Source organism: Adiantum capillus-veneris, chromosome 7, assembly GCF_014529385.1.
Source record: "Adiantum capillus-veneris isolate H3 chromosome 7, ASM1452938v2, whole genome shotgun sequence".
Taxonomy (NCBI): Eukaryota; Viridiplantae; Streptophyta; class Polypodiopsida; order Polypodiales; family Pteridaceae; genus Adiantum; species Adiantum capillus-veneris.
Genome location: NC_140937.1, coordinates 43,531,106 through 43,675,284, shown reverse-complemented (window position 1 = coordinate 43,675,284; position 144,179 = coordinate 43,531,106). Strand labels below are relative to the sequence as shown.

The 144,179-nt window shown below is 42.5% G+C and overlaps 1 protein-coding gene across 2 annotated transcripts; it reads left to right on the top strand.

Moving 5' to 3' along the window:
• The first annotated feature begins 57,221 nt into the window (after positions 1 to 57,221).
• Positions 57,222 to 116,109, top strand: LOC147453754 (diphthamide biosynthesis protein 3-like). 2 transcript variants are annotated; one of them, XM_086517189.1, is made up of 2 exons: positions 57,222 to 57,562; positions 115,800 to 116,109. In XM_086517189.1, exon 1 carries the CDS (start codon positions 57,284 to 57,286, stop codon positions 57,518 to 57,520), a length of 237 nt encoding a protein of 78 aa, XP_086373315.1. In that variant the 5' UTR covers positions 57,222 to 57,283; the 3' UTR covers positions 57,521 to 57,562; positions 115,800 to 116,109. The 2 variants fall into 2 exon arrangements, with proteins under 2 accessions (XP_086373315.1, XP_086373314.1); XM_086517188.1 differs by having other exon boundaries at positions 57,223 to 57,562; positions 115,803 to 116,109.
• Positions 116,110 to 144,179: the final 28,070 nt, after the last annotated feature.

Here is a 144,179-nt window from a genome sequence, read left to right as displayed (position 1 = left end):
TATATGAACTCGCCCATTCACACTTGGGCACCCATGCTTAGTCAACTAGCCCTTGAATGTTCCAGTTAGAGTGCGCATCTCGTCCGCGCTCACACTTACCCTTATCCTATTGGACCGACAAGCCCAGCCCATGACTACTAGAAGTGGACGCCGGTGGTTAACATGCCCCCCTTCCTGATGTAGATCCCACCCTCGGAATATAACTGTGCAGCATCAGGATCCACGATAGGAGTACCTGTAGCAAAAGAAAAACAACATTGTGAAATCTCAAAGGCAACATGTGCAGGCATGCAATAAGTGAAATGCATACATGATATTCTAGGAAATGCAAAACAATCATGAATTGTAACATTGCCAACTAGAACAAGCGTAGTACCTGAATGAAATGCAATTGAGTTAAGGTCTATTAGGTTGACTCTAAGAGAAGTACACAAGAGCTAGGGCTAAAGTAAGTACCAGACTGACCAACATTAATTAAAAAATGTCAACTAAGAGTAGTTAACCCTAGGAATGCTCGTCGGGGTCTAAAGACTAGTGATCTTGTCACTTATACCACTTAAGGGTGATCAACATAGAATACAAGGAAGTTTGTGCTATTTGCTTTCTCTTTTCTCTTCTTTTTTTCTTGGTTGTTGTTGTCATAGTTGCTACAAATAGCTGGGGGACTCGAGGTCTCAAATACCAGCTTGAGCATAAACTAGCCGGGAGACTCAAGGTTTCAAATACCAGCTTAACACGTGGACTTCCACAACACAAGTCACACTTAGGTGGAATAAGCTAGAGAGAATTATATCCTCATAGCCTAAAACATTACTAAAGTTACTACAACTTATAGACTATTTAGGAATTAAAGTCAGCAATTAAGTGGCCTAGTTTAGCCTAAAGTCATGATACCTACTTAAAGCCAACTAATAGACCAAACTCAAAGAGAAGAAAAAGGTACTAGAAGTTTGAAAAAATTATACAATCTAAATTGGCAATGTGACAACTTCATAAATTTTATACATTGTAGAAACTCAAAGACAAGATGCAAACATGTAACGTGGAAAGCATAGATAAAAGGAAGTAGTACACATGATATAATGAAGAACATCCGTTGTAACATGTAAGCATCCATTGTTGTTGTCCTTCGAAGGCATCCTTATGTAGTCACAAACTTCACAATAGTCACCACCAAACATCCACCTTCCAAAGGCACATCAGTGGGAAAAAAGAACTTTGCTAATCACTAAACATTAAAACAGAAAAACTCCTATCGTACTAATCCCACCTACCCTCCATCACTCGAGTGATGAAGATCAAAGGTGTTTGATGACATAGGGTTTTGTTTCAATCTACCAGATGTGACATGTGTAGGTCTGAGTCAATGATTTTGATAGTATTGTGCATACTCGTTTGCTAATTGCTCTTGCTCTTTACTAAAAAAAAATTGTTTTGTTTTAAACTAAGGTGGTGAGTTACTATATATCTATATATATACAATCCCTAAAATCGGAAAGCTCAAGGGTCAGGGAAAGAAGAGTAAGAGGGAAATAATTCAATAGGCTGACGTGAATGAAGACTCTCCCCTTCCTTCGGTAGATCATACTTTAAAAGGTTGTCATCACCTTTTGGGACCAATTATTCCAATTGGTAATAGGTGAAGATTTTAGCCAATAATTCTCTATCACCTTGGGTGCCTCATCGAGTTGCAAGGGTGGTAAGGTACTCTCCCATGGACGAACTTGAAGTAGTGCATCCGGAAATAATTGAACAATGGGAGGTGTCAAATCCTTTGTAGCTTCATGGAGGCTGCCTATGGTAGGTGGAGGTTGTGTAGAAGCTTTTATCTCTATGGATGCATTACATGAGGAGCTAGAATATTCATGGAACTCCCCCTTTCCTGAGCTAAGTTGAATAAATTGGTTTTGCCTTGGAACCCAAACTAGCTCTGGAATAGGTGTGTAGCATTCTGTGATCTTTCCCTTCCCACGGTCTTCCATTGGTTTTTTAATCACAAGGTTTGACTCACTGGTTTCGTAGTGGATAGGGAAGGACACGATTTACGTTTAGGTACCAAATTCAATCATTTCCATCATAGTAGCCTTGGGCTTCTAACAATTGTTTGGGAATCCAACATGATTTGGTTTTCACCTTCTTAACCTGAGTGGACGCCTTCCTTCAAGGTTTCCTTTATCAATTAACTTGAACCATAGGGGGGTCCAATAACGATACCTTGGGGACCCATTGATATGTACCCTTGGTCAAATCGAGTGGAGCCTTTGATATAGCACTGTCTGTCGTAGCCATGGAAGTGGAAGCTTTAGACGGTTGTGCTACTGGCAAGGATGTTGTGACTTTTTGGATCGGCAATATTTTATTGTTTTTTGTATTATGAAGAGGTGAGATTTCAGCTGTTATTCCTTGATCCGTAGGACCATGAGTTGGTTTATGTGTTGTGATACTCCTGGTCTCCCAATCAATATTACATTTGTGCCCCAGGTATTACTCTCCATAGTACCAACATGCATGACCAAAAAGCTTTGAACCACGGTTCCATTTTCATAAATAACATGAGTGTGTAGGATTCCAAAAACAGTGGTCTTCTTCTTATTGACACCCTTGACTTGGATGGTGCCTGTGTATAGGGGTGGTTTTCCTAGCTGACACCAAAATCCATAGGATAACAAATTATGTTGAGCTCCTGTATCCAATAATGCGTTATATAGTACTATCCCATAGAGGCTATTTAGTTCAATTGCATATCGTAGAGGTGACTCAGACTCCAATGAATCATCATCTGTGTCTTTAAAAAACGCTTTCGTGATTCCCAGATTAGCCTCTCGTTGGCGCCTAAGACGTTGTTGTATTTCTCAAGCCTCAACTCTTGCTTGGATATTTTTAAGCTCTGCTTGTTCTTTGGCTGCACGCACATTTGCTCGATATCGTCGCCTCTTATATTTCTTACTCTTCTTGTCTAATTTTTTATTACGGCCGATCTCTAGTGAAGAGTCACTAGATGAATCGTTACTTGTGTCTTCTGTCATCTAGGGTACCACTGGGCCCTGAATGGTTCGTCCCCACATTTGCACTAAGATTTAACTCAGATTCTTCCTCCTCAGAGAGTCAATTTCAATTGATGATTCTGACCCCAAATCGTGTGGGCTATAGTCTTGTGAGATGCTACTAGTTCCAATGTCAGTCAAACCTTCATCTTGTAGGTCATCAGAAGCTATATGCATTGCTTCTAGCATATTTAAGGGTACAAGTGGTGGCATTTCATCCCCCTCAGGTGTTACCCAGGTCGTCCCCTTGTTTCCCCAAGTGTCTATGGTTGCTGTTAAGTGGACCCAATCCACATTGTCCGACTCAATCATCCCAGGTAGTACATCCATAATATAAGGAGAATCTTCCCCAACATCAATGTCCATTTTACATGTATAACAATACTGCAATGAGGCCGAGTGAATTGTGGTGTCATATCTATGATCAATTATAAACATGTTTCCTAGAGGATGTGCTTGACCAGTTACAAGATCCACTCAAATGACAGAATCTTGGAACTGCAAGTAGACATGGTTTTTAGGCCAGTCATGCACCATTTTTGCTTCCCTCATGAAAGGACATCCTAAGATCATCTCAGATGCCATAGTGTGCTTGGAGAAATCCATAACAATGAAGGTATTTCTTATTTTATGTCCAAAGACCTTGATCTTGAGATCTTCTAGCATCCCAATAGGTTTAACAATAGACCCATTAGCCATCTTTACTACAATGGTTGTGGTCCCAAGGTGAGGTATTCCCATAGTTTCCCATCAATTTTTAGTCACGATGCTAACCCGAGCGCCACTATCAAGGATTCCCTTTACAGTTAATCCCTTGGTAGTGATTGGTATGGTTGCATTGAATTCATCGCCCTCAAAGTATTTTCCCAACTTGCTAATAGGTATTTCTACAATAAGGTTCTCATCTAGGTTGGGTTGTGGATTTAAGTGTTCCTCCGCTATTGGCATCTCCCTAGCTCCATCCATCTGTGCAAATTGTGGTAGCCCAACCTTCAGTTTTCCATTGAGGAAAGCTTGAAGAGCTAAGAATAGCTCAGGGTCTCCATATAGTTTGGACATGATGGTGGTTCTAACTTCTGAAGCCATGAAATCCATCAATTTGGCAATATTTAACGGCTCCTTTTGGGCTTCAGTCCCTTGACATTGGGAAGATGGGATCTCCATTTCTTTGATAGGGTCAGGTAGTCCCTCTATAAACATTCTTTCCAACAAGAAGTGAGTACGCCCACTTTCCCATGACATTAAGTCACTTTCTTCTTGGAAGACACTAGGTATGGCTAGGGGTCTATGGACTTTGTGAGATTGTTGTTGCATGGGGAACACTGTGTCTGTAATCTGGATCTGCCTAGGTGCTGACTCTAGATCCCTTTGGGTATCTTCTACCAAACTCCTTAATTGCTTAACTCGCTTGATCTTCTCAGTAGGGTTTGGGTAAGTTCATATCTTCTTCTTGGGTCCTGGCCATTGTGGCTCATGATGATCTTCCTTGTTGGTTTCTTTCCTAGTGGTCGTTTTGGTCTCCATGGTTTCACTTGAATCAAAATCCTCTTCAGTGTCGTTCATATATACGGGGTCGTCACCAATCCCTATGTTGGTCTTTGAACTAGGGTCTGACTTCGCTGTTGTTTGCGATCTCTTTCTTCGTGTTTTCTTCTTCTTCTGAGATTGGGAAATTGATGCCGTGTATCTTTCTTCAAGAATATAATTTTGTTTTTGGAGCTTCAATCGTGTGAGTACGTTTACTAGTACCACGTGTGTACTTTATAAGGGCTCCTTGGTAACCTCAATCAAGTTAAATGACGTGATCTTTGACGCATTTGGATTATTTGGACACTGGGCAATCAAATGATCTATGCCACATCGATTACACATGAGTATCGGCATTGTAGACATGCTCCCTTGATTGGTTTGCATTAGTGTGGCCTTCTTTTGTAGCCTAATAGGACACTCGGCCACACGATGTCGACCTCCACATTCATAGATTGAAGAGGTGGTCTCTTGGCAGTGTAGTTGGTATTTTGGCCTCTTGCAGCTAGAGCAGCTACTTGATAGACAGGTTTGACTTTCCCCCAATAGTCCTCCATGTAGTATTGTGGACTTTCTTCGAGCGCATCAATCCCATAGGCAATGTTGGGGTCTATATCTTCCTCACAGCCTTCCAAACAAGCAATAGATGACTCATAACCCGCTTGATTCACAGAAGTGATTCTCGGATGTGGTGGTTGTGGTCTTAGCACTGGAGGTGGTAAGGGTGTTGGTTGAACAAGATTTTGGGCCCTAGGAGCCATGTGTTGTGATGTTTGTTCAAGAGGTGGGGCCAGCATCAATGCAGGCACTCGAGGTGTGTTTGTCCATGCTAAGGTTGATCTATTGGCCATCGCATGCTTAAATACTATGAAATCCTTAGCTTGATGACCATACCTCCCATAGGCATTGCAATTCCCATTGAATTTTACTCTAAAAGTAGGGCATTCACTGGTACTATGCGGACCATAAAATACTGAGCACCATTGTTGCTCCCTTCTTGGATACATATGATTGTTTTGCGGAGCACGATTGTCTCTAAGACTCTCTTGAATAGCCTTGGTGATGAGATATGCTAACGTCATCTCAGATATCTTTGGCTCCTTAGCAATAGGATTTAGGGTCATTGGTTGATGTCCCGATGCTTGCGAGCTAATAGATTTAAGCTCGATAGACACTCTTTCTCCGTGAATCATTAAATTATCCTCCAATTGGATCGCATTGGTGGTGATTGCTTCCCAAGTGGTGATACCTCTAATGACTAGGCCATTGTATATATCCTCATGTCGTAATCCCCTAATGAATCTATCAAGCAATTGATTTTTTATTGAAGCGATCATTTGGATTACAACGAGAATTCAAATGCTTCAAGGGACTAATAAAGTCTGTCTCACCGACTCTCCTTCCTCTCGTTGGGCTTTCTGGAGCTGAGAGGCTAAATCTTAAAACACTCCCTCTCGTATGTATTCTTTCAAGAACAGTCTCCTAAGCATTACTCTTATGCATGTCATTGTGTTCTCCTAGAGAATCGCATATTTGTTCAAACACTTTGATATGCTTTTTGACATCCCCGTCTCCACTAAATTTTTGTGTGAGCTTGGCTATTTGTACTACCTTACTTCTAGGCTCTCTATCAGGTATGTTACGCATATTCTCAGCAATAGATCGACCGATAGCTTGAGCAAACTTTGCCAAGTCACGTAAGTGAGCAGGCACCGTGGGTGAAGGCGCTCTAGAGACCACATGTATTGGCATTGGGCTTGGCGCATAGGAAGCCCTTGGGTTCCAAGTTTGGTACGGTGTTGTCCCATGTGGTAATGCTAATGCTAGCCGGTATGGTCCCATTGAAATAAGATCTTGGGTGTTGTGGTTGTGAAGCATAGGTTGTTGAAACAATGGGAGGAGTAGGGGCTACATGAGCACGAGGACCCATATGTGCTTACAATTGATACACACTTGTAGGTAATGTTGCAGGCATTGAGCTACCATGTAGCGGTGCTTTACTAACAAATGAGGTCCATGGCGTGTCTCTTGGCATGCCCATCATTGGGCTAGGCATGGTAGCCGTGGTGTCATCAAGGGAAAGATGAGGTAGACTTGGAAAGGTAAAGCTATCACTTGTGGGCTCAAATTGCACTGAGACCCCTGGCGAAACAACATATGGAGGATCCATCGGGCTTATCGAGGGAGTATCCATTTGCGATAAGGTTGGTTGTTTAGCCTTCCCTATATCCAAGAATCTCATGAGACCCGTTGAAGGCATATGGATCCCCTTGTTCTGTCTCTCTAGCTCAATAACCCTATGGATGACCTCACAAACTCTTTGTTGTTGATCCTCTACACTAGTAGCACCCGTTGTGGATTGTAGGACATCTAACCAACCCACGTGATAGGTGTGACCTATGTATAGGTCAGTTAGAGTTTTCGTTTGTAGTTCGTACTCCCAGTTCTCATTTAGGAACACTCCGTCTAGGATTGAGGTGCTAGGGGTGTCTTTAAAACTAAATGTAATGTGGCTCTCTATGGATTGACCCTTAGTGGGCGCTAATTCAGCAGCACTCAATTGCTCTCCTATCAAGGATATTGACATAGGGGCTTTCTCTTTTAACTCTCTTTGTTGCTCCGCCTTGCATAAGCTTTGGATTTCCTTTTTCCTAGCCGCAATGATATATCGCTCAACCTCTTGCACTTTGGCAAGGCTTCTACCATCAGATAATATAACCTCGGAGGGGAATAGCTCTGAAGAGTTAGGGGATGCAGTGAACGGAGGATTCACTTACACACTCTCCAAGAGCATGGAGTCTACGTTGGTCATGAATGGTAAATTTACTTCCCCATCCCCCTCATTTACATCGTTAGCTCCATGTTCGGAGCGAGTGGCTCTACTGAAGGTTTCCTTCAAGCGGCTAAGCACACTTGGCTCGGACCGTGGGCCCATGGCATGCATGTCTTGGCTTGAGCTATCGGGATTAGGCATTGGGTAAACCTCCATGACGTCATAGTCAGAGGAAGAGTCACTAGCACTATCTTTGGGTCTTGGGTTGTACTACCTTGGGTCCCCGCCGAGGGCACGGAACCTAAGGTAGGTGGGTATTGAGAACCCGCATAAGTCGAAGTTCTCACTAGTTTCTCGGCCTCTAGCACATGACCAGAGCGTAGATGCATATGCCTTTGGCACCCTACAAGCGTCGGCGAATACCCTCAAACGTTAACCGCTTGATCTTTTAGGCGTTTTGCACCTCGTTTTCACTCGTTTTTTGATGTTTTTTAATGTCTTTTTACGATCGATTTTGGGATTAGAGCGTGTGATAGCTCAAAACGAGCGTATCGCTCAGGGGGTCATGGTGTGCTTTACAGCACAGCGTTCGGTTACCCGAAGCTCCGTGGGTCCTCAAAAGGGTCGATTTTTACTTAGGTGTGACGCTAAAATAAGTAATTTTAAAGGGTGACTGAAGCCTGAGCCTGAGCGTGGGCTTGGGCTTGGACCTGGGGAATATTCTCGATCTCAATCCTATCCTTTTTTTTTCTGGGATAACGCGACGCGGCCGCGCACACATACCTAACCTACCTACTTGCAACTAACAAAGCTACTGTTACATACTAACACAGTACTACAACAACTAATTAACTAACAGATCTACTTATTGTACCTTATAGATCTAACATTATAGATCTAATACCTTAAAGCTAACACCTTATCAACAGAAAACATAGTACACTGCAACACCTTATTAACAAAAACAGTACACTGTAGCAAAAACAAAGGTCACAAATCCTTCTCAACTAGCGACACACCTTCTTTCTCTACCTTTCCTACATTTCATAATGCACCACAAAGCAGCATAGAGTGCTATTTGAGCTTAGTACAGGGAATTTCCCCGACAGCGGTGCCAAAAATGTGCACGTCAATCGCACGTGTCAATGCAAGGGACCTGCCGGTACACTGTGTGCGAGCCACAAATGGCTGCAAGTACACAACCAGACTAATCTAGAGAGGGTGTGTCACTCACCACCCTACGCTCGCCTTTGTGGAGGATTCCTTGCCGCAAAGAAGAGGGAGCGACCACCGTGCCGCGCTCAACTGCCTCGTTGCCGTCATGCCGTCGCAATGCTCGATCTCTCTCTCTCTCTCTCTCTCTCTCTCTCTCTCTCTCTCTCTCTCTCTCCCCCCCCCCCCCCCCCCCCCCCCTTTCTCTCTATCTCACGCATACACACACACACACACACAAGGAGATGAAGAAGAAGATGGAGATGGGGCAAGAGCACTCTTCAATTGCACAAATGAGAGAATATGAGTGATTTTTAGGTTTAGGTGACTTTCATATGAGCTCGCCCGTTCACACTTGGGCACCCATGCTTAGTCAACTTACCTTTTTCCTATTGGACCGACAAGCCCAGCCCATGACTAATAGAAGCGGCACCGGTGGTTAACACTTATGTACACTTGGTCTCTGATTGTTTTTTTCCTAGTAACATGAATAAGGATTCACAGAGCTCACAATTTGCTTGCCGTTAAGAATGAAGATTTCCGTCGCTATGTATGTGCGGATGTTGCCAATGTGGCCTACATGTGTTGATGATTTTTGCATGCTAATAGAAAGTAGAGATTAGGATGTGATTGAGGAAGGTTGTGAACATTGAGTTCGTAGTTGTGAGGCAGATAGAGCTAAGGTCAAGAGAGAATGCACAAAGAGCCACAAAAGTATTTTAGATGTCATACTCCCAAAAAAATGCAAGAAAAAGTATCATTGTCAAATGTTGACCGACTTATCATCGCGACTAGACACACACACATTATTACTTTGCATTTGTTAGAGAGGAGGTTTTATGCTTCACTCCTAGCCGCTCACCATACATGTCTTGCATGAGGGAGAGAAAGGGAAAGCGGGAGAGAGATGGGGAGTGAAGGGAGTATGTGTGGAATTGATATCTGGCTAGCAAAATTTCATATAAATAGGGGATGACATAAAGGTTTTTAAGAGTTGCAAGAGAAGGAAAAACAGGACTATTGCATATTAAGTACATCAATCTAGAATACACCCCCAGCTGCTGCTGAGCGCTAGCGCTTGGGATTGTTGGAGCACGGACTGATTCCAAGGTAAGTTTTCAAAAAAACCCTTTGAATTTACCCCATCTCCCTCCTTCTTTCACCTAGCTTATCCCTTTACTCCCTCTCTCTCTCCCGCTTTCCCTCTATCTCCCATGCAAGACACGTAATTGATCTTTGGCTAGCAAAATTTCCTATAACTAGGAGATGACCATAAGGTTTTTAAAAGTTGAAAGAGAAGGTAAAACAAGATTGTTGCATACTAAGGTAATGATAATTGAGGAGAAACAGGACTATTGCATATTAAGTACATCAATCTAGAATACACCCCCAGCTGCTGCTGAGCGCTAGCGCTTGGGATTGTTGGAGCACGGACTGATTCCAAGGTAAGTTTTCAAAAAAACCCTTTGAATTTACCCCATCTCCCTCCTTCTTTCACCTAGCTTATCCCTTTACTCCCTCTCTCTCTCCCGCTTTCCCTCTATCTCCCATGCAAGACACGTAATTGATCTTTGGCTAGCAAAATTTCCTATAAATAGGAGATGACCATAAGGTTTTTAAAAGTTGAAAGAGAAGGTAAAACAAAATTGTTGCATACTAAGGTAATGATAATTGCTTGCTTTTGAAAGTGTCCCTCCCTCCTTGTCTCACCAGGTTCTCTACGTTCTCTCTCTCTTTCTGTGTGTGTGTGTGTGTGTGTGTGTGTCTTATTTTCAGACTATCGCCATCAAGCTTGTTGTTAACAGCAAGCTAACACGGACACCATTTTTCGGAGTTCTCCTTGTAAAACAATTATTATTTTGATAAATCGGGAATATTTAACTCCTATTTTCTTGGTAAACTTTGTAATTAATGAGCCAGGGCTACAAGCTTCCATATTGTATCAGTCAGTCAATTCCCAGCTTTGGTAGAACTCCAGATTATTACTTTTGACCACTCAAAAACCTTGGCTAAGGTATAAAAGCCAATTTTTGTAAGTTTTTTACAAGTTTTTGGATAAGAAATACACAGCGTGAGCTAACAACGCTCACTTCTCTCCTTCTCGCGCTTCCTACTCCCTCCCCGGTTGTCACATTGCGATTGTGTTTGTTGCATTGCAACCACAGGTAAGAGCTCTACGAATAGACGTAAGCCATTCACAGTATTTCGTAGCTTTTGGCATTGCCGACACGCGGCCTAATTTCATCATAGCTAGGAATTTACACTTTTAAATCGAAAATTAAACATAGACGGGATATTAGGACATCATTGCTAAGCATTTAGATGCATTCTAGGTTGAAAACGACTAGGTCAAAAATCCATTGTTGTTAATAATCACGATTTTGGAACTTGACCTAAAGTGGGGTTTGAGGCCATAGTCATGTGTGCTTAGGTCTTATAAACTTGTCCTAGAAGTTTCGTTACGTTTGGATGTCATTTGATGTTGTAACGGATATGATTTGCTTGCCGATGAGCGATTCGCTTTTGGTGATTTCAGTCACTTGAGTGTAGCTTGAGTTAGATGCGAGTTGTTAGTTGTTTTCCGAGAGATTGACAACCTCTTGTAGCCTCTATGCACTAGTCGAGTCAGCTTCGTCCCATGGTTTGACAAATTAATCGTGGTTCTTGCTAATGCTGCAATAAGATAGAATGGTGAGGTTAGACATGCGTCTCACATTTGGCACCGCTGCCGGGGATCGAAGAGACCTAAACTAGGGAAAAACACGAGCGTCTTGTGTAATTGTCCTTTAACTTCCTCTAGGTTCGCCTAGAGTTCAATACTCTCTTTTAAAAACCGCATAGCTTAAGATTATCGTCTTTTGCTGTGTAGAGATAGCTTGGAAGTAATCGTACTTGCCGAGTGCCTTTAGGATTGTAGGATTGTAGATTGAGATTAGGATTTGCAGAATGATTGAAAGGCGAGACAACTCTTAAGATCAATGCTCAAGAAACCATAAAAAACACAAGAAAACGAGTGTTTGTGGACACTTTCCACAACCTTATTGCATGAGAAACTAGGAGTAGGGTAAGTAGGATCCGAGGTGGATTTGAGAATGTTGCTCTCTCTGAAAGAATCAAGTGTGAGTTGTTATGTAAAGTTGCAGAATTTCAGGTCTACGGCTAGAAATAGCTTGAAAAGACTCGAATTCACTCAATCCGACTGGAGAGTAAGCCTAAGAGTTGTCTGAACCAGCGGGTAGCTCAAAGACACTTCGAGGTAAAAATTTCAAGAAGTTGACCAAAACTCATATTATTTACTTTTTCTTAACATTTTAAGCCAAATTAAGTTTTGACTTGATTTATAGGCTTAAAAAACATCATAAACAGACTGTCTATGAGAAAATTTCAAAAAAGTGCTCATTTCAAGCCTCAAGTTAATAATCATGATTATTAACTTTTTGCTCTAAATTGGACAAGGTTCATACCATTGACTCGTTGCATGTGTACAAACAACTTTTGTAAAGGCCCAAAAGATTTCAATCACTAAACTGGCACAAAACTGGGTAAAAACTAAAGTTTGTACTGACTTTTTGAATCTTGAGTGTGAATTGAGGAAAAATTTATCCAAACTTGTTGAAACTTGATTCATAGGCTTATATTTATGTGATAAACATGTGTACATGCTTAGTTGACCAAAAACTTGCAAAATTTTGGCAAAAGTAAATAATCGCGATTATTTACTTCTGCCCTGTTTTTGAACTTTTTTGCCAAGTTGGCATACCACTAGCTTTACCATGTTGTATTAAGCCCACAAATCAAATTTGGTAAGATTTGAATCACTGGAGTGAGAATTGTGACTAAAATTGCAAAGTTAGTCTATTGACCGATAATTGATGACCATTTGACCCAAAATTGTCCAAACTTGATGAAAATTGGCTAGTGACCTTAACTTAAGGTGCTTAACACATCTGTGTCAAAGTTGGGCAAAAATCTACAAAAATTTGTCAGGAGAAAATAATCGCGATTATTTACTTTTGCTTCAAAATTGCGTGATTTTGTAAATTTGAGTAGACCACAAGGTCAAGCACAATAAGTAGACCCCACAAATCAATTTTGGTGAAATTTGGACCACAAAAGTGAGACTTAAGCCAGATTCTCGAAATCAGAGTCTGTAGACATAGAACAGTGGTTAAACTTGATCAAATTTTGTCTAAACTTGTTGAAACTTGCCCCGAGGGCTTTAACAAGTTGTATACTTGCCAAAACAATCCAAAAAGTTCAAAAACTTGACAAAAGTAAATAATCACGATTATTTACTTCTGTTATCCAGAGACTTCAATTTTAACTTTTGGACTTATACACTGTTAGACCAGCATAATATAAGGCCACAGGACAATTTTAAGTTCAATTGGATCAAAATTGGTACAGATACACTCAGTTTACAGGTTGCAGATTAGACCTTTGATTTTGCTAAAGCTGAATCTGAAAGTCAAAATTTTGACTTCCATAGCACGATTTGAAGTGATATACAGAGACCAATCACGAGGGTTCTCAAGAGCTCTACTGTCCTTATAGAAAAATAGCTAATTTGATTAATTTTGTATAAGAATCAGGTTGCAAACGAGGAATCAGTGGCTTGACAAAAAGTTGCAATTGAATCGAGTAGAAATTGACGACAAGTCAATCCAAGGTGAGTACTCTATCCAGGGCTTCATAAGTCTATATGAACCTTAGATCTAGTCGTGTACTAGGAAATCAAGGCCTATTTGGAGAAAACACCAGTAGAGTATCCACTGAAGAAAGTGTAAATCAAGGCAACTCCTTGCGCACAATTCCTGAAGAAGTCTCATACACTTTTTCATATTCAACATCCGAAATGTCTTCTTACTCGACTCACTCAAAAACCGGAACGACAATGTGCTATAAGCATATACTCTCTTTTTACAAGCCTAACCATCATGGAGCCCAGGTTTACTTGGATCCTAACGAAGAGTATGCTATTCGCATTGATGACCATGGTATTGAGTTCGAAGAAGAGGTTAGCGCAACAAACAAGGAAAAATGTAAATGGATCAAAACAGAACTCAATATGTACAAGTCAAAAATCCTGATGTGGTATACAAATGGGGATTAGAAGTAAGCACTATAATCCCAGATATGTCAGCAAAAGAAGGACCACCAACTTTGTAATTCGAGGGATACGATCAAGTAGACTTGAAGCCTTTGAAACGGCTTGGTACAGATAATCCTAGGATCGGAGTCTATTGTTGGCAAGATAGAAACATAAAAGATCTTTTATGGACTTCTCATGCTATACCAGGACAATTAACGGCCATGAAGATCATCTATATCTTCAAGATCAAAGATAAGGGATCTGTGGATCTACCAACTTACCTGTTTAGGGATTGTTATAACAACAACTTTGTTATGATGACTCCTGAGGAGGTAGAACAAACCAAATATCAGGGGTATTCCATACGGGATTGAATATTGGGTCAAGGACATGAAGATCATCTATATCTTCAAGATCAAAGATAAGGGATCTACGGATCTACCAACTTACCTGTTTAGGGATTGTTATAACAACAACTTTGTTATGATGACTCCTGAGGAGGTAGAACAAACCAAATATCAGGGGTATTCCATACGGGATTGAATATTGGGTCAAGGACCAGAAACCACTCCAAGAGACGAACATCGTGAGAGATCATTTGAGAGTAATGTGAAGAAACCAAAAACCACCTCATCACGTAGAAAACCGGGTGACACTAACGCCCAGTCCAGGGCTACATGAGTCATTATTTCCGACAGACTGGTTTGAAGGACTCGGAACAGGACTAACTCTCAGAAAACCTGGAGTTGAACCAAACAGACGTGTCAGACCAGTTGATTTTCAAAAATGGGTCAGAAAATACAATGGATCAGGGGATCCATATGACCACTTAGCAAGCTTTAAGCCAGTGCTAAGAGCAGAGCGTATATTCGATTTTCATACTCAATTCGAGGGGTTTGGAATGACATTAGAAGGAAAAGCTTTGACATGGTTCCAAAACATTCCACCAAGGTCGATCGTGGACTTGAACACATTAGCTCAAGGATTTATAGCTGCTTGTTCTAAAACGGGGATTAAACATAATACGGTAACTCAAATCTACAGCTTTAAACAGAAACATGGTGAGTCTATTAGGGATTGTGCAACTCGAATGAAACAATACATTGCCAGATGCCCAGAGATGGAGATACCTGCAGAAGAACGACTTGTATCATTGTTTCTGGAGGGACTCCTCAACAAAGAACTTCATGCTATACTCTATAGTAAAAATCATACAACCCTAGAGGCGTGTGTGTCTGATGCTATTGACCTAGGAGGCAATTGTGAGATCTTCAATGAAGAGGATGTCGCTAAGGATAACCAAAGCGAGAAGACAGCATCCACAAAACCAGCACAAGTGGGAATGGCTGTTGCGGCACCACTCTCATCCATCGAAGATATGCTAAAAAAAAAAAGAATGACATGATGAACAATATGCAAAAAGCACCTATGAGAGGACCAGGATAAGGGATACCTCCACAGGGACAACCAATTAGGCAACAAAAATGGTGTGCAATCGAGGTTAAATGGACCAACCATGAGACCACGGGTGCTACTTCATACCAAAGTATGATGGGAATGTTCAGTACGTGCCCATGAGGCCCTAGGGACAACCCATGTACAGATATCAGCCTAATATGGCCCAACCTCAAAGACCACCAATGGGTATGGAAAGACCTCAATCTGTGTTGGGACAACAACCTCCATATCCAGGAAATAATGCGGTGCCTGTAAAGTACATGCACTCAGAAGGAGTCATAGATGAACAAGCATTAGTGCCTGTTACACCCTATGCAGAGCCTAGTCCATCTACAGTAATGGTAGAGGGAGATTGGTATATTCCACATCCACCACCAATGGAAAAAACCATGACTTATGCTCCACCAGAGCTCGTACCGATGTATTATGTAGCTAATCAAGGTGTCAGACCTCCCATGGGAAGACCCATGATGAAGCCCAGAACAGGAAACTATCATAATTGTGGTGTTGATGACCATTGGAAGAACGAATGTCCAGAGCCTAATAAAAACCTCAAACCAATTGAAGCCTATTGCATACAATGTTGCAAAAAGGGAGGACACTTTCCGGAATATTGTCATAAGAATCCTTTGAATAAGGGGAAAACTGTAGTAAATGTAGTCCAAGTGATGCCTAGTAGCTCCTCAGAGAGCAAACCGATTGTTCCAATCAAGGTAATCACTAGAGTCCAGGCAAAGAAAAAGAAACACAATTCCTCTGATGATTCAGAGAACATGAAAGTTTCTTCTCAAAGAATCAAAAGGAGCAGAAGCAAAAGATATGAGATGAGAAAACAAAAACAACGGATTGAAAACGAAGAGAAAGCAAAAATGTTAGCCCAAGACAAGTTGAAAGAAATTGGTAGTGAATTCAAGGAAACAACCATGAAATCTGGAGGATCCATTTTGGTTGATAAAATTTTTGAGCCTATGAATGCTGCCTTGGAAGCCTACCAAGTAGGACTTAAAGCAGGCCAAAACATGGAAAACAAATGGCAAAACTATCCATCTCCAGACATGGAAGCAGCTAAGTTGGAAGCTTATCAAAACTTGGTAAGAATCACGCAAGAAATGCTAGATAAACAAAAACCCAAGCTTGAAAGTATTGCAAAACCGGAAGAGCTTGAGGTAGAAGAAACGAAAGCAAAATCTGATGTGGTGGCAGAACCCCACCTTGAAACAAATGAACCAGAGCTTATAGTGCCGGACAGTGAAGATGCCTTAGACGGAATTCCATTCGTAGAGGAAGACTGGCCTGGACACTTATGGAAAAAAGTAAGAGAGATCAATGATGGGAGCCTAACCTTAAGGTCAACTCCTATAGAGGAAGTGTGGTTAGATAATCTACCATCTGATATGAACATGGATTTACAATCCTTCTACGGGGATTGTGGATGGGAAGCTTCAGGAATATCTAAACCAATGACATTAAAGACATTACCTTCTTACTTGGGAGATAACGAAGATGAATCTATCATTTGCAATACCACTCAAGTAGAAAGAGCCAAACAGACCTTAGAAGTAGACAACATTCATTCAATCATGTCTACACCTATCCAGTGCACTCTTACTTTGGGAGAACTGTTGAAACTCAGGCCATACTTATGGAACGATTTACAGAAAACCCTAGAGAAGGTGAGGATAACGGGGTCTACTAAATCTGGGAAACTTGAAAATGGAAACGAAAAACAAAGAGATTCAATCAGTTCCTATGAACAAGGTCGGAGAATATTATGAAGGGGAAGAAGGAAACACCGCCCTCCTAGTGAAATATAATGACATTGAAACCATGGCACTACTGGATAGTGGGGCTGGCATAGCCATAGCCACTAAAGCAGTATGGGAATCTTGGGGACAGCCAACCATTAGACAAACGCGAATGAAATTGCAGTTGGCTGACGGACACATTGAGAGACCACTAGGGCTACTAGAAAAAGTGATAGTCAACTCCTGTGGAATTGAATATCAACACAATTGCTCCATAGTAGACTTTGGGGAAAAACTCAACTATGAAATCATATTGGAAAGACCTTTCATACGATAGGTACAACTTATCCAAGATTGGGGAAACGACTATCTGTACTTGAAGCAGGTGGGATCTATCACAAGAGTCAATCTAAAAGATCACACCTATAGAGATGTCTTGAAAACACCCATCCAAGAGTTTGATTCAGGTTCTTTAGCTGAAACTAAACTCCCATCTTGGTTAAACAAAGACACTCCTATTTGGATGTGCGGAGCTTCAGAAAATGGAAGCTTAAGACGCGAGGAATGTATCCTAGAAAGGGACTGTACAGACGAAGCCTACATACCTGAACCCTTTCCATAACATTTATTCGAACCATTCGAGTGGACTCAAATTTTAGCGACAATGGATGTATGTGTGAATACGTCTATGCCTACTCAATTTCGCAATGAGGATGGCTACGACATAATTCCCATCCAAATGATGTCAGTCCTTAACATTGAAAACAAATATGAGGAAACAAAGGACTTGATGAAAGCTCAACAAGTCTTTTCTGACCTCTATTACGATGCAACTAATGAGTTAAATGAACACTCAGCTACCTCAGAAGATTCGGGGTCAGAAAAAGAGCATACGAGAGCTCGGTTACTCTTAAAGGGAGGGGAGGAAAAAAAAAATTGACTTTCCAAACCAGAAATCAAGAAGACAAAAATGGTTTAGAAGAAAGAGAGACACCAAAATCATGAAAGCACGACCTATGCCATCAGTCTCCAGTAAAACACAATTCTTGATGCAGATAGATGCTAATGATTGTGTCAAGGACAAAATAACTGGCAAATATCCTTCAAACACAAACTCAAAAATGTCTCAGACATTGAGAAAAGCAAGGAAGGGTACTCACAAAGAACATCAGAATAAAAAACCACTCATGACCAGAGTCGAGCGGAAAAAAAAAATATCAAGAGTTGAAAAAAGCTCTAAAGGAGATATACACCACCAAAATGGAAACCACGGAAGAGGATGGTAAGGATGTAATGCATGTTCCATCCCATTACAAAAAGTATACTCTCCAAGATTGGAAAATCATAATCGAACAACCTGTTAGGGAACATCGGAAATAAAGCGAGTCCTACAAAGGACCTGAACACGCTAAAAGGGTAGACTTAGCTGAACCCGGAGAAGTAGAAGAAGAAGAAAAGCTTTTGTTGAGCTTGTTATAAGGAATACCGGGATATCTTTGCTTGGTCTTATAAGGATCTCAAGGGTGTCGATCTAGAAATCTGTCAACATACTATACCCATGAGAGACGATGCAAAACCAAGTAGACAGAGACCATACAATTATAACGAAACATTTGCCAGAAAGATCAAAGAAGAGATTGAAAAACTGAAGGAAGCTGAATTCATTTACGAAATTGAACACACAGATTGGGTGTCTCCAACTGTGGTAGTACCTAAGAAGAATGGGAAACTACGAGTGTGTGTTAATCTCAAAAAAGTGAATGCAGCTACCAGTAGAGACAACTTTCCTCTTCCGATAATTGAGCATGTTTTAGAACGAGTGGCAGGACAAGAAGCCTACAGATTCTTAGATGGTTTTTCGAGATACAATCAACTTTTGGTTGACCCAAAAGATTAGCATAAAACTGCTTTTGCAACAGAATGGGGTATATTTGCCTATCGGGTTATGCCGTTTGGGTTAACTAATGCTACAACCACATTTCAGAGATTGATGAGCCATGCTTTCAAAGAGTATCTTTGAAAATTCTTAAAATTATACATGGATGATCTATGCGTACATTCGTCAATCCGGGCTGATCATTTTGAACACCTCAAAAAGGTATTTGAGAAATGTAGGATTTACATGATTTGCTTAAACCCTGAAAAGTGCACATTCATGGGAAGACAAGGGAAAATTCTTGGACATATAGTGTCTAAAAAAGGCATAGCTACCGATATTGAAAGATTCATGTCATTGCTGATTTGCCGAGACCAACAATAGTCAAGGGGGTACAAGTCTTCATGGGACATTGTGGATATTACCGACGGTTCATCTACATGCACGCTATAATTGCAAACCCATGTATAGCTTGATTACTCACTTTGAATGGACCGAGGCATTTGAAGAATCCTTCATGAAGCTTAAGCAAGCTCTCACCTCAGCTCCAATACTGAAAGCACCTGATTGGGATAAGATATTCCACGTACATGTAGATGCTTCAAACTTTGCTATTGGTTATATACTAGCCCAACCAGGAGATGGAAAAATCGACTTTCCTAATCCTTATGCTAGCCGACAATTGAACATGGCAGAAAAGAATTACACCACCACTGAAAGACTAGGACTAGGAATGATCTATGCCGTTAAAAAGTATAGACATTACCTATTAGCCAACAAGTTTGTGTTCTTTGTGGACCACCAAGCCTTGTTATATTTGGTCAACAAGCCATGCAGCACAGGAAGAATAGTGAGATGGTTCATCATTCTTCTTGAATTTGATTTCACTGTGGTTGTGAAAAAGGGCACTACACATCAACGAGCAGATCATTTGTCAAGAATCGTTTTAGGGGAATCACCTAAAGGGGTAGACGATGATCTACCAGATGCCTATTTGTTCTCCGTGGAAATGATACCTAGATGGTCGGAAAACATTGTGTCATTAATGACAATAGCTCAAGTGGATTCACAAATATACCACTTCCTATCACAATTAATTTAATCGAGCAATCGGCTATGTATCAATTACTAGCTGGAAGACTATATAAGAGAAATCAAGAGGGGATATTGCTTTTATACATTAACCCTGAAGAAAAGGATCAATACCTAGGTCAAGCACATGTTACCATAGTAGGACTTCACTTTGCGGAAGACCAAACTATGCAACGAATCTTAAGACTTGGAGTATTTTGGCCGACTATGAGGAGAGATGTTAGATCTTTTGTAAAAGATTGCCCTCAATGTCAGAAACAACCACCCATTCCTCATGTAACATTGTTTCAAATGTCACATGTTCCTAAGTGGAGTAATTATCTGGTTACTTACTTATCGAGCAGAACATTTTCTAAGGATATGAGTAAACGCCGTCAAAGAGCAATTGAAATTGAAGCAAGAGAATGTGCTCTTATTGAGAACCAATTGTATCGGAGAGATAAAGATCAACATTTGCATCTTTGTGCAAATGAACAAGAGTATATTCCGATTATAGAGCAAGCACATGTTGGATTAGCTGGAGGTCACTTTTCTAGTGAGACCACCGCAAGAGAAATCTTGATGGCAGGCATATGGTGGCCAACACTTTTTGCAGATGCCAAAGAATATGTTTAAAGGTGTGATGCTTGTCAACGAGAAAAAATGCCAACATGAGTAGACAGCATGCCCTTAAGACCAATGATGGGGGCTAGAGCCTTCGCAAAATGGGGTATAGATTTTGTTGGACCGATATAGCCACCTGCTTATAGAACCCAAGCTCAATATATCATTGTAGCTACGGACTATTTGACCAAGTGGACAGAGGCGGAAGCGACTCAAAAGAATGATGCCAGAACCACTGCTGCATTCTTATGAGTATGTATTCACAAGGTACAGACTGCCAGTAGAGATTGTCAGTGATCGGGGAACTCATTTCCTCAACGAGGTAATAGAGTATTTGCTTAATGAGTTTATGGTTATCCATAACAAATCAGCTCCCTATCATCCACAAGCAAACGGACAAGTTGAGCATACGAATAAAATTCTTAGCTTGGTACTGACCAAAGTGGTTATTTCAGGAAGGATAGATTGGGAAATGAATCTCCATGCTGCTCTATGGTCTTATTGAGTTTCATTCAAAATAGCTCTAAATGCTACACCCTTTAACCTTGTTTATGGTCTTGATGCCATACTCCCAATAGAGTTTCTATTGCTGACATTAAGGGTAGCACAGACTCTTGAGTGGAATGGACATGAGTTGTCAGAAAGACTTGAAGATTTGGAAAAGCTAGATGAGCAAAGGCTAACTGCAGTAGCTCATATCTATGCACAAAAGCAGAAACAAAAACAGTTTTTTGATTCCCACTTAATCACCAAAATCTTCAAAAAAGGGGACTTAGTTTTAGTCTATTCCCTTAAGCAACACATTCCCAAATTTAAAAAAAAGGGAAATGGACCATTTATCATTGAAGATGTATCTCCAAGTAGAGCAGTAAAATTGTCCACCCTAGATGGTGAACCAATGGCTAATTGAATTAGTGGATGTCGTTTAAAGAAATACAATTTTCCACTAACCAATGAATTGCTAGAGAGAATGCATGCAGCCAAACAAAGGAAGATGAAGCAATAGCAAGTTATTGATGAAGCCCAAGAGGAAGCTAGACTTTGGGTACTCAAGCGTAAAGCTGCTCTCAAGAATCAACAGATACTGATCCCCATCAACACTTTGGAACTAGATGATCGACAATGGGAATTACCTAAAGACGCGGTTTCAATAGATGACGACTGGTTAGATGGAATGGATCTGCGCATCAAAATACAGCTCAACAATTATAGCACCAATGCTTTGGTAGACACAGGAGCTAGAGTGAATGCAGTCATTTATTCCACATACAGGAAGGCAAAAAGTCAAGCATTGACCGCAGGAATAACGACAATCAAAGGATGCAACAAGAATTCAACTCCAACATTGGGAGTAGTCAACTTGAATGTGATAGTACGTGGATGTTCATGTCCGCATCAGTTTGTATGCTTGCCAGATGAACACATGAATGAGACGATGATTCTTGGCATTCCTTGGATGCATACATACAAAGCAGTACCGGATTGGGATACGAATCAGCTAAAGCTATCACTTAAGGGAGGGCAACTCATTGTTCCTATTGCACCAAGCAAGGAGGAATGGAAAAGATGCAATCAGAAGACCATTCCACGAAGCAAATCTTCTCCATCTCCTCGACAATCAAATGCTATAAGTAGCATGCAAGGAGTCAAAAAAATTTGGGTACCAAAAGCACAACTTGTGGATAAACCAAATCAGATCTGGGTGCCTAAAACTTGACCAAAGAAACAGAAGACGGTTCCAAGGATTCGAGCACAAAATTGAGCATCTATGAACAAGGAACCTAACATGAAAAAGGTTTTGAAGAAAAAGGAGCACTTATCTTCTCCACACACCACAAAACCAAACAAACAATGGCGAGTTAAGTCTCAACAGGCTCTAAAACACTATACAGCACCAAGCCGAGCTACCAATGGCGAGAAAAAGCTCAACAATCGTCTAACGTGCTACCAACAGCTCAAGCAATCAGCGTGCTAAAACACCCTGATGGTACTATCAAAGAGAGAGCACATAAGCTACAAGATTTTCTCTTTGGAAGACATCAGCAGCAAACCTCGACATTGGAAACCCTTGAGTTATTTACTCAAGACCCAGCTCTTACACAGCATATTGAGTTAAATTGCATTGATCTTCATATCATGGTAGAGCCAATCACGGCTATGCATAGACACACTTGTTCAACCCATGCACGCAGTCGTCCCGGAGAACGCCATCTAGGAGGGGTAGAAGGGCAGGGCACTAAGTGAAGGGCACTAAGTACTAAGTAATTAAGGGCAATGTTTGAAGAGGGGGGAAAAAGTTCCATGTTAACGTGTGATATTTTCAAAATTACCTAATAATGCCCTTATAATTCATCAACAAGGGAAATTCACTGAAAATATCTTCCCGATGAGTGTAAATAGTGTATATACTATCAGAAAATCATCAAAAATAGTCCTTTTTTGGGTATTTCTTATCATTTTTGTTGATAAGGAGGCTTAAAAATGGAGAAATCCGATAAAAATCAATAAAGCTGTGTTTTTCAAGGGAGTTTATGGGATTTTCACTTTACTTTTTTAGAGCATTTTGTTATTTTCTTTGATTTTTTTGAATAAAAAGGTCAAAATTTAATAATAAATAACAGGGAAGCTCAAATGGAAAAACGAAAGACACAATGGTGATAAAAAAGACAAGGCGACAAGCACAAAAATTTTCAATGAAATCAGAAGATGGAAGCGGGAAGCCTAAATTAGGCGGCCATGCATACTTCTACAAAGTTCTTAAAGAATAAGCTACATGAATCCGATTTTGGAAATTTTTGAGCCTAGCATAGATTTCACGGCCTAATAGGACTAACGGGGAAATCTGGGAAAAATTAGTTCGAGAAGTCCGGGTATAGATATCCAGGGTAGGCTAAAACCACCTCATTTCCACTTGGAGCCTTTGCAGAAAGAGCATTTCGGTCTCTTTCACGCGACATTTCTGGAGCCCACAGTTGACCTTTTTCAGCGTCGTCTCACACAAGACATGAGGGGTAAGTTCTTTACTCATCAATGATCCATTTTGTACGGCTGGTAGCTAGTCTAAAGCCCTAGAAAAAACCCTAGAAGTCAAGCAGTGCACGAAGACCTACGACCTAAAACTGACCATAGCGGCCTGTCAGCCTGACCAAATCTGATGGGATTTGAACCATAGCATGCCCTAACATAATAGAACCTTTCCATACCATCAGATGACCATTCGGCTGGGGTCAAGGGGGTCCCCAGTACAGAAATTAGGGTTTTTGGAATATGCAAGAATTCTGACCTGACTCCACAGATGGCTTGCTAATGAGGTTCATATACAATGTATATGATTGGTTTGGTGAAATCCATCAAGCAAAGCCCTTGAAAAGCAGAAAATGGCTCGAAGGTTACAAAGCGTCAAATTTGACATACGAGGCCAAACTGACTCCAAATGAGACAAAATTGGACGGGTAGCTTCACAACTATGTTACGGACAAGTCCAAAGCCTCAAAGGTGACCGACCAATCCAACAGACGCAGTAATCACAAAAAACGGTGATTTCAGAGTCGACAGAGCACAAAGTGATGCCGGCATGACCAAAATTGACGAAATTCAATTTAGGACTTGTATTAGGTGTATGAAACATGTTTAGGTCAAAATTTGTGAGAATTGCAAAGTTTTTGTCATTATTGTAGATAATCGCGATTATTTACTTTTGCATGAGTTTTGCTTGGAAATTGTCAATTCACCTCACCTATCATGTGTACACACTTATAACATGCCAAAAATCAAGTATGAGCCAAAATGACCACCCATTACTTGCAAAATTGCCAAAAAACGCAAAGAAGTCTTTGCAAGCCAAAATCTGGGTTATGAACAACTTTTCTTGATCTAAATCACCTCATATTTCATACCCAAGGCCTATACCATGCTTAGAACCAATCTATGCCAAAAATTGTCAATTTTGGAAGAAAAGTTAATAATCGCGATTGTTTACTTTTTGGTCAAAAGAATTTGGATATTTTGTCATCATACATCCAAAGTACATGTTGTGATAAGCGCACTAGCCAATTTTGAATCAATTTGGATTTCAAAATCTTAAATTTCCTTTATATCTATTGTTTCAGAGACCTAAAGCAAAAATCTGGTACCATTTTCACCCTGTGCATCCAAATGAGCCCATATTTCACTCAGGGCATGTAATTGGCATATACTTCAAGCCTATAAAGCCAAGTTTGCAAAAAGTTGAAAATTTACCTCAGCTATAAATAATCGCGATTATTTACTTTGGTTGCAAATTTTTGTTTTGACCATACAGTTTTGTTCCTTACATGATTTTATGCATCTTTGCTTGTTCAAAAATTGATTTGAAGCAAATTGGACCAGATTATCAGCATTTCAGTCTAAAAGGACATTCTAGAGAAAAATTCGATAACTCTGCTAACTTTGCACTCTATTCACTGAACAGGAGCAATGCAAGCGGCGGAGAAGGCCAAGAAGAAGCTAAACCAAAAAGAGAAACTACAAGAATTGCCTGCGTATCAACTGGACCCCGAGTCAGTCAAGGCAGCAAAAGCATCCTATCTTTCTAAAGAACATCTGGAAGAACACCACACCACAGTCTTCACTGGCAGGTTCAAGAGTGAAGAAGGGCATCCAGTGGAGTTGCAGCTCTTGCCTAAAGAGGTTTATGATGTAGCTGCAAAGCCAGAAACCAAAGAGGCTAACCGCAGGTTGGGACTCCGATATTTCTACGAATAAGAGCCTTGCGGAGTGGACTTTCAGAAAGCTTAAGAGCTTCTGTCCACAATCAAAGAAGACGGAACTGCCCAAATATTAGACAACCAAGGAAACAAGGTCGAGGTTGTAATTACAAAAGAATAGTGGCAGAGGCACTCAAACTGCCCACTGAAGGGATGACCATACGGGCAAGAGACAGGAAGACTGCGAGCACATTTACCAAGGAAACAGCCACGGCTACATTCGCCGATCTCATCCACAAGCAGGTGGAAGAGCCAGCCCGTCTGTACCATCGACACTTCCATTTCCTGGCAAAAAGGCCACCAAGGTACACGACACCAAATCACGCCGTGGCCACCACCTTTACACAAGTTCTGAAGTCAACAGCAAGGCAGCCTGTGGACCACACGCAGTATGTCTTGACAACATTGCAAGCCACCAAGAAGGAGGGTAAAATAACATACTTGGGCGCGCCAGAAGTATTAACAAGAATAGCCTATCATGCCATCGGCATGGCCGACAACCTACCGCCTGCCCCGGATCAGAATACATGGATCTTGGCAGCACAACCCTCTCCAAGAGCTACAAGATCCGGGAAAAGATCATTTAAATCAGGTGATGAATCAGATGACACCTCATCAGAGCGGCACAGCAGCGAAAGCTCTGACAACGAAGAAAAAAGAGCTAGGAGGGAAGAGATGAAGAGGAAAGCTGTGGCTGCCCACCAAGAGGAGCCAGCTCAAAAACAAGAAAGATTTGAAAGAGAAAAACAGGCTTACCAGCACACTAGGCAAGCACAAGGAAAGGACCCAGAAAAGTGGGTACCCACAGGCCTGAAAGGACCTCGAACAAAGCATCATACAAGAAAAGAGGCCGAGGATCCAAAAGATCATTTAGAAAGAATGTACCAAGAGGCCGAAACCTTAAAGTTGAAGAGGCAGAAGATGCGGCAAAGAAAGCTGAGGAAGCAGCTTCCCAAGAGCAAAGCCAGGCATCTCCCCGACCCACCTCACTACCGCCGGACCAACAGGACCAGCCCATGCCTAGTCCACCACCATCACCGCCAGGCCACCATACCAATGAAGAAGTCAAGACTGACAAAGAAAAAGATTCTAAATTCACCCATCAAATGGAAGCTACACAACAAGCTGACCACGCCGAACAACATGAGGAAAAAGAAGTTGAGCCAGAACTAGAGCAGGCAACCAAAGGAACTCACAAGCTGGCGGATGAAACTGATAAAGAGGTAGATACAACAAAAGAGCATACCACTAGTGGCACACGAGAAAGAGCCCGAGCTGGAGAAGGCAGAAAGGCCAGCACCTGAAGAGACAGTAAAGGTTGAAACCACACCACCTATTTCCACTCAGCAGAAACTGCCAAGGTATCAAAGCCTCAGGATGGCCAAGGAGAAGAACAACCATCCACCTCTACAGAACCACTAGCACCCACATCACAACAAGAAGCAACACAGGAGGCTACCGGCACATCCCAACTCGCAAGACAGGAGGAGTGGCAGTCCAATGATGAAGTGATTTTACAAGTAAATAAGTATGCAAGGCAGATGCAAGTCATGACGAAGAAACTCCGCTCATCAGCCTTCAATCGCAGCACTAAAGCCAAAGAATTAGAAATGGTCATCGATGCTCTACAAGGAGAGCTCAACGATAGCATGAGTACTATCAATGATCTCCAAAGGCAAGTACAAGAGCTAAAGACAAAAGCAAAACAGCATCAGATAGCCACGGACAAACAACAGAAGGAAATGGAGGAGTTAGGTGACCTCCTCAATAAGTTATCTGATGCCTGCAAGGTGAAAGACGAGCAACTAACAGAAGTGACAAACAAACTTCTTACCACCTCTCTGTCAGCTCAGAAAATTCAAGTGCAGTTAGATGTAGCCAACGCTTCTCTCCAATATTCCGAACAGAGAATCAATGATCAGGCCACTTTCTTGCGGCAAATAAGAGAAAATCCCGTCGTGGCCTTGATCAAGGGAACATATGAAGTGTACAAGGCACTTGAAAAGAAAAACAGAGATTTAGCACTAGAGTTGAAGCTTGACCGGTCACAACGTAGAGACCTAGCATTGATGCTGGTCCAGAGAGAGGAGGAGCTCCTAAAGGAGATTGCAGAACTGAAGCGAATGAATCAACTCCTCAGAGATGGAAAGCCCGATACACAAGAAGAGGCCGGCACTTTAGAGCCGCCCCAAATTGACATCCCCTCGGTCTCATTTTCTGAATTTGAGACGCAGTCTCCAGCAGAGCCAAGTGGTGACGAAGACTTTCAGGTCCAAATTACAGACGAAGATACAGTGCCAATGGTCCAGCTGTCAACGGATGAAGAAGACGCACTGAAAGAGAAGATCGCCTTAGAGGAAGATGAGTAGTGGAAGGCCACTATGGATTGGGAGTTGAGAGTTTTACACTTTGTCAACGTCACTCAACTCACTCCCAATCAAGTCAACGCTCAATGGCACCAACAATAACTGCCATAACCTCTCATCAAGGTAGAACTCTTACAGGTAAAAGAAAGGTTATACAAGGATATGCAAGAAGATGGCGTAGATAAAGACCACCTGAACTGGAGGCTAAGCTGGCTAAACAAGAATCCAAGATACCTGATTCTATTCACACGAGCACCTGCGGCCTTACAGAAAGATCCAACATTATGTCATGTACGTAGAGTAAGGACATGGCAAGCGTATGAAGCACTGCAGAAGAAGAGGCCAACATGGCTCAAATTTCGCAAGCTGCCAGCTCCAGAGAGAGGCCAAGTGACAGAAGAATACATGGTGAAAACCCTAACGTGCGCCATGATATTCTTCAAGAGTCTGCCAGATCTCTCCTGTGCAATGCTATATAAGATCTGCAAGATGCTACTCACATGCATACATGTTTTCAATGAGCCTGAGCAGATAGCAGCCCCATGGCTCTCATTCTTGGAAGGGAACAAAGGCCTATGCTACGATCTGAGTGGGCAACCTTCAGAAGAAATCCTTTATGGATTCTATGCCAGATGCATGTTCCTGCCCTCGCATAATATGCTAACCTTTGAAGAGGCATTCTACATTGGCTTCTTCACCTAGCGAACGAAGATATTTGCATCCGTGATAAGCAACCTCACATCAAGATTTGTAGGATACTCAGCGGTGGAACTGAAAAACCGAGTCACCATGCAATTTTTGCAAGTGCCAGAAAAAGAACGCAAAATCAGATACCAAAAAGCACTGGAAGCATTGAAAGACCGCCTCGTGTGTCGTCAACCCAAAGACTACTTCAATCCATAAAGTTGTGTCAAGGGACGACACAAGCGAGGAGGGGGGGAATGTTAGCAAAGCAAGCTAACGCGGACACCATTTTTCGGAGTTCTCCTTGTAAAACAATTATTATTTTGATAAATCGAGAATATTGTAACTCCTATTTTCTTGGTAAACTTTGTAATTAATGAGCCGAGGCTACAAGCTTCTTTATTTTATCAGCCACTCAATTCCCAGCTTTGGTAAAACTCCAGATTATTACTTTTGACCACTCAAAAACCTTGGCTAAAGTATAAAAGCCAATTTTTGTAAGTTTTTTACAAGTTTCCGGATAAGAAATACACAGCGTGAGCTAAGGGCACTCACTTCTCTTCTTCTCGCGCTTCCTACTCCCTCCTCGGTTGTCACATTGCGATTGCATTTGTTGCATTGCAACCACAGGTAAGAGCTCTACGCATTGACGTAAGCCATTCACAGTATTTCGTAGCTTTTGGCGTCACCGACCCGTGGCCTAATTTCATCATAACTAGGAATTTACACTTTTAAATCAAAAACTAAGCATAAGCAGGGTATTGGGGCATCATTGCTAAGCATTTAGATGCATTCTGGGTCAAAAACGACTAGGTCAAAAATCCACTGCTGTTAATAATCGCGATTTTGGAACTTGACCTAAAGTGGGGTTTGAGGCCATAGGCATGTGTGCTTACGTCTTATAAACTTTTCCTAGAAGTTTCGTTACATTTGGATGTCATTTGATGCTGTAACGGATGTGATTTGCTTGCCGATAAGCGATTGGCTTTTGGTGATTTAAGTCACTTGAGTGTAGCTTGAGTTAGATGCGAGTTGTTAGTTGTTTTTCGAGAGATTGACAACCTCTTGTAGCCTCTATGGTTTGACAAATTAATCGTGGTTCTCGCTAATATTGCAATAAGATAGGATGGTGAGGTTAGACATGCGTCCCACACTTGTCATGTATGGTGAGCGCTATACATGATGAGCTTGAGGGCGATAGTCTGAAAGTGAGAGAGAGAGAGAGAGAGAGAGAGAGAGAGAGAGAGAGAGAGAGAATTGGGTGAAAGGGGTAGGGAGGGATAGTGAATTAGGGAATCACTGATAGCAATTTAGTTTAACAATAGGCATGCCAGGGAGGCCCTAATTGTAGAGAATGGCTATGACATGGAAACAAGCATTGGAAATATGCTTATTGACATGTATGCCAACTATGGAAGCCTTGAAGATGCAAATATTGTCTTTCACAGATTACCGACACAAGACCTTATAACTTGGAGTACAATGGTCTCAGGCTATATACTAAGTACAATGATTATGTCTTTGCCTCATATTGTTTTGATGAGATGGAAAAAGATGGATTTATATAGAGAGAAAGAAGCTAGCTCAAGTCTGCATGTCCTTTTATATCTCTCTTTACCTTTTCTTTGCTTTTCTGCTCTCTTCCTTCCTAAAGCTCTACATTAGGGCTGAGCACATCATAGACTAGAGTTAATCAAGATTTTTTCTTTTGGTTGAAATTGCAGAGTTGTCTATCTTTGCATTAACTTCTAAGACAGAAGATGGCCAAGAAAAGTGATACCGGTGCTACTGTCCAATTTATTTACAATGGAGAAGCTATTGGCATTGGAAAAATAGACAAGACTTCAAATTTGGCCAAGCTTCATGGCAGCAGATTACCGGCTGGATGCTTTTCTGTTGTTGTGCTTGAGGGGTGTATGAAGGGAAGTACGGTCCTTTGCCTCATGTCCCTTCTAGGAATGAGGAGATGACTACTTTGAAGAAGGCACATAACAATTTTATTGCATGGCCTAGAAGTGAAGTGGTAATTTTTTGTTTCTTTTTTCTAAGGGCTTGTCATCGATATCCTCTATGTGTAGAGTGTTGTGTGTACATCTGTAACGGGTTAACTTCTTGAATGATCTTAGCTTTGTATTTGATTACATAGCGGATCACCAAGACTGCAAGGACAGAACCAACACAAATGTCACCATCAGCTACTGTCAGTCACTACACTAGTAGCCAACCAGTTAGTGTTGTCCCATCTCCACCTGTTTCGACGGTGGAAAAAGCTAAAAGACTGTGAAAGGTAAGACAAAAGTGCACGAAGGGACATCTTCTGGGTTTGTGAGAGATGTCAGCTCGGATGAGGATATCGATAACAAGGAGATGGAGGCTTACATGGAAATAGGGGCAAGTGCCGGTGGGGAATTTCCCATTAACGAGGATGTTACTGTACGACAAAATATGTTGTCCAAGCATCTTGGGAATTTAAAGGTGTTGAATTGATCTTTGTATTGAAATTATGCAACAACTAATGCGGAATGAGGTTTTGGACATAATTTGGTTGTTGCGGGTAGAGCATGAAACTCCGTTGCCATGGGTCCCTCTTTGTCGATTGCTGAAACTTGAGAAAGCAAGACAAGTAAGCTAGGATTCCAAGCGTCTTCAACCACTAGCAGATACCTTTTTGTTGGAGGGATATTATGAGCCCAAGGGATCCTTCATATGTTCTATCGATGCACCGGGCCATTCTAGCGTGGATGTTGATGACACAATCATTCAAACATGGGATCCATTGTGGCGAATGGTCAATGAAGAGTTTGATCTTGAAATCAAAGACACATGTTGGGGTGACCTTTGTGAAAAAATGCTATACATGGGATGGCAACCATAGGTTGGCAGCTTGGATGAAAGTCCTGGATGAAAGTTCTTAAATAGAGTGAGTTTGGTTCTCTATGTGGTTAACTTGAATGTGTGTTTTGGGGTTAATTGAGGAGTAAACTTTCTTGTGATTGCAGACATAGCCTACGAGAAAGATATCAATTTACATCCAAGGGTTCATGTCGAGTTTGTGACGGTAGACTCTACAAATGAGGCTGACATGCTGAGCATAGTGATGCGTATAAACAAGTAAGTACCTTGAGGCAGATTCGCATCAAGTGCTACCTTCATAATCAAATAATATTGTCATCTTATGCTTGTCAATCCAATGTAGATTGAATGAGACGGGATACGTGGCAACATCTTACACTGATATGTTATGGATGGTGCGAGCAATGGGGCTTGCTTCGAAGGAGGCAATCATGGAGAAATTGCCATGTGTGGTCTATAGTTGGATGCAGGCAAAAATTGACAAGAGGGTAGGGAGGAAAGCATGGTATAATGTGCCTATGGCTCTAATGTTGCAACTACTACATCCTGTGAGTGTCACTGTGGTTTTTTTACACAAGTTTATGTTAGATATTGCATCTCGCAAAGACCTACCTTGGTTCTTAGAGTATGATGAGGGATGTTTCCCAATAAGCAAGGAAAAATCACACAACGACGCAGTGCAGGATAGAGAAGAAAGAGCACGTGCAAGTGTAGAAGTGTCCACGGCAGCAGAGTCTAGGGTTCAATTGCCTCATGGGGAGGGGTTTGATACAACTTCACAGGTACTATCATTCCGTGCTTTGAAAACACTCCACCGTGGTGGCATTGCAATTTCACTAAACAATTTAGATTTGTTATGCAGATAGAACAGTCTGGTCGCTCTTTCGGCTCACAACAAGAGGCTAGAATGAAAAGACAAGCATGTGTTGTACTGCTGTTCGTAAGAATCATAGTCTTGATTGTTCAACTTGTTAATATGGTCTTGTTGTTCAGGAAAAAGAAGTGAGATGTCTGCAGAGGAGGTGGTAGATTTTCCACGAGTCTAGAAACAAAAATATTTCATGTCTCAGACCTGCCACTAGTTACAATACCGTCTGCCGATAATTTATAATCTAAGTTACATGGTTGTCCTAGTATGATTCAAGAGCTTGTTGCTAAGTTCATGTTTTTGTTTTTCAGATGGCGGTGGGGATCGTGTCCACATTCTGCATCTCAGATGGGACAAGACAGAGGATGACTTGAAAAATGCACTGTTAAGCAATGTCAAGCCTCATCTGGTGGAGAAGTGTTTAATGCCATTGCAAGATGGGTCATGCGCTGATTCATTGGTGAACGCATCTATTATTTTCCTGCCATCAAATGTGCATGTGTATGGCTTGTCTAAAACTGAAGTCTCGGATTGGAACAAGATGGAAGCATGCCATTTTGGACAGCTCGCATGTCTTGCATTGGCAACAACCGATGACAGAGGTGCGTTCGTGGTTATTTGTACGTTAGATAACTATGGAATGGTGCATGGAATGGCATCAGTTGCTAGATGGCGAGAAGATCACTTGAATGTGTTTGTGTGTAAGACACCTGTTTGCAAGACAAAAAAAACAAAAAACAGTGCGCACACTGTTGGTGTCAGCTATGAGAAAAGAGCAGACTTGGACTACAGAGGCCATTGACATTCCATCAGACGATGCTTGGTACGATTCTCTGTAGAAGATGATTGGACACGAGAGGAGGATGGGAAACCAATGTGAGGTACAATCCGTCTCTTTTTGGCTCTAAGTATAGTTTTTCTTGTTAAGTATGGAGCCTGATTTACCCTTGTAATTTTCTGTGGTAAAAGCGCACATTTGTAAGGCCCCCATTATGAGGAGAAGCCATCGTGCGTGAAGGAAAATCACTCACCGGAAACCAAAAAGCTCACGGACAAGAATCAGGGGCAACTTTAGAGGCCCCCGAGACTTTTTTTTTCCCATCGTCGGAATATTCCTTTTCGCCGGAATATTATGGCCGGACGGCGGCCGGAAAGTGGTCGGAAAACAACCGGTCGGTTGGCCAGTGGCCGGTGGTCGGAAGTCAATGGCCGGTGGCCGAATTCAAAAGCGGACTTGTCTTCTCAAGGGCGGCCACACATGGGCGGATTGGAAGGTCCGATTTGGACTTATTCGCACAAGGGCGGCTACACATGGCTGCCTCTCATAAGCTAGGGAATTCCTTTTGGCCTATAAAAGGAGGCCATTTCTACACACATTTTATAGTGTGAAGTTGATGCAACAAAGTGAGTGTGAGGTGATCAGAGTGAAGCAAGGCGAGATCTCTATCAAGGTTTTAATCCCTTTGTAAACTACTTCTTCTTTTGAAGTGCTAAAGCCATTGAGTGGCTGCTTTCCCGTGGACGTAGCCCACATTGGGTGAACCACGTATATCGTGTGTACACTCTCTCTCTCTCTCTCTCTCTCTCTCTCTCTCTCTCTCTCTCTCCTGTATAATCTCTTGTGTGTGAAATCTATCTCTCTCCATTAAGTAATCTACTCAAAAATCTATTTAGCTACGTCTTATTTTCTAACAACTGGTATCAGAGCAAGGTTTGCTCGTAGCTAAATTATCTCAAGGAAAGGATTCCTTGAATTGAGTGGGAGTTATGGTGGAGGAAGGGAAGCTCAAGATTGAGAAGCTCAACGGCAAAAACTACCAACATTGGAAGATGCAGATTGAAGACTATCTCTACCAGAAGGACCTCTATTTTCCACTAGGCGGTCTTGCAAAGAAGCCCGCAACAATGGCAGATGAAGCATGGATTTTCCTTGATCGAAAGGCACTGGGAACAATCCAGTTAAGCTTGGCGTTAACGGTGGCCTTCGATGTTTCGGAGATGAAGACCATGAAGGACTTGATGAAGTCACTTGACGACTTCTACGAGAAACCATCGGCATCCAATAAGGTATTTCTTATGAAGCGCTTGTTCAATCTAAAGATGGCAGAGAATGGTTCAGTTGCAGAACACCTAAATGACTTTAACACAAACATAAGTCAACTTCGATCAGTGAAAATCAATTTCGATGACGAAGTGCGAGCCCTCCTTATACTATCATCTCTATCGGATAGTTGGGACAGCCTTGTGATGGCTGTAAGTAATTCTATCTCTGGCACAAATACTCTTAAGTTTGATGATGTTGTGGTTGTTCTCCTAAACGAGGAAATACGAAGGAGAAGCACAGGAGAATCATCAAGTGTTGCATTGTCAGTGGAAACAAGAGGAAGGCCTAAGGAGAGATTCAAAAACCAAAAGGGTCGTGATCGCTCAAGGCGGAGCAAGTCACGCACAAAGTCAGTTCTTGAATGTTGGAACTGCGGCAAGAAAGGCCACGTCAAGAAGGATTGCTGGTCCAAGAAGAAGAAGGAGACAGAGTCTCAAGACAACAAGCCAGCATCGGAGGCCAATGTGGCAGGTAAAGTAGAGCAAGATGCTCTAATTCTCTCATTAGACAATGTGTCTAATTCCTGGATAGTAGATTCCGGGGCTTCATTCCATGCGACACCACACAAGCAACATTTCCAAGATTGCACCAAAGGTAATTTTGGGTATGTATACTTGGGAGATGATGAAGCTTGTGAGATTGTCGACAAAGGTACAGTTTCTGTCAAAACTGCTAACAGAAATGAATGGAAGCTTAAAGATGTTAGGCATGTTCCTTCTCTTTGCAAAAATTTGATCTCTACAGGACAATTGGACGATGAAGGTCACAACATTGCATTCGGAAACAAACGGTGGAAGATCTCAAAGGGATCTTTGGTGGTTGCCAAGGGAGAAAAAGTCGGTACACTTTACTTGTGTACTGTTAGCACGCAACCTTCAGCTTGTGCAGCAACTACAGAAGTTGACAGTGCGGTGTGGCACTACCGACTTGGGCATAGGAGTGCCCAAAGGAATGCAAATCCTTCAAACAAAAAAGCTTCTACCAGGTTTGAAAGAAGTGGACTTAGAGTTCTGTGAAGATTGTGTTTATGGTAAACAAAAGAGGGTAAATTTTCAAAAATCAGGAAATAAAAGAAAAAATAAAAAACTTGAGTTGATTCATTCTGATGTTTGGGGTCCTGCAAGTACACCATCACTTGGTGGCTCATTGTACTATGTAACATTCATAGATGATGCGACTAGAAAAACATGGGTTTATGTCATGAAGAATAAATCCGATGTATTTTCCATATTTCAAAGGTGGAAAGCCTTTGTGGAGAATGAAACAGGTACCAAGGTTAAATGCCTCAGATCCGACAATGGAGGCGAATATTGCAGCCAAGCTTTTGAAAGCTTTTGTGCTAGCAATGGCATTCGGAGGCAAAGGACAACCCCAAGGACACCTCAACAAAATGGGATTTCGGAAAGGATGAACAGGGCAATCATGGAACGAGCACGAAGCATGCGGCTACATGCAGGCCTACCGCTTGAGCTTTGGGCGAAAACTGTAAGTACGTCTGTGTACTTAATCAATCGGTCACCCTCAACGACATTGGATGGGGAGTTCCAGAAGAGGCATGGACAGGTAAACCGGTGAATTATGCATTTCTCAAAGTGTTTGGGTGTGAGGCTTTCATGCACATAGATAGAAGCCTAAGATCAAAGCTAGATGCAAAGTCCAAAAAGTGTTTCTTCATTGGCTATGGAGAAGGAGACTTTGGGTATCGCCTATGGAATCCTGAAGATGGTAAAATCTTAAGGAGTAGGGATGTAATTTTTAACGAACAAAATATGTACAAAGATTACTTGGAAAGAAAACAAACAAAAGAAACAGGTGATGAGTACATGGAGCTTGAGGACGGTGAAGACTCAAGGACTGCAAACGGTGACAATGTGCAACAACGTCAACCAAATGAGGAGCCTCAACCTATTCCCCGAAGATCTACAAGAGCAAGTAGACCTCCAGAAAGGTTTGATCCTTCCTTCAACCATCTCTTGATCTCAGATTCTGGAGAGCCGGAATCATACGAAGAAGCTATGCAACATGAATCCAAAGAAGAATGGACGAAGAGCATGCAAGTGGAGATGGACTCACTACATCGCAACCAAACATGGGAGTTGGTTGAGTTGCCTGAAGGTAAGCGGGCACTTCAAAACAAATGGGTGTACAAGCTGAAGGAAGAAGAAGGTGGGAAGAAAAGGTACAAGTCTAGGCTTGTGGTAAAAGGTTTTTCTCAAAAGAAAGGTATTGACTTCAATGAAATATTTTCTCCTGTTGTAAAAATGAACTCAATCACGCTTGTCTTAAGCCTTGTGGCTGCTCATGATCTAAATCTCGAGCAAATGGATGTAAATACGGCATTCCCTCACAGTGACTTAGAGGAGGAAATCTACATGCTTCAACCAAAGGGGTATGAAGTAAAAGGTAAGGAGAAAATGGTTTGCAGATTAAAGAAGAGCTTGTATGGTTTAAAGCAAGCATCAAGACAATGGTACTTGAAGTTTGATCGATGGATGTTGGATCATGGATTCACAAGATGCAACTCGGATCACTGCGTCTACACGAAGAATTTGGGAGATGGGAAATTCATCATCCTAATGTTATATGTTGATGACATGTTGATTGCAAGTGCTAACATGCAGGACATCAAAGACCTAAAAGAGGAGCTGTCTAAATCTTTTTCAATGAAAGATTTAGGTGCTGCAAAGAGGATACTCGGTATGAAAATATCAAGGGATAGGACGAAGAAGACAATAAAGCTATCTCAAGAAGATTACATCAAGAAGGTACTAGAAAGGTTTGCAATGCAAAATGCAAAACCAGTTTCTACACCTTTGGCTGGTCACTTTAAACTAACGAAGGATATGTGTCCAAAGACACAAGAGGAGATAGCCTATATGTCTAAAGTTCCATATGCTGCAGCGGTAGGTTCTCTAATGTATGCTATGGTCTGGACAAGGCCAGACATTGCACATGCAGTGGGAGTTGTGAGTAGGTTCATGGACAACCCAGGTAAAGAGCATTGGTAAGCTGTGAAGTGGATACTTAGGTATCTAAAAGGGACAACAACAAATGCTTTGTATTTTGGAGGAACTGATATTTTTCTAGAAGGGTATGCTGATGCAGATATTGCAGGTGACAAAGATACTCGAAGGAGCACTACTGGCTATGTGTTCACGGTTGGAGGCACAGCAGTAAGCTGGGCTTCAAAGCTGCAGAAAGTGGTTTCACTTTCTACCACGGAAGCAGAGTATGTAGCAATGACGGAGGCAAGCAAAGAAATTATGTGGCTTCACATATTCTTAGAAGAGCTTGGATTCAAACAAGACAATTGTGTCTTGTACAGTGATAGCCAAAGCGCTATCCATCTTGCGAAGAACTCGGCCTTTCATTCAAGGACAAAGCACATTGAGGTGAGATATCACTTCATACGCACTCTTTTAGAAGAGGGACAACTAAAGCTAGGAAAGGTGCATACAAGTGAAAATCCTGCAGACATGTTTACAAAGGTGGTCAACAAGGAGAAATTGAGCTTTTGCTCATCTTCAATCGGCATTCAAGGATAAGAAGCCAGAATGGAAAGCAGTCACAGGTTTGGTTTGGAGATCAGTCTCCAAGTGGGAGATTGTTAAGTATGGAGCCTGATTTACCCTTGTAATTTTCTGTGGTAAAAGCGCACATTTGTAAGGCCCCCATTATGAGGAGAAGCCATCGTGCGTGAAGGAAAATCACTCATCGGAAACCAAAATTTTCACGGACAAGAATCAAGGGCAACTTTAGAGGCCTCGGGGGTGGAGGCCCCCTGATACTTTTTTTCCCCTCGTCGGAATATTCCTTTTCGTCGGAATAGTATGGTCGGACGGCGGCTGGAAAGTGGTCGGAAATCAACCGGTCGATTGGCCGGTGGCCGGTGGTCGGAAGTCAATGGCCGGTGGCCGAATTCAAAAGCGGACTTGTCTTCTCAAGGGCGGCCACACATGGGCGGATTGGAGGGTCCGATTTGGACTTATTCGCACAAGGGCGGCTACACATGGCTGCCTCTCATAAGAGAGGGCAGTCCTTTTGGCCTATAAAAGGAGGCCATTTCTACACACATTTTATAGTGTGAAGTTGATGCAACAAGGTGAGTGTGAGGTGATCAGAGTGAAGCAAGGCGGGAGCTCTATCAAGGGTTTAATCCCTTTGTAAACTACTTCTTCTTTTGAAGTGCTAAAGCCATTGAGTGGCTGTTTTCCCGTGGACGTAGCCCACATTGGGTGAGCCACGTATATCGTGTGTACTCTCTCTCTCTCTCTCTACTCTATAATCTCTTGTGTGTGAAATCTATCTCTCGCCATTAAGTAATCTACTCAAAAATCTATTTAGCTACGTCTTATTTTCTAACATTTCTATGTCATGTTACTAAATCCTTTGGAAAAAATTTGTTGTGTAGGGGGTATGGAATGTGGACATTGGTTCCTTTGGTAGTTGTTTGCACAATACACCAATGAGAAGGACGTTGTTGTTCAATACGGGGGTGATTGTGACGCATTGGCCTTAATGGGTAGCCAAATGGGCTGCATGATGACAATGTAACATTTAATGGTCTAGTAACTTGTGTGTAGCGAAAAATAGCATGAACATAGTGAGCATTTCATTAGAATAGCTTCCGAATGAGAATAACAAGAGTGCTTGGGTGGAGAGAGCAACAAAAAACATAACACCTAGTTAGATAGCATGAACAATACTTCAAAAGAGAGAGAAATTAAGCAATTGACAACAATTGAGGACCGGATTTGCATGGAGCCAATCCCCCCTCCAAAAGGCTTTGTATTATGGTTTCTCCCATCAAGAGAGACATTTTACAATACAATTCTTTGTGTTACTAGCTAGTGCAATGAAGATGGAAAATTCATGCACTAAGCAAAACATTTATCAAACACAACATCAATTCCCTCACGGCCTCAGACCCAAGACCTCACACACCTTCGAAGATGGTGAGAGCTAGCGGGGTATGAGAGTAGATTGAGAGGAAGAAGGAGTATTCTTATGAGAAAGATGTACATCTCCTCACATAATCATTCATATTAGCATAGCTTAGCTTAGCAATTAGCATGGTAGAGGAGATGAGCATGCATTGAAGCTTGGCTCTTGGTTGGATTTGCATCACAAAGCCAAGAGTTGTTGTTGTAGGCCTCCCTTCTCACAAGCTTGGAGTAGGTGGTAAGCTTTCCATTAAAGCTTGAGAGCCTTCTTTGCTTCACCTTGAGATTGTGTGAGTGTGTGTGTGATAATGCCTTGCAAAAATCAGCTCCCTCTCTCTCTTGGTCCACCCCCCTTCCAATTTTCTCTTGCTACATTCCTATTGGACCTCCCGAGGCCTAGCCAATGGGAATTAGGCATTATAAGTGATAGCCTTCTGACATGTGTCCTTCTTTCCCCTTTTGTGAGAGCTTTAGGTAATTAATAAATGTAACTAAACTCTCATTGGACCCCTTTGCCTCCTGGCCAATAAGAATCAGGCAAGCCATTAGGCTGTTGAATGCTCATTAGTCCCCCTGGGAGATTGTCCAATAGTCTTCTAGAGAGCTTAATTCTTATTGATTATTTTATTAAGTGTTTTTAAATTAATTAAATTAGATTTACTCTAGCTTAATTCTCATTGGTCCACCTCCAAGGCCATCCAATAGGAATTGGGTACACCTTGTGGACATCTGGGCTAGGGAGGTGACATGTGTCCCTCGTTCCCTTTGTGTAAAGGGAGCTTGTGTGTGTGTGTGTGTTTCTCTCTCATCCCCTACTTGCAAGGCTAGCCCCCTCCTATGTAGGGATTGATAAAGACTTTTGGTACACACACAAAGCATCCAATTCCCCCAATGTTTGACCTTTGGACACAACCTTTGAGTTTTGGAACCTTAGCATTTTGGAAGTCTTAATGGGCTGAACCTTAGGGTCTTTTAAGCCCATTGTTGCACATGGCTCTTTTACAGATGGCCCCCCCTTTGGATCCCTATTTTCCCTCCTTTGGATCCCTACTGTGGCCGGTTTGCTAGCTTAACCAATTTCTAGCTTTTTTTCCCCTGGCACTTCCCCATATTAAATGATCAGTTTAAAAATCATTTAGGAGAATTAGATATTGATTATTATGACATTACCTCTCTCTTGAAATCATAGTCGTCCTCGACTATGGGGTAGAGAAGATAAAGCATATTCATTAGTCCTTTTCTTAGCGGGTAGAGGATCCCTATGTTACCCTACGACATCATTCCAGAATGGATGACTAGTCCATTTGGCCTTTGAGAGCCTAAGCTGCCGCAAGCATGTCTGCACATTAGTCCTATCAGTCTCCCATAGTAGAGTGACAAGCTCTACTTGGATTCGGGAGACGTCGTCTTCGCAAACTTGATTTAAGCATGCATACTATTTTATTTTTGTGCACAATAAAGAAAAAGAGAGTCTTATAAGACAAAGATTTTGTTCATTTTTAACATTAGTACATTTGCTTACTCTTGGGAAGCATTGTAAGCATTGATAAGGTTTAGGTTATCCTTTAATTGTATGCCTTGCATCAATCTAGCATCTTCAAAAGGATAATTCTTAAACTTAATAAGATATCGTCGGATAGTCTTACCGCCCCTTAATACCTTGTCTTCATGTCGGAGAATGGACTCGGGCTGCAACACCTCTTCTTGGTCCTCGATCTCCGGTGGGTCTCCAATAGTTGGTTCTTGAGGTGGATCTCCTTTATAAGGCTTTAGTAGGCTCACATGGAAAGCATTGTGTATGAGCCAATGGTTGGGCAACTTGAGTTGATAGGCCATCTCATTGATTGGCCTAAGAATCTGGAAGGGACCATAGTACCTTTTTGCTAACTTAGCATAGTACCTTTTTGCTAACTTAGCATAGTACCTTTTTGCTAACTTAGCATAGTACTTTTGGTGTCCCATAGGATTCTTTCCTGTCGTGTGCCTTAGTCGAGCCTTGGGAAATTTGAGTAAGACCCAATCATTTTTTAAAAAGGCTTGGGCACTTCTGTGCTTGTCAACAGCTGCATTTTGCCTTTGCTGTGAGATAGAGATAGCATCCTTAATCTTTTGAAAAGATTCTTGTAGGTCTCGGCTACACTCATCTGCAGCGCAGATCTTCCCATGTACCTTAAGTAGCAAGGGACTTTTTGATCTTCCCTCAATTAACTCAAAAGGTGCTTTTCCCGTGGAAGTATGTACAGTGTTATTGTAGGCATACTCCACTAAGGGTAAGTACTTCTCCCATTGGGATCTTTGATCTACTTCCGTTACATAGGCTTGTAGTAGATCGAGAATTGTTAGGTTAGCTATTTCACTTTGGCCATCCGTTTGCGGGTGATAGGCCAAAGAGAACTTTAGCCTTGTTCCTAAATTCTCAAAAAGACCCTTCCAAAAAGTACTGGTCATTTTAGGATCTCTATCCAACACCATGGATATTGGCAAGCCATGGTACTTGAAGATTTGTGAAATGAAGAGGGTTGCCATTTGATGGGCTTTGATAGTCTTTTTGACAGGTATAAAATGAGCTTGTTTACTGAACCTGTCTACTATCGTCCATATTCTTGTATTCCAATGGATAGACTTAGGCAATTCAAAGATAAAATCCATGGATATGCTCTCGCATGGTGAATTAGGGATTGGCAAAGGTTGAAGCAATCCAAGTTGCTTCCCTCTATCAAACTTCGTCTTTTGGCATACCACACATTTAGAAACATACTCTTGTATGTTTGCTTTCATGGTAGGCCAATAGAAATATGTTTCAATCCCCTTTAGGGTAGACTGAATCCCTCTATGCCTTGCATAAGGAGGAGCATGACATTCATACATTACTTTCTCACGTAGGGAGCTAGTAACGCATAGTCTATTGCCATAGAGAAGATAACCATCTTGTAAAGTAAACGGATCCTCTTTCTTCCCTAGTGCAAGGGCTGAAATCACATCTCTAAACTTGGGATCAATACCATACTCATCTATCATAGAAGATAGATCATTGTGAGTTGCTATGGAAACCGCATTCACTTTCGGTTGTCTTGAGAGTGCATCGGCTGCTTGATTATGCTTGCCAGCAATGTGAGCAATATGAAAATGTGTCGGAGAGCTTGGTCTGCATCATGAAGTACTTAAGACTTTGGTGATCCGTTCATAGAATGAAAGGAATCCCCAATAAATAGTGCTTCCATGAGTCTAAGGCATGTAGAACTGCAAGGAGTTGCTTTTCATATATGCCTAGAGCTTGCTCAACAAGGTCGAGCCTTCGACTTTCATAGCCTATGGCGTGCCCTTCTTGAACCAAAACAGATCCAAGGCAATCACCACAAGCGTCACATTGGACCTCAAATGGCTTTGACAGATCCGATAGTGTAAGCATAGGTTGAGAGATAAGCTTTTCGAAAGCATTGTTCTCCTTGGCAGACCATGTGTACCTAACGTTTTTCTTTGCTAGGTCATGTAATGGTCCTGCTATTAGTGAGAACTTTTCTATGAAGCATCTATAGTATGCACACATACCTATAAAGCTTCTTAATTCATGAAGATTCCTTGGTTTAGGCCATCCTTTTATTACCTCTAACTTTGATGGATCCATTTGGATGCCATCTTGAGAGATAATGTGACCTAAATACTGAATCTCTTGTAAGAAAATTTCACTTTTCTTTCAATTAACATAAAGTTTATTCTCTGTTACAACTTGAAATATTACCTGGAGGTGTTTCTTGTGTTCATCTAATGAATTAGAGTAGATGATGATATCATCAAAGAACACTCTAGTAAAGGTTCGGTGAGGCCTGAATAGCTTCTCCATCAAGCGGTTGAATGTGGCTGGTGCATTGGTCAAGCCAAAAGGCATGACAATGTATTCGTAAAGACCAAATGTAGTGCGAAACGCTGTCTTTACAATGTGTTGATCAACTATCCTTATTGGATGATAGCCACCTTTTAGATCAATCCTACTGAAGTAGGTGGATCCTTGTAGCTTATCGAATAGGTCTTCTACCCGTGGAACTGGAAACCTATTCTTGATATGATCCTATTTAGTGCTCTATAGTCGACACACATATGATATGTGTCGTCTTTCTTTTGCACTAGTAGCACAGGAGAACAAAATGGAGATGAGCTAGGCCTAACCATGCCCTTCTCAACTAACTCATGCACTTGCCGCATAATCTCCTCTTGTTGAGCTTGAGAAACTCTATAAGGAGGTTTGTTAGGCGGTGAACTTCCTGGAAGAAGTTCAATTGCATGGTCATCATTACCTCGTTTAGGAGGTAGCTCACAAGGGATGTCGTCAATAAAGACATCTTGAAACCCCTTGAGAAAATTGGATAAATCTAATTCCTTTTGATTGTGTATATTTTCTTTTGCTAAAACATTAGGTTCATTTTGAGAATCTTTAACAAAAATCATGTACACGGAAATAGAGCTCTTTATTGACTTGTTGAAAGCTTGTGTATGTACAATGGGTATAGTGTTACCCATTTCCTTAGCATCTATATACATATCTTTTTCCCTGAACTTAAAGGAGATTCTCCTTTCAAGGAATTTAACATTGGCAGCCATGCAATCAAACCATGGTGCCCCTAGAATTACATCCTCATGCTTGAGAGGAGAGACAAAGAAGTCCTCTTTGTCCACATAGCTTTGGACATGGAGCCTCAATTTCTCGATTAAGGGAGTGACTGAAGCTTCTTGCCCCTTGAAAGCATCGTCTGCGGGTAGGACATCTCCCATCTCATAGGCTTGTATGCATAGCTTGGTGGCCAACTCTATAGATATAAAATTGTGAGTAGAATTAGGGTCAAAAAGATAATAAAAGCATCATGTTCTCTTACCTTTCCCCAAGCATGGCATAGAGGAGATCCTTTGTGGTGAGTTTCCTCCTCTTGGATTTCGACGAAGGTAGCTCTAGGAGGATCATGGCGGTTGTTCTTTTGGGGACAAGCGCGGTATGCATGCCCTTGTTTGCCGCACTTGAAACACCGGTTATCCTTGCGATAACGCTCAAGCTCTTCAGGAGAGAGTTTATTTTTGCCTTTGTAAACTCCCTTCTCCTTAGCTTTGTTGGAATTGCCCTTAGGAGACTTTTGGACATTGTCCTTCCCCTCAGGCTCATTGGAACCCTTGTTTTTAGGGGGCTTAGAATTCCTCTTAGCCCCTGTTTGGAAATTGATTCAAGAGGCCACCATAGTATGATGTATTACCGCCGATATGGTGCGTGGCCTTTGAAAGTTGACATACTCCGCCATTTCTTCGGTTAAGCCCGCACAAAATTGCTACTTTTTCTCTCCAAAATCCAACTTTCTGAAGACAGTGGCTTTGCGTTGTAGGTCCCAAAACTTGTCTACATATTTGTGGATGGATTCATAGGAAAAGAGCTTCAAGATTCGCCATTCGATGAGTATTTTGTCTTTGGCATTGGTGGCCAAAAACTGCTTCATAATGGAAGCTCTTAAAGCTTTCCATGTTCGTGGAGCTTCACCGTTGGCCCATAGGCTAGACCACCATTGTCTAACGGACTTTTGAAAGTGCATAGCTACATGGCATAGCTTAGAGGACTCCGTGAAGCCCTCATCTCCGAACACCGCATCGAATTGTTGGATAAAGGCCAAGACTTTGTTTGTAGCACCAAAAGTGCCATCGTAGGTAAGGAAAGAGATGCTCTTTCCTCCCTCTTTGAATTTCTTGAGCTTGGACGACCTCTTCCACACGGCATAGGATTTCCTATGGCCTCTTCTTTTGATGGTTCAAAGGTTGCACCATCACTTTCTTCAGAAGATGAAGAATTTGAGGAAGATGGAGAAGAGGGTGACCTCTTTCTCGCTTTTTTCTTGCCTTGATCTTCATTGTCTTCACCATCACTTTCATAAGAGGAAGAGGATGAAGAAGATGGAGAAGAGGGTGTCCTCTTTCTCGCCTTTTTCTTCTCTTGCTTTTTGTCATCCCTCTTTGAAGTATGGTGTGGAGAAGTATGCGATGGTCTTCTCCGTTTTGGAGGTGATGGAGAGCGTTTAGCCCACCGTCTTCGTGGAGCCATCTCCGCCGAGGTGGCGGGAGACTCACTTCTTTCGCGTTCCTTCGATGGAGGCTCTTGAGTTCTCCTTTGAGAGGAGATGCGTCATCAAGGAGCAAATTTCTCAGCCCTTCATAGGGATCCTCTTCTTCTTCCCGAATCGGAGAGAGACCTCTTTTGGAAGTCTCGCAAGGAGGCTTCCTAGGTGCTCTCTCGTCATGGTGGGGAGCTTGGAGAATCCCATGAGCACGGAGCTGCCGTTGCACTTCACTTTGGAGGGATGGATTGCCCATGGCTTGATGAAGCCTAGAAACAAGATAGTTAACAAGCATCGGGGCATCATTAGTAGCTTGCTCATTAGCAAAATTAAAGTTATCAACATTAATTTCACTCTCTTTACTATTGTCAGCCATTCTAACAACTTTTAGGTGTAAACTTTTTAGGTGTACTTTGGCACTTCAAGCCCTAGTTGCTACTCCTCTTTACCCCTTTAGAAAAAGCACTCAAGCTACTGTACCCGTGGCTCGGATACCATTAATTTCAAGGAATAGAAGAGAGGGTCGTTCAACACCTAAACAACACTGGCTCCTAACAAGCTTCTAATAGCTCAATAGTGGTTAAGCCGTAGGCAAGCCCCGTAGGACTCCACTATTAAGACCATACCTCTCGACGGTGATGCCCCGTTAACTGCACAAAGGAAGGTGCACTGCAAGGCTGAAAAATCCATATTCTAATTACTCACATGCAATTAATAGTACCAACCATTTATAGCTAGCTTGAGAACCTCCCTTCTTGAGCAAGAAAAGAGAAACCTTGTGCTCTGATACCAATGTAACATTTAATGGTCTAGTAACTTGTGTGTAGCGGAAAATAGCATGAACATAGTGAGCATTTCATTAGAATAGCTTCCTAATGAGAATAACAAGAGTGCTGGGGTGGAGAGAGCAACAAAAAGCATAACACCTAGTTAGATAGCATGAAAAATACTTCAAAAGAGAGAGAAATTAAGCAATTGACAACAGTTGAGGACTGGATTTGCATGGAGCCAGTCCCCCCTCCAAAAGGCTTTGTATTATGGTTTCTCCCATCAAGAGAGACATTTTACAATACAATTTTTGTGTTCCTTCAAGACTAGCTAGTGCAATGAAGATGGAAACTTCATGCACTAAGCAAAACACTTATCAAACACAACATCAATTCCCTCACGGTCTCAGACCCAAGACCTTACACACCTTCGAATATGGTGAGAGCTAGCGGGGTATGAGAGTAGTGGAAGAAGGAGTATTCTTACGAGAAAGATGTACATCTCCTAATCACTCATATTACCATAGCTTAGCTTAGTAATTAGCATGGTAGAGGAGATGAGCATGCATTGAAGCTTGGCTCTTGGCTGGATTTGCATCACAAAGCCAAGAGTTATTGGTGTAGGCCTCCCTTCTCACAAGCTTGGAGTAGGTGGTAAGCTTTCCATTAAAGCTTGAGAAGGAGAGAGAGTCTTCTTTGCTTCACCTTGAGATTGTGTGAGTGTGTGTTTGATAATGCCTTGCAAAAATCAGCCCCCTCTCTCTCTTGGTCGACCCCCCTTCCAATTTGCTCTTGCTACAGTCCTATTGGACCTCCCTAGGCCTAGCCAATGGGAATTAGGTACTATAAGTGATAGCCTTCTGACATGTGTCCCCCTTTCCCCTTTTGTGAGAGCTTTAGGTAATTAATAAATGTAACTAAACTCTCATTGGACCCCTTTGCCTCCTGGCCAATAGGAATCAGGCAAGCCATTGGGCTACTGAATGCTCATTGGTCCCCTTGGGAGACTGTCCAATAGTCTTCTAGAGAGCTTAATTCTTATTGGTTCTTTTATTAAGTGTTTTTAAATTAATTAAACTAGATTTACTCTAGCTTAATTATCATTGGTCCACCTCCAAGGCCATCCAATAGGAATTGGGTACACCTTGTGGGCATCTGGGCTAGGGAGCTGACATGTGTTTCTCGTTCCCTTTGTGTAAAGGGAGCTTGTGTGTGTGTATGTGTGTATGTGTGTTTCTCTTTCATCCCCTACTTGCAAGGCTTGCCCCCTCCTATGTAGGGATTGATAAAGACTTTTGGGACACACACAAAGCATCCAATTCCCCCAATGTTTGACCTTTGAACACAACCTTTGAATTTTGGAACCTTAGCATTTTGGAAGTCTTAATGGGCTGAACCTTAGGGTCTTTTAAGCCCATTGTTGCACACGGATCTTTTACAGATGGCCCCCCCTTTGGATCCCTATTTTCCCTCCTTTGGATCCCTACTGTGGCCGGTCTACTAGCTTAACCAATTTCTAGCTTTTTCTCCCCTGGCACTTCCATGTATTAAATGATCAGTTTAACACGAGAAAATCATTTAGGAGAATTAGATATTGATTATTATGACAGACAGTGTTTGAGAGCATTGAGGATGTCTTCAGCAGACTTAACAATGTATTGAAGATGCAAGCACATTGACTAAAAGAGATTCAAGAGCGAGACAAGAGAGTAGCATATGAATTCAAGCGTTCCCTGAAGGCAACATCTCTTGTGGAGCCACATCCAAACATTGTGGAGATGGATCCACCAACCCATCCCATATAGTAAACTAGCAACAAGATACCTCACATTTTGCAAAAAATGTTGTTTGTGGTCAACCACTGTATTCGCATGCTTTGAAAAGTCTAAGAATTATTAAATGTGTTTTGTTTGCTCGCAAATACTTGGAAAGATGACTATTTGCTTGTTGTCATAGCACAGATCATGTGAGGTGAAACAAACTTGTCTGTTTTTTTCCTTGGGTATCTGCTGCTGATTTTGGCTGTTTTGTGACCATAAATAAATAACTATGGTCGTTCTAAGTAGGTACTGCGTAGAGCAAAAAGAGAGTTTTTTCATCTTTTTGCCTCAACACACTGAGACTTTTTGCAGACAATGTTGTTAGTGGTCAACCACTGTATACACACCTATGAAAAGTCTTAAGAATAAATAAATGTGTATTGTTTGCTCGCAAATACTTGTAAGATGAATTTTGCTTGTTGTCATAGAACATATCATATATAGTGAAAGAGGGTGTACAAACTTGTTTGTTTTTGGTTTCTTGGTGCCAGATGTTGATTTTGGCTTTTATGTGAACATAATTAATCAATATGGTTGTCCTAAGTAGGTGCTACGTAGTGCAGAGAGAGAGCTTTTTCGTATTTTTGCCTCGACACACTAAAACAAGCATAGAGAAAGCTTTTTCAAAAATATAATCAGTTGTTGAGTTTTTTTAGAAAAGCTTCCTCAAAAGCTCCCTCATAAAGCTTCCTCCAATCCCCTACTCGATAATGCAATGGGAAGAACTCCACAAGGTTTTCCTCCTAGAACACAAGAAACAAGGAAATAGGCTTTTATGAGCAATTTGGGAATGGTCAAATCGATGATTGAACCTCAAAAAATGAGATCGTCCCAAGTTGCCAAATGTATAAGCAAAAAGTATGGTGGATCAAGGACCCCCATGCTCATGTATCCCTCTTTAAACAAGTCATAAGGGCAAAATAAGTGCACAATTTCCACACACAATATGAGGGATTTGGATTGACATTGGAAGGAACTGCTATGAGGTGGTTCCAACCTTTGAACAAAGACGACTTTCCTATAATAGATAATCTACTAACTAAATTTGCCAAATAATTTTCTAAAAGGGGAATAAAGCACAACACTATTTCTCAGATATATGCTTTTAAACAAAGAGATAAGGAAAAAGGGAAGGACTCTTCCTTGTGATTCAAGCAATATCTAGAGTGATGTCCACCAAAAGAAGCCCCACAATTGGACATATTTGCATTGTTATTCATTGAAGATATTACAAACAAAATGCTTAAAAAAGACCTTGATTTGAAGGGATTTGCTTCTCTGGAAGGAGTAATGAAAGAGGCGTTGTATCATGTGGACAACTGCAAGGCTTATGGCGAGGTTACATAAGAAACCAACATCTTGACCATTAAAATGAACTCTACCAAAAGTGGAAGCACCTCTAAGGGAACAAACAACATGAATCAAGTGCCTAGTATGGAGCAAATCACAGAGGAAGTGATGAGAAAAATGAGCAAGCTCTCAAATAGACATAAAATATTCGACAACCTCAGAAGAGGAAGGGTGATATCTATGGGAGTGATCGTCCCACCACCCTACGCTACACCCAACAAAGATAAGCGCCACCAAATGCGATGCAATAGCTGAAATGGTGTGCCATACAAAAAAATTGGATCAACCATGAGACCAATGAATGTTGTTGATAATGGAATTCTATGAGGGAAAGCCTATACAATCCTCCCCAATGAACCAACCGCCGCCACCAAGGTACCCAGTGGGACTAAACAACGTAGCACCAAGGGTCAAAAACCACAGTCAGTGCAACCACCTCTTCCTGATGATAGTAGAGTCATTGTGAGATATGATTAACCAAATGAACTTCAAGAGAGTCAAGCATTAGTACCTAGTCCATCCTACTATGAAGGTCTTGGAATTGTATGCAACCTCTATCAAAACCCTTTCTTGTGAAGAAGCACCATATTCTCCATGGCAAAGTAGTGAAATCATTCAACAACTCTCATGCGTACCACAACCTATGTGGGATTACTATAGCACACTTTGATATTCATAGCCAACCCAAACTACAAGCCTAGGGCATATCTGCTTAAACAAGGGCAACCACCGCTAATGATACCACCACCTCAAACCAAAGGACCATGCCATGAATGTAGAGGTGATCAATGGGCAAGAGACCATCCTTACAAAGGAGAAATATTCATATTCTTTGGCTTTTTCCAAGAGTGTGGCAAAACACACGTCATTCTAGATTGCCCTAAAAATCCCGATAAAGTAGGAAAGACATCCGAAAACAAGATAGGAATTCTACCCAGCTCTAGTGGATCAAATTCAGAACAAATAGCTTATGTCAAAATAGTAATGAGAGTGCAAGCTCAAGAAGCCATAACAAATGAGAACAGTTGAAAGCACAACCCCACTGAAGTAGACACCAAGTCTGTAAGGAAACAATGCAAGCCATAACAGGTCAAAAGAGAGAAAATAAAATCCATACAAGAACAGAAAGAAGCAACTATGATCGTGGAGCTCTCACGGGCACATGAACTATTGAAACAAAGCCAAAGAAGACCTTGATAACAGAGCCAAAAAAACTCCCTCCAGTAGCTCTCAAACCATTAAATGCCATCCTAGAGCCTTATGAGGTGGGGCTTAAACCAAACCAAACTCTCGAGCAAAGATGGATGATATATCCATATGGCGAGGTTGAGAAACAAAGATTGCAAATGTGTAAAAAATTGGTAGAAGTAGCACATACGTTGATAAAGACAATTGAGGCATACCAACAAAGAAATATCCAAGAACGAAAAGTTGAGCTCAACGAAAGAGCTCCTAAAACTGAAATAGAACCAGAACTACAACAAAACATAGAAGTTGAAAGTCAACCCCAGACAGATGATGAGCCAAAAGAACAAAGTGATATACAAATATAGATATAGGTGGAACCGCAAACTTGGATGGAGGAACGTGTGGTTTCAAATGCTATAGATGGCACTATGTCATATAGGGTACTTCCAATCCTTGAACTTGAAGAAACATGGCCAAATGAATTATTGGAAGTAATAAGGAATGCAAGGGAAGGGAGTGTGACTTATTAATCCACCCCCATCCCTGAGATTAACATGGAACATGAGCACCTAGATCTGGATATCAAGTCTCTCTACGGTGACATGGGGCCGGTTGCCTCAAAAGAAAGTAAAATCCTCCACATTAACGACCTTATCCTCTTAGGGAAAACCGCCCTATCAGCAGAATACGAGAACGCCAAAACAACCACCATTTTGGATAGTGGAGCAAGAAAGGCCATAGCTACAAAGGAAATATGGGGCAGATAAACCCTAAGAAAGACAAGCATAAAGCTGCAATTAACAAATGGCCACATGGAGCAACCCATGGGAATATTGGAGCAAGCGATAATCACTTCTTGTGGAATCAAATATGAACATACGTTTGGATTTAGGCAAGGATAACACTTTTAATATTATTTTGGGGCATCCATTCATGCAATAGCTCAAAATGGTTTAAGATTGGGGCTATGAACACATCTACCCGAGGCATGACAAAACAACCACCAAGGTGAACCTCAAAGACCACTCTTACAGAGATGCCATGAAAACACCGATTGAGGAATTTGACTCAAGTGCCAAGGGTGAACCTGGAGTTCTTGAGGGGATTCAATCAACAAAATTCACTTGGATATGTGGTGCATTTGAGTATGGCAACCTACAAAAGGAAGACAGTATACTGGAGAGGCTAGTAGAGGATGAACCGTATGTTCCAGGGCCCTTTTGCGAACATCTCCTTGAATCGTCCAGATGGGATCAAATACTTGCAACATTAGACGTATGTGATAACAAAGTGACCCCTACCAAAGTTTGTGAGGAGGATGGACATGACATAGTGCCCTTATAGATGGTTCAACTAGATGATGTGGCCAAAACAACAAAAAATTGGAATGCTTTACATGTACAAAAGCAATTAAATTTCTATTAGGGATCTCTCTAAAATAGAGGAAGCCTTCTATGATCTTAGTGAACAATATATTTTGCAAGAGGAGGCAGATGATAAATTGACAAGTATAGCTAAGAATGAAAGAAAGGTTCTATTGTTTTCCAAATCAGAAACACAAATGCGAAGCATGGTACAAAGCAAAACAAACAAGATGCCAAGAAAAAAATTGACCATATACCAATGCCAATGGTAAAAGGAAAACTCAATACCTAGTGCCTGTCAGTGTACTATGTGAAAAACAAGGTCACAAAGAGATACCAAAGTTCCATGGCAGGCGGGAAGGGAACAACAAGCAAAAGGGAATTCAAACCCAGACCAAAGCCGCCAAAGGAAAAAGAGTCCAAAATGACCAAGGTCGAGTGCAAAATGGAATATCACAATTTGAAACGAAATGAAAATGGAGAGTGATGAGGATGCTAAGACAAATCATGTCATTGTTCCATCACACTATAAGAAGTACACAATTTAGGACATGCGGATTGTTATTCAACAACCCATGCAAGAGATGAAAGAGCTGGGAATATCATACCATGGTCCAAAACAAGCCAAGCAGATTGCCCTCTCACAGAACCGAGGGAAGAACCTAGACTAGCATACATTGCGATTGACCTAACCCCCGAGGAAGAGGACCTTCTGATTGTTGTGCTTAAGGAGACATAGATGTTTTTGTTTAGTTCTACAAAGATCTTAAGGGAGTAGCCTGACATTTGCTAGCATACTTTCCCTCTTAAGGTGATGCTAAGCCAATCAGACAACATCCTTACACTTATAATGAAACATTTGTACAAAAAATAAAGGAGGAGATAGATCATCTAAAGGAAGCTGAGTTCATCTACGAAATCAAACACATGAACGTGGTGTCACCTACTGTTGTGGCGCCGAAGAAGAATGGGAAACTCAGATTGTTTGTAAACCTCAAAAGGGTCAATGATGACACCATCATAGATAAAAATCCTCTCCCTATTATAGATCATGTGTTAAAGAGAGTGGCAGGCAAAGAAGCTTACAACTTCCTAGATGGATTTTCATGCTATAACCAGTTGGCCATTAAACCTGAAGACCAGCATAAGATGGATTTTTCCACAAAATGGAATATATATGCTTATCGAGTCATGCCATTTGGCTTGACAAATGCTCCAACCACCTTTCAATGGTTGATGAGCCACACTTTTCAAAAATATCTACAAACATTCTTAGAAATCTATATGGATGACTTATGTGTTCACTCACAACGTACTATGACAAGACCACATTGAGTACTTAAGGAAAGTGTTGCAGGAGTGCAAGACTTACTGGATTTGTCTAAACCCAAAAAAATGTGTTTTCATGGTGCTATAAGGAAAAATCCTTGGCCACATTGTGTCCAAGAATGGCATATCTACCGATCTTGAAAAGATTTAGGTGATAGTGAATTTGCCTGGACCAACCACGATATGAGAGGTATAAGCCTTCATTTGCCTTCCCAGATTCGTTGGCTGCCTGCTAATGGCGCACACGGAGTAGCAAAACGAGTGACCACACCTTCAGATTCGATCCCGAAAACATTCGTAAAAAATACTCACGCTAATCACCTCAGCTAGATCACTAGGTGCTTCTGATGATGCTAAGAAAAATAATCTTCAGCACTCAGCCCCTCGTTCGCCTGCATCTGCTCATGTTCACGCCACCTCCTTGCTGTAACTAGTCTTGCTTGGTGGGCCTTGCTATACAACATTTATAGAATACACTAGGACATATGCAAATTGACATTTAGGATCTAGCACTGAAGGAAACAAGAGCATGATTAATTTGGCAAGGGCGGCACTGCGTGAAAGGGATATACATTTGAAATAATGTTTATGGGAGGAGACAATTAAGTGCATCAATCATTCAAGATTAGAGGGATAATTACAGTTGAGATTATATCCAAAGGAAGGTTGTCTAGTGATGATTTTTTTTTTCTAGTATACGTGCTACATGTAAATTCTTGCAAACGGAAAGTATTTTGAAAAGAAAATTTTCATCGAATGGTTGGTAGCATAGAAGGTGGATGTTGACTGTGTTTTTGCTTTCTTCTTTTGTAGTTATTTGTGTTTTGCCTTTCTTCTTTTGTAGTTAATATGAGTACAATGAATGAGGACAACGATACATGTAACCTCACCTTCTTTGTTTTTTTGTGCTATGGCATCGACAAAACATGTTGCACCGTTTGCAACATGTTTAATATCAGTTTGATTGTACAACTTATTCAAGGCCAGGTTTTTATAGTATTGGAAGCCTCATCTACGAGTACAAATTATCGGAGTAGAGTTGTTGATGTAGTCATGCATATGTGCTTCATCTATAATACATGTACCCAAGGTACAAGTAATCTCATCTACAACTAGTTTTCTTTCACGAATAATGGTCAAGAACTGAAGCAATTCAGGGTCCTATAGAAAGTTGCATGTAGAAAGTGGACCGAGCTTGTGATATAGCATGTGTTACAAAGCTCCTGTGCGTGACTACAAACTGGGGGTAGTTGGGCAAGATCACCGAGAAAGAGAACACATTTGTTGTTGAAGTGATTTGTCAATGTATTCCTTGTTACGTTAACATTTTGTCTTACGATAAGGTAAAATGTCGTTTGGAGTAACATGGATAGCTCGTCTATAATTACAAGATGTGCCCCTTTTCTGTCGAAATATCACTCATCGGTGTCATGAATAGAGAGGGGTTATTGTTGATTCATGGTTGGTATTTTGAACTGGTTAATGTATTTTAGATGCAATGCTGCTAAGTCTTGTTGTTCCCGCTTCGATGGCAAAGCGTCCAACAATAATACAGAAGTGAGGATAGTAGGAGTGTCTATTTCATTTGTCTGTCGACCTAGTTTATCGCTATATATGTTAGGTATGCCGCCGTGCAGGAGGGACATATTTCTCGATTGTGAGCAAAGATGTCAGATTGCATGCTCTAATCTTTATACAATGCAGTAATTTTAAACCATGATCTAGCATATGGACGGTAAGCTAGTTTCAAGTTGGTTACAGTTTGCTCCCTAGCTTATTGATACTTGGACTGTAATCTTCTAGGTCTTGAGAACTTCATACTAACACCTAGTACGAGAGAAATGAGGACATATATAGTATGATATTAATTATTTCAACACCTAGTATGGTATCGATTATTTAGATCTAAAGTAAAGATGCACAAGGTGAATTCACTATTGTGATACACTACATGCATTCACTATTGTAATACATCACATGCATTGGCTAGCAATCGCATGTAAAGAGTTGCGTGTGTAACTAGCATGTGCAGAGATCGACATCAAGTGTATAGTCTTGAAAACGAGATCCAAATAAACCAAAGCAATGGAAGTAATTAAAACAAGCAAACAGATAAAGCATAAATGTCTTGCAACAATAAATGAGGTGCTTTACTGACCTGCAATGTTGTACTGCTGCTTTTCGATTGTCCAATCTACAGGCCGATTTTTGAGTCGAGCTACAAAAAAGCAATGTGAATAGTTAAACATATTGTCTTGCAATGAAATGTCATAGATTGAAAGTGCAAAGTATATAGTGCACGTCATACAGAGGTGCCATACACAAGTATGGTGGAGAGTTGGCACTGTGGTCTCTCCAAAAAATTATAAGAAACGGAAGTCGTGCCCTGCCCCGTAGCATTTATGTGTTGCGCCAAGCAAACGCATGCGCGTGAAAAATTGGATGCAAATAACGAACCTTGCAGTGTTGTCGAGCTGAAGTCGTGCTTGCTATATGGGGTTTCTACCTCAACCGCTTGTTGCACAAAAGACCTTTGAGAAGATGTGAATAGATTATCACTGCCCGAAGGAAAAATGAGGGTTTGTGTTGGCTACAATACCAAACTGATGTTTGTCATGTGTGCAGCCATCTGAACTTGATCTGATAGCTGTTGCATACATGGACCTTTTCTCATAGGATCCGCCACCAAATCATGGTTATTAGCAAGAGAAGCTCTTTACAGGCCACAATATTGGCCATATTGTCTATAGAGTTTCTGCTATCCCACCCAATTGTTGAATGGACAATAGTGAACTGCTCCTGGAGGCTAATAGGTGCTGAGATATTGGTATGCTTGTCTCCAGAATTGCCATTACTCTGCAGTCCGTGTTCGTCAGCTTCTCCAACATCAAATCTCTTTGTATGGAAAAAAGAATTAGCTTCTGCTTCTGCTCTTTGACTATTCTTTTGATCCTGATCAGCAGCGAAGGCACCTGCATGATTTACTACTTGACTTCCACTGCAATGTTGTTGCATCTCCTTGGAGCTACACATTAACCAACTCCTGCGGCAGTGGACACCATATTCTGCGTTGAATTGGTCATAAGAGATGTTTCTGTTTGTCTACAGATTGTTCCGAAATGCTTGCCTCATCAAATTTTCAGATAGGCTATCAACAGAGTTGGACGAGGAGTGCGACTAAAGTCAACGGTTCATCAAACCATGACTTGCACTAGTGGAAATTTTCCCCAATGCCTTTCCCTCGACATTGAGCTGTCTGCCACTAATCCCCTCACACACTTTGCTAAAAGTGCAAGCAGCTAGCACTGAATCCACTGGTTTATAATTACTTGAGGATAACCATCAGAAGCTTTTGTGTGATTGATCCTGCTAAGCTTTTCTGCCCTCATGTCCACTTTGACGTTTACTCGTTCCATTTCTTCTGCCTCTGCTGTCTCCATCGCGAACAACCTGTAGATAGCATCAGTAGAAAAATGTGTTGAACGGGCTTGGGAAGGCAATGAGTGTTGGTGATCCGACTCCAGATTAGGCCAATTGATCATTGATTGAACTTTGATATCTTCTATTTCAGTAGCACTAGAAGGCCGCGAGTCCTTTTGCAGAGCCAAGGCTCGGAGAGCTGAGTCCTCCTCCTTTGCTTCTTGATTGTGGCGACCTTCAGAAAGGTAATATATGGCCCGCTAATAGTGAGGACTTCATCAAGGCCTTCGGGCCGATAAGAGAGAAATCAGACGAGCCTTGGCGACTGCAGAGGCGAGTTGCAAAGCGACGACAGTCGTTGACGAGCAACAAGACAAAGTTCAAGACATTGCAAGGGAACCCACTGACGAGTAGAGCACAAGGAAAACTTGCAGAAAGTGAAGAGAATGAGAAGTGTCGATCAATAAGAAGGGCTGAGAAAAAAGGAAGGCCAGAGGCGTCGCTTACAAGCCACAACCACCTCCTTCTCTAGTTCAGAGTAGCATACAGATTGAGAAGCTCTTGAAGAGCAGTGTTGCTTTGCCCTTATCGAGACATCCACTTGATCAATCATGCTCTTCTCCTGCGCTTCATCGTTCTGGTTCTGGCTTGCGACGACTGCTTACTTGTTTATTTTATAACAGCGCAGATAAAAAGCAGTGCGGATTGCAGTGTGGTGAAAAAAGCCTGCTGTTTTTGTTCTCTTTTTTTTTAATGATTGTATGGTCACGATTGAGAAAGTAATAATTGAGGATCTAGGGTCTGGATTGAGCCAAGTGGCTCAATTCCTTGGCCTTGTTTAGCTTTGGCTCACCAAGTAAAAATGGCATGGACCATTACTATTTTCTTTTTACCTAATCCTTCTTAAGTCGGTCTATTTTATTTAAACCCTGTGCGAGCCAGCGTTGCCGCGTTTCAGCAGCGTTCAGCGACTAGCCATGTCGTACGACGATGTTGAGATCGAGGACATGGAGTGGAACGAGGAGCTTCAGGCTTTCACTTACCCTTGTCCTTGCGGCGACCTCTTCCAAATCACGCGTGCCGACTTGAAGATGGGCGAGGAGATTGCGCGCTGTCCCAGTTGCTCCCTCTACATCACTGTTATCTATAACATGGAGGATTATCAAGATCCTGCTCCTCCGGCTCCTCCTTCCATCGCCATCGTTGCTGCTTAGGCCCATGTTACTCTTATATGCAGTCGAAGTCACCACTTGCGTGTATGTCTGCTCTTAATGGCTTACTCTCGTGTGTTTCTTTCTGGTATTCATCTGTGAAGTAGGTGCTGAAAATTACACATACAATGTTGACAAAAAGTGTGATGGCTCTTTTGATTTTCTTTCTTCAGGGCATCATGTTGCCATTTTGATGTCTTGTCTTTTCAAAGTGTGCTCCAGAAAACATGCAATCGTTATTCACACTATAGGCAATGTGCAACAGAAGCAAAATGCTGATGAGGTTATACATAACCTAAAGTTGGCGTAATTTATTAGCCAAGGAAAGCTCAGGACCTCCATTTGTTGGTTGCACTTAAAAATTGCACTTTTGATGGATTGAGACACCCATCTTTTTGGTGAGTCCAGAGATGGCTCGCTTCCTTTCTGACCAACTAGCACAATCCATGGAGATGCACCTCCTCTGTCAATTTCTGAGTTGTGCCTTATTTTCTCTTTCTTGAGAAGATATTGGTGTCAATCATGGTAAGCGTTTCATGAAAGTTTTTTTTGAGGTGACGAATCATACTCACATCCCTTAAGGTAGAGACTAAAGGAAAAGCGGCTTCATGTGTTCATAGGCTTAAGGAAATCATTACGCATTGTGTGACCTTCCAATTGTACAAAGTGTTTTTGAAGTCACAGAGATTAAACGGTTTGTGAATAGTAGGTCGATTCACAAATAGGTATACTCATCTATTTGTAATTTGAAGGGTAGGTAGATTCACAAACAGGTGCTACTTGTCCAGGGCCCTTGGGTGTTCCAAGGGATGGATAGCTTAGAGGTTGTATCTCTCTCCATTCATGTGTGAGAGAAGATTGAGTTTATCTACATTGTGAACATAAAATTGGTTGGTTGAATTTGTTAAGACACGCGCCTTGTAGAGCAGAGATTGAGTGTGTCCTGAATTCCAACCCAGCTGAGTTGAAAAGAAAGTTACTTGAGGTGGTGCCCCCTTATTTAGGGAGAGGGTGTTGCCTATTGACAATTGATGTGTACACATGGGCTGGATGTACCAGGTGGTCATATTGCCACAACTCAGAGTCAAACCTTTGGCTAGAAAACCGTAGGGGATTCTGTGCTGGTGCCTATGTGAACATATTCGCAAGAGATCCACTGGATTAGTTAAAACCCTTTCGTCACAAACTGTTGAGATGTCAACCACTGAAGACGAAGGGGGTTAGGACTTAGGTCCTAACCCTAGCGAACGTGTAGATGTCAGATGCAATAGAAGAGAATAAGGATTTGCTCAGTTCTTCTAGCTCTTCTGACTCGAGCGAGGACAAAAAAGGCAAAAAGCGAAGCAAAAAGCAAAGCTTCGGAAAGGTCAAGAAAAAGGCAAAGAATTCCATATTTTGCCTAGTTTCTGACAGTTCTACAGAGGAGTCATCCTCTGACAGTTCGGACTCCGATGACCATATGTTTTATGCAAAGAAGAAGCATTTTTACAGAGCCAACCAATATGACTTCCTTGAAGATAAAAGCAAGAAAGTAAAAGAATTCAAAGAAGGTGGACAATCGATTAAATTTGAATCCTTTTCTGGGTTTCGAGATGCTCAAAGGGCTTTGGCCTTCATTCAGCAGTTTGACATAGCCTTCTCTGGAGGGCACTACTCAGAGTACTCCAAGATTAGGAGGGCTACATCTTTCTTCAAAGGAAATGCTTGAACATGGTGGTCCACTCTTCTTTTGATGAAGGAAGCTCCAATCAAGTGGTTGAAATTCAAAAGGCTCTTGATTTCTTCTTGGCTGACTTGGGAGTACGAACGATATATACGAACCGCTTGGAATCATCTTTGGATAACCAAGGGAGATTCTTTGGACGCTTATTGCGAGAGATTTTGGAACTCTTTTCTATCGACCTCTTCATTCAAGGTCTCTTTAAGGAACAGATTGAGCGGTTTTGCTGCGGACTCCCTACAGAGATCCGAGACTACTGCTTGGAACAAAAGTCAAATTCTATTCAAGAATTGATGGGTCATGCGAAACGGGGTTTCGCGATACATTTGAGAAATTTGACTCATCCCACTGATGAGATCTTGGCTCAGAGAACTCAACAGACCTCTAACAATGAAAGTAGAAAGAGAAAAAGAAAGAGTTCCCAAGAAAAGAGAGATAAGGATACACGACCCCGGCTCACTCTTTGAGAGAAGGCCAATTACATTAAAGAAGGGAAGTGTTTTGGTTGCAGGGAACATGGGCACGTCTCCGCAAAGTGCCCTAAAAAGGCACAACAAGAATAAAATGAAGACATGCTAGAGACTTCGAGAGCAACAGAGGAACGTGACAGAAAAGGCAAGAAAGTAGGATTGGTTCCAGATTGCATGGGTACTGACCCAAGCCTGATTGATGAAAGTACAAAACTTTGCCGAGCTTGGGGCAAAGTGAAAGATCAAGAAGCCCTGATTTTCTTCGATGGAGGAGCCAAGGCCAACTTCATTTCACCCGAACTGGCGGCGCGGCTCGAGATTACACCCGATAGGATGGGACCACCAGCAGAGACGGTTCTAGCGGCACCCGGACGGGACATAGCCATTACACTTGTCATTGGCAAGCTTCGATTGCATTGTCAGGGGTATTTGGGGCATGAGGACTTTTACACAATGCCCTTGGAAGGTTGTGACGTCTTCCTAGGAGTCCCTTGGTACCATAAGAACAACGTTGTGGTTGATTATCGGGCATAGAAAGCGACTTTGACAAATGGAAAGGGCCGAAAAATGTGCTTGATGTAAAACTGAAGGGCGAGTCTGTCCTATTGTATCGGCTTCAACCATTTCCAAATTAATGAAATCCAGTCTTTTTGAAAGAGTTAATAGATGAACACATAACGAACATGTTTAAACTTGATAGAGAACGCAAAGATTTTCTTCACACTCATGCTGATTGCTTCTCTGAGGGCCTGCCAGGCGAGTTGTGTCACAAAGTGATGACGTGGCAGACAACAGAATCCCTAATTTCTGCCAGAAACCCTAATTTTTGGAAATCGTGGAGGCTTTTTTTTTTTTAATATTTGAAAAACGATGAGCGACGCGAATTTTGCTTTTTTTATAAAAAAAAGAGAAAAAGACTCTCTAAGAGAGAGAGAGAACTGATGCTTTTTATTTTAAAATCTTTTGGGGCTCTGCTTTTGGGCATCCCTTGTAATCTTTAAACTAGTGGTGAGGGCCTCACTTCTCAGAGCATTTGGACGCAGAGTCTGAGAGTGAAACCCTAGCCACTCTCTTGTACTTTGAACTGATTAATATAAAAAGAAATACCGAAAGGGGCGCCAGTCTTTGGGGCCAATATCTCTAGGCACGGAACTCCGCTGGGCCAGTGCAAATCTATTGTGATCTGTGAATTGTTTTGAAGTGGTTATTTGGTGCTGTCGCGATTGATTTTTGACTTGGAGTGTCTAAGTCCGTTACAGTGGTACCAGAGCACGGCCGATTTCTCTTCTACGGGAAATCCGATCCCCGATTTTTTTTTCCGCGGCACCTATGGCTTCAGGCAATGATCAGTCGACTCCCTCCGCATCTGGAGATGCGGGCTGGGATCACAACGAAGATTCCGACAGAGAGTATGGCCCGCCTTGGCCTACTCAGGCGGAGCGGCGAGAGATGGAGCGTCGCCAGTTGATCGGCGATGCAACAAAGATGATGCTCAATTTTGCCAAGGACCCGAAGATGGCAAAATATATGAACCAGACCTCTTTGGAAGAGGTACAGATGGAGTGGCAAAGAACCACAACACCACTCCCGAAACCCGCTCTCAAGAAACCTTCTGCCTCTAAGAAATATACGGAGAAGGAACTGGAGAACGTGGTTGCTACACGGATTGCTCAGGCTTTCTACATGCAAAAGAAAGGCAAAAAGCACCGCAAAAAAGCAGAAGAAAAGCGCTGACTTCCCGGGATATTTGGGTCGTCAATCGACTTTTGACAAGGCAAAGAAACAGAAGAAGCGTGTTCGATTTGAAGGAGTACCGAGTTCTTCTTTTTCTTCTTCTTCTGACAGTTCTTCTAGCTCTTCAGATTCGAGCGAAGAAGACAGAAAAGGTAAAAAGCGAAGCAAGAAACAAAGCTTCGGAAAGGGCAAGAAAAAGGCAAAGAAGGCTACATCTCGCCCAGAGATTGACAGTTCTAGTTCTACTGAGGACTCGTCTACAGACAGTTCAGATTCCGATGACGGAAAGTTTTATGCGAACAAGAAGAATTTTTACAAGCTAACCAGTATGACTTTCTCGAAGATAAAAGCAAGAAAGTCCGAGAGTTTAAGGAAGGTGGCCACTCGATCAAGTTTGATACTTTTCAGGATACTCAGATGCTTCGAAGGCTTTGTCTTTTATACAACAGTTTGACATCGCTTTCGCGGGAGGACGCTATTCAGAGCACTCCAAGATTCGGAGAGCTACCTCTTACCTTAAGGGGAATGCTCGTACTTGGTGGTCCACGCTTCTTTTAACAAGAGTGCGCCAGTTAAATGACTGAAATTTAAGAAGCTTTTTATTTCTTCTTGGTTGACTCAAGAGTTTGAGCGAGATATACGAGCTACTTGGAACCATCTTCGGATGACCAAGAGCGATACAGTGAATTCTTACTGTGAAAGATTCTGGAACTCTTTTCTACCCGCCTCTTCATTCAAGAAGATCTCGTTCAGAGAACAGATTGAGCGGTTTACCTTGGGTCTACCTACAGAGATCCGAGATCACTGCTTGGAACAGAAGTCAGCTTCTATTCAGGAGTTGATGAGTCATGCGAAGCGGGGCTTTGCCATTCACTCTGGCAGTCTGACCTACCCCACAGATGAGGCCATGACACAACGAGCCAAACAGACTTATGGGAATGAAAGTAGAAAGAAAAAGAGCAACTCAGAGAAAAATGATGCACGACCCAAGCTTACTCCTGAGGAGAGAGCTCGCTTCATCAGAGAGGGGAAGTGCTTTGGATGCGGGGAACAGGGACATATCTCCGCGAAGTGCCCTAATAAGGCACAGAAAGAACAGAATGATAAAGACGACGACAGGTCTGAGAGTTCGAGAGCAGCTGAGGAATGTGGCAGAAAAGGCAGATAGAAAAGCAAAACTGGTACCACATGGCGTGGGACCTGCACCGAATCTAATGAATGAAAGTACAAACTTTGCCGCTTTTGGGGCAAAGTGAAGGATCAGGAAGCTCTTTTGAAGGAGCCAAGGCCAACTTCTTTTCACTTGGAATTGGCGGCTCGATTTGGAATTACGCCTGACAGACTGACCCCACAGGTAGAGGTAGCTCGACTGGCACCCGGATGGGATGTTGCCATTACACCGAGCATTGGCAAACTTTGTTTGCAATGACAGGGGTGTTCAGGGCACGCGAGTGACGTTCTACTCAGGATCCCTTGGTACCACAAGAACTACGCCATGGTTGACTACCGGGCCGAGAAAGCGACTTTGATAAATGAAGGGCTTAGAGATTGTACTTGATGAACTTCAGTTTCTTACTCATTCTTTTGGGAGAGAACTGAACGTTGGATAGAGGTTGAATATGTTTTGACCTGATCAAAAGATTTTTCTCCACACTCATGCCGATTGCTTTTCAGAGGGCCTAAAGATCAAACCATTGATCTGATACCTGGAAGCACGCCATTGAATCGGCCACCTTATTGTGTGAGCCGAGTACAGAATGAAAAGATTATGAACCCAGTGAAAGACCTCTTGGAAAAGGGTCTTCACCGTATTGCTCTCCAATGTTGTTGGTTTTGAAGAAAGACGGATCTTGGAGAATGTGCATCGATTATAGAGCTCTCAACAAATCACCATCAAGAACAGATTTCCGATTCCTAGGATCGATGATATACTCGACAGGTTACAGGGATCCTCGTGCTTTAGCAGGATTGACTTGAAGAGTGGATATCATCAGATCAGGATAGCGCCAGGAGATGTCTACAAGACAGCTTTTCGGACGACCTTTGGGTTATTTGAGTTTTTGGTGATGCCTTTTGGCTTAACCAATGCTCCTGCGACATTTAACCGGATGATGGACATGATTTTTCGAGAGTACATGCTATTTGTTGGCACTTTCTTTGACGACATCATTGTTTTCTCCAAGAATGAGGCAGAACACAGAGATCATCTGCTTTAAGTCTTTCAGGCATTACGAGATTACACGTTAGTGATTAATGCAAAGAAAAGTGAATTTTTCCTACCAGAGATACACTTTTTGGGACACATTTTGTCAGCAGCAAGAGTGCAAATGGACCCGGCCAAGATAGAGACTATCCGTGATTGGCCCGATTTGAGGAATGTCCATGAAGTCAGAAGCTTCTTGGGACTGTGTTCGTACTACAGGCGGTTCATACGAAAGTTTGCAGAGGTTGCTTCCCCTTTGCATACCTTGACACAGAAAGGAGTAGCTTTTTCGTGGGGACCCACAGAGGTGACTGCCTTTCGGACATTGAAAAAGAAATTGACTACGGGACGTATTTTGACTTTGCCGGACTTGCAGAAGTCATTTGAAGTATATTGTGATGCTTGTGGTCGTAGTCTGGGTGCGGTCTTGATGCAAGAAGGCCATGTCATAGCTTACGAGAGCCGTTTGTTCTCTAGGCCGGAGATGACAGCACAGATCTATGAGAAGGCTTTTGGCGGTTATCCATGCTCTTACTCAGTGGCGGCATTACCTGCTCGGAGCGGATTTTACTGTCTTTACAGACCATCAGAGTTTGCGCTACTTCTTGTCACAGAAGCAGCTTTCGGAAAAGCAGATGCGGTGGGTGAACATCTTGTCACAGTTCCACTTCTAGATTGTCCATGTGCAGGGACACAAGAATGTGGTGGCAGATGCTTTGTCTCGGAAACCGTTGGTTCTGGTTGTTTTCGCGATACATCATAGGAGCTTCGAGGATATGGTCGATCAAAATGCCACAGATACAGATTTTGCAGATATTTTCATACGGATACGGGATGGGGAGACAGTAGCTGGATCCTCCCTTCGGGAAGGCTACTTGATGAAAAAGACTATGTTGTGCATTACACAGCCGTTGAGGGATAAGGTTATGACTGAATGCCACTGTCCACCTTTTACGGGTCACCGCGGCATTGCTACCACCATGAAGGGGGTAGAGAGATACTTCTTTGGGCTGAGACTCAAAAAGGATGTGGAAGAGTTTGTGCGCAATTGCTTGGTATGCCAGAAGGTCAAGTTTGACAGGCATAAGGCACAGGGATTGTTACAGCCTTTACCCATACCCACCCACCTCTGGGAAAGTATTGCAACGGATTTCATTTTTGATCTCCCTAGAACACAGAATGATCACGATGATTTTCCGATTACATGGCACGTCTGAGACGATTGTCTCCGACAGAGACCCCAGATTTATGAGTTTGTTTTGGAAGGCAATTTGGGAGAACATTGGCACGCGGTTGCAGTTCTCGTCATCGTTCCACTTGCAGACTGACGGGCAATTTGAGATTGCCAATTCAGTGATTTCAGATTTATTGAAGTCTTGTATCTCGGATCAGAAGACTCAATGGGAAAAGAACTTACCTTTGGTGGAATTTGCCTACAATAACACGATACACTCTTCGACGGGGAAGACGCCATGTGAGATTGTTGAAAGTGCTGCGAAGGTTCCATCCTTCCTGAGCACGAAAGATTAGATATTTGAAGCGGATGAATATTCGCGAGATTTGGATACGGCTTTTGCCAAGGTTCGCGAGACTTTGCAGGAGTCAAGAACGACAGAAAAAGGCAGCGGATCGCCATCGTCGCGACTTGAAATGAAGGAGGAAGATTGGGTGCTCTTACGTTTTGAGAAGGCACGCCTACGAAAGAAAAAGGGAAAGGAGAGGCTTTTTCCAAAGCTTAGTATGCAATACTACGGACCTTTCCAGATAACTGAAAAGATAAATGATGTCTCCTTCCGATTGAAACTACCAGATACTTGGAGGATTCACAATGCATTACATGTGAGTCTCTTGAAACCTGTTAAGGGTGATGTGCCTGATGATGGGGAGCCTGATGAGCAACCCGAAGTGGAAGAAAACGAGGAGATCCTTGTTCCTGAACAGATTTTGGCACATAACGATACGAAGAAAGGTAAAGTCCGAAGGCGGTTCTTGGTTTAGTTCAAGAACTTTCTTGCATTTGATGCGAAGTGGATGGAGGAGGAGGACCTAGCAGATACTCCTCGGATTGTGAAACTTTACCTCGATGTTTTGGTTTAGCATAGTCTACTCCAAATGGAACCCAGAAACTCAGCTTGGCCGAAGATCTGGTGCAGTGGGATGCACAAGAGGGGAGTTACTCCGCTCCTTTGTCAACAGATGCCTCGATTTTGATACTAAAGTCACTGATGTCTCTTTGAGCTTCAAGGATACTGAGAGCTGACAGTATTTTTCTGGATGACTTTATGAAATGGAATTCCTGATAATGATACTGATTTGTTCTTGACTTCTTGTGAATGCAGGAACTGATAGCCGAAATGACTACAACATTTTGGTTTGATTGATCTCGAATAGACATGGTTGTAATAGGGGTTAGTCAATCGGACATCGATGAGGTCCCGATTGGACCTAGATGTGATTGCTAGCTACATTGCCGATAAATCATGGTCTAAGATCCGAATGAATGTTGAATGTTATGTGATGTCCTGTGATGTCTGGTGATGTCCTGTGATGTCGTGTGATGTGACTGTTGATTTTGTACATGTGCTAGATGTGTGTTCCTAGTATGTAGGTGCTAACAGTCAGTGTTTGCTAAGACGGTTTATGGCTTTTGTCGGTTTTGCAGGCGTAATCGCGGTCGATTACAATGCTTTCAAGAGGGGGGTATGTCACAAAGTGATGACGTGGCGGACAATAGAAACCCTAATTTCTGCCAGAAACCCTAAAATTCCTGCAAACCCTAATTTCCGGAAATCGCGGAAGCTCATCATTTTTTTTTTGATTTGAAAAATGATGAGCGACGTGAATTTTGTTTTTTTTTATAAAAAAAAGAGAAAAAGACTCTCTAAGAGAGAGAGAACTGATGCTTTTTATTTTAAAAGCTTTTGGGGCTCTGCTTTTGGGCATCCCTTGTAATCTTTAAATTAGTGGTGAGGGCCTCAGTTGTCAGAGCATCTGGACGTAGAGTCTGAGAGTGAAACCCTAGCCACTCTCTTGTACTTTGAACTGATTAATATAAAAAGAAATACCGAAAGGGGCGCCAGTCTTTGGGGCCAATATCTCTAGGCACGGAACTCTGCCGGGCTAGTGCAAATCTATTGTGATCTGTGAATTGTTTTGAAGTGGTTATTTGGTGCTGTCGCGATTGATTTTTGACTTGGAGTGTCCCAAGTTTGTTATAAGTTGTCTCCATCTCATCTTGAGGATCATACCATTGATCTGATACCTGGAAGCACACCACCGAACCGGCTGTAACTATGTCAGACTTTGTAAATAATTAATGTATTTACGAGAAAAGAATTAATTAGTTGTGTGCACATCAGAATAGATCTGGCAGTTCTAGGGTCTCAGGTGCACCCACCCAAGTTTGGGCCAGAGCACCTCAGGGAGACTCTAACAAAAAATACCCTGAAGCTCTAGTGATTGGGAAATCGGGTCTTCAATGAAGGGGTAGATAGTAGCCTCAGATTTCAGGCTCAGAACATTATGTGCTCTTGTGCAAGCATAGGAATGAGATGGGGTCCTTAGAACAACAGTAACCCTAAGGCTTGAATTATTTTCATGGCCTTAGGATAAGTCAATTAAATTATTTTAAATTGTCTATGTTGGACCAAATGGCCGGACAAGTGCGAACAGGTAATGCCAGAGCAGTGCTGGTACGGCATTGCGCTGGGGAGCAACTAACATTTTCATTGGTTGCATCTATGTGTGCAGTTGTATTAACTAGCATAGGACTTTTAAAGTCAAAAGTTCAATGGTTTTTGAATTATTAAGTAAGTGTGCCACTTGGCACACTTACCCATGCAATCTCTCTCTAAGTGGCACACTTACCCATGCAATCTCTCTCTCTCTCTCTCTCTCTCTCTCTCTCTCTCTCTCTCTCTCATGCTAGCGCCTCCTCTTCTGGTTGGCTATATGAGAGCAACCCCTCCCTCTCTTGCCAGGTTGGCAGTGCACTACCCCCCCTAAGTTGAACGTCCTCTACGCAATGAAGCTCTCCATTGAAGCTTGAGAGCAGCACCTTGTGGTGTATGTGGAGCCTCTGAGCACCCATCACCTAGAACAAGGCCTCTCATGGTTGTAGGCAGCTGTGGGAGGAGTTTCATCGCGTAAAGTAGTAGAAAACTCTCTTTCTCTCTCGTCTAGCTGCTGCAAATTCTCTGCTTTCAGCCCCTAATCACCTGTATTAGGGTGAATTTCAACAAAGTCTTAATAGAATCTTATTCCTCTCTACCTACTCTACACATACAGAAAGTTTGGAGCGTTTCCATCGCGAAAAGGATCTCCATTTTGACATTGGAACGCACTCAGGTAATAATTTTTGGTTATGTGCATAAAATTACAGCAAGCGTGTGCGCGTGCGTTTTGCATGTTTCTTTCGTGGGTTGACTGTTATGTCCGAAGAGACATAGTTAGCGGAAGATAGACTCTCATTTATGAGAGCTTCCGATGAGTTTTGTGGAAGGTAGACTCTCGCCTACGAGAGCTTCCCAAAATCTCACAGAAGAGGAAAGATCCTCTCAATAGTCAGAGAGCAACTCTTCTACTCTCTCAGTCAGAAGTAGCAAAAGGACAAGAAAGAATAGAGGACGGGCTTTTGCCTCGTTCTTGTGCTTGTAAAGATTCTCCCTTAGTAATAAAGATAAGATATTCTCTTTATGGGGGGGGGGGGGGGGGGGGACCAACCCATCTTCTGGTCCCCAATGATGTGTCAAGATTTCTCTCTTTCTCTCCAAAGTCTCTTGAGTATATAAATTGCATTTAACACAGTTTTCACTTCCGTATTTTTGTGACAGTGGTATCAGAGCAAGGTCATCTCTCTCTTCTTTAAGGGATTGACGACTCTTGGCAGACTGCAGAAATGGGAGGACGCGAGATAGAGTTCTCTCTCCTTCAACAGCAGGTGGTAGAGTTGCAAAAAGTTCTCTCCCATCCAGAAGTCCAAAAGATTCTTGATACTCTTGAGAAAGGGAAGGAGAAAGTGCCGATGGGGTCGGGAGAAATCCCGCAGAACCCAAAGGCGCCAGAACCAAGGAAAGATTCTTTAATTGGAACTCTCGCATGTGCGAGTGGCAGAGGAAACCTCCAGAACGTCATGTGCGGTTTAATCCAAAGGTTCAAGTCTCAAGAGCAGGATCCTCTTGATTCTCCTCAGTTTTCTTTCATGAAGGATCTGGATGACATAGTCGCTCCAGAAGACAGGTTTCTTGACGATCCGTCGTAGCAAGAAGTGCATTCAAGGGAAAGGACTCTTGTTCACAAGGAGTCTAAGCATAGAAAGAAGGAGCACCATAAGAGGAAGCACCACATCCAGAAAACATTCAAGTCAGGAGACAAAGATGTGAAATTCGACACCTACAATGGACGGTGTGATAATGACAGCTTTGGCTTTTATCCGCCGATTTGAAGTTGCATTTGCAAAAGGGAACTTTAAAGAAAGATCCAAGCTTCGTCGTCAGTATGTACCTGAAAGGCACCGCCAGCAGCAGCTTGTGGTTAACCCTGATCTTAGAAAATCGCAAACCCCAAGATTGGACTGTTTTCAAGGAGTTCTATGCACAGTTCCTTCCTCTAGACTATGAGGAAGAGGTAAAGAAAGAATGGGATCGACTCTCACAGTCAGAGAACGAAACTGTTCCACGCTATGTGGATAGGTTTTGGGACGTTCTCTTGAAAGTCACTCCATTCAAGAAAATTGACGATTCGGAGAAGATGCGCAAGTTTGAAGCAAGATTGCATGAAGCCTTGCAAAAGGCTATGAAGCTTTACCCTCGAGGTATCTTGCAGATACTTGTGGAATCGGCTCGCATAGCTGATGGAATACATGACAAGGGTACTCCCAGGAAGATGGAGCAAAGCACCTATCATGCCAAGCAGAAGGCTCTCCACGAACAACCTACTTCTATTTCTTCTTCTCAAAAGAAGAAAAGAACCGCCTCCGATGCAGAAGCAAAGCCAAATCAGCCCTAGAAAGGGAAATATCTCTCTCCTGCTGAATTGAGAACCTACATAAGCGAAGGAAGATGCTTCAAGTGTGGACAAATTGGACATATGAAGGGTGATTGTCCTACCAAAACCCGGCAACCACCCTCTTCTAATGCAGTCCTAGATGTACAGGGGAATACAACCAAGGATGGAAAAGAAAGAGCTCTTCTCAAAGCATGGGGTAGCATCAACAACCAACGGGCTCTTATTCTGTTTGATACTGGCAGTACAGACAATTTCATCTCTACAAAGCTAGCCGATGACCTGAATTTACAGCCCAACCGTTTTGGAGTTTCTATTCAAGCTCAATCTGCTTTCAAAGGGCAGAACTCTAGCTCTCTACTCCAATCATAGGGAAGCTGAATTTAAAGGTCGACAACTATAAAGATCAAGAGTCTTTCTTACTAGCTTCACTTGAAGGGTGTGATGTTATCTTGGGAATGCCTTGGCACTACAAGATGCATCCCATTCTTGGCTATGTTCAGAAAACTTTATCCTTTGATCATAAAGGAAAGGAATATCTTGTACTTGCGGATGCAGGTGATTGGCGTATCCCCATCGCCAATCACATTGCAATCAAGAAAGTAATGAAAAAGTGTGTTTCAGCGTACTTGATTTTTGCAAGAGAGAGAGATGTGTCTGCTTCACAAATTTCTTCCTCTTCAGAGCAAAAAAGACTTAAGTTATTAGAAAGTTTTAAAGATTGTTTTGCAGATGAACTTCCAATGGAACTCCCATGTCCTTGACCTGAGGATCATACAATTGATTTGATCCCAGGAAGTTCTCCTCCAAATCAGCCCCCTTATCGAGTTAGTCTAATGCAGCAAGAGGAAATCTTCAAGTAGGTTAACGAACTTTTGGAGAAGGGCTTAATAAGGCCTAGTACTTCTCCATATTGTTCACGTGTCTTGCTAGTACAGAAAAAGGATGGCACATTCCGCATGTGCATAGACTATAGATCTTTAAACAAGATCACAATCAAGAATCGATTTCCAATCCTTCGGATTGATGACATTCTTGATAAGTTACAAGGAGCAAGTGTCTTTAGTCGTATAGACTTGGAAGAGCAGGTATCATCAAATCCGCATAGCTCCTCAAGATGTGCATAAGACTTCATTTAGAACAACCTTCGGGTTGTATGAATTCTTAGTGATGCCGTTTGGACTCACTAATGCACCAACCACATTCAACAGAATGATGGATAGAATCTTCCACTCATATAGAAGCTTTATAGGCGTTTTCTTTGATGACGTCTTAATCTTCTCAGAGACGGAAGACGAACACTAAAAGCATCTCGCATTAGTGTTTGAAGAATTACCCAAACACAAATTATTTGTGAATGCTAAGAAGAGTGAGTTCTTTCTAAAAGAAATCCACTATTTGGGCCATATAGTATCTCACAAGCAGCTGAGAATGGACCTTGATAAGATTTAAGTAGTTGTAGAATGGCCCATGCCAACTACAGTACATGATGTACGAAGTTTCCTCGGCCTCTGTTCTTATTATCGGCGTTTCATTCGAGCCTTTGCCGCTATAGCAGGTCCCCTCCATGATCTAACAAAGAAGCGGATTCCATTCCATTGGGGGCCTGGACAAAAACAAGCTCTTGAAAAGCTTAAGTATCTACTCAGTCACGGATCTGTTCTCACCGTCCCTGATCTTCACAAACCTTTTGAGGTATACTGCGATGCATCTGGAGATTGTGTAGGAGCAGTTTTGAACCAAGAGGGTCACGCCATAGCCTACGAAAGTCGGCGCCTTAAAGATGCAGAGTTGCATACTTCCATATATGAGAAAGAGCTAATGGCAGTACTTCATGCTCTTTCCATTTGGAAACACTATTTGTTAGGAGCTGATTTTATTATCAAGACAGATCATCAAAGTCTTCGCTACTTTCTCACATAGAGAAAGTTATTAGAAAAGCATATGAGATGGGCAAACTTTCTTTCAATCTTCCATTTTTAGATTTTACACACTTCTGGAATAAAGAATGCAATTGCAGATGCTCTCTCTAGGCGTCCAAAGATCAATGCACTGACAACAATTTATCATGAGGAACTAGAATCTCTCAGTGAGATGTATCTTCAAGATCTAGACTTCGCTACAATTTGGGCAGATCTTCAAGCTGGTCACTCAAGGCCACCTTATTCCATTAGGGATAATACGCTCTATCGTCAACAAGCAATATGCATAGCTCAGCCCTTACGACAGAAGGTGATGGATGAAGCACATAATTCTCCTTATGCCGGGCATCGGAGAATTGTTGCTGCCACTAGTGTCCTCGAGAGATATTTCTTTTGGCCAACACTTCGTGCAGACATTGAAAAACATGTACATGAGTGTTTAGTGTGCCAAAAAGTAAAATACGACAGACATAAAGTTTATGGCAAGCTTCAGCCACTCCCTATGCCTAACACGCCATGGGAAAGTATTGCCATGGATTTTATTACGGATCTTCCTAGATCCAAGAATGGGAATGATGCAATCTTGACTATAGTAGACAGATTCAGTAAGCAAGCACATTTCCTTCCAGTAAAGAAGACGATCAAAGGTGATCACATGGCTAGAATTTTTCTAGCTCAGATTTTTAAACACCATGGATTGCCAAAGACTATTGTCAGCGATAGAGATCCTCGCATGACTAGTCTATTTTGGCAGGTATTGTTCAAAAACTTGGAAACTAAGCTTGATTTTTCATCAGCTTATCATCCTCAAACAGATGGCCAAAGCGAAATCGCTAATGCCACTGTTTTAGACCTCCTCAAGTGCTATGTTTCGGAACGACAATCCGAATGGGAACAATACTTACCGATAGTTGAGTTTGCATATAATAATACCATCCATTCCTCAACTGGTAAAGCTCCCTTCGAAATTATTTATGGGAAGCCACTCTTACTTCCTATTATGGTTACCAAAGAAAAAATCTTCTCCGCAGATGAATTTGTGCGCAATATTGATATTTCCCATCAACAAGTAAAGCAAGCGATTCTACGTACTCAAGAGCTACAGAAGAGAAAAGCAGACAAGCACAGAAGGCATCTCAATCTTGAAAAAGGACAATATGTCCTGCTTCGGTTTGAGAAAGCTAGATTGAAAAAGCGGGTTGGAAAAAGGAAAGTTGTAAAACTTTCCCATAGATTTTACGGCCCTTTCAAAATTACAGATAAAGTCAATGACGTGACTTTCAGATTGGATTTGTCTTCTCACTGGTACATCCATAACGCTTTTCATGTAAGTCTCCTCCGACCATATGTTGGACCTTCTCCAGTCGCGCCAGTACAAGAAGATCCTCCAGAAGTCGAAGAGACTGAGGAAATCCTTCAACCTTAACAGATAATACACCACTCTGAGAGACAACTAAAGTCGGGGAGTTTACATTGAAAGTATTTAGTCAAGTTCAAGAATTACACCCCTTTAGATGCGAAATGGATGACTGAGTCCGATCTTAAGGACTACCCAGACATTTTGCACATTTATGTTGACGCTCTACAGTTGAGGGCAACTGTTTAGAACCAAGAGGGATGTGACTATGTCAGATTTTGTAAATAATTAATGTATTTACGAGAAAAGAATTATCTAATTAGTTGTGTGCACATCAGAATAGATCTGGTAGTTCTGCGGCCTCAGGTGCGTCCAAGTTTGGGCCAGAGCACCTCAGGGAGACTCGAGCAGAAAATACCTTGAAGCCCTAGTGATTGGGAAATTGGGTCTTCAATGAAGGGGTAGATAATAGCCTCAGATTTCAGGCTCAGAAAATTACGTGCGCTAGTGCAAGCACTGGAATGAGATGGGGTCCTTAGAACAACAGTAACCTTAAGGCCTGAATTATTTTTCACGGCCTTAGGATAAGTCAATTAAATTATTTTAAATTGTCTATGCTGGACCAAATGACCGGACAAGTGCGAACAGGAAATGCCAGAGCAGTGTTGGTACGGCATTGCGCTGGGGAGCAGCTAACATTTTCATTGGTTGCATCTATGTGTGCAGTTGTGCACTTAATTGCACATGTTATTAACTAGAATAGGACATTTAAAGTGGCACACTTACCCATGCAATCTCTCTCTCTTCTCATGCTAGCGCTCCCTCTTCTGGCTAGCTATATGAGAGCAGCCCCTCCCTCCGTTGCGAGGTTGGAAGTGCACTAACCCCCCTAAGTTGAACGTCCTCTACGTAATGAAGCTCTCCATTGAAGCTTGAGAGCAGCACCTTGTGGTGTATGTACCCATCACCTAGAACAAGGCCTCTCATGGTTGTAGGTAGCCGTGGGAGAAGTTTCATCATGTAAAGTAGTAGAAAACTCTCTTTCTCTCTCGTCTAGCTGCTGCAAATTCTCTGTTTTCAGCCCTTAATCACTTGTATTAGGATGGATTTCAGCAAAGTCTTAATAGAATCTTATTTCTCTCTACCTACTCTACACGTACACAAAGTTTGGAGCGTTTCCATCGCCAAAAGGACCTTCATTTTGACATTGGAACGCGCTTAGGTAACAAGTTCTGGTTATGTGTAGAAAATTACCGCAAGCGTGTGTGCGTGCGTTTTGCATGTTTCTTTCGTGGGTTGACTGCAGCAATGATTATGTCCGAAGAGACACAGTTAGCGGAAGATAGACTCTCATTTATGAGAGCTTCCGATGAGTTTTGTGGAAGGTAGACTCTCGCCTATGAGAGCTTCCCAAAATCTCACAGAAGAGGAAAGATCCTCTCAGTAGTCAGAGAGCAGTTCTTCTACTCTCTCAGTCAGAAGTAGCAAAAGGACAAGAAAGAATAGAGGACGGGCTTTTGCTCCGTTCCTGTGCTTGTAAAGATTTTCCCTTAGTAATAAAGATATTCTCTTTATGGGGGGGGACCAGCCCATCTTTTGGTCCCCAATGATGTGTCAAGTTTTCTCTCTTTCTCTCCAAAGTCTCTTGAGTATATAAATTGCATTTAACAGTCAGTTTTCGCTTCCGTATTTTTGTGACACCGGCCACCTTATTGTGTTAGCCGAGCCCAGAATGAAGAGATCATGAACCAAGTGAAAGACCTTCTAGAAAAGGGTCTTATCTAGCCGAGTACTTCACCCTACTGCTCTCCGGTGTTGTTGGTTTTAAAGAAAGACGGATCTTGGAGAATGTGCATTGATTACAGAACTCTCAATAAAATCACCATCAAGAACAGATTTTCGATCCCAAGGATCGATGATATTCTTGACCGACTACAGGGATCCTCTTGTTTCAGCTGGAATTGATTTGAAAACCGGATATCATCAGATCCGAATTGCGCCGGGAGATGTCTACAAGACAGCCTTTTGGACGAGCTTTGGTTTATATGAATTTCTGGTGATGCCTTTTGGCCTTAACAATGCTCCAGCGACTTTCAAACGAATGATGGATAGGATTTTCAGAGAGTATAGATCATTTGTCGCACTTTCTTCGATGACATTATAGTCTTCTCCAAGGATGAAGCAGAACATAGACACCATCTACTACAGGTCTTTCAGGTATTGCGAGATCACAAGTTAGTTATCAATGCCAAAAAGAGTGAATTTTTCTTGCCGGAGATACACTTTTTGGGACACATCGTCTCAGCAACAGGAGTACAGATGGACCCGACCAAGATTGAGACTATACATGATTGGCCCGATTTGAAGAATGTTCATGAAGTTAGAAGCTTCTTGGGGTTATGTTCTTACTACTGGCGGTTCATTTGAAAGTTTGCAGAGGTAGCTTCCCCTTTGCACATTTTGACACAGAAAGGAGTCCCTTTCCCACAGAGGTGATGTCACGTGACACATCCAACCCTATGTGTCCGTGGACAAGCTACAACACGACAAGGGTTCAGTTAGTCCAGTCAGTCTAGATTTAGAATTGTTCTGGCACTTTTGTGAGTCTGTTCGCAGACCGTGCATGCCCAGACACTTAGTGTAGATGCATATCCTCTGGTTGCACACAACATGATCATAAGCATTCCCATCAGAATCCATCAGAATCCTTCAGGGGAATTTTTCAGTGCATTTAGCCTATTTTTCCTATTTTTGACATTTTTCTCTTATTATTTTTAAGTGACTTTTGTTGGAAAGTAGGTAGGGCAAATTGAGTAAGTTTGTATATAAGCAAACCTAGACTAGCACTAATTGGCAGAAGAGGCAGCAGGAGCACCAGTGCTCAACAGGCAACTTCTCAGCAAGAACCTCCCTTGGTGGCGTTTTCTCCTCCAAGCAGACTCCCCTAGCCCTAGCGTTTTTCATCAAGACTACCCTGGCGTTTTTGCTCAGCAGATCAGCCTCGGCTACCACAAGACGTCAAGAGCCTTAGCGTTTTTGCAATAGAACAGCAGATCAGCCTAGCGTTTTGCCTAGCAAGACAATCGGCGACAGATTTGCAGATTTTCAGCCCTAGCGTTTTTGCATCTGCATCATCACCCAGCGTTTTGCACATTCACCGCGACGGAACATCAAGAAACCTCAGTGTTTTCAGTTTTCAGCCCTTAGACACCGCAGATCAAGTCCCAAACCTCGCAGATCTCACCTTCCCGCAACAGCAGAGCCTCGCCGAACTGTCAGATCCCGCGCAATTTACAGTTTCAGCCTAGAAAACGCAGATTTCAGCATCTGCCTTTTCAGTGCGTCGTCGTTGCATCGTCGTCGTCGACATAGAGTCAGAATTCAGCAGATAAAGATTTGCAGATTTCAGCCCTTAGCATTTTTAGATTTCAGCCCGCCGTCTCATCGTCGTCAACATCGTTGGCAAGCCCAAGCATTGTAGAGATTTGTGCAATCATAAGTAGACCGCTCTCGCCATTGAGAGTGGGGCCTTTGGAGGAGGGTTGTACAACGTCTCTGGTGCCGTATTTCTCTTCTCTCTCTATCTATCAATCTCATACACTTGCACGCACAGTGTCCATTCACTTTGTTTGTGATCATTGCACTCTCTCATTAAGAACGGAAGGCTCTCCCTTCCATAAGAACAAAAGGAACCTTGAGCACAGTTCGGAGCACTCATCTTGAGCAAAGTTCAAACATTCATTCCGCTGCACCTTACATTGGTATCAGAGCTTTGGCAGTGTTCTATATCACTCAAGGAAAGAACCACAAGAACCACATAATTTTTTTTGCTTGTTGAGGTCGCACGAACCCAAGTTCACTTGGGCGTGTCGATTCCTAATCGTGTTTTTGAGGAGTGATAGGAATCCCTAGAAAGAAGGGCTTGTCCAGCCTCCCCTTGTGCCTCTTTTCACTCATTGAGAGCGAACCGTGCACTTAGCGGCCGGCCAATCGACGTGAGGTGGGAAAAAGAAACCTTGGTGTGAGCGCAAGGCCGCTAAGGGGTGCGCCTGCGGAAAAGAGTAGAACTCGGGTGAAGAGAAGATCCTTCTCAAACATAGATTGCAAGCAAAAGAAAACCTCAAGAACCTCAAGACCCCAAGAACCCAAGACCCGCAAGAACCCAAGTTCCTCGTGAACTTAAGAACGAGGACCACAAGAACCCACAAGAACCCACGATTTTAGAATGGTCATCACTCGAAGCGGAACGGATACTTCGCTTGGAGGTGATGAGCATGAGAGAGGCGAAGAAGAAATTTTCCCATCGGGAGGTTTTTTTGACCCTCCCCCTTCCCCATCTATGTCAAGGATTGCGGTAACTCCTATGGAGGAGTTGGACCAAGAAAGAGAAGCAGACAGAAAAGCCTACGAAGAAGAAATGGCAGCCATAGAGCGTAAGTACGACTTGGAAGAAAAAGAAAGTCTAAGCAGAATTTGATCGCGAGACCAAAGCAAGAATGCAAGAGATGTTGTGACTCTTTTCTCAAATGCAGGCACAGATGCAAGAGATTTGGGAAAAGGAGACTCTCTCAGTCTCTTCTTCTCCAAAGCATGACACAGGATTTGCATGATTATGAGAAGCATGATGATGATTTGAATGATAATGATGAGCATGATGATTTGAATGATAATGATGAGCATGATGATTTGGATGACACTGACAAGCATGATGATTTGCATGATCAAGATGTGATTTCTCACAAGCATGATGAGTTGCATGAAGATGATGTGCTTGTTCACAAGGATGATGTGTTAGTTGATGCTTTTTCTAGCGAATCTAACCTCGTGGCAGATTCGATCAATTACGAAGAATCGATCTTGGCTCTCGAGCCTAGGTCCAAAGAACCCCTTCAGGAAGAACAGATTTTGGCTCTCAACCCTAGGTCCAAAGAACCCTCACAAGAAGTATTATGTGTCCGCATGATTTATACGCACGCATTGTTCGAGTGTTTCATTCGTGATCGGTTCCTGTATTTTCGTCAGCATCTGTATGTGATCCCTTTTCCTAGGCATGACATATTGTACGTTGAGCACGTTTCACTCATGAATGAACACGGATGTATGCGGGTTTTTCATGAAAAGCTGAAAAGTATGCATTCAAGGATGTCACATTCCATGTCTCTTCCTTGGTACGACACAGTTGTAGAAAGAGCACATGAAAGTATGACCACCAAGCATGGGCATTTCCGTTGTGAATTGCCACAGTTGATTGCTTTAGATCAGAAGAGAAAGATTTGATCTCATTGTTTGCGTGTGTGTGGTGAACGGTTTGGCACTCCATCTCTTTGTTCATCTACATTGCATGCACAATCTTTGAGGAAGACAAGGTTTTTTCCAGTCACTTTACATGGAATAGGTATGTTCATGGTTTTGTGTTGGAAATGGTTTCAGGAATTTTCAGCCATGGAGATTCTTGAAGAAGAAAGAAGCATGACTCTCGACGAAGTTGAAGCATTGAAGAAGCCACACAAGACTTTGTGTCGCTTCTGGTGCGGCCTAAAGAAGCAAGCGTTGCAGACCTTTATGAAGTTTAAGTACCGCACGACCCAAACATCAGAGTGGACCGGCGAAGAGTCCCTTCCAGGATTCCGGATTCTATTGACGATCTCCCTCGACGCCATATAGTTCGGTACCAGTACCTCACTTTGAAAAGGAGGGGATGTTACGTGACACATCCAACCTTGTGTGTACGTGGACAAGCTACAACACGACAAGGGTTCAGTCAGTCCAGTCAATCTAGATTTAGAAGTGTTTTGGCACTTTTGTGAGTTTGTTCGCAGACCGTGCATGCACAGATACTTAGTGTAGATGCATATCCTCTGGTTGCACACAGCATGATCATAAGCATTCTCATCAAAATCCATCAGAATCCTTCAGGGGAATTTTCCAGTGCATTTAGCCTATTTTCCCTATTTTTGACATTTTTCTCTTATTATTTTTAAGTGACTTTTGTTGGAAAGTAGGTAGGGCAAATTGAGTAAGTTTGTATAGAAGCAAACCTAGACTAGCACTAATTGGCAGAAGAGGCAGTAGGAGCACCAGTGCTCAACAGGCAACTTCTCAGCAAGAACCTCCCTTGGTCGCGTTTTCTCCTCCAAGCAGACTCCCTTAGCCCTAGCGTTTTTCATCAAGACTAGCCTGGCGTTTTTGCTCAGTAGATCAGCCTCGGCTGCCACAAGACGACAAGAGCCTTAGCGTTTTTGCAATAGAACAACAGATCAGCCTAGCGTTTTGCCTAGCAAGACAACCGGCGACAGATTTGCAGATTTTCAGCCCTAGCGTTTTTGCATCTGCATCATCACCCAGCGTTTTGCACATTCACCGCGACGGAATATCAAGAAACCTCAATGTTTTCAGTTTTCAGCCCTTAGACACCGCAGATCAAGTCCCAAACCTCGCAGATCTCACCTTCCCGCAACAGATCCTCGCCGCACGGTCAGATCTTGCGCAGTTTACAGTTTTAGCCCGGAAAATGCAGATTTCAGCATCTGCGTTTTCAGCGCGTCGTCGTCATCGACATAGAGTCAGAATGCAGCAGATAAAGATTTGCAGATTTCAGCCCGTCTCGTCGTCGTCCTCATCGTCGTCGACATCGTCGGCAAGCCCAAGCATTGTAGAGATTTGTGCAATCATAAGTAGACCGCTCTCGCCATAGAGAGTGGGGCCTTCGGAGGAGGATTTTACAACGTCTCTGGTGTCCTATTTCTCTTCTCTCTCTATCTCTTAATCTCATACACTTGCATGCACAATGTCCATTCACTTTGTTTGTGATCATTGCACTCTCTCATTAAGAACAGAAGGCTCTCCCTTCCATAAGAACAAAAGGAACCTTGAGCACAGTTCGGAGCACTCATCTTGAGCAAAGTTCAAACATTCATTTCGCTGCACCTTACAGGTGACTGTCTTTCAGACACAGAAAGAGAAATTGACTACTGGACCAATATTGACTTTGCCGGATTTGTAGTAGCCATTTGAAGTATATTGTGATGCTTGTGGTTGTAGTCTAGGAGCGGTCTTAATGCAAGAAGGCCATGTGATTGCCTATGAAAGCCGATTGTTTTCAAGGTCAGGATTGACAACACAGATCTATGAGAAAGAGCTTTTGGCAGTGATCCATGCTCTTACTCAGTGGCGAGATTACTTACTCGGAGCCGATTTTATGGTCCTCAGTGATCATTAGAGTTTACGTTGCTACTTGTCACAGAAGCAGCTTTCGGAAAAGCAGATGCGGTGGGCTAACATCTTGTCATAGTTTCACTTCCAGATTGTCTATGTTCAGAGACAGAAGAACTTGGTGGCAGATGCTTTTGAAAGCGCGAAGGAGAGGCTACCGGGAGATGCGTGAGGTGGAAGAGTGCTGAGGTGGAAGAGTGCAGGTATGGGCCAAGGCTTGAGTGCAGGAAGGGGAAAGCGCTGCAGATCGAAAATAGCAGAGAGAGAGAGCGCTCGTTCGATTTGGGGAAAACTCACCTATTGAGTTTGTGGCTTTCCCACTTTTATTATAAGTGACCTTTTAAAAATGTGTCTAGTTTCAATGTGAACCTGGACAAAGTATAAAAATGTACGAAAAGGGCCTTTAATACAACAACGTACCACTTAAAGGCATAAATGACCAGCTGTATGCAATGCTCATGTTGAGCCTTAGCAAGACTCTTGGTGAGAACATCTACATGGTTATCCTGTGTATTGATCTTAGTCAAGGTGACTAGACCATCCTCCAATACCTGACGTATGAAGTGGTACCGCACATCTATGTGTTTGGTACCCGCATGAAACATGGCATTTTTGGCTAAATAGACAGCACTCTGGCTATCACAACCCTACACTGGAGTATGAGAAGGCATGCCAAGTTCTTTTGCAAGTATGCCCAACCAAATTGTGTCACAAGATGGGCACCACGTGCCAATAAAAAAGAACAGACTGAACAGACTTTTAACACTTCAATAACAACTGAACTGAAAGAGAGAGACGACACGCGACACGGAGTGGCGGAATTCCACCCCAGAGAGTATTGGCCCCAAACCTCGGCGTCCCTTTCGGTATTTCTTTATATTGCATCAACACAGTACAAGCCGGTACTCCAAACTCTGCACCTTCTCCAAGAAGCATGCCAGAGGATAAGCCCTAACCTCATATTTAAAGGCCCTTGGCTTAAAAAGCAATTACAGTGAAAAGCCTTCAAAACTCAAAAGCTCTTGGTCCAAAAAGCAATGTCAAAAGCTGCCAGCTTTTCGTAAATCGCACTGGTGTTCGTAAAGCAGGCCACGTTTCAGCCCGCCATGTCAGCAAATCAGGGTTAGGGTTAGGGTTTTTGATTTGGGTTAGGGTTTTGGGCAGAATTAGGGTTTTTGATTTTAGGGTTAGGGTCTCAACAAAATTAGGGTTTTGGACATAATTAGGGTTTTTGATTTTAGGGTTAGGGTTTCAGTAGAATTATAGCAGAACTAGGGTTTCGACACGTCAGCAGTTTGTTACAAATGGGAAGCCTTTGTGGCTGAAATGTATTCAGCCTCAGTAGTACTCAGTGCCACAATTTTCTGCAACCTAGAACACCAAGAGACTGCACCACCAGCAATAGCAAATACATATCCACTGGTAGATTTCCTGGTATCCATGTCACCTGCCATGTCTGTATCACAATGTCCCTGCAACTTTAAGTCACTTTTGCCATAACAAATATACTTTGATTGTGTACCTTGCAAATATCTTAGAATGCATTTGACAGCCTCCCAATGCGCTTTGCTAGTATTCGACATCACTGCATAAGCAATGTCAGTACGAGTGGCAACCATAGCATACAGAAGAGAACCACGAGCTGATGCATAAGAGATTCCCTTCATTGCTTTCAATGCCACCTCATCCTTTGGGCAATCTGCTTTGCTAAGCTTAGTGTATGGAGGTAAGGGTACTCCAAGAGGCTTAGCATCAATCATATTAAATCTGTCAAGTACTTTTGCAATGTACTTTCCTTGAGATAAAAACAACAATTTCAACTTTCTATCTCTTTTAATACGCATGCCCAAAATATGGTCTGCATCACCCAATTCCTTCATAGCAAATACTGAATTAGGTTACGCTTCAGAGCATCGAGACTAGTCTTATGTCTCCCAGCAAGCAACACGTCATCAACATAGATGACAAGTATGATGGAACTACCATCTTCATCTCTTTTTGTATACAAACAATGATCCGCATAGCTGCGTTTAAAGCCTTGAGACATCATAAAAGTGTCAAACTTCTTATACCACTACCCTGATGATTGTCTCAAACCATACAGAGCCCTTTTCAGTTTGCATACTAGTTCCTCGCGTGTAGGAACTACAAAACCCTCGGGTTGTTTCATGTATATGTCCTCTTCAATGTCACCAAGCAAAAATGTTGTCTTTACATCCATTTGATTCTAATCCAAATCAAGCACCGCAACGAGAGAAAAAAGGATACGTAACGTTGTAAGCTTTACAACAGGGGAAAAGATTTCTTGAAAATCAATTCCTTCCTTTTGTGCATATCCTTTTGCAACCAATCTTGCCTTGAACTTGGGTTTGTCATCCACGATCTTAATCTTGTACACCCATTTGTTGGGAACAGCCTCTCTCCCTTTAGGCAATGGCACAAGATCCCAAGTGTCATTTGCATACAAGGATTTCATTTCCTCTTGCATTGCAAGCTTCCACTTACTGCTTGACTCACATGACTTAGCCTCTTTATAAGTAAGAGGTTCATCCTCATGTGACAACATTACATGATGCAAAGAGGGATTAAATCTTTGTGCTTGCCTTCTCAAACGAGTTGACCTGCGTACCCAATGATACATTCTCAGGCAACGGTTCTACATCATGAGGCAACTCATTTTCAGCTCTATCATGCTGTTGAAAATCATTTTCAGCCCATTCAAGTGTCTGTCCATCCTCATTAGGAGCATCGATATCATGTCCTACCTTTTCTGGCTCAAGGTTAACCGGCTGATTATCAATTTCAGCTTGCGGTAATGTATCATGAGGCTCTTTTTCAACATCAATGGGTGGCACGAGAGGCTGAAATTTGACTGTTTTCTTGTCAGAATCAGATTTTGTAGCATTCTTAAGCAATTTTGCCTCATTTAACACTACATCTCGGCTGCGAATTACCTTTCTAAATTGTGGTAACCACACTCTAGCCCATTTCACCTTCTTCCCCATAACCTAGGAAGACTCCCTTAATGGACTTCATATTAAGCTTTGTTCTCAAGTCATTACATACATGAAGCTTCGTAGCCAAACACTCCCAAATGATCATAAGAGGCAGGTTTGCCAGACCAAACCTCCTCTGGAATGTCATTTTTCAAGGTACTATTAGGAGAGTGATTGCAAATATAAACTGCAGTTTTTAATGCCTCTCCCCAAAACTCTTGGGAAAGATTAGTGGTAGACGACATGCAACGCACTCTCTCACATAAAGTACGGTTGTACCTCTCAGCCACGCTATAACAGACTTGGACACTCCAAGTCGAGATTCTACCGCGACACCACAAGAATTCACTTCAAAACAGTTCACAGTTCACACAATTGATTCGACACTGGCTCGGCGGAGTTCCGTGCCTAGAGATATTGGCCCCATAGATTGGCGCCCCTTTCGGTATTCCTTTTTCTATTAATCTGCAACTCAAAGTACAAGTGAGTGGGAGGCTCTCACTTTGAGACTCTGCGTCCATATACTTTGAGAAGTGGGAGGCTTGCCCACACTTATAAAGAGATTACAAGGGATGCCAAAAGCAGAGCCCCAAAAGCTGCCCCAAAAATCATGTAGTTTATCTCACAAGCTTTGCAAAAAATAAAGCAACTTAAATAAAAGCTCTCTCTCTCTCTCTCTCTCTCTCTCTCCCCCCTTGCGTAAGAACTGCGTAGCTGAAAAATGCGTGAAAAATTGGCCATGCATCTGTTTTTCCGTACGCTGTTGCTAGCGCTTTTGGCGCCGCAAATTGCGGAGGGTCCGTACGGTATGCCGCATGTAACAGACTTGGACCCTCAAAGTCGAGAATCTACCACAACACCACAAATAATCACTTCAAACAGTTCACAGTTTACAATTGATTCGACACTGGCCCGACGGAGTTCCGTGCCTAGAGATATTGGCCCCAAAGACTGACGCCCCTTTCGGTATTTCTTTTTGTATTAATCTGCAACTCAAAGTATAAGCGAGCCTTCGAGTCTCACTCTCAGACTCTGTGTCCAGATGCTGTGCAGAGTGGGAGCCCAAAGACGCTTTTAAAGATTTTACAAGGAATGCTAAAAGCAGAGCCCAAAAGCTTTTTTTAAAAAAAGCTGTCCATAAAAACTGCCTCTAAATAGGCTTTTAAAAATAAATCAACTTAAAAGAATTAAGCCTGCTGCCTAGCGTTCAATAAAGCAACTTTCAAAGTTTACGTAAGCTTTTCCCCAGCGCTGAAAAAGCAAACTGCCGTGCGTTGAATTTCCGTACGTTGCTGCCACTTTAGCCTTCCGCATTTCGCGCCGGATTTTACGGACAGTCATGCCACGTGTCAATCCCTGCTGTGCAGCCAGCCACGTCACCAATCTCAGGTCATTCTCCGCAGGGAGGATGTGTGTGTACCGGGCCAAGTCACCAGTTTGTGACATACCCCCCTCTTGAAAGCATTGTAATCGCCCTCGATTACGCCTGCAAAACAAACAGAGGCCATAAACTGTCTTAGTAGACACTGACTGTTAGTACCTACGCACTAGGAACACACACCTAGCACATGTACCAATCGACAGTCACATCACACGACATCCCAGGACATCACATGACAAATCACAATTAACATTCATTCGGATCTTAGACCATGATTTATCGACAATGCAGTTAGCCATCGCATCTAGATCCACTCAGGACCTCATATATGCTCGATTGACTAACTCCTATTGCAACCATGTCTATTCGAGATCATTTAGACCAAAATGCTGCAGTCATTTCGTCTATCAGTTCCTACACTTAAACAAGTCAAGAACAAATCAGATTCATATTCGGGAATTCCATTTCATAAAGTCATACAGCAGAATACTGTCAGTTCTCAGTAGAAGCTCAAAGAGACATCAGTGACTCTAGTATTCAAAATTCGAGGTATCTGTTGACAAAGGAGCGGAGTAACTCCCTCTCGTGCAACCCACTGCACCAGATCTCCGGCCAAGCTGAATTCGGGGTTCCATTTGGAGTAGACTATGCTAAACCAAAAGCTTCAAGGTAAAGGTTCACAATCTGAGGAGTATCTGCTAGATCCTACTCCATCCTCTTCGCATCCAATGCAGGATAGTTCTTGAGTTTAACCAAGAACTGCCTTCTGACTTTCCCTTATTCTCTGTGTCCTTATGTGCCAAAATCTGTTCAGGAACAAGGATCTCCTCGTTTTCTTCCAGTCCGGGTTGCTCATCAGACTCCCCATCTTCGGGCACATCACCTTTAAAAGGTTTCAAGAGACTCACATGAAATTCATTGTGAATCTTCCAAGTGTCAGGCGGTTTCAGTCGGAAGGAGACATCATTTATTTTTTCGGAGATCTGGAAAGGTCCGTAGTATCGCATACTAAGCTTTGGAAAAAGCCTCTCCTTTCCCTTCTTCTTTCTTAGGCGTGCCTTCTCAAAACGTAAGAGCACCAAATCATCCTCCTCAAATTTCAAATCGCGACGATGGCGATCCGCTGCCTTTTTCAGTCTTTCCTGAGATTTCTGCAAAGCTTCGCGGACCTTGGCAAAAGCCGTGTCTAAGTCGCGCGTATGCTCATCGGCTTCAAAAATCTTATCTTTTGTGCTTAGGAAGGGTGGAACCTTCGCAACACCTTCAATAATCTCAAATGGCGCCTTCACCGTCGAAGAGTGTATCGTGTTATTGTAGGCAAATTCCACCAAAGGTAGATACTTTTCCCATTGAATCTTCTTTTCCCATTGAGTCTTCTGATCCGAGATATAAGACTTTAATAAATCTAAAACCACTGAATTGGCAATCTTAGATTGCCTGTCAGTCTGCGGGTGGAAAGATGACGAGAACTGCAACCGCATGCCAATGTTCTCCCAAATTAAATTGCCTTCCAAAACAAACTCGTAAATCTGGGTCCCTGTCGGAGACAATTGTCTCGGGCATTCCATGTAATCTAAAAATTTGGGCCACAAACAGTCTCGCTAAGTGATCCAGCTTGACTGTTTTCTTCATTGGAATGAATGACCTTGCTTGCTAAATCTGTCAATAACAGTCTGAATATCATCGTGACTACTCTATGTTCTCGAGAGATCAAAAATGAATTCCATTGCAATACTTTCCCAGGGGCGGGTGGGTATGGGAAAAGGCTGTAACAATCCCTTTGCTTTATGCCTGTCAAACTTGACCTTCTGGCATACTAGGCAACTGCGCACAAACTCGTCTACATGCTTCCCGAGTCTCGGCCAAAGAAGTATCTCTCTACCCCTTTCAAGGTGGTAGCAATGCGCGATGACCCGTAAACGGTGGAGAGTGGCATTCAATATAACCTTTTCCCTCAACGGTTGTGTAACGCACAACATGGTTTTTCATCAAGTAGCCATCCTGAATGGAATATCCCGCTACTGTTTCCCCATCCCGTATCCGTGTGAAAATGTCTGCAAAATCTGTATTTGTGGCATATTGGTCGACCATATCCTCGAAGCTCCTATGATGTATCGCGGAAACAGCCAGAACCAACGGCTTCCGAGACAAAGCATCTGCCACCAAATTCTTCTGTCCCTGCACATGGACAATCTGGAAGTGAAACTGTGACAGGATGTTCGCCCACTGCATCTGCTTTTTCGATAGTTGCTTCTGTGACAAGAAGTACACTCTGATGGTCTGTAAAGAAAAATCCGCTCCGAGTAGGTAATGCCGCCACTGAGTAAGAGCATGGATAATCGCCAAAAGTTCTTTCTCATAAATCTGTGCTCTGAATTTCGGCCTTGAGAACAATCGGCTCTTGTAAGCAATGACATGGCCTTCTTGTATTAAGACCGCACCCAGACTACGACCACAAGCATCACAATATACTTCAATGACTTCTGCAAGTCCGACAAAGTCAAAACTGGTCCCGTAGTCAATTTCTCTTTCAATGTCAGAAAGGCAGTCACCTCTGTGTATGAAAGACTTGAAGCAGTTGATCTCTATGTTCTGCCTCATCCTTGGAGAAAACAATGATATTGTTAAAGAAAGTGCCAACGAATAGTCTGTACTCTCTAAAAATCTTGTCTATCATCCGGTTAAAAGTCGCTGGAGCATTGGTTAAGCCAAAAGGCATCACCAAAAACTCAAATAACCCAAAAGTCGTCCGAAAGGCTGTCTTGTAGACGTCTCCCGGCGCGATTCGGATCTGTCGATATCCATTCTTCAAATCGATCTTGCTAAAACACGAGGAACTCTGTAATCTGTCGAGTATATCATCGATCGTAGGAATTGGAAATCTGTTCTTGATGTGATTTTGTTGAGAGCTCTATAATCGATGCACATTCTCCAAGATCCGTCTTTCTTCATAAAACCAACAACACTAGAGAACAGTACGGTGAAGTACTAGGCTGGACAAGACCCTTTTCCAAGAGGTCTTTCACTTGGTTCATAATCTCTTCGTTCTGGGCTCGGCTCACACGGTAAGGTGGCCGGTTCGGTGGTGTGCTTCCAGGTATCAGATCAATAGTATGATCTTCAGGACGAGCAGGTGGTAACTCGCCTGGCAAGCCCTCTGAGAAGCAATCGGCGTGGAGAAAATCTTGGCGTTCTTTATCAAGTTCATACATATTTGTCCTATCCTCATCACTCAACTCTTTCAAAAAGATCGACTAAACAAACAGATTGGATTTCATTAATTTAGAAATGGCCGAAGCCGATACAATAGGGACAGGGCCATCTAACTCAGATGACAAAGAGGACAGGAAAGGAAAGAAGCCTATGCCCTCGGCAAGTTTAGTGCCAGACATGTTGGGCGACAGGCCTAGTTCAGATGCCCGTGAGTTATGCAGAGCGTGGGGTAAAGTTAGAGACCAGATGTCACTTATCTTCTTTGATCCAGGTGCCAAAGCGAACTTTATCACGCCAGAATTAGCTATGAAGCTGGGCATCAGAGCTGAAGAGATGGGGTATACCGCAGAGGCAGGATTGGCATGTCCTGGCCACTCAGAGTGCGTTACTCCCATCATTGGAAAGCTGCGTTTGCATATTTAGTCGTATGTGGACACATAAGAGTTCTACATCATGCCGTTGGAAGGATGTGATGTCTTGTTGGGGATCCCGTGGATGTTCCGAGTGCATGGAGTCTTGGATGCCTACAACAAAAAGATCACTGTACAACATAGGGGCAAAACTCACATCTTGGATGTAAAGCTAAAAGGAGAGTCAGTCCCTATTGTATCTGCTTCTGCTATCACTTCTGTAATAAAGAATAATCTTTCTGCGTACTTGGTTTTTGCACGTGATGTTTCAGATAGTTGTCAGTCAAATTTATCTGTGTTAGATAAAGACAGATTAACATTTTTGCAAAAGATTAATGGCTGTTTTTCTGATTCATTACCGTCTCAACTACCGCCGGAGAGGCCGAGGATCATGCGATTGATTTGGTGCCAGGTTGTAGCCCACCAAATAGGCCACCGTATAGGGTTAGTGAGGCGCAGCGGAAAGAGATTATGAGCCAAGTGGAGGAGCTCTTAGAGAAAGGGCAGATTCAGCCTAGCTCGTCACCCTATTGCTCTCCAGTGCTCTTAGCACAGAAAAAGGATGGCTCGTGGCGCATGTGTATTGACCATCGTGTGTTGAATAAGAATACCATCAAGAATAGGTTTCCTATTCCTAGGATTGATGATATTCTTGACCGCCTAGAGGGTGCGGCGATTTTCAGCAGGATCGACCTTAAAAGTGGGTACCATCAGATTCGAATTAGGCCTGAGGATGTGCATAAGACTGCGTTTAGAACGACATTTGGTCTCTATGAGTTCGTAGTGATGCCATTTGGTCTTACGAATGCTCCTGCTACGTTCAATAGGATGATGGATATGATCTTCCGTCCATATCAGTACTTCGTTGGCACATTCTTTGATGACATGATAGTCTACTCGAAGAATGAAAAGGAGCATAGGTACACTTGACCATTGTGTTCGAAGAGTTGCGCAGGAACAGATTGCTCATCAATGGCAAGAAAAGCGAGTTCGTCTTGGAAGAGATCCACTTTCTCGGACACATTGTGTCAAAGGATGGTGTCCGAATGCGAAGGTGGAAGCAATCAAGACATGGCCAGCTTTAAGGATTGTGCATGATGTCCGTAGCTTCTTAGGGCTATGTTCTTACTACAGAAGATTTATTTGCAACTTTGCAGAGATTGCTTCACCTTTACATGCTTTGCAAAAGAAAGAGGTCACTTTCATATGGACCGAGAAAGAGATTTCAGCGAGTTCTTCTTGGAAGAGATCCACTTTCTCGGACACATTGTGTCAAAGGATGGTGTCCGAATGCGAAGGTGGAAGCAATCAAGACATGGCCAGCTTTAAGGACTGTGCATGATGTCCGTAGCTTCTTAGGGCTATGTTCTTACTACAGAAGATTTATTTGCAACTTTGCAGAGATTGCTTCACCTTTACATGCTTTGCAAAAGAAAGAGGTCACTTTCAGATGGACCGAGAAAGAGATTTCAGCTTTTAATCTCTTGAAGGAAAAGATGACTTCAGATCTAGTCATTGTTTTGCCAAATCTCAGGAAGTCATTTGTGGTTCAGTGCGATGCGTGTGGCAGTAGCATTGGTGCAGTCCTAATGCAAGATGTCAGGGTAGTAGCCTATGAGAGCAGAATCTTGCAAGGGCCAGAGATGACCATGCAGGTCTATGAAAAAGAGTTACTGGCTGTGATTCATGCCCTCTTAAGTTGGAAACACTATCTGCTGGGTGCTAATTTTGTTGTCCAAATGGATCATCAGACCTTGTGATACTTTCTGACACAGTCAAAGCTATCGGAAAAGCATATGCGATGGGCAAACATTCTCTCCATGTTTCACTTCCAAATTGTGCATGTGGAAGGCAAGAAGAATGTTGTGGCTGATGCGTTATCAAGAAAGCCACAGATTTCAGCTGTGTCAATTCCTTATCATCATGAGCTTGATGACATGAATGAACAGCATGCGAGTGACGAAGATTTTGCAAGGATCTTCGAACAGTTACAGGAAGGACGACGTCATGAGCACTACCTCCTCAGAGATGGTTTTATGATGATGCATGGCAGACTCTGTGCATTGCGACGTAAGGTCATGGTAGAGAGTCATGTCCCACCGTATGCAGGGCATCGTGGTATAGATGCTACAATGAAAGCGGTTGATGAAGGAGTACGAGCAGAAGTGTGACGCGAGAGAGAGTGCGAGAAGAAGAGCACGACGATATGGTGAACTCGCTCTACTGTAATGAGTAGAGCATAGTGAGTTCTTATTAGGTTTTTACAAAAGAATATGTGTATATACCTGGCGGCCCGCCCACTTACCTGGGCGACCACATTGGGCTTTATACCCCAACAACCTCCCACTTAAAGTCCAATGTGGTACTTTAAGTGTGAGAGAAGCTACTATACAAGCTAATATACAAGAGATGTAGAGAAGTGATGTACTACCCTACACCTAACTGCTTGCGAAAATGCGCAAAGCTCTCTGAGGGAAGTCCTTTTGTAAGTAGATCAGCAGGATTTTCTGTGGTGTGAACTTTAACAAGCTGAAGTTGCTTATCCTCGAGCATTTCCCTGATGAAATGATACTTCACATCCACATGCTTTGTCTTTGAGTGATAAACTGGATTGCGAGCCAATTGTATAGCACTTTGACTATCACAATATAACACATGCATCTCTTCTTTGATTGTCAATCTGTTACTAGTCGATTAAGCCAAATTGATTCTTTGCATGCCTCTGATGCTGCAACATATTCAGTCTCTGTAGTAGACTGAGTAACACAATCTTGTAATCTAGAACGCCATGATACTGCTCCACCAGCCAATGTAAAGACATGCCCTGATGTAGACCTTCGGTTGTCTAACTAATGATGTTCCTTTGCCTTTGTCCATTGTCTTTCTGTTGGTTTCTTCAGTAAGCAGACTGCCTTCTACACCTGCTATGGTCAAACCATCTGGAGGTGCAGAATTACTCAAAGCTGTGCGAAAAGTGTCCCAACTTTTCGGCATCTCGTCTGCTACATTGATAAGCCGACATCTCGTCTGCTACATTGAAGTAAACGCTTTCTGCCAAAGTCAGCATAATGGTAGAAAGTGCCAATTCATCCATTTCGCTCCATTCATCTTCGTCTATATCTTGTGGTTTTATCCCCTTGAGCTTTATAGGTTTTATCTGCTTCTTTTGTGCCAACACGTGCCAAATCTGCTTCTTCCACAATGGGAAATTGGTTCCATCCAGCTTCTTGATATTGTAAAGAGTAGTGTCCTGTGATCGAGCCATAGCTACGCTTCACAGCAGTTTACTTTCCTAGGAAAAATTCGACAGAGTTTTCTCTGTAAATTGACCTCTGAACCAATATCAACCTGTCAAATGAACCAAGAAAGCTTCAGATTTTGCAGAAATTTCGGCAGTCTTCTTTGTAAAATGGCTCTGGTGTACTCAAAAAACAGACCAAAAAACCACTGTCTCTCTAACACTGTAAGCTGTGGGTAAATCTGTCCTGCACTTGTAAGCATAGACTGCGACAATGCCTCAACGGCAGTAAAGCAAAGATGCAATCCCAACTGTCTAACTCACAATCAATACATCCTAGGTGCCTATCTAAGGGTGCTCGAGGGATCGCTCCAAGACCTGTATCACCGAAAGGATCTCAACATTCGAGAATCCTCCAGCTCAATAAAACCTCACTCGACCCTCAACAAAGGCTGCAGTAAATCTGACAGTACATAGACTTCCCACAAAGTCATACATCCACAAATTTCCCACTATATGCTGTAACCGCTGCGGCGGTTGTTTGCTGCGTGACTCACAGCCAGCAAACCCTCAACAGACATACATCATCTCTGACAATACATTCCATGTGGAAGTACCTGCAATGTCAGGATGAAATCTGGAATATCAAGCAGCAAACACAAGCTACCTGATGAACTAGTGGATGTCGCCTACAATCTGTGTAGATGCGCCCGTGTCGTATGTGACACGCCTCCAAGAACTGTAAGCGGTCCTTTGATGTGTAGACAGCCACAAATCACCACTCTGGGAGTGCCGATATCCTCAACACCTGCAGTCGTAGGCCGAAACCCCAAATTTGCAGAGTCGGATCTACACCCGCCGAGACCACGTAGTCGAAAATGGCCTACGCAGAACTTTGTCGAAGCCGAACGGTGGCCGAGATGACCTCAGAATGAAATTCTGAGAACACCGAGCCCTTTGGTCATTCCCACAGGATTTGGGGCCGTGTCTTTGCCTGCCGATTTTCACTCCAATCTGAGCTGGTGACTCTAGCCTCTTGCAGTGCTGCCCCGAGCCTCGATCTGAGCTCTGATACCAGTTGAAGGAGTACGAGCGAAAGTGCGACGCGAGAGAGAGTGCGAGAAGAAGAGCACGACGATATGGTGAACTTGCTCTACTGTAATGTGTAGAGCATAGTGAGTTCTTATTAGGTTTTTACAAAAGAATATGTGTACATACCTGGCGGCCCGCCCACTTACCTGGGCGACCACATTGGGCTTTATACCCCAACAGTTGAGACATTCTTTTATTGGCCTACCTTGAGGAGAGATGTGGATGCCTTTGTGCGAGCATGCGTGATTTGCCAAAACGTCAAGTTTGACGGGCAAAAGGCACCAGGGCTGTTACGGCCATTGCCGATTCCAGATAAACCATGGGAAAGCATAGCGATGGATTTTATCTTTGATCTTCCAAAAACATAGACAAGAAATGATGGAATCTGGACCATTGTTTGCAGATTCAGCAACAAGCTCATTTCATTCCCGTGAGGAAGAAGATAAAGCCAGATCAGATGGCACGTCTCTTTATGTGCAATATCTTAAGTACCATGGTATGCCACAGTCGATTGTTAGTGATCGTGATCCACGGATGACAAGTCTATTTTGGAGAGACATATTTGAGAATATGAGCACTACGCTTAAGTTCTCATCGTTGTTTCATCCACAAACAGATGGGCAGTTAGAAGAGGCAAATTCTACTGTCTTGGATCTGCTTAAGTGCTATGCGTCAGAGCACAAGGCGAAGTGGGAGCAGTATTTACCGTTGGTTGAGTATGCGTAGCAAAGCACCTTTTGAAATTGTCGAAGGTCATGTGAAAGTTCCTCCCATTTTGCATACCAAGGAAAAGATCTTTCAGGCATATCAATATGTACAGAATATGGATGAAATGTACCAGAAGATAAAGCATGCCCTTGAAAGGACACAAGCAAAGCAAAAGAAAGCTGCTGATCTCCACCGTCGTGAATTGCTGTTTTCACTTGGTGATTGGGTACTGTTGCGGTTTGAAAAGGCACGCTTAAAGAAGCGAAAAGGTAAAGAAAGTCTCTTTACAAAGCTTAGTATGCGTTATTATGGGCCTTTTCAAGTAACAGAGAAGATCAGTGACGTCAGTTATAGACTGAAATTGCTTGGGAACTGGAAGATTCACAATGCTTTTCACGTGAGTCTTCTCATACCATTTATTGATTATGTGCCAGAGGATATGCCAGTTGAAGAGCAGCCAGAAGTTGAAGAGCTTGATGAAATTTCCCAAAACAGACCTTGGCGCACAAGGAAAGAAAAGTCAAAGGCAAGGTTACAAGACGATATTTGGTGAAGTTCAATAACTATCCACCTATGGATGCAAAGTGGATGGAAGAGAGCGAACTGTTAGAGTCACCAAATGTATTGCAGCTATATCTTGAAGCCTTTGGTTTACCACCTACCTATTCTCCAACTCAAGAAGAGCAAAGGTCAAAAGGAAAGAGACTTGCGCTAGAGGGGGTGATCCAGGAGCTAGCACTTCTCATGTATCTATGCTTGGCAATTGCCCATGGGGAATAAAAGTTTTGTCCAAAAGTTCGTTCTATGCTATAGAAGTAAGCATGTCTTGTACTCGCTACTATGGGTCACGATCCATTATGTACTCGCTGTCCTTTGCGACTACATGAGTCACCTGCACACTGTCTTTGGTCATGCTCATCTTCTCATGTAGGTTGGCTAGCAGTTTGCTTTTTACTTAGCAGAGCCGGTGTTCAGCATGGATTTCTCACTTGGGGATGTGTCTCATGGTTGATGCCGATGCCCGGACCGCATCTTTTCTACGAGGGCTCAGACACAGATCCAGCTCTTATGCTTACCTCGACTGGTTATCGGCGAGGGACTTTGGCTATGTTACCACAGATTGCTTGGCAGGGGGATCCTCAGACACGTGATGAAGTTTTTTCAGTCATCACTAGCATTACACTATGGAATGTTTGGAGAGCTCGTTGTCTTCACATTCTCAGTGCAGCTCCACAGCTCCTTCAGGATACCCTCACTGCCATTTGGCTGGACATCATTCACACCCTGATTTGGCAGTGGGATTCTTCCTCAGGTACATCTCGAGCAGCCGAGGCTCATCGATTTGCCTTCCTTCGGCGTTGGGCCCGATCTCCACTCTTCTTCACACTTACAGGTGGCCAGATTACATGGCATTATGCCCCCCCTCGGTGGTTTCTCCTCCACTCATCACACTGACCACCATGAGATTGTTCTAGTCGAGTTGTCACTATAGTGGCTCTCACCCTTACATTCAGCTTGTACACCCCACGTGATAGGCTATTTTGGCATCCGCTGGGGATTATATTGTACTCAGTAATATACAGCCCTGATTTTTCAAAAAAAAAAAAAAGTAAGCATGTCTTGTCAGTTGTCAAGAGTACAAAAATTGCTTCTAAGGAGTACATGTTGACACTTTTTTAAACTGCTGGTTTATTATGCTTGAAAGGATTCGAAGTATACTAAAAGTTATGGACTCTATTAATGTAAGGTGCAGCGGAATGAATGTTTGAACTTTGCTCAAGATGAGTGCTCCGAACTGTGCTCAAGTTTCCTTTTGTTCTTATGGAAGGGAGAGCCTTCCGTTCTTAATGAGAGAGTGCAATGATCATAAACAAAGTGAATGGACACTGTGCGTGCAAGTGTATGAGAATGAGAGACAGAGAGAGAAGAGAATACGACACCAGAGACGATGTAAAACCCTCCTCCGAAGGCCCCACTCTCGTCGGCGAGAGTGGTCTACTGTTGATTGCACAAACTGGTACAAACTGAATGCATGTGACTGATGCACGTCTAGGCTAGGTCGATGTCGACGACGGGGATGGCGAGACCGATCTAAGGGCTGAAAAGTGAGGCTTTCTATCTACTGTCCAAAAACGCTATTGCTGAAAGCTGAGGCTGAATGGCTGCTGTCCTAAAAAACGCTAATGGCTGAAATGATCTGACACCAAAAACGCTGATGTGGGCAGGTTCTTAATGGCTGAAAACTGCTGGTCTTTAGGGCTGAAATCTGCTGGCCTTCATCTGCTGAAAATCGTCATGGCTGAGGCTGCAAATATGGAAACGCTAGGGCTTCTGAAAAACGCCAGGACTGCAAAGCCTCCTTGGGGGAAAAACGCTAGCAGACTGGGATGGTCTGGCGATAAATCTTGCTGAGCTTGATGGCCATGGATTGTTGAGTGATGAAAACGCCAAGGCCTGATGTCTTCTGGCGATGGGGTTTCTTGATGGAAAACGCTAGGGCTAGGGGAGTTTGCTTGGAGGAGAAAACGCCACCAAGGGAGGTTCTTGCTGAGAAGTTGCCTGTTGAGCTTGTGCTCCTGCTGCCTCTTCTGCCAATTAGTGCTAGTCTAGGTTTGCTTATATACAAACTTACTCAATTTGCCCTACCTACTTTGAAACCGGCCTGTTCAATCCAAAAAGGGCGGTAGACTTTACTTCAAACCTTGACTTAGCTTTCACCCATTATTAGTTGTCTATTTTACCTGTACTTTCAAGACACAACAAAGGGGAGAGGGATACAGGCTGCTAGATTGCACTTGTATGAGTAGACAGACACCAGATTGGCCCCTAACTTAGGTGCCCCTTTCGGTATTTCTTTATTGTTCAAAAGAGGGAATAAACGTTGTGGTTCCCTACAAGCTGCCCCGCACAAACTCGGCTGAATTTCCATTGTTCCAGCCCGATTTCGGCAGCATAACTGTACTAGAACCCTTCACAGTCAGTATTCCCACGCATTGGCCGACTTTCTCGATGCATACGGGCACTTTGCAAAACCTGGCGAGAATCTGCAGCACGCTGAATTCTCTGTTTTCAGCCCTGAAAATGCGCCAGATCACCTGTATAGCGGTCCCCTTGCGTCCCTGAACCTCCTGGGGGTATTAGGGTCCGTTTAGGGCCAAAACCCTAAACCTGCAAAAATACACAGCAGGCTGTAATTCACTGTTTCGGGCTCCGTTTCGCGTGCCGGTCGCATCCGTAGCAAGTCCTCGAGCTCCCGCACCTGTAGGGCTACTTGCCCTTTGAATCGGACGAGATTTCTGGCGTGAAACCTCTCCGAATTCACCTGTACCTGCGGGGGATTAGCCGCTAGCTAATCCAGTACCTGTGCAAGAGGCTCTTGCCTCGGCAATCGCGCATGAACCCACACAACTGTACATTGGTCAAATGAACAGCCCACTAGAGGGGCATAACATACTGCCAAAGGGGAGAGAGAGGGCAGTGCGTAGCGTGCAAGGCATCACTCCTGGCACCGCACTGTGCATAAGAGGGAAAGCAAGCACTCCATAGCTCTTAACCTGTGACAAATCTGAAAATGAGGCTCTCCCCTTTTCAAATTCAACGCCACTTCTTGTTGCATGAGGCAAGTGCACCAGAATGTGCCACTTGGCACATTTACAAGCATTTTCCCGTTTCGGGGTTGCCGCCTAAAAATATCCCAACCGGTTGCCCAGTTGACTTTACGGCAGAGTAAGAAAATGTTCCCTTTGTCATTCCGGAGGTAATGACGCCAACACATTTTCAGGTCCCAAAATAGCAGTTCCCTAATTTTTAGGAGATGCTGCCATTGTATCTTTCTAGGTCATCCGACCCTCTTTGTACACTGCGGCCACATCCAGAACTGAAATGTAGCCTCTGTAGCAAAGGATTCCACTTTGGCTAGTCAATGACCCCACTTGGCTAACCATAGTCCTTGTCCAACCTTAGTGCTCTCTCTTGCCCTCAGGCCTGGACTCCCTCTGGACAGTTCCACACTAGCTATGCAATGCAGGGCAGTTAGGGAATGACGCCAACACATTTTCGGGTCCCGAAATAGCAATTCCCTAATTTTTAGGAGATGCTGCCATTGTATCTTTCTAGGTCATCCGACCCTCTTTGTACACTGCGGCCACATCCAGAACTGAAATGTAGCCTCTGTAGCAAAGGATTCCACTTTGGCTAGTCAATGACCCCACTTGGCTAACCATAGTCCTTGTCCAACCTTAGTGCTCTCTCTTGCCCTCAGGCCTGGACTCCCTCTGGACAGTTCCACACTAGCTATGCAATGCAGGGCAGTTAGATTTCCCGAGGGGTGTTTCCAAAAAGTGAAAGTAAATAGATAATAGGAAAGAAATCAACAAAAAGGATAGATAGTAGTCACACGCTGGTGACATACCCCCCTCTTGAAATCTCAAACGTCCTCGTTTGCATCTATGTCGTACATGCTTACTGTCAACACTGATGTATTCAACACCTGTCGACACATATACGACACATACATGCTCATTGTCGACCCTGGTGTATTCAACACCTCGTCGACTCATGCATTGCCTGCGTGTGAACCCTGTCCCAATGACATAGTGGTAACTTCGCACTCTGCCATTGCTTTGAGTCACTAACTTTCCAATGACAAAATGGTAGCTGCACATTTTGCCACTGTCTTATAGTACACGTTGGATCCCGTAACACTTTCGAGCATACCCAAACCAACAGTTTAAGAATGCAGTTACACATGTACTCTTCAATAGAAGCAATCACTGTATCCTTGACAAACTGACAAGAAATACTCACTTCTATAGCACTAACCAAACTTTTGGACATTCCATAAGAGAAATTGCCAAACTGACAATTTGTACAGCTCTAACATTCATGTAACAGGTATTTGATTTGAGCTCACTTTAAATACCATGTACATCATTTGTCTCAGAAGCCATTGTCACACTGACAATCCATGTAGCTTTGAAACTCAAGGGGTCAAGGTAGGTTGCAAATCGAAGGCTTCAAGGTAAAGTGATAACACAGTTGGTGACTCTGCAAGTTCACCTTCTTCCATCCACTTAGCATCCATTGGTGGATAGTTTCTGAACTTTACCAAGTAATGCCTAGCAACCTTGCCTTTCACTTTCCTTTCTTTGTGTGCCAAAATCTGTTCAGGGACCAAGATCTCGTCAAGTTCCTCGACTTCCGGCTGATCTTCAGCTGGCATATCTTCTGGCACATCACCCACATAGGGTCTGAGAAGACTCACATGAAATGCATTGTGAATCTTCCAACTGTCAGGCAATTTCAGCCTATATGCAACATCACTGATTATGTCGCATACTTGAAAAGGCCCATAGTAACGCATGCTGAGCTTTGGAAACAGTTTTTCCTTGCCCTTCATCTTCTTTAACCTTGCCTTTTCAAAGCGTAAAAGCACCCAATCACCAAGTGAATATACCACTTCACGACGGTGACGATCAGCTGCTTTCTTTTGTTTTGCCTGAGTCCTTTCTAAGGCCACTTTGACCTTCTTGTACATTTCATCCATGTCCTGAACATATTTATCTGCTTCAAATATCTTGTCCTTTGTATGCAGTATGGGAGGAACTTTCTTGCCACCTTCAACTATCTCAAAGGGTGCCTTGCCAGTTGATGAATGCACTGTATTATTGTATGCATACTCCACCAATGGCAAATACTGCTCCCACTTTCCTTTATGCTCTGACACATAACACTTCAGCAGATCTAGGACAGTAGAATTTGCCTCTTCTGACTGCCCATCTGTTTGAGGATGAAATGACGAAGAGAATTTGAGCGTGGTGCCCATATTCTCAAACAAGTCTCTCCAGAACAAACTTGTCATGCGTGGATCACGGTCGCTAACAATCGACTGTGGCATGCCATGATACTTGAAAATATTGCTCATAAACAAGCGTGCCATCTGATCTGGCTTTATCTTCTTCCTGACAGGAATAAAATGAGACTTTTGTTGAATCTGCAAATAATGGTCCAAATACCATCGTTTCCTGTCTGCGTTCTCGGAAGATCAAAGATAAAATCCATAGCAATACTTTCCCATGGTTTATCTGGAATAGGTAGTGGTTGCAATAACCCTGGTGCCTTTTGCCTGTCAAACTTGACCTTTTGGCATATTAGGCATTCTCGCACAAAGGCATCCACATCTCTTCTCAATGTAGGCCAATAGAAGAATGTCTCAACCGCTTTAACTGTAGCATCAATACCACGATGCCCTGCATACGGTGGGACATGACTCTCTTCCATAACTTTGCGTCGCAATGGCTTTGTGACACACAATCTGCCATGCATCATCATGAACCCGTCTTTAAGAAGATAGTGTTCATGACGTTGTCCATCCATTAGTTGCTCGAAGACCCTTGCAAAATCTTCATCATTTGCATATTGTTCTCTCATATCATCAAGTTCATGATGATAAGGAATCGACACAGCTGAAATTTGTGGCTTCCTTGACAAGGCATCAGCCACAACGTTCTTCTTGCCTTCCACATGCACAATCTGAAAATGGAACATGGACAAGATATTTGCCCATCGCATATGCTTCTCAAATAACTTTGTCTGTGTCAAGAAGTATCGCAAGGTCTGATGGTCCGTTTGGACAACAAAGTCTGCTCCTAGCAGGTAGTGTTTCCAACTTAAGAGCGCATGAATCACAGCCAGTAACTCTTTCTCATAGACCTGCATGGTCATCTCTGGCCCTTGCAAAATTCTGCTCTCATAGGCTACTACCCTGCCATCTTGCATTAGCACTGCACCAATGCTACTACCACAGGCATCGCACTGGACCACAAATGACTTCCTAAGATCTGGCAACACAATGACTGGATCTGAAGTCATCTTTTCCTTTAAGAGATTAAAAGCTGAAATCTCTTTTTGTGTCCATCTAAAGGTGACTGCCTTCTTTTGAAGAGCATGTAAAGGTGAAGCAATCTCAACGAAATTTCGGATAAACCTTCTGTAATAGGAGCATAGTCCCAAAAAGCTTCGGACATCATGCACCGTCTTCAAATTTGGCCATGACTTGATCGCTTCAACTTTTGCAGGATCCATTCTGACACCATCCTTTGAGACAATGTGTCCCAGAAAGTGAATCTCTTCCAGAAAAAACTCACTTTTCTTTGCATTGATGAGCAACCTATGACTGCGTAGCTCTTTGAACACAATGGCCAAGTGATGCCTATGCTCCTCTTCATTCTTTGAGTAGACTATCATGTCATCAAAGAATGTACCAACAAACTGCTGGTGTGGACGGAAAATTCTGTCCATCATCCTATTGAACGTAGCAGGAGCATTTGTGAGACCAAAGGGCATCACTAAAAATTCGTAAAGGCCAAACGTCGTTCTAAAAGCAGTCTTGTGCACATCCTCTGATCTAATGCGGATCTGATGGTACCCACTCTTTAGATCTATCCTGCTAAACATAGCTGCTCCTCCTAATTTGTCCATAATATCATCAATTCTAGGTATAGGGAACCTATTCTTGATGGTATTCTTGTTCAGTGCACGGTAGTCGATGCACATACGCCATGAGCCATCCTTTTTCTGCACCAACAACACTGGAGAACAGAATGGAGATGAACTGGGCTGAATCAACCCCTTTTCCAACAGCTCCTGTACTTGGCCCATTATCTCTTTCTGCTGAGCCGCACTAACCCTGTACGGAGGCTTATTTGGTGGGCTACTGCCTGGCACCAAATCTATCGCATGGTCCTCGGGTCTCTCTGGCGGTAATTGAGACGGTAATGAATCGGAAAAACAGTCATTGTACTGTTGTAAAAACATTGACCTTTCTTTATCTAGCACAGATAAATTTGATTCATCACAATCTGACACTTCACGTGCAAAAACCAAGTACGCAGAAAGATGCTTTTTCATTACAGAAGTAATAGCAGAAGCTGATACAGTAGGAATAGACTCCCCTTTAAGCTTTACATCCAGAATGTGAGTCTTTCCCCTGCTCTGTACAGTGATCTTTTTGTTGTAGGCATCCAGGATTCCCTGTACACGAAACAACCAAGGAATACCTAACAACACATCACATCCATCCAGTGGCATGATGTAAAATTCTTTAGCATCTACATAGGACTGGATATGTAGGCGCAACTTTCCAATGATGGGTGTCACAGCCTCTGTATGGCCAGGACATGCCAAACCTGCCTCTGCTGTATACCCCATCTCTTCAGGTCTGATTCCCAACTTTGAAGCCAATTCTGGGGAAATGAAGTTGGCTTTGGCACCTGGATCAAAGAAGATAAGCACTGTTTGATCCCTGACCTTTCCCCATGCTCTGCAAAGCTCACTTGCATCTGAATTTGGCTTGTCGCCCACCATATCTGGCACTAGACCAGCCATGGGCTTCTTTCCTTTCCTGTCCTCCTTGTCATCAGAATCAGCTGGCCTTTTCTTTGTAGGACAATTGTAAGCAATGTGGCCAGGCTGCTCACATATAAAGCATTTGTTCTCTGTCCTCAGGACCTTCTTTTGCTCTTCTGACTTGCGAGGAAAACGTCTTTTCCATTTCTTTGCTGGTCCTTTTTCTGATTCAGCCGTAGCTTTATCTTTCCCTGCGTTGACTGACTCCTGAGTCCCTTTAGGAGCCTCATTGGGAACGTGCTTCTTGGCTGAATTTTTCTTGCCTGATCCTGCCTTGACGCCAGTGTTGAATTCACAATCTTCTCCCTTGAGCAAACCATTGCCAGTGTTTGCTACCTCGATGAGCTGCGTCAAAGTAGTGACTTTTGTCTTCGTACAGTACTTTCTGAATCCTTTAGGTAGGCCACAACAGTATTTTTCAATCTGTTCTGTCAATGGCACAAACCTATAGGAAGTTACTGGAAGTAGAGCTTTCCAAAACTTCCGATTGTAATCATCCAGATTCCTGCAAGTGGCAGCATTAAGCTGGTGCCATTCTGTCATGACATCTGCTTCGAAATCATCAGATAACCATGCTGTTGCAAAAATCTGCTTGAAATAAATCCATGTGGACGGAGCTTGCCCTTGAAGCAATAAAGTTGTCCACCATTGTCCCGCATTCCCCGTCAAGAAAGTGGCTGCCTTGCGGACCTTTGAAGCCTCTGTAAAATTTCCCCCTGCATAGGCCTTGTCAAACTGCTGGAGGAATGAGAGAGCCTTCTTCCTGTCATCAAACCCTGTAAAGGTCGTGAAAGTCACATCTTTGCCACCTTCTTTGTACGGAGTTGGCCTCTCCAGCGGCGTTAAATTGTCATATGGAAGTGACTGAAACATGGGAACACTATTAGGGTTCATCTGTGTTCCTTGGCCGCTATTAACTTGACTTGGAAATGCCATCTTTGGCTGCTGATTTGTAATTCCAGCCATACCAAAATTTGCATGTGGTATCCCAAATTGGCCCTGAGTGCTCTGAAACCCTGGTTGCATACCCATGACACTGTACATGGGGTTAGGCATCATCGTTTGAGCACCCCCGAACACTGTTCCTGGCGTATAAAACTGATTTCCAGGTGTATGACCAGCCATGCTCTGGAATACCGATCCACCTCCAAAATAGCCAGGGTGTATTGAAGGTGGTGTGAAGACTTGTTGCATAGCCTGTAGGTTGCTTCCCTGCCCATTAGAACCAGCTATAGGCTGCTGAAAGGTGGCGGGCTGAACTGGTACAGCTTGAAAAATTGGCATCTTAGCCACCTGTTCTTGCACCTTAGGCATAGGTTGTGGAGACTGCATGTTCTCCGTCAAGTGTAAAGGTGTTTCCATTGACTGTGCGGTATGAATCACCTGTGCTTGAGCCTTAACAGGCTTCTGAATACGATCCAGTGACCCAACTTGCTGAGACGGAACAGGAGGTTGCAGAAAGGCTAAAAACCTCGGATTCTGCATTACTTGTGTGAACATAGCCACAACAGTAGCTAACTGGGTCCTGAATATATCGTCATCAGTCTGTGGTGGTCTTGAGGACTCACCCACTTCATGTGTCTGTTGACCCTGTGAAGAGGAAACCTCTTCAGTCACATCATCTGGTCTGTCAGCCATAATTACAATTCCCTGTGTCTGGTCTATGATCCCTTGTGTCTTCAAGTCCAAAACTGACCAAGGCTCACTTCTATGGGAAAAAGTGATTTAATCCCGGCAATGGAACCATGAAACCGGCCTGTTCAATCCAAAAAGGGCGGTAGACTTTACTCCAAACCTTGATTTAGCTTTCACCCATTATTAGTTGTCTATTTTACCTGTACTTTCAAGACACAACAAAGGGGAGAGGGATACAGGCTGCTAGATTGCACCTGTATGAGTAGACAGACACCAGATTGGCCCCTAACATAGGCGCCCCTTTCGGTATTTCTTTATTGTTCAAAAGAGGGAATAAACGCTGTGGTTCCCTACAAGCTGCCCCGCACAAACTCGGCTGAATTTCCATTGTTCCAGCCCGATTTCGGCAGCATAACTGTACTAGAACCCTTCACAGTCAGTATTCCCACGCATTGGCCGACTTTCTCGACGCATACGGGCACTTTGCAAAACCTGGCGAGAATCTGCAGCACGCTGAATTCTCTGTTTTCAGCCCTGAAAATGCGCCAGATCACCTGTACAGCGGTCCCCTTGCGTCCCCGAACCTCCTGGGGGTATTAGGGTCCGTTTAGGGCCAAAACCCTAAACCTGCAAAAATACACAGCAGACTGTAATTCACTGTTTCGGGCTCCGTTTCGCGTGCCGGTCGCATCCGTAGCAAGTCCTCGAGCTCCCGCACCTGTAGGGCTACTTGCCCTTTGAATCGGACGAGATTTCTGGCGTGAAACCTCTCCGAATTCACCTGTACCTGCGGGGGATTAGCTGCTAGCTAATCCAGTACCTGTGCAAGAGGCTCTTGCCTCGGCAATCGCGCATGAACCCACACAACTGTACATTGGTCAAATGAAGAGCCCACTAGAGGGGCATAACATACTGCCAAAGGGGAGAGAGAGGGCAGTGCGTAGCGTGCAGGGCATCACTCCTGGCACCGCACTGTGCATAAGAGGGAAAGCAAGCACTCCATAGCTCTTAACCTGTGACAAATCTGAAAATGAGGCTCTCCCCTTTTCAAATTCAGCGCCACTTCTTGTTGCATGAGGCAAGTGCACCAGAATGTGCCACTTGGCACATTTACAAGCATTGTCCCGTTTCGGGGTTGCCGCCTAAAAATATCCCAACCGGTTGCCAAGTTGACTTCACGGCAGAGTAAGAAAATGTTCCCTTTGTCATTTCGGAGGTAATGACGCCAACACATTTTCAGGTCCCAAAATAGCAGTTCCCTAATTTTTAGGAGATGCTGCCATTGTATCTTTCTAGGTCATCCGACCCTCTTTGTACACTGCGGCCACATCCAGAACTGAAATGTAGCCTCTGTAGCAAAGGATTCCACTTTGGCTAGTCAATGACCCCACTTGGCTAACCATAGTCCTTGTCCAACCTTAGTGCTCTCTCTTGCCCTCAGGCCTGGACTCCCTCTGGACAGTTCCACACTAGCTATGCAATGCAGGGCAGTTAGATTTCCCGAGGGGTGTTTCCAAAAAGTGAAAGTAAATAGATAATAGGAAAGAAATCAACAAAAAGGATAGATAGTAGTCACACGCTGGTGACATACTTTCCAACAAAAGTCACTTAAAATAAATAAGTGAAAAATGTCAAAAATAGGGAAAATAGGCTAAATGCATTGGAAAATTCCCCTGATGGATTCTGATGGGAATGCTTATGATCATGCTGTGTGCAACCAGAGGGTATGGATCTACACTAAGTGACTGGGCATGCACGGTCTGTGAACAGACTCACAAAAGTGCCAGAACACTTCCTATTCTAGATTGATTGGACTGACAAAACCCTTGTTATGAAGTAGCTTGTCCACGGACACATAGGGTTGGATGTGTCACGTGACATCCCCTCCTTTTCAAAGTGAGGTATTGGTACCGAACTGTATGGCATTGAGGGAGATCGCCAATAGCATCCGGCAGGATTCTTCGCCGGCCCACTCTGATGTGTGGGTCGTGCGGTACTTGAACTTCATAAAGGTCTGCAACGCTTGCTTCTATGGGCCGGGCCGAAAGCGACACAAAGTCTCCTGAGGCTCCTTCGATGCTTCAACTTCGTCTTTAGTCATGCTTCTTTCTTCTTCAAGAATCTTCATGGCTGAAAATTCTTGAAACCATTTCCAACACAAAACCATGAACATACCTATTGAACAAAGAGACGGAGTGCCAAACCGTTCACCACATATACGCAAACAATGAGATCGAATCTCTCTCTTTTGATCTAAAGCAATCAACTGTGGCAATTCACAACGGAAATGCCCATGCTTGGTGCTCATACTTTCATGTGCTCTTTCTACGACTGTGTCATGCCAAGGAAGAGACATGGAATGCAACTTCCTTGAATGCAAACATTTCAGCTTTTCATGAATAATCCGTATACATTCGTGCTCATTCATGAGTGAAACATGCTCAACGTACAATATGTCATGCCTAGAAAAAAGGATCACATAAAGACGCTGACTAAAATACAGGAAACGATCATGAATGAAACACTCGTACAATGCGTGTTGACTAATCATTTGAACACATAATACTTCCTGTGAGGGTTCCTTGGACCGAGGCTTGAGAGCCAAGATCGGTTCTTCCTGAAGGGGTGCTTTGGACCTAGGCTCGAGAGCCAAGATCGATCCTTCGTGAATGATCGAATCTGAAACGAGGTTAGCTTTGCCAGAGAAGTATTAACTAACATATCATCCTTGTGAACAATCACATCATCTTCATGCAACTCATCATGCTTGTGAGAAATCACATCTTAATCATCATGCAAATCATCATGCTTGTGAGAAATCACATCTTGATCATGCAAATCATCATGCTTGTCATTGTCATCCAAATCACCATGCAAATCATTGTCATTCAAATCCTGTGTATCATGCTTTGGAGAAGAAGAGGCTGAGAAAGTCTCCTTCTCCTGAATCCGTTCAATCTTCGCCTGCACATTAGCAACGAGAGAGGGAGAATGAACAACTTGCTCTCCATGAATGACAACGGGAGAGTCACTTTTGGCATTGAGAGTGAACGTATTTTCCGCCCAATCAATGAGAGGGTTATACTTACGAAACCATCGAATGCCCAAATTCATATCACATCCTGAGAGAGGAGAGACTAAAAATTTCTACGGAAAGCAGCTTGTTGAACTGTAAACAACACACCAAGACACTCTTTCGTGATGAGAGAGTCCATACCGGGAGCAAAGCCAGAGACCTCGAGAGGAGATTTTTGACTAACCTCTAGGCGGGCTTCCTCAACAAGAGAGGGGCTGATCACATCATGCATACTACCTGGGTCAAACAATATGACAAAACGCTACCCCATCATATGACCATAACATTTAATGAGAGAATCATCAATGGTAGGGTCAGGAGAAACTTGGGGCACACTCGTGTTATCATTGATTGCATTGATAGAGGAAGTGGGTTTTGTGGATTCTTTAGATTCATTCGATTCAAGCTTAGGACATGTTCTTTTTATGTGACCCTTAATGTGACAATGAAAACAACGACCTTCCTTAGAATAAGTGCTTTGCTCTTCCAACGTGATGTATCCTCCTAAAATTCCTTGTGCTACCTTTTCATCTAGAGTGAGCTTAGGTTTAGCAATTGTGTTAGCCTTACCCTTAGGTTCATTGGAAGATTTCTTTTCTGAGAGACTGTTGGAAGGTTGGTTAGAAGAGTTACCGTTCTTACCATTCTTACCGTTCTTACCGTTCTGAGGGTTTTGAGAAGTCTGCGAGGTACTTGTGGAAGTCTTGTTCTCCTTGGGCTTTCCCTTGTTGTGCTTCATCTCCTGTGCGAGAGCAATCGCTACCGCCTTGTTGAGATGATTGGATCGAAGACCTTTACATCAAACTTGATATAGTCGTCTAACCCAAAAAGGAATGCCTCTTTGTGCTCATCATCCGACTTGCGTAATTGGGTACCTAGCTACAAAACACGATTAGAGCAAGACATAATTGGCATACCATTTTGCTTGAGAGCGCGCCAATCGTCCTTCAATCGTGCGAGGTAATGAGGTGGCATAAACCGCGCCTTGAACTTGTCTTGGAAATCAGCCCAATTGAGGGAAAGGGACGTGAATCCGTCGGCTTTCTCTAGGTGCGCGGCCAACTGTGCCTCTTGCCATGCGTGGTACCAATTGATGGCATCACCGGCAAGGCACATAGCTGCCGTCAAAACCTTGCTATTCTCTGTCTTCTTAGTTGTCGCAAAATAAGCATTAAATTGATGCAACCAAGAATGAATAACCGTAGCATCCATCTTACCATCATACTTACTGGAAGACAACTTCTTTGTGACTGGATTGTTGGAGTCTGCATCCCGGCTTGCGCCACTTGAGGAACTACCAACATCTTTGGCTGGTTCAGACTTTAAGGCAAGAACTTGTTGAACCATTTCTTGAGTGTGGAGTTCTCTTTGAGCCTCCCAATCGGCCTCCAAGGCCGCTCGTCTTGCTTCAGCTTCCTCCTGTCTTTGTGTTTTTCTTTCTTCTTGTTCATCGCGCTCGCGTTCCAAGGCAATGCGAGTCGCTTCTTGTTGTATGGCAATTCTTTCGTTTCTTTCTTCGCGCTCGCGGTCCTTGGCTTCCTGTCGTTCTGCTTTTCTTTCTAGTTGTGCTAGCGCAACTCGATTCGTTTCTTGTTGTTGTGCCATCATCTCCATCATCGACTTGACCATCGCCTCCATAGAATTTGGTACAAACTCGTGGCATAGATGGGGAAGGGGGAGGGTTGGGAAAGCGTCCTGGTGGGGAAAACTCTTCTTCGCCACTCCCATGCTCATCACCTGTATGCAAAGTAACCATTCCGCTTCGGGTGATGACCATGCACTATGATCTTTGGTTCTTAAGTTCTCGAGGAACTTGGGTTCTTGCGGGTTTTGGGTTCTTGAGGTTCTTGAGGGTCTTCTTTTGCTTGCAATCCGTGTTTGAGAAGGATCTTCTCTTCACCCGAGTTCTTCTCTTTTCCGCGGGTGCACCCCTTGGCGGCCTTGCTGAAACCGGCCCGTGGTGGGGCGGTAAGCGTTGGCTTTCACCCGAAATTCTTTACTTTAGACACACACACAGAGCACTTTGCAAAGAGAACCTGCGACGGGAATTAACACTGAGCACACACAAGGCTCGGAAGCTAGAATGCTCCGAGCAGACGCCGATAACCTGTAGTCCCCAAAATTGGCGCCCCTTTCAGTATTTCTTTATTCTTTGAGAGGGTAAATTACAAAGTAAGGTCCTGGGAATCCTTTACTTGTATCCAGCTAGATACCGACTGTTTGGCCAAATTTCGGCAGCATAACAACCCCAAAACTTGCGCGAAACCAATTCCCCTGCTGGAACTCACTTCCACTAGCATAAACCCTCTGATTCCAGCCCAAAAACAGTAAATTCAGCACGCTGTATTTACTGGTTTTTGCCCTGTTTTCAGTCCCAAACAGTCCCCTAACTGTCCTCTGCCAGTGGGGCACTATTCCCAATGGTTCTGGCGTCCATATGGCTGAAAAACAGTCAATTTTCTGCGCGTACACAGCGTTGAATTCGCACCTGTAAGGTGAGGTTATGACCCTCATCGGTGCCTGCTTTGGAGTAGTAGTTAGCTACCCCTGTTCCTGCTCAAGGAGGCTCTTGTCTCAACACAAAAGCATGAAACCACACAGTTGTACATCAGTCAAATGAAGAGCCCTCTTGTGGGGCATCAAATAACTGCACGTAGGGGAGAGAGAGAGCAGTGTGTAGCGTGCAGGTCATCACTCCTAGCACCACACTGTACATAGAATGGAAAGGAAGCACTCCATAGCTCTTAACATGATAGGTTCTCAATGAAGCATCCTCCCAGCATAAATCGAGCGTCCCCTCTACTACCCTTGACCTGTAATGCATCTGTGAACAAATAGATGCAAAAAGGGGAAGATTTCCATGGCTGCCAAAACCTGTGTATCGCTGAAAACGCAGCAAAACAGCCCTGTAAACATGCATCTGATGTCTTCCAATGCTGAAAATGAGCTCCTTGGTCCTAGGTGAGGTCATGGGAAGCTCAAAAATGGAGAGAAATGGTTGAAAATCACAGTTATCAGCCTCCAAAACTGCTCCAAAGAGTCAATTACGAGTTCTGTTTTCCCAAACTTGGTAAATTGGCCAAAAAGTGCCACTTGGCACTCATACATTCAATTTCCCCGCATTGGGCTTCCTGCTTAAAAATCTCTCAATTGGTGCATCACTTGACTTTGCAACAGAGTAATAAAATGTTCTCCTTGTCATACCGAAGGTAATGACGCGAACACATTTCACGGCCCAAAATAGCAGTTTCCTAATTTTTAGGAGATGCTTCCATTGGGCTCCCACTGGTCATCTGACCATCTATCCTCATTGGAACCGCATCCAAAAGTGCAATGTGGCCCAATTGTCGGATACTTTCTGTTGGTGATCCCACCTTAACGTTATGCCTTTATTGAGTTCACTTCCTAGTATCCACCAACTTGCTAAGTGCGAGGGGGGACCTACATGATCTTGAACTGAGCCTAGACATCCTTTTACTTTACGAGTTCCAGTGCCGACCAACTTCCCGTCTGCGGGTGAAACTACCGTTCACATTGGCCATACAATGTCCGACCTTTTGCAACCTCAAAAAAAGGGTCTCAAAAATTAAACAAAAATCATTGGAAAGAAACCAACAACTAAGGTTAGCAATTGCCATGTCCTTATGACACTTGCGCTCACACCAAGGTTGCTTTTTCCCACCTCACGTCGATTGGCCAGCCGCTAAGTGCACGGTCCGCTCTCAATGAGTGAAAAGAGGCACAAGGAAGGCTGGACAAGCCCTTCTTTCTTGGGATTCCTGTCACTCTTCAAAAACACGAGTAGGAATCGACACACCCAAGCGAACTTGGGTTCGTGCGACCGCAACAAGCAAAAAAAAATTCTTTTGATTCTTGTGGTTCTTTCCGTGAGTGATACTGAACACTGCCAAATCTCTGCTACCAATGTAAGGTGCAGCGGAATGAATGTTTGAACTTTGCTCAAGATGAGTGCTCTTAACTGTGCTCAAGTTTCCTTTTGTTCTTATGAAAGGGAGAGCCTTCCGTTCTTAATGAGAGAGTGCAATGATCATAAACAAAGTGAATGGACACTGTGCGTGCAAGTGTATGAGACTGAGAGATAGAGAGAGAAGAGAATATGACACCGGAGACGATGTAAAACCCTCCTTCGAAGGCCCCACTCTCGTCGGCGAGAGTGGTCTACTATTGATTGCACAAATTGGTACAAACTGAATACATGTGACCGATGCACGTCTAGGCTAGGTCGATGTCGACGACGGGGATGGCGAGACCGATCTAAGGGCTGAAAACTGAGGCTTTCTATGTGCTGTCCAAAAACGCTATTGCTGAAAGCTGAGGCTGAATGGCTGCTGTCCTCAAAAACGCTATTGGCTGAAATGATCTGACACCAAAACGCTGATGTGGGCAGGTTCTTAATGGCTGAAAACTGCTAGTCTTTAGGGCTGAAATCTGCTAGTCTTCATCTGTTGAAAATCGCCATTGCTGAGGCTGTAAATCTGGAAACGCTAGGGCTTCTGAAAAATGCAAGGGCTGCAAAGCCTTCTTGGCGGAAAAACACTAGCAGACTGGGATGGTCTGGCGATGAATCTTGTTGAGCTTGATGGCCATGGATTGTTGAGTGCTGAAAATGGAAAGGCTTGAAATCTTCTGGCGATGGGGTTTCTCGATGAAAAATGCTAGGGCTAGGGGAGTCTGCTTGGAGGAGAAAACGCTACCAAGGGAGGTTCTTGCGGAGAAGTTGCCTGTTGAGCTTGTGCTCCTGTTGCCTCTTCTGCCAATTAGTGCTAGTCTAGGTTTGCTTATATATAAACTTACTCAATTTGCCCTACCTACTTTCCAACAAAAGTCACTTAAATAATAATTGAAAAATGTCAAAAATAGGAAAAATAGGCTAAATGCACTCGAAAATTTCCCTGATGGATTCTGATGGGAATGTTTATGATCATGCTGTGTGCAACCAGAGGATATGCATCTACACTAAGTGACTGGGCATGCACGGTCTGCGAACAGACTCACAAAAGTGCCAGAACACTTCCTATTCTAGATTGACCGGACTGACGGAACCCTTGTTATGAAGTAGCTTGTCCACGGACACATAGGGTTGGATGTGTCACATGACAATTAAAGCCAGTGGCACAGTGTGAAAGCTATCCACTATGTCAATGGAACAGTCTCACAGGTAGACCATACATGAGTTAACAAGTGTTGAATACACAAGAGTGTTAACTACGAGCATGTATGTCTCGTACCATGTCGACCAGGTATGTACACACAGAAAGATTGACAGCCGTGATACGGTGTCCATGAAGTGTTGTACACACTAATGGATTGATATTCATGCAAACGAGGACGTTCGCGATTTCAAGAGGAGGTATGTCACGAGTCTGTGGCAACTTTACTTGTTGATTTGTTTTTGGGGGAATTTTATTTAGACTTGTTTTAAAGCACCCTTCTGGAAATGCCAATGCTCGAGTTGCATGGTGTGAGGCGGACAATAAGAGTCTAGGCCGGACGGCCAGTGAGCACTGAAGTTGGGCAAATGGACTAAGGTTAGCCACGATGGGGCTACGAGTGTAAATCACCTGATAGCTGGCCGACATTGCATTTTTCGATGTGGTTCTAGTGGTGATTGATGGTCAGATGACCAGTGTGAGTGCCATGGAAGCATCTCCTAAAATTTAGGGAACTGCTATTTTTGGACTAGAAAAAGTGTTCGCGTCATTAGCTTTGGAATGTCAAGGGGAACATTTTATTACTCTGCCACGAAGTCAACTGGGCAACCATTCGGGAGATTTTTAGGCGACGACCCCGAAACGGGAAAATGCGTGTATTTGTGCCAAGTGGCACATTTCTGTGCACTTTCCTCATGCAAGAGAAGGTAGCACTGAATTTATAGCTGGGAGGCTCATTTTTGAAGTCTTTGTCACAGGTTAAGAGCTATGGAGTGCTTCCTTTCCCTCTTATGTACAGTGCGGTGCCAGGAGTGATGCCGTGCACGCTATGCACTACTCTCTCTCTCTCCCCTATGAGCAGTTATGTTATGCCCCTCAAGTGGGCTTCTCATTTGACCAATGTACAGTTGTGGGGGGTTCATGCGCGATTGCCGAGGCAAGAACCTCTTGCACAGGTATTGGATTAGCTAGTGGCTAATCCCTCGCAGGTACATGTGAATTTGGAGAGGTTTCACGTGCAAAATCTCGTCCGATTCAAAGGGCAAGTAGCCCTACAGGTTTGAGAGCTCGAGGACTTGCTACGGATGTGACCGACACGCGAAATGGAGCCCGAAACAAGGAATTACAGCCTTCTGTGTATTTTTGCAGGTTTAGGGTTTCGGCCCTAAACGGTCCCTAATACCCCCAGGAGGTTTGGGACGCGAAGGGGCCGTTGTAGAGGTGATTTAGCACATTTTCGGGGCAGAAAATAGAGAATTCAGCGTGCTGCAGATTCTCGCTAGGTTTTGCAAAGTGACCATATGTGTCGGAAAAGTCATCTATTGCGTGGGGATACTGACTGTGAAGCACCCTAGTACAGTTATGCTTTCGAAATCGGGCCAGAACAGATGGAATTCAGCCCAGATTGTGCAGGACAGTTTGTAGGAAATCAAGGTTTTATTCCCTCTGTTAAAGAATAAAGAAATATCGAAAGGGGCGCCAACCTTTGGGGCCTACAGGAGTCGCTGTCTGCTTGGGAGTATTCTAGCTTCCTGGCCGTGCTTTTGTTTTGAAGTGTAATTCCAGTCTCAGTTACAGGTTCCTTTTAAGTCATTGCTTTGTGTCGTAATTCAAGTGTTAAAGATCGGGTGAAAGCTAACGTCTACCGTCCCACGGGCCGGTTTCACATTGCAAGGTACAATCAATTTTCTCATTCCAGATCGGAGCTCTTGATATTCTGGCATAGCAAAAGTAGCCATCCCACCCAGACCGCGTTGACCTTGAACGGGTTTCTTGATGCACTTAAATTACATACCCAGGCAATCTCTCCCAATGAGGAATGTTTAGTGGTTGACACATCGCTATGCAACACAAATGCTCACATATGCATGTTACAAGACACAACGAATAGCGCAGCTAAGCACTCCTTAGAGACAGACGGTTTGCGGCATGGAGCTACTCTAACGACTACCTCGTCACTTCCCCTTCAAATAACCTAAAAAGGTTTGGGCCATGAGCTCAGAGGACAGATACAACCAAACGCTCCCCAGGGCATAGCCTACGTTGCTTGAAGGTTGCAAGCATACAACTAAACGCTTACTAGAAATCTCGTCTGCTTTGTTCAAAGGTTTTCCAATGTACAACGAATTTCTCCTTAGAGTTTAGACATTCCATCTACGTCATTCCGAGATTTTCAAGCATACAACAAAATGCTTCCCAGACATTACATTTGCGTCGTTCCGAGGTTAAAAACATTATCAAATAGCATTTCTCACTATTCCACACGGGAGTAAATTACCAATCATTGAAACCAATTTTAAAATCAGAGTCAAAACACGTCCAAAACAGATACCATCCATTTTAAACAAATTCCAAACAGTATCGCCAAACAATTTCTCAAGCAGGTTGTCAAACAAAAGTCAGAAAATATTAAATCAAAATGAAAAAGCATTCTTGGCGTCAGTAGAGCTCGAAAAGACGACTGGCTTTCCATTCTAAGACCTGCACCAAAAAAAGTAGGGTTAGGTTTCTTCCAGAAGTTTGTAGTCGACCGCAACATGGTCCATAAGCTCTTGAATGGTCGAAAATGGTTTGGTCAAACAGTGTTCCCATAGCGATGATGGCAATCTAAAGATACTGCAATTACAATTGGGCCTCCAAGGTTATAAGCTTGAGAAGAGACACCTATTGAGAGATGTTCAAAAATTTCAAGTTGTAATTTGCTAGGGTTTTTCTTTGCTAGAAGCCGTCAAAGAAAGATGTCGAATGTCATATACCTTCGGGCAAAAATTTTCTTGAAAGCTTGCCAAGTCCTTGGAGTGTGCGGTTTGGTAGCTAAAGACATCCACCATTGCATGGCATTGCCTCTGAGAAAAGCGGTGGTTCGGAAGAGAGAGAGAGAGAGAGAGAGAGAGAGAGAGAGAGAGAGAGAGAGAGAGACGCAGAGAGGCGGAGTTTCACCCCAAGCGAGCACTGGCCCCAAACCCTAGCGTCCCTTTTGATATTTCTTTATATTGCTTCAACTCAGTACAACGCCGGACCCTTTTGCTCTGCACTTCCACGCGGAAACGTGTCAGAGAATGGATCCTTGGCACATATACTTTGCAATGAAAAGCAATCTACATGAAAAGCTTCAAACTCAAAAGCATCTGATCCAAAAGCTGGCAGCGCAAAACCAGGAATTTCGTACAACTGCCATGTCAGCAGTCTACAACGTATAACGCGGATTGCCGTACAGTCATGCCATGTCATCCTATCAGGGCGTTTTATAGGACTATCGTTCTGTCTGCCACGTCTTCCTGTCAGCGTGTTTTATGGGATTGTCGTATTGTAGCTACCACGTCAGCATTTATTACGCTAGTCTTCTGTGTGTGTTGGTCCTGCTTCATCTTTAGTAAATTGGGCCCCATCGGACGGGGTATCATAAGTTGGTAACACTTTATTATTATTTGGCCCCTCTTGGCGAGGATCTGTAAATTGGTGAGAACGTTTGTTTCTTCTATTGCTTCTAGGGTTTAGGCCCCTCGGTCGTGATTTGTAAGTTGGCTCGGGTCTTCAGTGGCTTGACACGTCAGCAGTTTGTGACACTTTGCTTGTGTATCTTGTATTATGGTGGGGTTTTGTTCACCTTAGGTTGTATTTAGATGTTCACTACGATGGTTTTTTGTAACTGGCAATTTTCATTTTAAGAAATAAGAAGGGTACAAGCCAATTTTTTTTTGAGAGGTGGCAAAGAGGTTCTTGAAGATGGACAGAGCTGTATGTTGAAGACGAGTGGGGGTTGACATACATGAGCATACAGTAGGGAAACGGCAGCTCATATGCAATGTGGGCTAATGAAGATGGGACCACACATAATCTCCTAGTTAATTACCAAGTCCCTCACGACGTAATAAAGGGGGTGAAATGAAGAAAAGAACCATCATTTTCTTTGGGATAGAGTGAATCGGTGAAGAGAATATCCTTGACGAGGTCCTTGAAGCACCCCATAAATTACTTGAATCTTTGATGGAGCTAACTGTTTGATCTTTAAGCATGTGCCTGTTTAAGTCAGAGATTGATGAGATTGTGGATATATGTGGGTCTGCTAGTTTAAGAAAGGGCTTGTGTAAGTCATGTTAATTGAACAACTGGTTCTAACCTGTAGACATATCTATGCATACGTGTGCTTATAATCTCTCTTTCACAAAAAGTAATAATTTTATCTTGAAAATTCTCCGTCACAATTCAGTACTTTCGATTAGTGAACCATGAATCTGTCAAGGAGCTCCATGTAAATGTTCTTGACAGCTGATGTACACAAAAAGCCATAATGTTACTGCATGTGCCTGACAAGTGTAATGTGATTCTGTGCAGCAGTTGATCTTGTACAAAGAACCAAGGATTTTGGGGTGGAACCTCAAGGCCATGCCGGGGTTTTCTATGAGTACAGTATATCTTGGAGCTTTTTAGTTGGTTTTCTTTGAGTATACTGTATCTTGGAGCTTTTTAGTTGGTTCTCTAGTTCTACTTTTGTAGTTCACATGTATGGAATCGTTTTTGCTTCAATACGGAATGTGGACACATGAATCAAAACTTCATTGCAATGTAGTAGAGAGGAAAGAGAAGTTTTGATTGGGCAAAACTTCTTGTGAATCAAGTCCAATGCAACACAATGCTTATGAAACTCAGTGTTTATGAAGGTGGCCAAAGGAAATATTGAGTCTTGGAAAAACCAACCATATATTAGAATTTATATTATTTTGTAATTGGATGAAAAGAAGAGAGAAGTGGAACCAAGCCAAGACTGCTCTTGGCTAAGAGCAAAGACCTCAAGAGAGTACAAGGTTGTACCATCAAGGTTTTATGTCAAAAAATTGTTTGATTTGAGAGACCTTATATAATTGGAATTGCCTATTTATGAATGGTCGCGTAGAGGCTATAATGGGGTGTTGCTTTTGATGTCGCATGGCATATTCAAAGTGTGAGTGTGTGGCCCGTCCTATGGACAAGGGAAGGGACGGAGCTCCCCTTGTGGAGAGAGAGAGAGAGAGAGAGAGGGAGAGAGAAAGGTGGTCGGGGGGCTTTTCTTGGCACCCAATCCACTCACCACTCCCCCACATTAGTGAAAGTTTAGGCATCTCAAGTATTTGTTTACTTATTTGTCAAAGTCTTGGGTAGGGCAATTTACTGGGCTTGCTATATAAGCAACCCCTTGCCTTCACTGTACACACATTCAATTATTCATATTCAATTATTCATTGCCAAGGTTGATTGTTTTAGGAGTCTCTCTCTCTCTCTCTCTCTCTCTCTCCTGCTCACTCCTCGTGGTCTCTACGCTTCCGCATCGTTGACTTTGACATGGTATCATAGCTTCTTGGTATAGCCAACAGGTAATTTGTTGAAGGGTGTTTTGAAATGCTGCGTGTAGGGAGGCAGTTTCGAGGAATTCATTGCGAGCATTTTGAAACGCTAGTAGGGCAGAGCCATTCAAAGTTGCTTTTGAGTCATTGTTTTGGCATAGGCTTGGCCTCCTACAACGACGACGACCGAAGGCATGGCTTGGGAATTTGATCGGCTTGAGGACGACTTTGGGGAGTGTCAGTGCCAATCTTGCCGCCTTATGGAGGCGAGTATCTAGGAGCTCAAGAGGGAAAATTTGGTGAAGCGGCTTGGGGATTGTGGGGTGAACTTTTTGGAGTGCGAGGAGTTATCTTCAGATCCCATACCTTCAACATCCCTTTGCTCGGGAATGCCCGACATCGACCAAAACCAACAAATGGCTATGGATAACGGATCGTCAACCATCCATTGAGTGGTCTATGCACCGGCATAGTTCTCAAGGAGCCCCATAATTTGTTTTGCTTGAGTTTGTGAAGTCAAAAGCAAATGGAGGAGTTCGCTAGAGGACAATGGTAAAGGTCGATTGGACACGGATGGCAGTACCAGTACTCAATTAGCTGCCTCGGTACCCGAGAGATACGACCACGATCATGATTATGATTCGACGCTTTGTTTGGCTCGAGAGTTTGAAGCAAAAGGCAGAAGCAAGAACAGTTAGACAAGGACAAACACAAGCTGGATAGAGATTACGATAATAAAGATTTGATAGAGGAGATTGGCATGGCACACGTGGCGGTGGCCACAGTGGCCTTGACTCAGATTTTTAGTCAAGTGATAGGTGTCACCACGGTCCCATAGGTCATATTTGATCTCCAAGGACGATAATGATCTCTCTCTCTCTCTCTCTCTCTCTCTCTCTCTCTCTCTCTCTCTCGTGCTCGCTCCCCTTGGTCTCTACGCTTCCGCATCATCGACTTTGACAGTTAGGAACCTCTCTTTTTTTCTTGCTTTGCCTTGGCCTCCACTCCCCCCTCCAATCTCTCTTATGTCATGTGGCAGGGGCCTCCACCAAGGTGCATTAGATATAGTTGAGAAGCTCACATCTAGAACAAGGCAGTTCACTTTCTCTTACAAGTTTAATAGTCTCAGCGGCCTACATAAGATGATGGGAGGGTAGGTGTGGCTCCCAAGTTCGTGCCCCCTCTTTTAAACACTAATAAGATCATTATTGGGGAGAGAGAGAGAGAGAGAGAGAGAGAGAGAGAGAGAGAGAGAGCCTCAAGTTGATGTGTCTTAAACACACTATCAAAAAAGGGAGAAAAACTAACGATTCCATGTGAACCTTCTGAACAAACTTACTTCACTGGGCACGATTACAACAAAATCCAATGGTCCATGATTGCTCCAAAGAGTTCCAAGAGTCTCTCTCTCTCTCTCTCTCTCTCTCTCTCTCTCTCTCTCTCTCTCTCACACACACACACACACACACACACACACACCCTCCTACTAGTGCTATTTGTGGAGACTACTTTTTTATTACCTTAAGAAAAAATAACTTTTATAAAAACTAGAAGGGAGTCTTTGAGCCAGTTCACATGAGAGTGAGGTTGGCAACTAGTTGCCAACCGGCAACTTGCCATGCCAAGTTTCCATGGAGATTTAGCAGCACATTAGAGAGAAGAGAGAGTGTTCCTTTTTAAGACAATTGGAGGGAAAAGGTCCGTGAGAGAGAGGAGAGAGAGAGTCAAAAAGGTTTGGTCTTTTCTAAATTCGAAGGGGGTCACTTTTTCAAATTTTGTCCTCTAGTGTGGTTTCCTTTGTGCTCCAACCCCTTGATGTAGAGCCCAATTGCAACTTGTTGGCAACATATTGCCCCTTTTTTTTTGGAAACCATTCATGGGAACTTAAAAAGTTCGCAACATGTTGCTCATGTGAACTGGCTCTTTGCTGTACAAGTGCTCCTGTTTTGTTCTTTTAGGATTTGTTATGGAAAATGTGTTTGGCGTCGTACTTTGACTTGATGCCTCTTACTTAAAGTATTTTTTGTATTAGGACTATTGGTGCTCTAATCAAAATAAGGACCTTTGCCTTCTTTGCTTCTAAAGCACTAGAAGTTGAACCACAAAAACTGGTGATAGACCCTTCATCCCATGCTTAGCCTTGGGTATTTTTTCCAGAGAGAGAGAGAGACAGGAAGAAGAAGAAGAGGATTTTAACATCGTAGGAAACTATCCCAAGAGACATAAAAGATCTATCCGACGAGAGTTGAACTCAAGACCTCTTATATGAGAGAGAGAGAGAGAGAGAGAGGATCATATTTTTGCAAAATTTTCCTTTTGTGGCTTGGTGTTGAGGGTGATTCTCCACTGTTACAATGGAGCAGTTGAAAAAGCTTACTCTTCACAAGTGATTTTTCTCGTCCTTTTGGATTAGAAAGAAAATTGTACCTATAATACGCTTCAAATGCCAGAACTTGAAGAGATAAAGGAATCTGAGTTGCTTGAGGCTCTCTTCAGTGAATAACCATTTTTTTAAAAAAAGTATACTACGGGTTCTTCCAAGATGAAGGAATTGGAGAAGGGGCCCTCTTTTTATAGGCTGGAATACTTGAGGTGTCCTCCCTTGAAGGTTTTTGGATGAATTTGTCTTCTCATAGGAGTCCCAAACTTATAGCCGAAGCCTTGATAATTTTGCTGAGACTCTGACTTTTTGATGATGTTCTGATATTCTATTCCCTGAGGATATATATCCCGCTGGCTCATAGCTCCAATTGATTTATGTACCAATTGGATGAATGATGTTAAAAGACTGAACCATTTTTTATGCTGTTAAAACACTACATGGTAACTAAATTGACTGAGATGATGGTTTTCTTAGGTTTTTGATGCTTTATACATACACTTACAAGCTATAAATGAAGTTTTTTCAAATCTAGAATGGTACATGTTCCTTCCCTAAAGATTTAAAACTAAATTTTTTTACTTTTGTCATGACAATCGTCATCATGGTTATATAATATCTGCAACACAAATTCCTTTTCAATCTTCATCATCAATGCAAATGGCTTGAAATGCATGCTCTGACCTTTTCTCACTCTCTTTGCATTGTTGGTCATGCTTGCCTTTTCTGTGAGATTGCGGTCTACGTTTCCTTGTGGATTACGTTATGAATACTTTGACTATCATTTTGATGGTTCCATTTAAATATTAGTTACCTACCAACAAAAGAAGCGATGACCTTTTGTTGAAATAGGTTGTTTCAGAAAAGAGGTTTTCTTTCACGTAATCTAAGAACTATTAGGATAGTAGCTAAACTAATAAATTTTAAGTACGACATGTGTTGGAAATAGGGCTGTAGGGAAACACACATAACTTGGAGAAGATAAAGAAGCTCAAGGCACACAACAGAGAGTATATTTCTTAGTGCACAATGGAAAGGTAAGTTAACCCTAGAATGATGGGCATATATACAATGCACGGGGGGGAAAATCCTAGTGAGGGAAAAAATGCCCCGATAGTCCTAAGTGTGTTCACACACATCATTACCACATATGTATGGTAACAAATACCCCCTGGGAGTGGTGTGGTTAACGAGAGTTGGCACCTAGTGTAAAGGGAAGTGCCATATCTTAAGGACATGATCAATCCACAAAGGGAAGTAAGCCAAAGCTTTGTAGAAAGCTTTGAACTTCTTACGAGGCAATGCCTTTGAAGACAGATCTGCAAGGTTGTCCTGTGTGTCGGCACATAAGCCAAGTCGATCTCTCCTGCTGAGAGTCTCTCTCTGACATAGTGATAATGCACCTCAATGTGCTTTGTGCGAGCATGAATAACTCGGTTTCTCCCAACTGCCAGTGCGCTCTGACTGTCAGTGCAGATGATGTTGGCAATGTCATGTCCACATCCCAAAGCAGTTATAAGGCATCTCAGTCACACACACTTAACTGTAGCTATGAAGACTGCCCTGTACTGAGCTTCACAACTGGAAGTGGCCACAATAGGTTGCTTCTTGCTCGACCATGATATGCATGAGCTGTCAAGCAGCATTCAGATCAGCCTTAAATTTAGCAATATGTGGCTCATTCAATCCATTGATCAGCAAATCATAAACATAAAGAAAAACGATGAGAAATACATAACCCTCACACTTTACATACAAAGTGCTTTCTATTGGACTATTACAAAAGCTTTGGTTAACAAAATGAGTGTCAGCTTTCTTATACCAAGCATGAGGAGACTGCTTCAACCCATACAAAGCTTTCTTACATTTGCACACTTGATCTTCCTATCCTTTCTTGACAAAACCATGAGGCTACATTACATAAACTTCCTCAAATATATCACCATTCAAGAAATCGATAACAATGTCTAATTGATGTACATCCCATCCAAAATGAATTGCCAATGTATATAGAAAACGAATAGTAGTCATACAACAAGTGGAAGCAAGAATCTCTTCATAATGTATACCTTTCTATTGCGCATATCCTTTTGCAGCAAGTAGAGCCTTATAGCGATCAATCTCACCATCTGGCTTACGTTTCATTGTAAACCCACTTTGTACCGATGGCCTTTTTGCTAGGAGGTAAAACACATAATATCCATGTGTCAGTTTCTATAAGCGCATCATATTCTGATTACATGGTAGCTATCCAAGTTTTTGAATTCTGTGCTTCATCAAAAGACAAAGGTTCCTCTTCATCACATTAGCTAGAAACCGCCAAACTATAACAATCTGGTGCATAAGATGCATGACGAGAACTTGAACGAGTACAACTAGACAGATGCATCCAATTTATTATCACGCAAAGTATGCACGAGCCATTTTGGCATACCTTTAGCTTGCACATTCTCAACCCTTTTCACATCAAGTACATCTGCATTATTAATAGGCTGATCCGTAGCATTTTCAGAAACCCCCATAGGTTGTATATTTGCCTCATTGGAATTTACATTCAAGTTTCCACCATTAAAAAGAGGCCACAAACTATCATAAATGTCTTGTGAGCTTACATTACTGTCTCTAGTACATGACAACAAAGGCTGAAAAGAATCTTCCACAAACACAACATCTCGTGAGACCAAGATATGTTTTGTTTGCAGATGGTATAGTTTGTACCTTTGCTTTCGGTATTATAACCAGCAAAAATGCATTTAATAGCCTTATCATCCAATTTTCTGCGCTGCGTTTGTGGCACCAAAGCATAAACAAAACAACCAAAAAGATGCATGTGATCAATAGATGGCTTCTTATCATGCCATGCTTCATAAGGAGTCATAGACTAAGATTTTGTAGGACACCTGTCAAGTACATAAGTAGCACACATGATGGCCTCTCTCTTGACCATACATCGTGCCATCTTTGTAAGGAACATGATTTTCCTTTCAATAACACCATTTTTGTTGAGGTGTATACATCACTGTACATTGGTGTTTTATCCCACAATTAGCCAAAAATACATTAAACTCATGAGACATATACTCCCCACCTCGATCTGAACGGAGGGTGCCCCTAGTAGATTTTCAGTCATAGCCAAAAATTCCTTGAAGCACATGAACAATTCAAACTTAGCTTTAAGCAGATACACCCATGCATGCCTGGAGTAATCATCAATGAAAGCCACAAAGTATAGGTAATTGCCTAAGGATGCAGGCTAACAAACATCACTATGCACAAGTTCCGACTTGCATGTAGCCCTGATTGAACCATCCTTTGGAAACTTGGAACGCTGCTCTATTACCAAAATAGAGCCTTCACAAACATACTTTGAAGGTGCTTGGAAAGGCGGTAAAGAAGCAACCATATCAGATTTTTGCAAACACAACAAATTGGCAAAATTCAGATGCCCAAAGTGCACGCCGAAGTTTTGCATCTGAAACAACCTTTGAAACTGCATTTGCAAAAATTCTACCCAGACGTGTCATACAAAGTGAGCTTATACAACCCATGGCACGAAATGTCAGATGCTGCAACTTTTTTATCAAAAGTGAGATCATGAGTTATACATCTTTCATCCACAAATTTCACAACAAGACCAAGTCTAGCAAGTGCAAATATAGACAAGAGATCCTTTTTTATCCCAGGTACATAAAGTGCATCAACAAGTGTAAAAGAATTGCCATTTGTACCAGTCAACTCTATCTTTCCAACTCTCTTGTTTGGATAAGAGGCATTGTTGGCACAAGTGACTGTATTCCCATGAGGGACAACCTTGAGAGAGGTAAACAATCACGATGTGATGTAATGTGCTTTGTAGCATCACTGTCAAAGTACCACACATGTGAATCTGCAGCACCAACTGACATATATGCATCCTGGCTAGAAGGATCACAAGTGCACTCTGCACTAAATGCCCACTCTGCATCTACATCAGCTTCACAATCTCCTTGTCAGAAGATTCTACAATAGTTTCACTTGTAGTGGAACCAATCGCTTTCTTCTTGGCCTCTTTTGCCTTCAATTCAGGACACTGCTTAATCAAATGATCATTAGCTTTGCAATAATGGCAACAAATCTTTTTTTTCCCTTTTCACTAGAATTCCCATACAAAGTGCTCCCAGCAAAAGTATCAGGAATATGTGTTTTGCTATTCATTGAAGAACCATGAGAAGTGGCTACATTGTTGTTACCACAACATGTTCTTTTGTGTATAATTATTAGTAATAATACAACAACACACACATCCTAAACACAAGGCCCTCCCAAGATATTGGGCGGGTTGAGATGCTAGCTTTAGCTTACTTCTTGTCTATAGGATCAGATTGGCCCAGCTTTGATAAGTCCTTGTTAGATTGATAGGTGTTAGCTTGCCAGTTTGTGACTATAGATGGGGTTCAACTCACAGTCATAGTAGCAGTCCTTTGGATTGGCTGGTTTGAGGATGCAGGTTCTTCCAATGATACTCACACTTGTTAAATATCTTTTCTAGATTCATTCTCTTAATTTCAAGACAAATATACTTTTAAATGGACTGCTAGAATGTGAGTTATCTATGACCTTGAAAAACATGCCAAAGATTGTGTAGAACATCTTACAATATTTAAATAAACACCCAATACACAAAAGCCCTCTTTCTAAGACTAGGTCTTTTTTTTATAGGAAGGTCAAAAGCAAGAAAATTATGTATACAAACTAGCTTTATCTCTTTAACTAATCTACCACTTTTTTGATACAGGCTTTGGTCCTCTCTCAAGGCCTCGAGCAAGCTTCTTTTGAACCTCAATATGTGGCTAGATCTCTAGTACTTCAATATATTAGCAGCTTGGATGCTTAACAACTAATTAATGACTCCTCTTTATCAGTAGAAAAGAAATCCTCTATTTTACACATGCTCTCCTATAATGATTGGATCAAACTCCTTGCATTGCTCTAGATAGAGATACTAAAGAAGGGTGTATAATGATTTATAAATTAGTCTCCCGACTCCTTATGTTGGCTTAGCAATATAATCAAGAGTTCTCCTCATCTATCTTGATCTCGCCAATTTTTTGAAGAAACTTTGTGGCTTGAATCCTTTCTTTGTCACTACTCTAGCCACCCTTATTGTCCCTCAATCTAGTGGTCTCTTTTCTTGAGATAAGGTTGCCTTAGAGGCTATCAACGAAATCCAAAATAATCTTTGCACTCTTAGTGAAACCGCTTTATTGAAAATAGTCCTAATTTTTTTGGAATCTTACCCTTTTTTCTAGTTAGGCAAACAATTACAATTTAGAAGCTCATGGGTCCAATTACCAACTATACATTTTCAAATGAATAAAAGAAAGTGCACATGACAGGATTGGCATTCATGAATAAAGTTGAAATTTCAACTTTTTGGCTCAAAATGATAGGAAGCAGTTGCTCTATTACCTTGGGTGCTAACAATCTCAATTTTGGTGATGAAATTGTTGCATCTAGCATTTTGTGCCATGGGCAGTATAAGCTCACTTTGTATGACGAGTGTGGGTAGTTTTTTGCAAATGTAGTTATGGATTCAAAGGTTGTTTTAGATGTTTGGTATGCACATTTTGGGCATCTCACTTTAGCCGCTACATGTATAGAAAATTTGATATGGTCACTTCTTTGCTACCTCTTGAAGCACCTTCTACACATGTTTGTGAAGGCTAGATTTTGGGTAAGATGTAGCATTCAAAGTTTCCAAAGGATGGTTCAGTAAGGGCTACATGCAGGTTGCAAATTGTGCATAGTGATGTTTGTGGACCTATGCAAACTCCATCTTGGGTAACTACATGTACTTCATGACTTTCATTGATGATTACTCAAGTCATGCATGGGTGTATCTGCTCAAAGCTAAGTTCAAAGTGCTCATGTGTTTTAAGAAATTTCTGGTTATGGCTGAAAATTTCCTTAAATCTACCATGGGCACCCTCCATTCAAATCAAGGAGGGGACTATATGTCTCATGTAATTAATGCATCTCTGGCTAGTCATGGGATAAAACACCAATGTATAGTGCCATATACACCTCAGCAAAATGTTGTTGTTGAAAGAAAAAATAGGTCTCTTACAAAGATGGCACGATGTATGGTCAAGAGTCAAGATTTACCACATTCATTTTGGCTTGAGGTTGTCATGTGTTCTACTTATGTAGTTAACTAGTGTCCTACCAAAGCATTGTAGTCTTGACTCCTTAGGAAGCATGGAATGATAAGAATCCATCTGTTGATCACATGCGCAATTTTGGTTGTTTAGCTTATGCTTTGGTGCCACAAACACAATGCAAAAAATTGGATGATATGGTTGGCCAATGCAATTTTGTTGCTTACAATCCTGAAAGCAAAGGTTATAAGTTATACCATCTGCAAACTAACATATCTTGGTTTCACAAGATGTTCTGTTTGTGGAAGATTCTATTCAACATCTTTTGTCATGGACCAAAGATAGTAATGTAAGCTCACAAGACATTTATGACACTTTTTTGCCTCTTTTTAATGTTGGAAACTTGAATGTAAGTTCCAATGAGGCAAATGTGCAACCTATGGGGGTTTCCAAAAATGTCACAATTCAGTGTACTTGATGTGGAAAAGGTAAAGAATGAAGACGCTAGGGGTCCAAAATGGCTAGTGCATACTTTGCATGACAGTAAATTGGATGCACCTATGTCTAGTCATACTTGGCTATTTCTAGTTTATGTGATGAAGAGGTACCTCTTTCTTTTGATGAAGCACAAAATTCAAAAAACCGGATGGCTCTAATGGAATCGGAATATGATGCACTGATAGAGAATGAAATGTGGACTTTATATAATTTGCCTCCCAACAAGAAGTCCATCGATACAAAGTGGGTTCACAAGTTGAAACATAAGCTAGATGGTGAGATTGATCACTACAAGGCTAGACTTGTTGCAAAAGATTATGCACAACAGAAAGGCATTGACTATAACGAGACTTTTTCTTCCACTTGTCGTATGACTACTATTCATTTCCTATGTACATTGGTAGCTCATTCCACTTGTCATATGAATACTATTCATTCCTATGTACATTGGTAGCTCATTTTAAATGAATGTACATTGTCATTGCTTTCTTGAATGTTGATATATTTGAGGAAGTACATGTAATGCAACCTTTTGGTTTTGTCAAGAAAGGAGAAGAAAAGAAAGTGTGAAAATGTAAGAAATCTTTATATGGGCTGAAGGAGTCTCCTTGTGCTTTGTATGAGAAAGATGACACTCATTTGGTTAAAGAAGGATTTTGTAACTATTGGAAGATTCCAACAAAGATTCTTGTTTATTCTATCTCCCATGTAACTCTAAATGTAATCCCAAATGATGTTGACTTCTCCATCATCTATATTTGAACCCAATTGTATCCTAAATTCAAGAATGTAATTATTCATAAGGGGAATGGAAAATGTTGCTTTTGTACCATAAAACCCCGAGCCAGGGTATAAAAGGCAATCTTGTAATGTTTTGAATCATCATTAATATGGAGGAGATAAGGTTTTTCCTTGTACGTTGTGTGTTCTCTCTTTCACTGTGGTTTTGAATCGCTCACACCACACCGCAGGGTTGTCGCATCAAAATTTCGGGGCACCATTGTGTTTGTCTTGTCAAGCTCTGAGTGCCGATAACTACATTGTGAGCGTTGCGAAAAACCAAGCAACTTCGTATATGACCTTCCAGGTGATATTTCTCTCTATGCGAGTGTTGTATTGAGATTCCATCAATTGCACGTAATTCTTAGAAGTTAAGAGAACCTAGCAGGCACATCTAAATCCTAAAACGCTAACCTGCATTAGACTCTAGAAGAAAATTGTAATTTTTGCATGAGTCATATTGTGAGTGTGATGACCTAGTCTTGTTCCACATAGTCCCAGTATGTTTCTTATGAAGTTTGGAGTCAGTTGGCGATGATTTGTTTAAGGATTTGGAGGTAGTTAGGTGAGAGGTCCAACGAAGAGGATCAAAGATTTTGGTGGATTGAGTACACATTGAGTGTTGTAGTGGAATGTGTCGTGTTCAGACAAGAGCCCGACAACCTCTTCACGTGCCTCCATGCCCTAATCACGTCATTTGCTTCCCAGGATTGACATTTTGTCTTAGTTCCGTCTCTTTCAGAGATGTGATAGGTGTTGACATGTGTGGACCCCCAGACATGTGCCTCCATGCCCTAGTCAAGTCATTTGCTTCCCACGATTGACATTTCGTCTTGGTTCCGTCTCTTTCAGAGATGTGATAGGTGTTGACATGTGTGGACCCCCAGACATTGACATCGTTGTCGGGGAATGAGTACCTAGACTAGAGTGAACACAATCGAGTCCGACAAAGTAGTCTTAGTTAAACTCTTAGGTCAGATACATTAGAAAAGGAGATCATGGGTTTTGTGGTCTTTGTTTTGTATGTGATTGTGGTGAGTTTCTTGCTACAAAAGTGTTAGACAAGAGGATCAGTGTTTTTAGATATGGTTGGAGCTTAGTGTAAGGCTTCATCAGCAGGTAGAGTGGTAAGGCTTGCACTAGGCGAGAAAAATGCAAGAAAATGGAAAAAAATTAGAGTTTAGTTAGGGAGTGCAGATTAAGCCTTTGAATCCATTTTTGGTTGGTTTTTGTTGCTTTAGGAGTAAAGTAAGCAAGTCTGACAAGTAATCTTTGCTTCTCATCTGATTTGCATATCACTGAAGGGATCTTGCTGCCAAAGATAGGGAGAGCTTGAAGAATGATAGTGCATCCAAGGAAGTGAAATTTTATGGGCTTGATTTGTGTGAAATAGTGTATGATTGCAGAGCCATCACCAAAATTTGCAAAAAAACTCTAAATCAGCATCAGTGAGAGAAAATCACGATTTTCTTCTGTAGATGAGGCCAGAGGACAATGTGCATGATACTTCATCAGCATCTCTGACTAATGTGTTTAAGCTATTGTGTGAAGTTTGGTACAAACTGAACATCAAAAGGTGAGTCTGGAGCCAAAACTTGATTTCTTTTTCCAGAAAAGTGTTGGGATAGGGCTTAGGACCATTTCATTTTGCCCAATTGTGGTAAAATTGGCAAAAGCACTCTTGAAGAAGGGTAGAACACTTGGGACTTGACAAAAACTTCAAAAAATGGTCAAAAGCAAGAGTAAAAAAAAAATTCGCGCTTTTTTCATAGGTTAAAATTAGTAAAAGTGCATTATTCCACTTTGGGGAAAAAATTGCAATTTTTTCACCTGACCTTAACCACACTGAGATTGAGGGGCCCATATATGCATCAGAGGAAGTCCCCAGGGTAAGTAGCACACTTGCATAGCCAAATCTAGAATTACTCTCTTGAGCATCAGAATAATCTAAACTCCACTCTGAAAATAGGCCAAAAGGAGATCAAGGGAGTCTTGAGACCATCAAAAGAGTCAAAACCTTGAATTCCTTGCCAATACCAATATTTTTTATCGGGTACAAAGTCTTTGAGATAGCTAGAAGGGAAAAGAACCTCAGAAGGCCATAACCAGGAAAAAATCGCAATTTTTTCCCACAAAGTGATAGGATCAAAAAAATTCAGTCAATCTTGGTTCCACCTTATGAAGTAGGACATGTAGGGCATTACTAGGTATGAAGATCATTGAAGTCGTGAATGATACCCTGTAATTGACCCATTTTGTGTGTACATCAATTGCAGGTCTCATTTTACATTCAAGTTTTTGTTGGGAACATCACAAAAGCCTAAACTTCCCCTCACTAAATAGATACACTACTACTACATTAATGGTAAGGGAGCCAGAATCTATGTAGATCACCATCATAAGTGTTATGTTTGAGAGGACTTAAAAAACCCTAAGTTTTGTGAACAAGTTGAGGCTATTGACTACAAAGACCGATGTATCGATGAGAGAGGGACTGCCTATCTTAGGACGGACAATTCTGACCTTTTTGATGCTATGGGGATGACTGGGACAAAGGATAAAGTTTACGCCCATGTAGAGAGTTTTTGTAAGACAAGAATAGATATTCCAAATCCATGGAGGACAAGAGGTAGCTTGTCAGAACCAGAGTGTATTAGAGGTGGCTATATGACTATTACAGGGGTCATCTAAAGCACACCACATTGAAAGGGCAAGGCCAAATGCACATACGAGGGAGAAACCTAGATCCACACCTAGAATGACAACCTCCCCTTATGAGGAAGCTTTCACAGGAGCTCCTGGAATGATGAGGTATGTCACTGAGCCAAGGCCCATGCACCCATCCTAAGTTGCAAAATGCATGGCTTTGAAATACAATGGGTCAGGGGATCCCCATACACATTCAACATCTTTCAAATAGGTGTTTAGAGTTGAATACGTCATGAATTTTCACCTCCAATTTGAAGGATTTGGATTGACCTTGGAAGCCACCGTCCTCACTTGGTTCCAACCTTTGAAAAAGGAAGAATATGGGAATATAGACGCATTGCTTCAGGATTTTGTGGAAGAGTTTTCCATGAGAGGAATCAAGCACAATATTGTATCACAAATTCATTTCTTCAAACAGAAAGAGGGAGAGAAAGTTCGAGAAGCCGCTTTGCAATTCAGGCAATACATTGAGAGGTGTCCACCACATGAGAAACCTCAAGAAGATTTTCAGGTAGTCTTGTTCATAGAAGGGCTCAAGAACAAACACCTCAAGAAGGATTTACATTTGAAAAAGTATGACTCTGGATGAGGTAATGAAAGAAGCTGTCTACTTAGTGGAAAACTACAAGATGTACGGAGAAGTGTAGAGGGATGTGGATGTAGGATCAACAGATTCTAGATCAGCAACCAATGGACCAAGCACTACAAAAACAACACAGCAACAACAAACACCAGAAGAGCTTACGGAAGAAATTGCAAGAAGAATGGGGCAAAAGTAGGGAATTCCAAACAAGAAAATACCACCTTTGAGGCGATGCTTAACCTATGGAGGAGATCATCCAACACCACAATGCCCTATGTTGCTGCAACCATATATCCTAAGCCAAAGTGATGTGCCATTAACACTAGAATGGTAACAGGACACTTTTATGTCCTTGGACACTTTTGTGTCCTGTTAAGTGACCATTTTGCTTGAATTATTTGAAGAGTATGAAAATGAATTTCTAGGTGCTATATATCCACAAAGTTGCCTTATGAGCTGAAAAAAACTTAGCATTTTTTTTGGAGTATCGATCTCACCATTAACCTTACTCTTGCACAACATTTTTGAACCTAAACTGTGTGAAAAAACGGGTCTTGTTTTTGGCTTTTTTTTCAATTTTTGGCAACTATACTACTCTAAACTTCATGTTTGTGAGGTTTAGATGGCTAGAGGTTAGGCCTTCATAGTTCTTAACATGTTTTGATGCTTGTAGGGAGAGCTAAGTGTTAAAATTGAAATTTATGACCAATTTACAAGAATTGCATAATCCTGTTTTTTTGGCCAAAATTAGCACTTTTATGACTTTTTTGGTGGCTTTCTTGATATCCAAATTCAATTTTGATTGTGTAAGTGTAATGTATAACATAAAGCTAATCTTCCTTGAGTTTTGGGGGACCTAATATGCTATATAGCATAGTATATGATGATGGTTGAGTTTTTTGATTGCTGAAGAATACGATACATTTTAGAGTAGCAAGTATAACTTTCTCAATATCGCTAGTTTCTTAGGCCAATTGTGTGTATTTTGTAGGTAGTAACCATATCTAATCATAGACTACAAACTTGGCTAGATATTGAGTAGTTTCTATGGGTTTCTAGAGGTCATAATGCTAAACCCAGTTTTTTCATGTTTGCTGTATTTAGCACTTTATCATTGCCCCAAAGGTTCCAATTCTAAGAGATCCATTATCCTTTTGACATGATCCATGGCTCCTTTTGAATTCAAAGACCCAAAGGGAACCAAGAAAACATGTATATAGTATCTGTATTGAGCGTGACTATAGAAACTTTGATGATGGGTCCGCAGAATGGCAAAAATGCAACTTTTTTGTACCTATTTTTTTTGCCCAAAAAAAGATTAATGAGGTAAAAGCAACCATATGTTTTGGTCACCAACCCATTGAAGTTAACGGGGCATTTTATCTCATGTCCTACAAAAATCCCCACTCTTATTTATATACAATCAACCTTAAGAAATTGCTGTTTTGGGCAAAATGCACTGGTCCATCAACTTTGGAGGCTTGTAATGACCAAGTGATGAGAAAAATTACAAGTTTCTCGTTTTTTCCATATGTAGTAGTTATTGAACTATAAGCTCATGAAAGGATTTTTCAAAATGAGTGGATCTACTATGGTTTTGGAATTTTTTCCCAAAACCCTAAAAGGACATTTTTATGTCCTGTTAGGTTACCATTCTAGTGTTAAAAATAAGTGGTTGAATTATGCCATTGAGGAATGCTATTATAATTGAGGATAAATTAGGGAAAGGCCTCATCCACCTAACCTTCCATATCATCAAAATATGCCAGAAAACCCTCAGTATCAACCCAATAGACCATGCCAACACCATTGAAATATTCCTCAGGGCCACTCAGCTTGGAACTAGGAACATAAAGACCAAGACCGGTGCTAGGCCATCAACCACCACTACCAGGAGATAGTCAAGCAGCAGTGAGGTATGTATATCCAAAGCATTATCCTGAAGAGTACTCTTTAGTGCCAGTACATATGTTTCACGAGAGAGGAACACCATGGATATTATCATCATAGTGATCCTTACCCGCTGAGGTCCATGGAAACCTATGACCAAGAAGGTGTTGTTTCATCTTCTGCAACTTTAGAGCCAATGAAGAGCAACTTAAATCAAGGCGAGAGATTTTCCCTAAGTCAGGGCACTCTGATGTTCATAGCTAATCAAGGTGAATCTAGACCCAAGTCATATCCTCAGAGACCATATGCACGACAACCTCAACAACAAAGACCTGTGGATCTTGTTTTAGGTGTAATGGTGATCATTGGACTAGAGATTGGGACTAGAGATTGTCTAGAGGATCAACCAAAATGTTATAATCAGCACTCCTCATGGTAAGAAGAGCGAGGGAGGATATTGTGGAGGATGCAAAATTGAACACTTATACCCAGACTGCCCTCAAAACCCAGAGAAAAAAGGAAAGGTGACGATAAACATCGTGGAAGTTTTATTGTCTTTGAGTGTATCAGATTCAGAAACAAAAATACCATTGAAGGTGATGACAAGAGCGCATGCAAAACAAAAAATGACGAATGAGAAGGAAGGTAGTGACTCTCAAAAATCTATTAGTGCAAAATCAATTAGAAAAACCACACGGAGATAGAGTGAAAACCCAATACTATAAGAAGCTAAAGGTTGTTACGACAAAGCTGTCCCAAGCTCGAGAGCAAACACAGCAATTAGCAAAACCTGATCCTAGTGTTATACTAGAGGAAATACATGAAACAGAACTAAAACCAAAAGAAACCATATCAAACAGAGTGATTTTTGGAGGTTCATTGCTAGTCGACAAAAAGTTTGAGGCATTGGAAGCAATTCTAAAGGCTTACAAAGCAAGATTGGACAATAGGCAAACAATGGAACATAGATGGTTGACTTATCCTAATGCGAGATGGGAAAGTCTATGATTGGAGATGTGCAAAAAGTTGATTGAGACTGCTCAAACTCTTATGGAACCTCCACCAGCAATGCCCATCAAAGAGAGGATAGTTCTCCAACCATCTACATACTTAAAAGACCTTAAAAAGGAATTAACTTCTTACTTAGGTTCTTACGAAGGAAAAGCGGATGTTATGGTCGTACCATCACAACGAGGGACCTTACAACCAATCATAGATTCTCAGGGGTTGCAAGAGCTTTTGTCCACACCAATGAGATGCACTCTAACGGTGGCAAAACCATTGAAAGTCAGACCACACATGTGGATGAATATCAAGAAATGTCTTGAGAAAATGGGCATAAAAAAACCAGTGGAAACTTTAGATCTTGAAATAGAGAAGTGGAACCAACCCAAAAGGAACACAAAACCAGTTCCCATAAATAAGGTAGGGGATTGCTAGGAGGGAGAAGAAGGAAATACCACATTGCCCATTGAGCATCAAGGAGTAGAAACCATTGCTATCTTGGATAGTGGAGCAGGGGTAGCCATAGCAATTAAGTTGATTTGAGAGAAATGGGGAAAACCAGCCCTTAGGAAAACTAGGATGAAACTACAATTAGCTAACGACTATATTGCAAAACCTATCAAAATTTTGGAACAAGTAGTGATGACATTTTGTGGGATTGAATACAAACATACGTTTGCGATAGTAGACTTTGGTACTGAGAATAACTATGATGTTTTTCTAAGAAGGCAATTTATGTGCCAGTTAAAGATGGTCTAAGACTAGGGCTATGATTATATCTACTTACACCACATGGAGACCACAATAGCATCAACTCAAGCGACCACAACTATAGAGACGTTGAAAGAACACCCATAGAGGATTTTGACTTTGCAACTGCTATAGAGTCTGAAGTACCTGTGTGGTTGAACTTTAAAGCTCATATGTGGATGTGTGGAGCTTTTGATTATGATAATTCTGTCAAGGATGAATACAAGAAAGCGAAACCGTTTGAAGATTCAGATTATATACCTGAGACTTTTCCTGAAGAGAGAATGGAGCCTTTTCTTGAAGAGAGAATGGAGCCCTTAGAATGGACTCATATCTTGGTCACATTAGATGTGTGTGTGAATGAAATCACACCCACCAAGTTTTGTGATGAGAATAGCTTAGACTTAGTGTTACCACATATTTGATGTGTGTGAACACACTAGGACCACTGGGGCATTTTTTCCCTCTTTAGGAGGTTTTGTCCCCCGTGCATTGTATATACGTCCATCACTATAGGGCTATCTAGCTTTCCATTGCACACTAAGTAACACACTCTCAGTTGTGTGCCTTGAGCTTCCTTCGTCTTCTCCAAGCTGTGTGCGTTTCTCTGCAACCATCACGGCTCACGGACACCCTATCACCTACAACGGACGTTGTATTATTTACTTGGTAGAGTCAGGTACCGGGCTTGTCGGTCCAATAGGAAAAGGGTAAGAGTGATCGCCGATGAGAGGCGCACTCGAACTGGATCATTCAAGGGATTAGTTGGCTAAGCATGGGCGCCCAAGTGTGAATGGGGTGAGCTCATATAAAAGTCAACTAAACCTAAAATTCACTCATTCTCTCATTTGTGCAATTGAAGAGTGCTCTTGTTCCATCTCCATCTTCTTCTTCTTCTTCATCTCCTTGTGTGTGTGTGTGTATGCGTGAGAGAGAGAGAGAGAGTGTGTGCGATTGAGCATTGCGGTGGCACGATGGTGGCGAGGCGGTTGAGCACGCCGTAGCGGCCTCTCCCTCTTCTTCGCGGCGAGGAATCCTCCACGATAGGAAGCGTAGAGCTATGAGTGACACACCAATGCCATCTTTGAGCTTACTAGTTTAGCTTGTTGTGTGCTTGGAGCCATTTGTGGATCGCACACAGTGTATTGGCAAGTTCCTTGCATTGACACGTGTGACATACGCGCACATTTTTGGCGCCGTTGGCGGGGAATGCCATACACTAAGCTTGAATGGCACTTTGTGCTTCTCTTGTGGTGCAATTTCAATTGTAGGAAAGGTAAGGAAGGAGGGTGTGTGTGTTGACAAGAAGGATTTTGTGTTACTAATGTGTATTTTTTTTGTTAATGGAGTTTTAAAAGGTACTGTGATTTTTCTCTGTGTAAGGTGTTAGTATTAAGGTTGTTAGTTCTGTGTAATGTAATGTACAGTACAGTAAGTAGGAAGTAGATCTGTGAGAGCTAATAGAGTGTGTTAGTGTGTAACAATAGGTGTATTAGTTGGAAGTAGGTAGGTAGAGTGTGTGTGTGCTCTCGCGTAGGACGCGGCTACCTTATCCTTAAAAATAAAATAAAATAAATTTAAAGGTAGGACCGGGATCGAGAATATCTCTCAGACCCAAGCCCAAGCTCACGCTCAGGCTTAGGCATCTATCGCCCTTTAAAAATTACGAATTTTAGCTTCACACGTGGCTAAAAATTGACTTTTTTGAGGACCAAAAGAGCTTCAGGTGACCGAACGTTGTGTTGTAAAGCACACCGCGACCCTCTGAGTGATACACTCGTTTCGTGCTATCACACACTTTAATAAAAAAACCGATCATTAGAAAACATTAAAAAAACATTAAAAAAACATTAAAGAAAACGAGTGAAAACGGATGCCTAAAAAAGTAAGCGGTTAACCTTTGAGGTTATTCACCGACGCTTATAGAGTGTCAAAAGCACATGCATCTGCGCTTTGGTCGTGTGCTAGATGGAGCAAATAGAGAGAATTTTGACTTACGCGACTTCTCAATATCCACCTACTTTAGGTTCCGGGCCCTCGGCGAGGACCCAAGGTAGTGCAAACCAAGACCCGAAATAGCGGCTAGTGACTCTTCCTCTGACTAGGACATCATGGAGGGTTTTCCAATGCCTAATCCTGATAGCTCAAGCCAAGACATGCATGCCATGGGCCCACGGTCCGGGCCGAGCGTGCTTAGCTGCTTGAAGGAAACCTTTAGTAGACACTCGCTCTGAACATGGAGCTAATGATGTAAATGAGGGGGGTGGGGAAGTAAATTCTCCATTTGTGACCAACGTAGACCCTATACCCTTAGAGAATGTGCACGTGAATACTTCATTCACTGCACCTCCTGACTCTTCAGAGTTATTTCCTTCCGAGGTCATATTACCCGATGGTAGAAGCCTTGCCAAAGTGCAAGAGGTTGAGCGATATATCATTGCAGCGAGGGAAAAGGAAGTCGAGAGCTTACGCAAGGCGCAGCAATGAAGAGAGTTAAAAGCGAGAGCCCCTATGTCAATATCCTTGCTAAGAGAGCAATCGAGTGCTCCTGACTTAACAACCGCTAAGGGCCAACCCCTAGAAAGCAACATTGCATCTAGCTCAAAGGACACCCCTAGCACCTCAATCCTAGATGGAGTGTTCTTAAATGAGAACTGGGAGTACGAACTACAAACAAAAAGTCTGACCGACCTATACACAGGTCACACCTATCACGTGGGTTGGTTAGATGTCCTACAATCCACAATGGGTGCTACTAGTGTGGAGGATCAGCAACAAAGAGTTTGTGAGGTCATCCATAGGGTCATTGAGTTAGAGAGACAGAACAAGGGGATCAACATGCCTTCAACGGGTCTCATGAGATTCTTACATACAGGAAAGGCTAAACAACCGACCTTATCGCAAATGGAGACTCCCTTGGTAAGTCCGATGGATCCTCCATATGTTGTTTCTCCAGGGGTCTCAGTGCAATCTGAGCCCACAAGTGATAGCTTCACCTTTCCAAGTCTAGCTCATTTTTCCCTTGATGACACCACGGCTACCATGCTTACCCCAATGATGGGCATGCCAAGAAACACGCCATGGACCTCATTTGTTAGTAAAGCACCGCTACATGGTAGCTCAATGCCTGCAATAGTACCTACAAGTGTGTACCAATCGTATGCACCTATGGATCATCGCACTCATGTAGTCCCTACCCCTCGCATTGTTTCAACAACCTATGCTCCACAACCACAACACCCAATTTCTTATTTCCATGGGCCTATACCGGCTAGCATTAGCATGTCACATCCGACGTCTGCTATGCCTAGGGCCACACATATGAACTTTGTGCCACCACATGGCACAACATCGTACCCAACATGGAACTCAAGGGATTCCTACGCGCCAAGCCCAATGCCAATACCTACTCCACATGTAGTCGCCGGAGCGCCTTCACCCACGGTGCCTACTCACTAAGGTGACTTGGCAACATTTGCTCAAGCTATTGGTCGATCTATTGCGAAGAATATGTGTAACAGGCTTGATAGAGAGCCTAGAAGTACGGCAGTATAAATAGCCAAGCTCACACAAAAATTTAGTGGAGACGGGGATGTGAGAAATCATATCGAAGTGTTTGAACAAATATGCGATTCTCTAGGAGAACATAATGACCTGCATAAGAGTAATGATTTAAGCCTAACCTTAAGTGGGAAGGCAGGGGATTGGTATAGAACCCTAAGGGTGAAAGAAAAAACGATTTACCCTACTCTTAGGAGACTATTCTTGAAAGAATACATACGAGAGGGAGTGCTTTGGGGTGTAGCCTCTCAGCTCCAAAAAGCCCAACGAGAGGAAGGAGAGTCAATGAGAGACTTATTAGTCGCTTGAAGCATTTGAATTCTCGTTGTAATCCAAATGAGTGCTTCAATAATAATCAATTTCTTAATAGATTCATTAGGGGATTACGACATGAGGATATCTACAATGGCCTAGTCATTAGAGGTATCACAACTTGGGAAGCAGTCACCACCAATGCAATCCAATTGGAGGATAACTTAATGATTCAAGGAGAAAGAGTGTCTGTTGAGCCTAAATCTATTAGCTCACAAGCATCAGGGCATCAACCAATGACCCTAAAGCCTATTGTTAAGGAGCCAAAGATATCTGATATGACTTTAGCAGATCTCGCCAAGGCTATTCAAGAGAGTCTTAGAGACAATCGTGCTCCGCAAAAAAATCATATGTATCCAAGAAGGGAGCAACAATGGTTCTCAGTATGCTATGGACCGCATAGTACCAGTGAATGCCCTACTGTTAGAGTAAAATTCGATGAGAATTGCAATGTCTGCGGAATGTATGGTCATCAAGCTAAGGATTGCATAGTATTTAAGCGCGCGGTGGCCAATAGACCAACCTTAGCATGGACAGACACACCTCGAGTGCCTGCATTGATGCCGGCCCCACCTCTTGAACAAACAGCACAACACATGGTCCCTAGGGTCCAAAATGTTGTTCAAAAAACACTGTTACCACCTCTAGTGCTAGGACCGCAACCACCACATCCGAGAATCACTTCTGTGAATCAAGTGGGTTGTGAGTAATCTATTTCTTGTTTGGAAGACGGTGAGGAAGATATAGATCCTAATGTTGTCTATGGGCTGGATGTGCTTGAAGAAAGTCCACAATACTACATGGAGGACTATTGGGGACAAGTCAAAACCTATATATCAAGTAGCTACTCTTGCGACAAGAGGCCAAAATATCAATTACACTGCTAAGAGACCACCTCTTCAATGCTATGAGTGTGGAGGTCCACATCGTGTAGCCGAGTGTCATATTAGGCTAAAAAAGAACACCACACTAATGCAAACCAATCAAGCAAGCACGTCTACAATGCCGATACTTATGTGTAATCGATGTGGCATCGATCATTTGATTGCCCAATGTCCAAATAATCAAAATGCACCAAAGATCACGCCATTAAACTTGATTGAAGTTACCGAGGAGCCATCACAAAGTACACTTGTGGTACCAGTAAACGTACTCACACGATCGATTCTCCAAAAACAAAATTATATTCTTGAGGAAAGAGACATGGCATAGACCATAGACCCTTAGCCATACCTAGTGTCATCCAAGAAAAAGTGACTTAAAGTCATGGGAAAGTGGGCGTACTCACTTCTTGATGGAAAGAAATGGAGATCCCATCTTCCCCACGTTAAGGGATTGAAGCACAAAAGGTATCGTTAAACATTGCCAAATTGATGGATTTCATGTCTTTAGAAGTTAGAACCACCATCATGTCCAAACTATATAAAGACCCTGAGCTACTCTCAGCTCTTTGAGCCTTCCTCAATGGAGAACTAAAGTTTGGGCTACCACAATTTGCATAGATGGATGGAGCTGGGGAGATGCCAATAGAGGAGGAACACTTAGATCCACAACCCAACCTAGATGAGAACCTTGTTATAGAAATACCTGTTAATAAGTTGGGACAATACTTTGAGGGTGATGAATCCACTGCGACCATACCAATCACTACTAAGGGATTAGCTGTGAAGGGAATCCTTGATGGTGGCGCTGGGGTTAGCATTGTGACTAAAAATTGCTGGGAAACTATGGGAAGACCTCACTTTGCGACCACAACCATAGTAGTGAAGATGGCCAATGGGTCTATTGTTAAACCTATTGGGATGCTAGAAGATCTCAAGATCCAAGGTCTTTGGACATAAAATAAGGATTACCTTCATTGTTATGGATTTCTCCAAACACACTATGGCATCGGAGATGATCTTAGGACGTCCTTTCATGAGGGAAGCAAAAATGGTGCATGACTGGTCTAAAAACCATGTCTACCTACAGTTCCAAGATTCTGTCATTCGAGTGGATCTTGTGACGGGTCGAACACATCCTATAGGAAACAGGTTTATAATTGATCATAGATCTGACACCAAAGTTCACTCGGCCCCATTGCAGTATTGTTACACGTGTAAAGCGGACACTGATGTTGGGGAAGATTCTCCTTATATGGATGTACTACCAGGGATGACTGAGTCGGACAATGTGAATTGGGTCCACCTAGCAACAACCATAGACACTTGGGGAAATAGGGGAACGACCTGGGTAACACCTGAGGGGGATGAAATGCCACCACTCGTACCCTTAAATATGCTAGAAGCAATGCATATAGCTTCTGATAACCTACTAGATGAAAGTTTGACTGGCATTGGAACCAGTAGCGCCTCACAAGAGTATAGCCCACACGATTTGGGGTCAGAATCATCAATTGAAATTTTCTCTGAGGATGAAGAATTTGAGTTAAATCTTGGTGCAAATGTGGCGACAAACCATTCAGGGGCCAGTGGTACCCTAGATGACAATCTATCCAAGGGAGCAGAAGACACAAGAAGCGATTCATCTAGTGACTCTTCACTAGAGATCGATCATAATCAAGAATTAAACAAGAAGAGTAAGAGATATAAGAGGCGACGATATAGAGCAAATGTGCATGCTAGAATAATTGAAAAGAAATCTACCGCAGAATGGCTTAATTATATAGGGGCATGTGATGCTCATCGGAAGTTGGTAGATAACTGGGGTGAATACCTTCAAAGTGTTATGTGGTGTAGTCCAAAACCCATTGACATCGCACAACTAGAGGCTACAGAGAGGCCAAAGTTGAGCCGTACTGTAAGGAGACGACAAAATCGAGAGTTAGCTCAACAACAAAAGGAATCGGAAGTGAAATCACAGTCCACAGAACAACAGGACCCTACAGACTTACACCCTCAACCTGAACATTTCAAATTGGATACCATAGAGGAACATAAGGTTGTGTATACAAAGGCTCAAAGAAAACCTATCAATGGGAGCAATGGAGTCTATGACGGTCCAGCGATAGTTAAGGAAATAGAGTTAGTAGACCCAGGAGAAGAGTCCAAACCTGTTTTCATTGCCCAAGATCTGACAGAGACTGAGGAGTGTGTACTTAAAGAACTCCTCAAGGAATTCAGGGATATATTTGCCTGGACTTATCATGATATGAAAGGTGTTCCACCTTCCGTGGTGCAACACACAATCCCCATGAATAGCATGGCTAAACCAGTTCAGCAACGACCCTACCCAATGAATCCTAAATATGCAAAAATCGTTCAAGAAGATATTGAAAAGCTTGTGGAATGCGGATTCATATACCCTATTGAGCACTCAGAATGGGTGTCTCCAATAGTGATTATGCCAAAAAAGAATGGGAAACTCAGAGTGTGCATGGATCTCAAGAAGGTCAATGGCGCCACTAGGAGGGACCTTTACCCCTTTCCATATTCAGAACATGTGCTTGAAAGAGTTGTAGGGAAGGAAGCTTATAGCTTTTTAGATGGGTACTCTCGCTACAATCAAATCACAATTGCACTGGAGGACCAAGATAAAACAACCTTTATAACCAAATTTGGAGTGTTCGCATTTCGTGTTATGGCTTTTGGTTTAACCAATGCCCTTGCTACCTTTCAAAGATTAATAAACACTTCTTTTAGCGAATATCTGAGGGAGTTTTGTGAAGCTTTCTTAGATGACCTTTGTGTTTATTCCTCTCGGAAAGAACATCTATCATGCTTACGAAAAGTGTTTGAGAAGGGTAGATTGTATCGCATCCCCTTAAACCCTTTGAAATGCCAATTTTGGGTTAAACATGGAGTCATTTTAGGCCATATAGTGTCCAAAAATGGGATTTCCATAGATGAGAGCAAAATTAAAGCCATTGTAGAATTGCCGCCACCTACAAACTATAAAGGAGTTCAAAGGTTCATTGGCCATGTTGGTTATTACTGACGGTTTATTTTAAACTTTGCTGACATAGCTCATCCTTTGTACAAGCTTCTGATTGAGTTCCAATGGACTGCGGAGTGTGACCATGCTTATGAGTCATTGAAAAAGACCTTGACTAGCACTCCTATTCTACGAGTGCCCAATTGGAATGTAATTTTCCATGTGGATGTTGATGCATCAAACTTTGCTATTGGGTGTGTTCTAGCTCAACCAGGAGAACATAAACTGGACTACCCCATTAGCTTTGCAAGTCGTCAATTGAATAATGCCGAGAGAAACTACACCACTACAGAGCGAGAAGGTTTAGGTATGATTTATGCAGTGAAGAAATTTCGCTACTACCTTCTCGCCAACAAGTTTGTGTTCTATGTTGATCATCAAACCTTGTTGTATCTAGTAAATAAACCTTATTCCACGGGAAGAATTACACGATGGTTGTTAATTCTCCTTGAGTTTGATTTTATCGTTGTGGTGAGACCTGGTAAAAGACATGTCATGGCTGATCATTTGTCTCGCATACCCAATGGTGAAGCCCCTACTAGAGTCGATGATGAGTTTCCCAATACTTCTCTATTCCTAGTCGAAACCATACCTGAATAGAGTGAGAAGATTGTGAACTTTCTAGTTAATGGTTTTCCACCCAAAGAGCTTCGTAAAGACATAGCTTGATAACCGTAAAAAAAAATATGAACCTTACTCTCTCATTGTAGGAACTCTCTACATGCTAGGGAAGGATGATATTCTTAGACGTTGTGCCCGTGAGGATGAGTATTTATACATACTGCAAGAAGCCCACATGGGTATAGCCGGAGGACATTTCTCAGGGGAGCTAACAGCTAGAAAGGTGTTGCAATCAGGCTATTGGTGGCCAACCTTATTTAAGGATGCATCACTTTTTGCAAAAGGATGTGATGAATGCCAACGTTACAAGATCACACAATGAAAGGATAGGATACTCTTACATCCTGTTAAAGTGACTGAACCATTTGAAAAATGGGGTTTGGACTTTGTAGGCCCAATTAGTCTAGCAGCTCATAGCACTCAATCTCGATATATTATCGTTGCCACTGACTATGTGACAAAGTGGACGGAAGCCAGGACGACACGTAAGGCTGATGCGAGGTTAATTGCCAAGTTTATCTTTGAGAAAATTATTAAAAGATTTGGTTGTCCCTTTGAGATTGTGAGTGACAATGGTACTCATTTTATAAATGGAGTGATAAAAGAACTCACGACCAACTCTATGATAGCTCACCATAAGTGCCCACCTTATTATCCACAAGCAAATGGCCAAGCTGAGAGCACCAACAAGACCTTAATCTCTATCTTAACCAAAACGGTGGAAGCTCATTGCACAGATTGGGATTTAAAGCTTACATCAGCTTTATGGGCTTATCGTACTGTATACAAAGTTGCCATTAACTGCACACCGTTTAAGATGGTGTATGGCCAAGAAGCGGTTATGGCATGGGAGTTTGTCGTTCCTAGTCTTCGAGTAGCTTCTCAAGAAGGTTGGGATGGTAACCCCTTAGTTGAGCGATTATATATCCTTGAAAGGCTAGATGAAGAGAGGCAATTAGCTGTGCAAAATGCACTTGTGGAGAAAGATAGGAGGAAGAAATGGTTTGACCGTCATCTAAAGAACAAAGATATCAATGTTGGTGATAAAGTCCTCATGTATGGAGTGCGTAACGAAAAGAAAAAGTTGAAATATGCATGAAAAGGACCATATAGAGTATGTGAGATCACCCCACAAGGAACCATTCGTGTGGAGACTCTTGATGGAGTTGAAACCATTGGATTCCTCAATGGGAGCAAATTTAAAAGATACTATGATCCTTTAAGCCAAGAGGAGCTACGTGCCATCCATACGAAAAGGCAGCCAAGGCACAAACAAAATTGAAGAAGATACAAGCTCAAGCTAAGGCTAAGGAGCGACAACAACGTATAAGACGAAAACGAGAGGCTAACCTTGGAGTCACACATGCATTCCACGTTGAAACCGATGAGGATTGGTTGACTCTGACACACCTCTACAATACTGTATTGAGCTAACCAACACCTATGGAAAAGTGCTATATAACGCCTTATTGGACATGGGTGCTAAATATAATCTGCTATCACAATGGGGTGTGGTGTCAGTTAGGGAAGTCACCTCTATCTGAGAGTATTATCCAAGTCAAGGGTGTCAACAGAAAAAAACTTCGAGTTTTGGAATCTGGCACACTTCTGTCAGTTATGACAATGGGGTTGTAGCTCAAGACTTTTTGGTCATGCCTGTTGGAACTATGGAGGATAATATAAATCTAGGACGCACGTGGATGATAGCTACCAAATGCACTATTGATTGGGGGACAGGGGGTGTCACAACACAGAAACCAACTCTTAGCCTTGTCACTCAATCCATAGTCCCTGAGAGATTGCCTCTTAAGGAAATAAAACCCAAAACATTGCTTGTCCAAGAGGTTGAACCATATATCCCCATAGCCCAACTCTCTAGAGCTTCAATTGATGTAGTTGAAATAAAGCTTGAGACACACAAAACCCATCCCAATATAACAAAGAAAACATACAAGTGGGTCCCTAAAGCTTCTTTAGCAACCATAGCCAGTGTTAAAAGACAGGAGCTTGGTAAGAGACGTCCCATTCGCCCCAAGAAATGTAAAGAAACGTTGCGTTGGATTCCTCAAAAACTATTGGAAGCCCAAGGCTACTATAAAGGAAATGATCAAATCTAGGTGCCAAAACGTAAAGTGTCCTCTTACTTGTCACCGGGCCCATGTGAGCTCAATCCTGTGGCTCCAAAACAAATTGAAGATCGCGGAAAGGAAAAAATCATGGAATGTTACACACCTG

Coding starts and splice junctions, on each gene's coding strand:
- LOC147453754 (XM_086517189.1), top strand. CDS start 57,284: ATGTCGTACGACGATGTTGAGATCGAGGACATGGAGTGGAACGAGGAG.